General features: G+C 37.3%; 7 protein-coding genes across 9 annotated transcripts; 6 read left to right on the top strand and 1 right to left on the bottom strand.

Moving 5' to 3' along the window:
• Positions 1 to 2309: 2309 nt before the first annotated feature.
• On the bottom strand, positions 2310 to 11906 carry LOC583387. 3 transcript variants are annotated; one of them, XM_011664355.2, is made up of 4 exons: positions 11680 to 11906; positions 5629 to 5711; positions 3753 to 3893; positions 2310 to 2895 (listed from the first exon to the last, which is right to left on the bottom strand). In XM_011664355.2, exons 2-4 carry the CDS (start codon positions 5671 to 5673, stop codon positions 2665 to 2667), a joined length of 417 nt encoding a protein of 138 aa, XP_011662657.1. In that variant the 5' UTR covers positions 5674 to 5711; positions 11680 to 11906; the 3' UTR covers positions 2310 to 2664. The 3 variants fall into 3 exon arrangements, with proteins under 3 accessions (XP_011662657.1, XP_011662656.1, XP_003728854.1); XM_011664354.2 differs by lacking the exon at positions 11680 to 11906 and adding an exon at positions 10072 to 10178; XM_003728806.3 differs by lacking the exon at positions 11680 to 11906 and adding an exon at positions 7067 to 7171.
• Positions 10702 to 15689, top strand: LOC115918939 (methenyltetrahydrofolate synthase domain-containing protein-like). The gene is made up of 5 exons (XM_030995237.1): positions 10702 to 10816; positions 11598 to 11711; positions 12616 to 12729; positions 13244 to 13334; positions 14372 to 15689. Exons 1-5 carry the CDS (start codon positions 10703 to 10705, stop codon positions 15343 to 15345), a joined length of 1407 nt encoding a protein of 468 aa, XP_030851097.1. The 5' UTR covers position 10702; the 3' UTR covers positions 15346 to 15689.
• A 5728-nt stretch (positions 15690 to 21417) lies between these two features.
• Positions 21418 to 23190, top strand: LOC105438027 (tripartite motif-containing protein 2-like). The gene is made up of 2 exons (XM_030994845.1): positions 21418 to 22440; positions 22885 to 23190. The coding sequence occupies exons 1-2, from the start codon at positions 21418 to 21420 to the stop codon at positions 23188 to 23190; spliced, it is 1329 nt and encodes a 442-aa protein (XP_030850705.1).
• Positions 23191 to 36124: 12934 nt separating this feature from the next.
• On the top strand, positions 36125 to 37676 carry LOC100888905 (tripartite motif-containing protein 59-like). The gene is made up of 3 exons (XM_003729528.1): positions 36125 to 36131; positions 36773 to 37062; positions 37575 to 37676. The coding sequence occupies exons 1-3, from the start codon at positions 36125 to 36127 to the stop codon at positions 37674 to 37676; spliced, it is 399 nt and encodes a 132-aa protein (XP_003729576.1).
• Positions 37677 to 56667: 18991 nt separating this feature from the next.
• Positions 56668 to 58200, top strand: LOC105438028 (tripartite motif-containing protein 2-like). Its single transcript, XM_030994819.1, has 2 exons — positions 56668 to 57675; positions 58117 to 58200. Exons 1-2 carry the CDS (start codon positions 56668 to 56670, stop codon positions 58198 to 58200), a joined length of 1092 nt encoding a protein of 363 aa, XP_030850679.1.
• A 30947-nt stretch (positions 58201 to 89147) lies between these two features.
• On the top strand, positions 89148 to 93360 carry LOC105439194 (tripartite motif containing 13-like). The gene is made up of 3 exons (XM_030994810.1): positions 89148 to 90269; positions 90615 to 90743; positions 93352 to 93360. Exons 1-3 carry the CDS (start codon positions 89148 to 89150, stop codon positions 93358 to 93360), a joined length of 1260 nt encoding a protein of 419 aa, XP_030850670.1.
• Positions 93361 to 99989: 6629 nt separating this feature from the next.
• On the top strand, positions 99990 to 101760 carry LOC115928083 (tripartite motif-containing protein 2-like). The gene is made up of 2 exons (XM_030994799.1): positions 99990 to 101046; positions 101464 to 101760. Exons 1-2 carry the CDS (start codon positions 99997 to 99999, stop codon positions 101758 to 101760), a joined length of 1347 nt encoding a protein of 448 aa, XP_030850659.1. The 5' UTR covers positions 99990 to 99996.
• Positions 101761 to 108338: the final 6578 nt, after the last annotated feature.

Below are 108338 nucleotides of genomic sequence, written 5' to 3'. Positions count from 1 at the left end.
TTCATGACTAATAATATGAGAAATAAATTTGGTTAAGATTGAATTTAAACCTGTACGTGAGTTTTAAAGGTCCGCTGTACTAGTTCAGCCAGATGGGATTAGACCACACAGCGAGGTCACTGACAGGTGGCTATCTCATTAACTATTTCTATATAGAGGGAGCAAGAAGCTACAAGTAGGACAATGTGGGTTGAAACCTGCTATTTCAAGATTAGAACCTGTAGCTCAAAACTATTAAATCCCCTAGTGAAGAGTTGAGTGAAAATGAGCCACGTTCTCTAGCGCAATTCATACATTGAAATGGGTCTTTAGGGGTTTCTTGAGATGCAGAGTCTACAGACGAAGATAGCTTTATAATAGCGGGAAGAAATAGAGCATTGGAAAATAAACAAATATGTGCAATTACCCTATGAATTTGAAATTATATTTTTGAATAAAAAGGAAAGTGCTTTTAATAGGTACTTAGGCAGTGTTTAAGGGAGTTAAACAGTATGAGGGACCTTGCACATTACTTCCTATAGTCAGCTGTTATTTCAGATTACATATTTCAGGTTTAGCCAAACTGTTTGATGAAACATTTACTCTACAAAATACATGTACTGGTACACAATTTTTACAATAATTACATATTTCATACACAATAATGAACTTGTTCTGAAGAGTTGATATGAAGAGTAAATGAGAATTGTATAGTTAAATTAACAAATCTATACACATGAGCTATATACAAACATGTATGCTAATATACAAATGTATAATCAAGGTATACCAATACTGGCTACCATATCCTAAACAAGACACAAACAAAAATGAAATAAACTAGACTAGACATCTTAAATTACTTGTGACAAATAAAAACAATACAAATTGCACATCTAAACTACAGTGTACATCAGCCGACTGAGCTTATACATTGACAATTTAAATACTTGTAGATGTAAACAAATGTTAATCAATACAAAATAATGTGAATTTCATAATCTATACATAATTGTCAGAGTAATATCCAATTTAGGCTCAATAACCTTGAAGGTTGAATGACCTTTGAAGGTTATTCAATGAGAAGGACACAACTTGAAGGTCACGATGAAAGTCATATTCAAGGTCATTTCGGTGTGTTCGAAAAGGTCGATATTTGATTCTCCTTCTCATTAGGTTTTCATCAAAGAATTTACTGGTACTTCAAAAAGCCCAAAAGGTATATTTGAAATGAAATTAGAAATCTCACAGTCCTGGACACGGAAATACAACATAATTAATGACAGCAAGGTCTTGGCATAAACCACAACACAATATATTTAGCATTAATTCATTCACATAAATATCTCAGTCTTTGGTAAGGCCTTATATTCTAAAATTGATGAAACCGTTCTCACTTAATTAAAACAATATTTTGGTTTACCTTGATTTTACGAGAAAGGGAAAAATTTTAAAGCAAGAAGTTCAATATTCACATCATTTGGGTTTTCATCAACAAGAATTTGCCAATATTTCAGTATGGGACAATCAACAACAACAAAACCATGGAGAAATTATCAGTGAAAATACTTTACAAATCTTGCAAAATAAGTTTGTCATCAAATCAACTTTACACTGGTTTGTCAAGTGTGAGCATCAACAATTCTTTTTCACTCAATACCTTTAAAATGAAATCACATTTTTTTAAATACTGTGAAAAGAAAAAGAAAACATACGTGAAAATCATGTGAAAACAAATTAAACTGGCCCTGGTATAATGTTTTATAAATGACTGACAGGACAGAAAAAGTGAAATGTTGGGTGAGCAAAATGATTGAATGAAATTTGCCTCAGTTTCTAGTCTTTGTAGCACCAAACATAGGCAAGCGATTTGACTTTTTGTATAACATATTATTATTAGAGTGGGACTATGAGGGGCAGAAATGGAAGTAGTGGTGAACAAAACTGCTACATAAATAAATCAAAACTTGAGAAAGGGCAAGATGCCGACAAAGAAGAGAAGGATAACCTGGGCCCTGTGCATAAAACTTCCAACTACCATGGTTACAGGCTCAACAGCCACTTAAAATTAAGGTTTCCATTGATGGCAAAGTTACCATCGATGGTAAGTTATGTGCAACGGGGCCCAGGACCTCACCTATCTGTTTCAAAATTATAGCCTTAGAACTGAAGAATATATAAATACTATCACGGAACAAAATGTAAAAAATTGACTGGCCAAATATACACTGGTAATTTACCCTGGCTGGAAGAGAGAGAGATAGAGAGGGAGAGAGAGAGAAAGAGAAGGATAGAGAGAGAGAGAAAGCGGGAGACAAAATGAGAGGGCAGGAGGGAGGGGGAGAAAAAGAAGGGGAGAAAAAGAAGGAGAGAAAGAGAGTGAGAGGAACGTAATATAAAGTAATAAAATGGGACAAATGAGAACAGAAATGGAAGTCTCAAGACAAATAAAAAAGTTGAATTTAATACAACTAAATTTCACCAAAAGATGGGAGTCCAAAAGGAAACTGCCTTTCGGGGGCCCATGATGAGGATGAAATTGAGAGAGAGAGAGAGAGAGAGCAACGTAATATGATATAATATAATGGGATAATTGGAACAAAAATGGAAGTCTCAATACCAAAGAAAATGTAAAATTAAAAACAACTAAATTTCACCAAAAGATGGAGTCCGAAAGGAAAATGCCTATCGGGGGCCCGTGATGAGGGTGAAATTGAAGTGCCGCGTCTCGGGGATGGGATGCGACGTCTCGCCAAAAGCCATTTTCTCCGTCTGCGAGAAGATGATCATGGCGGCAGTCAGGAATGCAATCCAGAGAAAGAAACCGATAGCGAGACCCACATAGCAGAGGCGTCGTGTCGTACCTGAGGCACGCTGCGACCCGATGATGTCACCTACCAACGCACGATCACGCACCTGTCGGCAGATACAAGAGACGTGTAAACTATCAAAGTCATCAAAAGGCGGAATCAAAATATATAGAATTAGAACAAACGATTAATCATCTGTTCAGAGCCAGAAGGGCGTTACCTCTGCTTGCTGAGCCTTGCTCTAAACAGATAAAATAAGGTATAGGCCTTAACACACCGGAGGTATATATTGTTCTTACCTGTTTAGACCCGAGACTAGCAAAGAGCCCAATGAGAGGTAAAAGACCGAGATAATCTCTACAAGGGTGACGGTTGAAATTGGAAATCAATTCCTAATGCCATATTTTACTTAAAGCCTGTCTGCACTAGTTTGGCCAGGGGGACTAGAACTCCCTGCAAAGTCACTGACAGGTGGTTATCTAATCAAATCAGCTCTCAATTAACGTAAGAAAAAGGGGATCATGGGGGACACACAGACACTGATTAGGCATTGTTTGCTATATAGAGGGCGCAAGTAGCTATAAGAAATGCAGTGGGGCTTAATAAGGGAGTTTAAAGATAAAATCTGTGCATGGGCAGATAAAGGTTATTTGTACCAAAATGGTAAAACCCACAGAGATGAATACTGGATATGCGCTCATGAAAGTTATGTAACATTATTCATTTATGCACCAACGGTACATTCTATGATACGCAGGTGGAAGTATTCTTTTCAAGAGGTCAAACAAAAGGTATTCATGAAACACATCTAGGACTTTGGCAGTTATTATTCTAAGATGCTCAAAGTGGAACTTCTCCATGTGTAAAGATCTGTGGATATTTGGGGTCATTTGTACCATGTCCTATCTGTAAACTCCCTTATTAAAGGGATAACAATTCCAGGCATGGTGCTTTTAATTTTACCTGTCTAGATTTGAGGATAGCGAAGAGACCAATGGGGGGAAAGAAGACCAAGACGAAGATAGCAAGACCGAGATAGTCTCTACACGGAGGACCATTGTACTGGACACCTATCACAGAGATGTTTGAGACCACTGGACGCACCTGAAAAACACAAAAATAAAACAAGAGTTTCAATTCAAACAATACAGAGTGCTTTCAAACTTAAAGCTATTACAGAAGAAAACTAGATGGAATTTTGACTGCGCGCAGTCGAAAATGATGCCTCCGCCATAGAGCAATTTAAACAAGTTTGGAGTTTAAATCTCCAGTGGTTCTTGAGATATCATGATAACAATCTCAATGTATGGAATTTCATAAGTTGACCTCTGTGACCCTTGACCTTTGACCTACGTGCTCCAAAATCTAATCAGATTGTCTTCCTATGGTGATACACACTATCATTAAGTTTGAAGTTTAAATCTCCAGTGGTTCTTGAGATATTATGATAACAATCTCAATGTATGGAATTTCATAAGTTGACCTCTGTGACCCTTGACCTTTGACCTACGTGCTCCAAAATCTAATCAGATCGTCTTCCTATAGTGATACACACTATCACTAAGTTTGAAGTTTAAATCTCCAGTGGTTCTTGAGATATCATGATAACAATCTCAATGTATGGAATTTCATAAGTTGACCTCTGTGACCCTTGACCTTTGACATACGTGCTCCAAAATCTAATCAGATCATCTTCCTATGGTGATACATACTATCCTTAAGTTTGAAGTTTAAATCTCAAATGGTTCTTGAGATATCGCGCTAACAAACTCAATACAAGGAATTTCATAAGTTGACCTCTGTGACCTGTGACCTTTGACCTACGTACTCCAAAATCTAATCAGATCGTCTTCCTATGGTGATAAATACTATTTCCGAGTCTTAAGTTTAAATCTTCAATGGTTCTTGAGATATTGTGATAACGGTCAAACGGGACGGACGTACGGACGTACGGACGGACGTACGGACGGACGTACGGACGTACGGACGTACGGACGGACAACCCGAAAACATGATGCCTCCGGCACCACCTTCGGTGGCGGAGGCATAAAAAGGTAAACACTGATTTATATTACCAGTTTCTATAGCATTTTGTGGTGGTGGTGGTGGTTATTTTACCTGACTGCTAAGAAAGCATAAACGCTTGTAAATAAGCAACCAGACGGCCGACGGCTTTAAGTCCTCTCCTAGGGACCTGGTAATGAGGATAAATGCTTTACCAAAGGGCACTAGCGCATCGCCTTGGTTTCGAACCTGGGTCACCAGATCACTGCTCTACCGACTAAGCTATCGCGCCTTGACAATCACAAATTTAAAACAAATAAACATTAAAACAGCAACATGTTGAAAAGTTTAACATCAATGGTTCTCTATACAAACAATTGGTAAATTTTACAACATGTACATGTACATGGACTTGGAGCCTTTCTGTCGATTGATATTTATTTCAGATTCATTCAAATATTTTATAGAAACACGATTTGTAAATATAGAAATACATAACTTTGATTTTGTAAATACATTTTTGTAGCAATGACGGAAAGAAAAAGGACAATTTGAAATAACTTTAGCCCTTGCATCGTAACCTGAATAAGTTAAGTAAATAAAATTATAAAATCAAAAAATATTCTTTATTTATAGTATCTAAGAGAGTGTGAGGGTCACGATGTGAATAGAAAATGTTAGAATCATCAACAAAAAGGATAAAGGATAAGATATCAGAGGAATTTTTGAGATCATTTATGTATAAGGAAAAGAAGGGGACCAAGGAGGGAACCTTGAGGAACCCCACACTGTAATGCTTTTGAGGCTGATACAGAACTATATACTTAGTACTTACCGCCTGGGTATATACTCCAGGGTAGGAAGCATACGGTGACCGCATCCCATGGTGAAAGTTGTTCTCTTGGAGTCTTGTGTATGCTGGAATGTAATGAAAAATACATAGATATTAAATGACCAGGGGGGCGTTTCACAAAGCCTTTCTTCAATGACAAATAACAAAAATCAGTGATAAATCTGCTGATAACCAATTAGAAGCAAAGATTTCAGACTTTTTCAGTAGCTTAGAACACAAATTGTCATTTGTCACGGATGCAGGTTTTGTGAAATGCCCCCGCTCTCCTTGTATCTAAGACCATAGAGCTATGTTTTGTGCGCCTGGTGCGAAAGTCTAGCATCAGCCACACGAGGTCGTAAGGTCACAGCAGTTTGCTCAGATTTGACTGCAAGTTATCCTTAAAGGGGGTGTAACATGGAAAATATTGGTTAATGCCATCTACAACTTCTTTTGGACAATTGCACGTAAACGAATGGACTTGATTAACAGTCAGCGCACGCTAGCGCTCGCGAAACAGACCAAAATTCTCCACACGCTTCGTTCCCATGTATTTTGGGCCTTGGGCCTGATATCAAATGATGTTTGTTAACATAACCAATAGGGTTGATTCACAATTATAAGCCTATTTTTCAGCTCGCGGGTTGACATCTTTCGACCAGTGCAGCACAACAAAATGCTAGCCGCCGATTGAAATGACAAAAGTGGTACGTCCAAGCTGTGTAAATCCATGCAATGAGAACGACTGTTCAGTATACACGTAGTAGTAATAGCGCAAATTTATTGAATTTTGATGTCAAATCCAACCACCAAAATTTAATCGAGTCTGACTGAAAATTTCGCCTGATTTGGACAGGAATCAATAGAAATGGTCAGTTTTTGCCAAAGAGTGGCTAAACAAAAGTACTTTAATATGTAGGATCAAATACTTAATAGCCATGAATACAAACTGATTGTAAAATTGTTTTTGCGATTGATTACCTTAAATGAATCGATCATAATTAACACCAACTCCGTCGGAACTCCCTGGATCTGGAGTTAAATTAACACGTGCAATCAATCGCAAAAATCAATATTGCTAAGCTTTGTGTTAAGTAGGAGCGCTGTTTAATTAACATCATCTCATAACATTTCAGGGCTCAAGTTGTTCAATCAAAGAGCAGGTCTATCTATGGCTATGCACAACTCAACAACATGCAACACTGCCCTGTAGTGAAGTTGCACAAGCTGCACACAAAATCCCACGGGTTGATTTTGCTGTATTGTCAATGCAATGAATACAAGTTAAAACTCTCCATCACAAAATATGCAGTCCTGTTCGTAGTCAAAATCGACATATCTTTAAACCATGTTCACCTTATACACACCTAATTCATACATTAGTAATGTAAAATATTCATGGTTTGAAAAGAATTTGCTAAATTATGATTATTGGACTTACGGGCAGACATTTTGCGATGATGTTTGTTGTCCAAATCAGCTGTCAACATCTACCCTCTATTCTCCATTGCATGCTCAGATCTATTTACATTCCCCGATTTTGAGAGCGGTTCATTATTACAAAATAGGTAAATGATCCAAGCTCCTGCATCAAAAGTCAATTATTTTCAAAATAAAATGTTATATTTGTAAGAAAAATTATATAATAAAGACTTTTTCTATTCTTTTTATTTACTACAAGATATCATTACATTACCAATATGGCAAAAAATATTGCTACGTAACCCTACGATATAGACTTTACCCCCACAATTATAATGGAATACGCTAAAAAGCTATTTTGGGTGAGCGATTTCTGCATGCTAATAAATGGGTGCCTCTTATATCACAGGGCGCAGTATTAATGCACGAAGCCCAATTTGTGGTGTTGGGAGCGACTCCCTGGGATGTTGGGGCATTATTGGCTTATGACAGAATTTGGGGACGATTAATTAAACAAAGATATTTTGAGCTTTAATTTTTAGGCCGTGTCTGCGTGGTTATGATGAATGTAGGACATAATATACAGTACCAGAAATGTAATTAATACATGATTATTTACCCTCAATCGGGCCAGCTATAGTGAACGCAACTGTACTCTGAATATAGTTTTTTAAAAATGCTCTAGGCATGCATGATTTTACTAAGTTAAAGACATCAGTATAGCTACGCGAAAAATGAGGAAAACATTAATTCACTATTGATTGTGAATATAATGTTTTGTAATGTCAGAAAATAGGCATATAATTGGGCCAATTATGTTCAATGAGAATAGACATGCACACTTTTATTTTTGTCAATTTCAAACTGTATTCGATCATTTCATAACACATAAAGAGCGGGCGTGGGGGCAGCACCCAACCAGCCTATTCTGCAATCCCACCATCATTCAAGATCGGTGAGATCGATGTCCCAAGATATAGGCAATTTATAATATTGAGCCCATACCATATTATATCGATGCAGTGTAGCGTATATTTATGTCGAAACTTTAGAGACTACATAGCATAATATTTCACAACAAAAACTTCCTTTTTTTCTCGCTTCATTCTCTGGCAAAATGAGAAAATGAAAAGAAGACATGAAAGGGGCGACCTCGATCAGCCCCCCCCCCCCTCCCTATAGCCTGATCAGGCGAAGATTTTCATACTCTATAGTCTATACCTATGCGCATAAACCCATCCACCCTCGCGCATATATCCCCTTCCAGTCTCTCCCTAGCCCCTAGCCCTTGCCCCCCCCCCCCCCTGGGCGTCGATCCTCGATCCCCCACCCCCTCCACCCCCTTCCCCTCCACCACCCCCCCCCCCCCCCCTCCATCCTGAATCCGCCACTGGTACGCGTGCATCAACAACAACAACAACAGGCACGATTCACGATTACGCAATCATAGCGAGTTCGTACGTTGGTGTGCTTTTTATCAACAACTGCGGGTTATCCCACATAGCTGCATTTTTATCCTGGCTGTGTATTAAATACTCTGCTATTGATTCTCAACATTTCAAACACCACTGTACAAAACTCAACCGATTTTACTCAAAATCGGTACTTTAGTGACAGTTGATGACACCTAAATAACAGTAAAATACAATTTCTTCAACTTTCCGATGTTAGAAAGAATAATTTATAAATTCAAATTGTGAGTCCACTGTAAAACTTGTCGATCAACCGCATCGGCATTATTGTGTTACGAGTGTGTTGACTATTCATGTATTCAAATACTGCCTATTAACACCTAGTGCAGTGTTAGAGGTTAATAAGCATTGCCTCTCTATGCTTTGCTGGAGTGGGTTGTGGCTGCCGAGGAGTCTTGGAGTTGGAGGCGTTATTGGTGGTAAGTTGGAGATGGAATGATCATGATCATGTAAGAATGGAACTCAATGTTTAACCATGGAGGTCTCACCTCCCTAGATTAACTAACTTATTCCTTTCTAGTGAAGTTTTGTAACTACATAATTGATGGATCATGGATTGTCTTAACATGCAGACCCACACATAGTACTTTTTGTCTTTGGTTGCTAAGTTAAGGCCTTGAAGATTGTGTTGTATCATTAGTCAATGTTTTTAAGTCTAATTAACTCCAATGACCACTGGAAATTACGAAAGTGTTGTGAGGGTATCAACTCGAAGTCATAAATCAGACGAAGCAGTTGTTGCGGTTCTATTGGGTATGAGGCCAATCTTTATTTCATGCTGTTCAACTAGTAACAAAAGAGGGTAAAAGACCCATGACTGCACAAAGTCACTTCAATTGCTGTAGAAAATTAAAAGACACAAAAAAATACAGTAAGTATTGCATCATTACGATCACAAATAATTACTTGCTAAGGCTGTTTTTCGGAGCAGAAAAACTAGAGATCCATAATTACAAATATATGAGGCCTAAAATATATACAGTGTTTGCAATTTAGTTCATACATGTACATTGTATATATTGAGTTTACCTCAGCCAATGAAATGCATGTAGTAAATAAATCTGCCATGAAGGCCACTCCCTATTTATTACTTTCACATACATATATTTATAATACAATTCTGCAAATGAGTGAGCTATCCTTATCATTCTATCAGTCTTACGCAATATAGAAACATACTCAACTAATCACGATACAAATGCAGTGGAACATGGCATCTACCAATATTTAAGTCACCTCATCTCTAGAGAAGATTGCTATATTTGATATCTGTAATTAGTTATTAAAACATTTGCATACCAATCTGAATTCCACAAGAAAACCAACAGAACCTATCTTTATGAATACAAGGCTTACCAAAAAGCAGTTATACTAATAATGTCTTACTGACACGCCTTTCTAGCATTAATAGGCGTGACTCAATTACTACCAGCATGCATCCTTCATGTAAATTAAAGTTAAATCTCCCTCTTCTTCACACAAATTATAATCTATCCAATTAAGCTCCTCGGCAAATCTTAACATCAGAGAGTTAATTATATACTGTACTCACATATTAAGGTCGTTTCCAAAACCAACTTTAGACATCAAGAATATCAGGATGAGACATCAATTACAGCTTCATGTAGGCACAGCTACAACCAGTCTCATCTCTGCTCACTGCATGTAACTATGAGCTTCAACCTGCATACAGTGAGTGTATGTCCACTGGGGCATATCACTCCTCTTTAGTTAGGTACATTCCTTTTACCCCTGACTAATTTGCATTATAAAGAAAGAGCTATTACTCATTCCCTCACATGTAATAAGTTTGAAACTTTGAACCTTTAAGTAATTGGTTGTTAGTTGAACTATATTTTGACAATGAATATGTGAGGATTGATTTGATGAGAATGGCGCCCTCTACCATGTCTACAACTAAGTCTTCAAACATACTTTGCGTCGCCATAGGTAAATCAGGTCGTGAAATATTCTGCTTAAACATGAAACATGGGTGACGGGCGATCCGGTAGGATGGGACCGTCATTGTTGGTCAAACAGTTTTTGAAGCATTGAATCCAATGACCGGGGTAAGCGCTTAGAGACATGGTAGATGTATTAAGCCCTATATAAAAGCGGAATATTATTATTATCATCACCATCTCTTTCCGTAATCCACTAACACATTACAGATATTAAAGGTCATGGATTTATACAGCAGTAAGGAGAGTATACGAACGATGGTTTGGGATTATCTGGAGGAACATGACCTAGCTGAGTTCCCACGGCCGGTTCATCACAGGATACCAAACTTCAAGGTAAGGATTGAGGTAATGTGGAAGTGCTTCATTCACTTGACTCTCAATTCAAGAGATGGGGGGGGGGGGGGGGGGGTTGAATCACACTTTTGTCCTTGCATGGCAAGATGTGTTTTTTTTTCTTCCTGTATCTGTGTGTTTTAGGGGTAGGCTTTCAGATCTGTAATTGATACCCCCCTGAACAATAGGTATTACCTAAGGATTGACGCCCATGAATTAGGAATCCCTCCTTTATGCCTACAGTATCCCAGATGCTCTTATAAATTGTCATTGTTATTTGTTATCGCTATTTTTATTTTTTTTATCATTCCATGCTGTATTTTTATGTTTTTATGAAGAGTGTTGAATAAACTTGAATTGAATTGAATTGAATGTTAATCCATATTTGCAACTCTCCATCCAGGTGTAAATGAGTACCTAGCAATGGCTAGGATGACTAAGATCGATGACTAAGATCGATTTTAAGATCGATTTTAAGATCGATTTTAAGTTGGACTTAACTATGGCAGGATTGGCAGGCCATTCATGCCACTGTTTGCTCTCACAATTTACTGACATCGCTCTCTCAAGGGACTTACAAATCATGGTCACAAATCTACAGAATTTACATTTTTTAATAACTCATTATTGAAGGAAAAAATATAATCTATAGATCGTAATTGAGAGACCAATGGTGAGAGCAACCAGTGGCGTGAACAGCCTACCATAGTTAAGTCCAGCTTAAAGTCGATCTTAGTCTTTGAGAAACACCCCCGGATACCTTTTCTATTTGTACCTGTAGGGGGCAGCTGAAGCCTGCAATAGACTAGGAAGCATGGAGATCTTCCAGAAAGCAAAAACGATAAAAGTGAATCCAGACAAACCTCAACAACAAGCAAGATTTCTGGCATTAGAGGTTAGCCAATCCTTGATTGTCTTTTTGTTGGTGTATGATATGACATGCATCCATGGGGGTAGAACTCAATGCGATAAAGGCGAGATGTGCAGTTAAGAGGCATCTGAGCTGAAGAAGTGCATCTATCTATTGAACTCGAGTTAGACCGTGAGGAGTAATGGTTTTCACTGATCCAACTTCTCTTACCTATAAGCACAGATTATTCAAGCGGGGGCATAAGGGGAATGCCCTCTCCCCTCACCCTCCCCCCCAAAAATGAAAATAATAATAACAATAATAAATGAATCAATAAAAAATAAAATAAAATAAATAATAATAATAATAATAATAATTTAAAAATAATTAACAAATAAATAATAATAATAATAATAATCCTGGACCCACTACTTGATGGAGAGCCTTTGTATTGAAATGATCAGACATCAGTTTGTTTGTGTTATATACCAAGTCAACTCACATTCATTAGGTTAAGAATTTCCCCAAAACAGTTAACCTGTCTATGAAGAACGCTCAAGGGAGATAAGAAAAGTGGTCCTACTAGGCAGGTGGTCTTTCTATACAGGTGGTAGCTAAAGCAGGTTTCACTGTATAGGAAAGGAGACACAACTCCACAAAAGCCTGGCTATTCTTCAGAGATATCTGGGGGGGGGGGGGGGTGTTTCACAAAACTTGTCATTAGTGACAAATGACAGTTGTTGTTATAAGCTACTGAAATCCTTGCTTCTGATTGGTTATCGGCAGATTTGTCAATGATATTTGTCATTTGTCGTTGAAAAAAGGCTTTGTGAAAAGGGTCCCTGAACAGAAGATAACAGGAGAGCTCATATATGGAGAGAAAGAGAGAGAGAGAGAGAGAGAGAGAAGAGCTTGGGCCATCTTGTTAATATTTTGTTTCCATCTTCAGGCGCACAAGACCCTCCTGGTTCCCACCCCTCGGCTCAGAACCGGTCTTTTCAACAGGATTACCCCTCCCCCAGGAGCCAACAAGAAGATGCTTAGGACCTGCTCATCTTCACAGGTAGCTAATCCCCACCTCCCCCTCCCCATCAATCTACAATTGCCACTATTGACACAGGTTTAGTAAGTGGATACTTAGCTGATATATGTGGATAAGGTACCACAAGGTACTGTGTTAAAAATGCTACTGCAACAGCAGCACTAATGTCCTTTGGCTATGCATTAATCTACATTTGCCACTCTCGACCCAGGTGTCGTTAGTAGGTACCTGATATGTAGAAGTGTCGTAATCGAGTGGTTTAAGCACTTGACTTGAAATTGAAAGGTTGTGGTTCTATCCCCGACATGGCACTAATGTCATTGGCATTAATCTTCATTTGCCACACTCGACACAGGTAAGGTAAATGGGTACCTGGCAGGAATTAATTCCTTGAAATGCTAGAGCGCTGTAATGGCAGCTAGGCTAAAGCCGGGGTAATAATTAGTGCGCCTCGATTCTAGATAGACGGCGCTATATAAATGCCTACTATTATTATTATTATTGTATGATAATGTTATGCTTTTTCTTTATGCAGGGAGTGAGGCAGTACAGTTCACCAGTAGGTCTGGATGCAGAGGTCAAGGTTGACCTGGTCCTCATAGGGTCAGTGGCTGTCTCTCCTAAAGGTAACACTTCCTGTTGACACTGATATTCTAGAGCTACCAACCAGTACGATTTTTAGAAGTAAATGCGACGGTACAATTTTCCTCAATAAAATATGATTTTCCAACAAAAATAAAAACAAACAACAACAAAAACGTGTGTATGTGTGTCATTTTTGATGGCAACATGCCCACTCTGTCCTGTAAATTTTCTCACAAGCATCTCACATCAGCAATTTAGGAATGTTAATGGTTCATCGAACACACCAGTCATGATCAAATCATACATATTCAACCAATGATCCATACACAAATTTCTTCTTGTGTGTAGGAACTGTAAGAGGCATTGATCCATGTTTTTTTTCAATACAATTTTTGTCAGTAAAATACAACTTTTGAGATTAAAGAATGCAGTTTTTGAACTCCAGAGTTTGGCAGGTCTGATATTCATGCATGCAAGATAGTCAACGAAATCAGAATCTATCTCTGGACAAATGAATACAATTCTTTATAACCTTAGCCAGTCTGTGTAGCTTGACAGTGGTCACGTCAGATGTCATTCTCGCTTTGTGTTGCATGAAGAACACGAGAAGAACAAATGGTGCAACTCTATTTGTTAATATTAAGCAAATTTCATTGATTTGGTGAATGGTCCGGTATAGAGCAGGAAAACAAGTCAACCAGAGCACTATGTTTTGGGACTTTCCAAAATATTCTTGCTTTGAAAACAGCAGATTTTATCCATGTTGCAAAGGTTTCTGGTATTTTGGTAATGTACACTTAATATAATAATAATAATAATAACGTTTTATTTACCAAGGGTAGCCACTTCAGTAATATGAAACTGCTCTTCCAGTGGGCCCTGCATAACATACACTTGAGCAGTATATGCCTGATTATGGAAGGGTCTTTCACTATACACACATGTAGTGACATTATTATGGTCATTGTGTCTGATTCCTAATCATTAATAATGACATTAATTATGACATTAATTTTGTTGGTATGACACCATTCACCACTTTTTCCCCGCTTTGTCTTATAATCCTCAAATATCTCAGGATACCGAATTGGTAAGGGTGAGGGTTACGCAGACATGGAGTTTGCTATGATGTCTTCCATGGGAGCCGTTAACCAGAATACGGCCGTCATAACAACCGTCCACGACTGCCAAGTCAAGGATGATCTTCCCGAATATATATTCGGAGAGCACGACCTGGGTGTCGATTTCGTCGTGACACCGACACGGACAATAAGGTGCGAGAATAAACGCGCTAGGCCGAAAGGAATCTCCTGGGAGCTGTTGACACAGGAGAAATTTTCCAAGATACCGGTCCTGACGATGCTGAGGCGACGGGAAGCAGAGATGGGAATCGATGTGAGGTTGAAAGAGGAGAGACAAGGATGTTTAGACTCTTCCACAGCTGTTTCTTCAAAGGATTTTTACAATAGTAAAGAGAAGAGAGTTGGAAGTTTAGACTCTTCCACAGCTGCTTCTTTAAAGGATTTTCGCAAAAGTAAAGAGGAGAGAGGTGGAAATTTAGACTCTTCAACAGCTGTTTCTTCAAAGGATTTTCGCAAAAGTAAAGAGGAGAGAGGTGTAAATTTAGACTCTTCAACAGCTGTTTCTTCAAAGGATTTTCGCAATAGTAAAGAGGAGAGAGGTGGAAGTTTAGACTCTTCCACAGCTGTTTCTTCAAAGGATTTATACCATGACAATCTTTATCCTGCAAAGGTGTGTGGTAAAAATCCTGGTGCTCACTCTACAGAGCTGGGTCAGAGAGGTAGAGATGTGGCAGGATGTGGAATAAGCACTACAGCAGAGAGACATTCTCAAGGAATCAGAAAAGACATGATGAACCCAAAGGAACCTGAAAGCCATAGGAGTGAACACATAAATGAGACTGGGAGAGATGCGATGTATCAAAGAACAGACATGAAGGGTCAAAGTGCAAATTCAGGTCAAAGGTCGAAAGTTAATAAGTCTGGCTCTAGTAGGAGAAGAGATTTAGCCGGTATGTTTGCATGGAACTAGATGATGTAGATGTACACTGTTGCTCATATAGTTTGAATATTTTTTTTAAAATCCCAATTTATGGAATTATTTTGACAATGGTTAAATTCCTAATAGATTTATAAAATAGTATACATTCTCAAATTTTAATGAAAAATAATTTGCCAGTGTTTGTCAACCTTACAGGTCTGTATGCGTGTTTGTACTCTATATCCATGCCATGATGAATTCATGTACACATGTAGCAGTGGAGATGAGTTTAAGGAGTTATGATATTTTAGCAACAGTCCATATTGTTTCAATGTATCGTTTCAATGTACACTGTCGCTCATATAGTTGGAATATTTTTGTTTTACCCCAATTTATGGAATTATTTTAAAAATAATAAAAAAATAATAGATCTAGATAATAATATACATTCTCAGATTTTATTGAATAATAATTTGACAATGTGTGTTTTGTGTGACTGCTAAAGCATGTGTATGCTACTATGATTATCAACTAGGGAACCTACACCCTTAAGTCATAAATGACAGTAATGAGGATTAATGCCCCACAAAAGGGCACTAATATGGCACATCGACACGGTCCTGGGGCCTCGCAGTTACGAGGCCATTGCTTTGTCACTGAACCATGACTGTACGCAGCGGGGGCTAAGGTAGGGGGCAGTTCCCACAAATAAAAAAAACAAAGAAAATGCAATAAATTTTCAATAATTCATTGAATTTTACCCCGATTACCCCGATCTCCAACATAACAAAATCTTCTGTGTGCCCATGCCTTGAGCCATAATGCAAAAAATATTCCAAATATATGAGCGACTGTGTTCTTATCTAGCTTGACTTTTTGCTCGAAATTGTTCGTTATTTCTATCGTACTATCATACTATTTTTATGTTCATGTATGCAATAAGCAATAAATGTATCTAGTTTTCAAACAAACTTGATTTATGTTATTCCATTGTGTGCATGATTTATTATGCTCACCAACAATCAATGTAGTAAAAAGTTTGTTTACAATATGGACAGCGAGAGTAAGGGGCGGAGGGGAATGGGAAAGAGATAGAGAAAAGGGTGGGACCGGAAAGGGAGGAGGAGGAAGAGGAAGAGAAGAGTTGGAGAGGGGTGAGAGGAAAAAGAGGGTGAGAGGTAGGGAGGAAGAGTGAGAGAGAGAAGATAGGAAACGATGGGGAAGGGTCAAAAGGGAGGAGGAGGAGAAGAGAGAGGGTGAGAGAGAAAAACTCGACACCAGAGATGGGCTCCAGATAAATAAATAAATGATGTACTAAAGAGGAACAAAGCTGTACCTTTTCCTAAGACTCGGCTCATAATCGAACATAAGTTTATATCAATATGCACTGCTATGTAGCAAAACCGGCTCTTGATCACGTCCAGGCGCGGATCCACTCGCCCTCCCCCCCCCCCCCCCCCCCCCCCCGGCGGAAAAAAAGAGAGAGAGAGAGAGAGAGAAAGAAGAGAGAAAAGGAAAGAAAGAAGAGAAGAAAAGGGGAAAAAGAAGGAGTCGGGGGGGGGGGGCCTTGCCTCCCAGCTGTTACCCCCATCCAAAATTAGGAGAGAAGGAAGGAAAGGGAAAGAAAAAAAGGAAAAGAGAAGATAAAGGGAAGGGAAGGAAAAAGAATGGGGATATCAGTTGCAATGTTCCCGCTAACAAGTTGTAGTTCGGGGGGGGGGGAGGGGGGCAAATAAAGGCCCTTCCCCCCACCCCCGCCCCCCAAAAAGGGGAGAAGGAAGGGACAGGGAAAGAGGAGAGCTAAAAGGGAACAAACAAGAGGAAGAAGAAAAGCAAAGGGTGAAAAGAAGGGGAGAACAGTTGCCATTTATCCCGCCAACAGTGTGGATCGGGGGGGGGCCGAAAAGCCCTTACCTCCCCCCCCCCCAGGAAACCCAAAACAGGGAGAAGGAAGGGAAGAGAAAGGGAAAGGAAAAATGATGGGAGAGAGCTAGGGAGCGGGAGGGGTGACAAATGCCCCCAAATATAATTCAGACGTGGTTTATTTCTAATTCGATACCGGTGATTTACAGATGTTGCTGAAATGACATTATTTTCCGAGATTTTTCCTCAATCTTTAGTAAATTATACTTTTCATGCGTTTGTTGGAAAATGGCAAATTCCTAAAGAAAGAAGGAAAGAATAGTGACCTGCCTTTGTCACAAAATAATGAGGTGTCAAAATTTGCTCATCTGACCGTGATTATATGCCTAAAAACCATGAGTTTCCGGGGGCTCTGCCCCCTGGATTCCACCTTGGGCCCTATAAGGCGTGCACCTGGATGCTCATCTGACAGTAATTTAATGCCTAAAACTCCTGAGCTCCTGGGGGCTTCGCCCCCTCGACCCCACACCAATTAGTGACTTACTAGTGTCACAAATAAGGTATAAAAATATACTCATCTGACGGTAATTGAATGCATAAGACCCTTGAGCTTCTAGGGGCTCCACCGCCTGGACCCCACACGAATTTGTTACCTGCCAGTTCACAAATAAGATATCAAAATGCTCATCTGACCGTACTTTATTGCCGAAAACCGCTGAGCTTCCGGCGGCTCTGCCCCATGGAACCCACGCCAATTCGCGACCTGCCAGTGTTACAAAAAAAGTATCAAAATATGCTCATCTGACGGTTATTAAATGTATACAACTCCTGAGCTTCTGGGGGCTTCGCCCCATGGACCCCACGCCAATTAGTGTCCTGCCAGTGTCACAAATAAGGTATCAAGATTATGCTCATCTGACCGTAATTAAATGCCTATACCCATGGGTGTCGATTTGTATCCGTGGTTGGGGGGGGGGGGGGGGGGGTGATAGGTGCCAAAATATTTTCGGCAATGGATCAAAGCAACCAAGAGATAGAAGCGTGTGGCAGTTTGCACCCCCTCCCCAAGCGCGTAGCTAGAATTTCATTTTAGGGGGGGGGGGGGGGGGGTAATGAGCACGCGAAGCGCGCTCACTAGGGGATTGGGTGCAGGAAGGGGGAGTTTCCCCCCTCCCCCGCGAAGCGCGGAAGTTTGACGTTTCATTAGAGAAAGAAGACAATTCGTTGGACCGTTCTCGACTCTTCATCTTTGTTTGAATCAAGTTCCCATTCCTCCGCGCGTAGCGCGGAAGCTCTGACGTTTCCTTAGATTAATAAAGAAAGAAGACGATTCGACTTTTAATCCTTAATGTTTGAATCAAGTTCCCCTTCTTCGCGCGTAGCGCGGAAGCTCTGACGTTTCATTAGATTATTAAAGAAAGTAGACGATTTGTTGTACCGTTCTCGACTCTTAATCCTTGTCTGAATTCAGTTTCCCCGCTCCCGCGCGAAGCGCGGAAGCTTTGACGTTTCATTAGATTATTAAAGAAAGAAGACGATTCGTTGTACCATTCTCGACTCTTAATCTTTAATGAATTTAGTTCCCCCCCCCCTCCCGGGCAAAGCGCGGAAGCTTTGACGTTTCATTAAATTATAAGAGAAAGAAGACTATTCGTTGTACCGTTCTCGACTCTAAATCCTTGTCTGAATTCAGTTTCCCCGCTCCCGCGCGAAGCGAAGTGCGAAAGCTTTGCCGTTTCATTAGATTATTAGAGAAAGAAAACGATTCGTTGTACCATTCTCGACTCTTAATCCTTGTTTGAATTCAGTTTCCCTTCTCCGTGCGAAGCGCGGAAGCTCTGACGTTTCATTAGATTATTAAAGAAAGAAGACGATTCGATGTACCATTCTCGACTCTTAATCCTTGTCTGAATTCAGTTTCCCCGCCCCCGCGCGAAGCGCGGAAGCTTTCTCCTTGTCTCCTATCTCATTACGAGTTCGTCACAGAGTTCATCTATGTTTACACTGTCCAGGATTGTCTGATGTGCATTGCAGATTGCTACTTTTGCGCTCACGCGCTTAACATTTAGCTCGTTGCTTTTTAACGCTGCGTCTTTGCATTTAGCGCACTGCATTTCTATGATGCTGTTGATTGAACAAATTAAATAAATTCATCGATTCCTGATGAAGCCGTATGAGCGAGAATTCAATTTATTCTTGTCTCATATACGGTTGTCTTTACTTGGTATATTATGTATGTATTATGAAAATGAGATAGCAAAATGTGAATATTGATGGTCATCTTGCGAGTAATAATATAACCATTAACTACTCTAATCGGGCTCTCATCATTAATTTTTCTCTTCTTTCTTTGTTGTTGTTGATGGTGAATTATTGGGGGGGGGGATGATTGTACAGGCCATCCCCCCCCCCACCTCAAATATTGGGGGGATATATCCCCCCACCCCCCCCCCCCCGGGATCGACACCCATGCCTATACCCTATACCCCTAAGCTTCTGGGGGCTCCAACTCTTGACCCTCGCCGGGGCTTCGCCCCTATACCCACGCCAATTTACGCTACGCTCTATCTGATCATTCGTTCATAACGTTCAGCAGGGCCTGCATGTAAAAGTGGGGGTGATGCGGATTTTTTTTTTTTTTTGTCTACCTTTTGTCCCTTTGATTCGATTTTGTACTTAAATTTCTGTAAATATGTTAATTAAAATTCTGTTTAAACAAATTTGTAAATTGTATTTTCATTGTTTTATATTCTATTCGAATTTTATGTAATCACGGCCTCTCTGAAAAATAGCTTTTGCTGAATGCGGGCACAATTTTTGTATTTGTTTTTAACCGAGAATAAATAAAATATACCATATCCCCCCCCCCCCAAAAAAAAAAAAAAGTTTTTGCTCATTTCGTCACTGCCGGTGTTACCATTACGTACCAATATTTGGCTCGCATAATTTCAAATTTGGGCCCCCCCCCAAAAGTTTCCCATCACCCCAATCCCAAATTCATCAAAGAATATCTATTTTGCATCACTCTGGCACTCATCAAGTGCCATGTTCAAATGTACGGGCAATTTTCTTCTAAATTTTGCGAGCAAACCTAGCAAGCCAAACATTATGACGTATTTTATAGGACAATTGTTTATTATTTTGTAGTTAAGAGAATCGATAAGATAAAGAATAATGTAGCGGGCACCTCACCATCATCGAGTATTTACAATGTGACTGGGGAGAGGGGAGGGTAATATACAAATAATTTTCACAAATATCAATTCAAATTCTTGTCAGATTTTCTTTGGCTTATGACAAAAATATTATAATTCAATCAAATGTTTGTCAGTTGGGACAGGAAATCGTTTTCCCCTCCAAATTATAGGGAGGGGACACCAGCAATTTATCCTCCATATATATTCTTTAAAAGGCAATCCATGCAAAAGGCAAATATGCATTTACAACAACAGCAACAAAGTCCAACAAAAGAAAGAGATGGAAGGAGGTGGTAAACCGGAGAAACAAGCATAGTGCACAAGTGAAATATTAGGATGTGAGAGATCAGAATGGAAGAAAAAGAGATGGAGGAAAGGAAAAGAGGCGTGAGATGAAATAGTATATGCGTAATGCAGCATTATAACGTTCCTAACAATATACTTATAGATATTTCACCAAGTTGAATTTCAATGTCCATATATTTCCCAAAATGAATAACAAATAGCATGACTCAAGCATAAGTGAATTAAACAAATACGTATAACCGTAACCAAACAGTGCAGTACCAGATAGTATCAGTGTTATGTTATCCAAGGAATTTACGAGTGGGAATTCCCCACTCTAAGTGAGAAAAAAAAATCATAGTCGGGAGATGTGCGTGGGCGAACGGCTCGGATAAGCGGACGGATCATGAGTGCCAAGGTTAAACATAACACTTCCTGTTATGAATGTCAGTGGGAATTCCCACTCGATAAAAAAGATATGCCCACACACATTGCATTGCTGAATCAAACATTAGGCCTATCATACGTCTCTTACTGAAAGCATAGTCGCCGTTAGATCGCTACTTCATAAGTAAGTGCCGAAGAAGAAGCGTTAAGTAATTTCATTACGTTGTACCGAGTAGGCCCTATTAATTATGGGATGCATTATGTTTAACATTTTCAGTGCAATAATAGCCAGTTAAGTATTTACAACATATTTCACACTTTTGATCAAGTTGGCCAAGTAAATCACATATTTGTTTTTTCTTCCTCAGGTCGTGTGCTTGAGTTGTCAATGATGGCTACTTCCTTAAAGCATGAGACTTTCCATAAGAACCTCGAGTGTCCTATCTGCCTGAGCTTCTTCAAGGAACCCAAGATCCTGACCTGCTCCCATACCTTCTGCAAGGGTTGTCTTGAGTCTCTCCTGGAGTCTCATCAAAAGCTGTTGTGTCCTACGTGCAGGGAGGAGACTTCGGTTCCTGGTGGAGTCGTGGGTAGATTGCAATCAAACATAACAGTCAGATCACTTGTTGAAGATGTGGAGACCCAGGGCCAGGTCTGTACCAACAGTAATCGAGAAAACAAATCATTGGAAAGAAAATGGAACAAATGTCAAAAACATCCTAACTACGATGAAGAATGTTTTTGTGTCAACTGTAACAAGTTCGTCTGCTGCAAGTGTGGCTTATTAGAGCATGCAAAGGATGCTCACACTATCCTGGAAGCAGACGCACATGAAACCGAGCAAAAGAATCACGTCAAGAAACTTGTATCTAAAGCGGATGTAAAGATACGCAACGTTGACAAGTATTTTACTTTCGTTGAATACCAGCGTAAAAGGGTGCATAACATACAGGAACGACTCAATGGTGAAATAGATGCAACTTTTGAGGAATCAGTTGAGAAATTGAAGGAAAGAAAGACGGTGTTGAAAAAAGAAGTTGGGTACAAGCTAGGAAAAATTAAGACTTTATTGGGAGACGTTGAGAAGTCAAATCGTAAGCAGATAGACGAGATTCAGAAGGTTCTGGACTTGGTTAAGGATGGACTTAATTTCCCCCTCCAGACAGAGGCTCTGACCGCACATAAGGCGATGTGTCAACAGCTGGAAGTGCTTCTAAACCAGATTAGGCCAGATGAGGAGCTGCCCAGAAGAACCGCTGAGGAAGGTGAAAGAATTGGCTTCAGGAGTCAGGGATCGGATGAACTCCGGTTGGGCCAGCTAACGAATACCAGGGAGGTCCCTGCACATACGAAGTCTAAATGGGTTCTGCGCACGGAAGCTCCACTGCCTGCTGGAAAAAGCATGCGCGGGATGGTAATATCACCAAACAATGAGATGGCTGTTGGTTGTCCCCAGGGAGGAATAGTCATATATTCTCCTGAGGGCATTATACAAGGTACCGTTCTGGAATCTGTTAACGTTAGTGCCTTACACTTCATGCCTAATAGTGGATACGTCATACGCGATACTAAAAACAGAATTTCCTTGTACACAGAGCTTTGTGAAAAGCTTGATGTAACGTTTGAGACAATGAATGTTGTGAATGGTAGATATGGTGGTCTCACTGTAGGCAAGGATGGGCTCATCTTCATAGGTTACAATACACGCAAGAAAATACAGGTATTTAAGCCAGAAGGGGGGAAGGCAATTAGAGAGATAACGTGTAAGGGATATGTACTAAACGAGATGTTTGCGCTGACATCCAGTCAAGCGATTGTCGTTAATATGAGTACATCTAATTTCCACTTTCCGTCTCAGGTAGAAGTGATCAACGATGTGTCTGGTGCTATTATTCATAGCATCAGCAAAGGTGGTGATGAGTCTTACCCTGCTGTGTGTCAGGATGAATCAGTTATCATTGCATGGGTGAAGCGCGGTCAGGGTCTGCTAAGCATCGTTCAGTACACAAAAGAGCTCAAATACATCAAAAACATTCTCACTGATTTCAAGATAAACGTAGCATATACAAATAGATATAGCTTTTTGCAAGCATTCAAGACGGGAGAGATTGCTTTCTTTTATGGTGATCATAGGCTTTACATCTTCCATGAGACATGGGAGTAAATATCAGTTTTCCAGATTTGTAACGAGGAGTTTAACAAGCTTACAAAACCCCAGCATTTTAGATCGTATGTTAAGTGAAATAAATGCACCACATAGATAGTATCTACTCGATCTTGCCTGGTCTCCGTTGTCACAGCTGTTATTATAGTCACCAACCTACACCAGATAAAAATATATTAAGGCACTTCAATGTCTGAATTTGAGGATATTTGGGTACCTCGCTGCCCAATAATTATCAGTAGGGCACCTCTTCGCCCGAATCATTATGAGATGATGGTTCATCGAATGTCGCAACTTTTAAATTCCCGAATGCAGTCCTTTCAGTGCCCCTGCCTTGCTTGCAAGTCTGTGCCGAAATGTAATTTAAGTCAAATAGTCGGTCTAGACACTGCTCTATTATAATGCTCTCATAATGTTGACTGATTTCATTATGCCGTTGACAGTAAACTATGTAACGTTTACGCTTATAGTATCAAGACGTTGGGCTCATTCAAATGGCGTTTATTTTATAGACAGATTCAGGTATAGATAATAACATTAAAAAACGTGGGGAGGGGTAGCACACCTTCTAATCGACTGAAAGCATACATTGCAAATACAATACACAGTCATGCATTCCCGCTATTATGGGGGATGAGCAGCTGCCTCCTTCCAATGCTATGTGTAATACTAAAAAGATTCTCTAAGTGATCATGGTATAGTGGCAACGTAAGCAAATTAATGTTCTCAAAATATTACAATGTATCCGAAAACGTTTGTTTTAAAATATGCAAGGTATTATAGATATGCAATTAGTCCAATTTTGTTTACCTAATTCATATATTGGTAATCATGGTGAAGGCATAATTCTTTTTCCTTTTTTCTGCTCTAAGTACATTATTATAATTTAGGACATAATTTATTTGTATGTAATTATCCATAGCTGTTTACTGTATCTGTGCGTAAATACTTTATAAAGGGCCTTACTCTGTACCATCTTAAATTTCCGTACCTTCTTCTATCTGTCTTTGCTTATCACACATTTATAATTCATTTATACATTTAGTCATTCATTCGGCTAGGTTTGTTGAAAAAAACCCGTTGTAAATCAGTCCAAAGAGTAATACGTCCAAAATTATTAACAAACACACAATACTTTCACAGAAATTGGCAAGGTACAACAATTAAGATTAGAAAGAAATAAGAATTGTTAAATATATTGCACCTTAAATTTACAATAAACATATTAAACAAATCATTCCAATTATAAAAACAGGAAACGAGAAATTGAAAGGAACAAGCTGGGGAACTCGACAGAGAGAACAAAAAGAAAAAAGATGAGGGATATTTTGAGAAAAGATTTAGGAATGCCATTTCATTTGTTTATGGTTTAAGTTCTAATCCTAATACAAGCTACTTAATGGTTAGCTTTTAATTATTGGGTATTTAAATGTATATATCTATATGTATATTTATATCGCTACAAAAACATTTAGGAATACATGTACTATGTCCGTGGCAAGGTGAACAGAGTATATATGACAGTGAAATAGATACAGATGATTTAGTTTGAAACTGTAGATCATATTTTAGATCGTTACACTATACTGGTAGCAAGGAACCCCTGATATATAAAGGGGAGGGGGAGAAGAATTATGTTAGTCTGTAGCCAAACGTTGTGAATTTAGTGTTCAATTTAAATTCAAGTTTATACTCGTTGATAGATTAAATATTTTATGTCATATTGACTTGATTATAGAAATAAACAATTTAAGCTTTATTTGTCGCATGTGCATTACATGTATGTAGGCCTAATTTAAGAATTCCTTGTTATATTTTGAATTGGAAAATAAATCAGTGTAGAAATACATGAAGTTTATCTTGTTATTCTGATATGCATTCAAGTTAATTTTCCCCTTCCTCACTAGGTTCATGATTCTTTCTTAGTAGATTAATTAACTTACTTTATTATCTTTGTAAGAGCTTAGAGTTATTATTGCGCCATATAAGCGTATTTATTGTTATGATGAAATTATGTCAGTTATCATGTTCCATTCAAATTATGTCACATATTTCATGTTCAATTCAGGGAATAGAATGAATAAACTTGAAGTATGAATTTGGTCACTGATATTTCCAGAAAATAGTCCTTTGTCCGGTGTCATTGGTGATAACAAAACACATTAAAAAAAAAAGTGAAAGACTGGGTCATCAAAAGTATTAATTTTACAGAATACAGTACATGCAGGAGGTATGGGGTAGCTTATGTACATGATATTCGTAAAATAATGTCAGCGGTTATAACGGCAAGCGTAAAGGTCAGCATTCAAGAAGAAATCGAAAAACTATAATACGACTTTTGCCATGATAATGATGTTCCATCAACACTAGTAGGAGTATATAAAGACTATCCTCAATCCAGCGAATGACGTCAGACTGTCTTCAGCATTCTGTCGCTAGCGGGGGTGGGAGGGGGTGCCCCTTTAGTTATGGGCCTGCATAGTGACTAATAAATGATGTCAAACATTCTAAAATTTCTGGGATAACTACCTCACCCCACGACTCCCTTGGGATAGCTGCTTCATTCAGTTATGGGTTGAACCCCTTGAATTCACTAAACTATATCGACTCTCATGATCATAACAACATTTACACAAATCCACCTCAAGGGAATCAGCATGCAGAAAGGTGCCCCAGGCATCCAAATATGAATCAATACAATTCATTAGCATTCAATGAAATACATGTATTGAATTGTAAACAAAGGAATTTACTGTATGCATTGCGCATTTACCTCAGAGTATAGAGAAATAGAGAAAATTTGAATAATCATTGTTCAACCGAAAAGACCTTATCCTCGAATTACCGAGAAGAAAAGAAAAATCGAAGAAATAAGATTTTATAAATGTATGGTGATGGGGGGGGGGGGGGGGTATGTCTTTTCTCAATGTACACTTGTGTGTTTTTATATTTAAGAGCACCTACTAACCTAAGAGAGAGAAACTACTGACATAGCGCCTTGCTGATGACATGACGGTTATCCGATTTTCCCTTCAAAAGTATCGAGGGGCTGCGGCCTTCTAGCCCATGTCTCAATTACTCTTCATGGAGAATGAGAGAAAAAATAAGGATGAAAACAAAAGAAAAGGAATAATTTTCCGAGAATGTTATTATTATATATTGTGACAAGATTGATCATCATCTATAAGTTTCAAATGAAAGAGGGCGCAATATATAAAAATGAAAGAACAAAATCAATACATACATGTATATCGCATTTCTCTTTCATTTTCCATTTGGTAAGCAAAGTAATCCAACTAATCAATAGCCATGAACACGTGAGAGACTTCCTCAGCTATGATTAGTCAGCGAGAGCTGGAGGGCGAAAGTGTTTCTTTTGTTCTTTTCGTCACCGGCTTCTCGTGGTCACCAACGCCGGACATGCTGATTGGCTGAATGGTCTTTGCGACGGCAGGAGGGCGGGACGTGTTTTGAGACAAGTCTCGTCCCCAGCTGGTCCTAGACACTTCAGTTGATCGAGACAAATGGCACCTGAAATATACAACATAATCGTCGATTTGTTTCTGCTCTCCCCCCCCCCTTTAATAGTAAATATCCATGTAATCTTACAATCTTAGCAGGAGGATTAACGTTAATGCCTGGTGAAGCACAGCTGATGAATAGAAATATTTTTGGAAAGCATAAATGATTTGGACGCGTGAGATACTTTTTCATCTATGATTGACCTGCGAGAGCTGGAGGACGAGAGTGGCTCTTTAGATCTCGTCACCGGCTGCTTGTGGCCACTGTATATGACTATAACTGTCTATAACTACAGACCTATATCGCTGACGTGTATCTGCAGTAAGGTGATGGAACATATTATGCTTAGCCACATTTCTAAACATCTTGCAGCTAACAACATACTCATTGATGAACAGCATGGTTTCAGACAGAATCTTTCGACAACAACACAACTTGTCACAGCTACCGATGATTGGTCATCCTCTCTTAAATCTAGAGGCCAAACTGATACCATCTTTCTCGACTTCCAAAAAGCGTTTGATCGCGTACCACATCCACACCTTAGATCCAAACTACATTACTACGGAATCAGGGGAGACTCTCTCCGCTGGACTATGTCACTCCTAGCGAATAGACATCAAGCTGTCGTCGTCAATGGTGCTCGCTCAGCATGGATGCCTGTTACTTCAGGAGTACCGCAGGGTTCTGTCATCGGCCCCGTACTTTTCCTGCTGTACATCAATGACATCAAACTCAACATCAAGTCCACAATGCGTCTATTTGCAGATGACAGTGTCATCTATCGGCGTATCGACTCTCCCTCTGACACTCATATACTGCAAGAAGATCTCCATGTTCTTGCAGACTGGTCCACTAAATGGCTGATGGGATTCAACATCAAGAAGTGTGCTACATTGTCAATCACAAACAAGAAGCACCCCGTCACAGTGGACTACACCCTACTAAATGAGTCAATTCCTCGAGTAAAACAATACAAGTATCTTGGTGTCACGATTACCCATGACCTTAAATGGAACACCCAATGTAAACTCGCCACCCAGAAAGGCAATAGAACCCTTGGCCTCCTACGCAGAACTCTATCACCGTGCACCAAGAACATCAAATCCAAAGCCTACACAATGATTGTTCGTCCTCAACTTGAGTATGGTAGTGAAGCTTGGAACCCTCGGACTCTGACATCAATACAAAGTCTTGAGAAAGTACAGCGAGCTGCCGCCCGTTTTGTATACCAAGACTACCGGAGAATAACATCAGTCACAGCACTTGTCAACAAACTGGGATGGGATACCCTTCACAACCGCAGGCTTCTTGCACAGTCAACTTTGTTTTACAAGATGCACCATCATCAACTCAACATGCCTTTTCCCACTCACATTATCCCAGCTACATATCTGGGCAGAAATGATCACCCTCTGAAGTATGCAGTACCCCCAGCTTCCATTGATAGCTTTAAGTACTCCTTCTATCCTCGCACCATCTGGACGTGGAACCACCTATCAGCTGCTGCAGTAACATCTCCAACAGTGACCATCTTCCAGGAGGCTGCTCTACCTATCATCAGAGCGTTGCCTCCTCCTGTTGGGTCCAAGCTACTGTAGACTCCACGTCTCGGTTTTTACTTGCACGTCCACCGTTTTATTGTAAATAATAGACATCATTCACTGTTTTGAATTACTTCATGCACTGTCACTATGCCAGCACGTTGCACGGACATCCCAGTTTAGCTGTATGATAGCTGCCATCGGGATTATCTCTACAAGTAACAAGTATGACGGAAAATGAAAAGTCTCGTCCCCAGTCGGTCTTAGACACCAGCGAGGTCTTTAAATTAACTATACATTTTATATCTAGACTCTGTTTTGAGAGAAATTAAAAGGGGAAAATAAATAATGCCCTTTTACGATTACCTTTAGCCGGTCGTTAACAGTAAAAAAAGAAAAAAAAAGAAGAGGAATAGTTCAGAAGTTAATTAATTCGTTTTCTTAAAATAAAAAATAAAATAAAAAGATGGGAGGGGAAGAAACTCCTTATATACTGTAAAGTTTATAATGGTATCAAAAGCCATTTGGTGGGGTACAAGCTGTTGAAGCTTAAAGTATGCACGGGGTTTATTCATTACGTTCGTTTATTACGTTTTTTCTTTTAAAATATTATATATAGCCGTTTGAGCCTGGGGCGAAAGTATTATTAGTTACTCATTATCTGAATCCGTTAATTATGAGGTCAAGTTATATCGTCTGGAGTTATGATAAATTGCTCTGTTTTATTTTCGGTGTTGGTTTTTTTTTGTCACAGTAAGAAGAATGTATTAATACTTTGTGTAAAAGGCTGCCACGCCATGATTTAGAATAAGTGATGGGAGGGGTTTCGAACATGACAGCATATATTATGCTTATGTGTATGAATGTGGTTGATAGTGTTGAAGGGTTGGGTGATGGTATGTGTGGTATGTTTTCCGGTTCCAATGTCTGCCTGTACTTGTTTAATTTGCAATCTGACTTGAAAGTGTTTGTTTTTCCTAGAGTTGGAAATGCATCAAGCTTCCCATCTACTGTGAAATTGTCACCACTATGTACATTTCTAAAGATTCTTTGTTACTGGTATAGATTCATAGTTCTCGATGTCGGTTAATTTAAAATTACTCTCAGTTAATGTCAGAGGACTGAGAGATAGAGTCAAAAGAAAGAAGATTTTTCAGTGGTGCAAAATGTCGGCAAATATGATATTCTTGCAGGAAACCTTTAGCACAGAAGACATTGAATACAGTTGGAAGGGTGATTGGGAAGGCTCAATGTTTTTTAGCCACGGGAGTAACCACAGTAGGGGGGTTATTGTAATGTTTAAACCAGGTATTACTTTTGTGGTGGAAAACCCTTAATTGACGAAGGGGGAAGATACGTCATCATTAAAGGCAAATGTCAAGGCGAAAAGCTAATATTAGGAAGCGTGTACTTTCCCACAAGGAATAAAGAAAATGCCCAATGTGATTTTCTGTCTGATCTAAATAAAATAATTTGTTCTGTATTTAGTCAAGAATATTCCTTGATAATTGGAGGAGACTTCAATGTTATTATGAATCATAATTTGGATTACATGGGTGCAAGTAATATTTCGAAAAGCAAATATAGGGATTCATTATTAGACTTTCTAGATAAGCTTGATTTAATTGATGTGTGGCGTAAGCGTCATCCTAATAAGAAAGAATTCACTTTCAGACAAAAGCAACCATTAGTTCAGAGTAGATTGGATTATATCTTCATTTCGTCGAAAGTAGACAAGTTGATAAGAAAGTCTGAAATTTTGCCTTCTATTACACCTGACCATGCTGGAGTTAGAATAGAATTTAACAATTTAGTCGATAGTTTTGTTTATGGGAAATCGTATTGGAAGTTTAATAGTAGTCTATGTAATGAAAAAGATTTTGTAGATGGGGTAAAAAAGAAGATTTTTGAAATAGAGGAAACTTGGCGGAATCAAATAACGAGCAAAATTAAATTTTGGGATTTATGAAATTGAAATTAAGAGAATATATAATGAAATTCTCCCGTGAAAGAGCAAAACTCAGAAGAGTCCACATGGAAAAATTGGAAAAAGAAATTAAAGACCTGGAATATCGATTGACGATCAATGTTAATTGTCATAAAAGTATTCAGGATGAAATTGACATGAAAAAAATGGAATTAGAGAAGCTTTTCGACTATTCACGTCAAGGGTTAAAAGTCCGTTCAAGGACAGAATGGTCTGAAGAAGGAGAAAAAAATTCAAAGTTTTTTGAACAATTACTAAAGTCAAATAAAAGGAAAAGTGTGATTAAGGAGATATATAATGAAAATAAGGAAACTGTGAGGGATGGCAAAGGGATTTTGAAGATTATCAGGGAGTTTTACGATAATTTATATGCATGTAAAAATGGTGAAATTACAGAGGATATTGAAAATATGTTCTTAAATGAATTACCCAAATTAAGTAAAGAAAATAAAGAGTATTGTGAAGGCAAAATAACACTGGCAGAATGCTATCAGTCAGTAAAGGAAATGAAATGGAACAAATCACCAGGCAATGACGGCTTCTCGACTGAGTTTTATTTCACGTTCTGGCCAATTTTAGGGAAAACAATAGTGAAGGCTTTTAATGAAGGTTTTGAAACAAAAATGTTATCAAACTCACAGAGACAGGGGGTAATTACACTAATTGAGAAAGAAGGCAAAGACCCTTTGTACATGAAAAACTATAGGCCAATTACTCTCTTAAATGTAGATTATAAAATATTGTCGAAAGTATTAGCTACAAGGGTAAAGGAGGTATTGGAGGATATGATTCATTACGATCAGGTGGGCTATGTTAAAGATCGGAATATTGGGGAAGCGGTTCGTCTAATTGATGATACATTCTTTCAGTCCTTGTATCAGCCTGTAGGCTTTTTAATTGCCGTAGATTTTGAAAAGGCTTTCGATTGCATTTACCATAAACTTTTATTTAAAGCTTTGGAACAGTTTGGGTTTGGTAAAGTTTTGTGTTCTTGGGTTAAAACCCTCTACACTAATGTTAGCAGTTGCGTGATGAACGGGGGACACTCAACAGGATATTTTGGAATTAATAGAGGGGTAAGACAAGGCGACCCCCTATCTCCATATTTATTTGTAATAGTTATCGAATTACTAGCTCGTTATATTAGGAAAGATGAAAGCATTAAAGGGGTAGGATTCGGGAATAAAGAAATAAAGCAAGTTTTGTATGCAGATGATATTACATTGTTTTTAAAAGATATGGATTCAATTAATAAAGTGAAGAAAGTTTTCAAAAACTTTGAAAAAATAAGTGGATTGAAGATAAATATGGATAAGACAAATTTTATGTGGCTAGGAGAGGAAAGTGATAGGCCGGGTTTACCTTTTTTGGACATAGGGTACAACATATAAAGATCCTAGGGGTATATTTCGCACGTCATTCCAAAATAAAAGATGATTTGAACTATAAGGAAATTTTGAGCAAAATCAAAAGACTAATTGGTTGGTGGAAGCAACGAGATTTAACGATGTTTGGCAAAATTAAATTGTTGAAGATATATGTATTTTCAAAACTAAATTATGTTTCGTCTCTTATGACAGTCCCACAAAACATTTTTGAAGAAATCGAAAAGATTTCTTTTAATTTTATTTGGGGAGGGAGAGACAGAATAAAACGGAAAATATTATATCAAGATTACTGCGCTGGGGGACTCAGAGTAACGAATTTTAAGATATTTATCAAGACTCAGAGAATAATGTGGATCAAACGGTTGCTCTATGGAAAAAAGTATTCAGGTTGGAAAGTAACCTTTGACCACTTTTTCAGATCACTGGGGGGTCGAATTATATTTCTTTGTACTTATGATATAAATAAAATGGACTTGTAAAGACATGTTGAAGGCATGGCAAAAATTAGATAAATGCAGACACTTTGGAGAAAATAAGAATAATCCGATTATATTTAGCAATAAGTGTATATGTCTCAGCAATAAAACATTTTTTGATGTCGAACTATTTCAGAAAAGTATACTTCAAGCATCAAATATAATTGTCAGAGGTCATTTAAAACCGATCTTACATTTTTTAAATTTGGGTTTTGCAACTAAAAGCTTGCTTAGAATTCAAAAGATCTTTTCAGCAATCAGAAACGAATGGATACAAAGTGATTTTATGGAAGTAGACACTGAACATTTTGAAATAGAATTGATGATATTTGGACGTTTACAGAAACTATGTGATATAAAATCTAGGCGGTTATATGATTACTTCATTGAAGACCTTCAAAAAGAGTATACATTACATGTTACAGATGGCAACTGTCAATTTGATCTTGGAATGAAGGAGTTGAAAGAAACATTCACGAGGATGAAAGGTGCAATGCTTTGTAATAAACATAGAGAGTTTCAATACAAACAATTACAAGGGGCTGTATATACGAAAAGAGAGATCTTTAAATTTGGTTTTGAGTCAGACCATTTTTGTTCCTTTTGTAAACTAGAAGTAGAGACATACCAACATTTATTTTTGGATTGTCTTAAAGTTAAAAGATTATGGCAGGAGGTAACTCAAAAGTTTCATTTAATCGAAATTGACATTGATGATTGGAAACCCATATTTATGGGAATATCCGGCAATACTACTAGAATATTTGTAATAAATTGTATCATATTTTTAGTAAAGTATATCATTTTTATTTCTAGAAAAGAAGGAACTTTGCCATCTGTACAGAAAACATTATTATGCTTAAAAATTACAGAGACGAGGAATACAAAATAGCCTTCAAAAAGGGGAAACTGGGGATGCACTTACAGAAATGGGAACAAATCGATGCATTTTTACCTTAATGGATGTGGGTATTATGTGGGTATTATTATTATTATTAGTATTATTAATTCTCTCTCGTGTACAGGTGGACAAACCGGAACAGGTTGCATGCAACGTGTGTGTCGGCGTGAAGGGGGTGTGAGATGGGTGGGCTAGGGGGGGGGGGGGGGTGAAGAGTTTGTTCAAGTTCAAGTTCAAGTTCGTTTATTTATTTCATTTCCATAAAAAACACAGCAAATGCAAATAAACATACAAGTATATAGACATACAAGGAATGGTCAATTATTACAATAGTTTAAAATGAAATTGGAGAACATAGGAAAGGCCCATGGTGGCTTTGTATAAAAAGTTCCCCGAATATTATAATTTATATTATTTATATTATTGAGCATATATGAATTCGAGATATCACAAAATACAGCGATAAACACAAAATACAGCGATAAACACAAAATACAGCAATAAATACAATATATAGACAAAAAACTACAAACATATGTATGAAATAATCTAAAATTGGAGGCGGGGGGGGGGGGGGGGGCAAAAAGGTTTGGAAGGTAAATTTAACGGTACTCAGAATAAAAGGTCTGTTTCATTTTTGTTTTAAATATTGAACTGTTTTTATAAAAGCGGAGGACTTGAGGAAGAGTGTTCCATATGTTTGGCAAAGTATTTCTTACTGATTTTTTAGAAAATGAACTTTTTACTTTCCATAAATGAAACGTGTTTGTGTGGTGTGAGTTGAGGGAACAGGTTGCATGCAGTGTGTGTTTGTGTTTGTATGGTTGTTTATGTGTGTGAAAGGGGGTGTGGTGTGGGTGGGCTAGAGGGGGGGGGGGTGAGAGTGTTGTGATAGGATGGTAATATGTAACTTTAAACCTTCCTCTACTGTTATTTTGATTATACACTGTTACATGCAAGACTTTCTTCTTTTTTTCCCCTTTTTTTTCCTTCTATGTTCATTGATTAATGTAACTTATGAAATGTCTTGTATCAAAGATCTTGTTTTATATTGCTTATCTTGATAATTTCTTGCTATGTAAATTTCTTGCTATGTGAAATTATGAGGAAGGAAATAAAATATAATTAAAAAAAAAAAAAAAAATCTACACTTTAAAACTTCCTCTACTGTTATTTTGATTATACACTGTTACATGCAAGAATTTTTGTTTTCCCTTTTTTTTTTCTATGTTCATTGATTGATGTAACTCATGAAGTGTCTTGTATCAAAGATCTTGTTTTATTTTTTGATAATTTCTTGTTATGTGAAATTATGAGGAAAGAAATAAAATATCATTAAAAAAAAAAATTAAAAATCAATCTTCGTAAATTTAGCGCATGCGCAATCGAAACTCGGGCAGACACTTATTCGACAACGACCCTGCGAAATTACTTGAAATATGTTTATGTACCTATTATGGACATGCATTATGGCTCAAGACATGGGCACACAGAAGATTTTTTTATGTTGGGGACCGGGGTAGAATGCAATAAATTATTGAAAATTTATTGCATTTTATTTTTATTCTGTTATTTATGGAAACTGCCCCCTACCCTAGCCCCCGCTGCGTACCCAGCCATGGTTCAGTGACAAAGCAATGGCCTCGTAACAGTGAGGCCCCAGGATCAACACCGTATCGATCTGGTGTATTAGTGCCCTTTTGTGGGGAATTAATCCTCATTACTGTCATTTATGACTTAAGGGCATAGGTCCCCTAGTTGATAAACATAGTAGCATATACATGCTTAAGCGGTCACGCAAAACACACATTGGCAAATTATGATTCAATAAAATCTGAGAATGTATACTATTATCTAGATCTAGTTTTTTAAAATTATTTTTAAAATAATTCCATAAATTGGAATTAAAAAAAAAATATTCCACCGTTATGAGCGACAGTGTATAATAGGATTATCATCACCACAATCATGGTTGCTTTAACTTTGTTGAGAGCGAATAAGCAAAGAGCTTGAAACTACTATCAGTTCTCAACTCTGTTTGTTAAACAGAGTAAAATTCACTCAACCCGGGACCCCAAATTTGCCTTTGGATGGTCTTTTACAACTTAAGTGAGAATAATCATCTATTATACACTAATCAATACGATTATAAATAGAGAATCAAGGAAATCGATACGCTAATAAGCAGTTTTGGCACAATTATGTATTTTTAAAATTAAATCTCATAGTACCGTATAATGATGGAGATACTCTTTTAATCGTTATGCTTATTATACTGATCCTTTACTTAGATACAAAATAATAACGGATTGTTTTATGTTTGACCTTGTTTTATAAATATTATAAAGATAACGAGATTATGAAGCCACTGTTACAGGGATGATATTTACAAACAATAAACATTAAGAGTCATTTTCTGTTTACAGGTTTAATACTCAATATTAAATCAAATCGTGTCATTGCTTTAACATAATATGTTGTTAGAGGTGTATCTACATACATATAATATCTAAAAGTCATTCTCGAGCATAGTATCTCCTTATATCATCTCAAGTTCACCTTCCTTGCCCTTAATTTACCCCTCGGTCTCACCTTATTGTGTGAAGCGCCTTTCCTTCCTCCTTGCACCCCTTTCCCCCATAATTACGCCACTGCTCATTACTCTTATCCAGGGGGGGGGGCCTTTACTGAAATGGGAGTGATCTTTGGACTCTCTTCAGGAGTAACGGTTACCTTAATCCCTGTCGTGACCAATAAGTACACAGCGCCCTCTGAGTTGGTCAACGCGTTTGACTTGCACAGATTCTTGCTTGAAGTCTACCATCGGGATATTTCTTCGAGTTATATAATTATTTACCTTTAAACGAAATAAGTTTTGTAATATAGCCCTATGATGTTGATCTTTTTTCAAACTATAATTATGATTTTCCGGATTAAATTTATTTTCATCTGATCACAGTGTTTTGATTGGCACTTATTAAAAGGGATTAGGAGACATGGATCAATATAAAAGGGTCACCTCTCAAATTGGAATAGGGGGCAATTAGCAGAGATGAGAAGGGGGGAACTGTAATAACGAAAAGATGGCATACAAATGAAAACAGGCACTTGGCAAAATGAAAGGTGAGAATTGATAAGGTGCATTTATGAGAGGTAAAGGGGCACTTATCGGGGATGAAAAGGGTGCACTTCTCGTACCTGAAAAGGGGCACTTAAGAGAAAGAAAATTGGGCACCTATCACAAAGGAAAATGGGCATCTGTCAGATTTCATTAGAGGCATTTATCTGGGGTGTGAGATCCATGAAATATTTATGAGTGAGAAATCCTACCCCTAAGGAAAACAAAATCATACACATTTAACTTGTAATGGCGAGAGGGATTGGTGAGATGTGCGTGGGTGAACGTTTAGGTTAAGCGGAAGGATCACAAGTGCAAAGGTTCAACATAATACTTCCTGTTATGAATGTCAGTGGGAATTTCCACTCGATGAAATGAAACCTCCTACAACTGCATTGCTGAATGAAACATTGTCATTCGCTTCTTACTGAAAGCATAGTCGCCGTTAGAGCTACTTCGTAACGTAAGTGCTAAAGAAGAAGCGTAAAGTAATTTCATAATGGTGTACCAGGTAGACCCTATTAATCATGGAATGCATTATTTTAAACATTTTTCAGTACAATAATAGCCAGTTAAGTATTTACAAAATATTTCACACTTTTGATTGAGTTGGCCAATTAATTCACCGATTTGTTTTTTTCCTCAGGTCGTGTGCTTGAGTTGTCAGTGATGGCTACTTCCTTGAAACAGGCTGTTCACAACTTGCATAAGAATCTAGAGTGTCCTGTCTGCCTAAGCTTTTTCAAGGAACCCAAGATCCTGACCTGCTCCCATACCTTCTGCAAGGCTTGTCTTGAGACTCTTCTGGAGTCTCGTGGAGAGCTGTTGTGTCCTACGTGCAGGGAGGAGACTTCGGTTCCTGGAGGAGACGTGGGTAGACTGCAATCAAACATAACAGTCAGATCACTTGTTGAAGATGTGGAGACCCAGGGCCAGGTCTGTACCAACTTTAATCAAGAAAACGAATCATTTCAAAGAAAATGGAACAAATGTCGAAAACATCCGAGCTACGATGAAGAATGTTTTTGTCTTAACTGTAACAAGTATGTCTGCAGCATGTGTGGCTTATTAGAGCATGCAAAGGATGCTCACACTATCCCGGAAGCAGACGTACATGAAACCGAGCAAAAGAATCACGTCGAGAAACTTGCATCTAAAGCGGATGCAAAAATATGCAACGTTGACAAGTATTTTACTTTCATCGAAGACCAGCGTAAAAGGCTGCACAACGTACAGGAACAACTCAATTGTGAAATAGATGCAACTTTTGAGGAATTAGTTGAGAAATCGAAGGAAAGAAAGAAGGTGTTGAAAAATGAAGTTGGGCAGAAGCTAGGGAAACTTAAATCTTCATTGGGAGACGCGGAGAAGTCGATTCGTAGCAGATAGACCAGATTAAGAAGGCTCTGGACTTGGTTTATAAGTATAGTCTTAATTTTCCTCTCCAGACAGAGTCTCTAACCTCACATAAAGCGACGTGTGTACAGCTGGAAGAGCTTTTGAACCGGATTAGGCCAGATGAGGAGCTGCCCAGAAGAACTGCTGAGTAAGGTGAAAGAATTGGCTTCATGAGTCAGGGATCGGATGAACTCCGGTTGGGCCAACTAACACATACCATGGAAGTCCCTGCTCATACAAAGTCTAAATGGGTTCTGCGCACTGAAGTTCCACTGCCTGCTGGAAAAAGTGGGAGTGGGATGGTACTATCACCTAACAATGAGATGGCTGTTGGTTGTTACGAGGGAGGAATATTCATATATCCTCCTGAGGGAATCATACAAGATACCGTTCTGAAATCGGTAAATGTTGGTGCCTTACAGTTCATGCCTGATGGTGGATACGTCATAAGCGACACTCAAAACAGAATTTCCTTGTACACAGAGCTTTGTGAAAAGCGTGATGTAACGTTTGAGACAATGGATGTTGTGAATGGTAGATATGGCGGTCTCACTGTAGGCCGGAATGGACTGATCTTCATAGGTAACAGTGATAGCCAGAAAATACAGGTATTTAAGCCAGAAGGGGGAAGGCAATAAGAGAGATAACGTGTCACGGATTTGAACCATGGGAGATGTTTGCGATGCCATCCAGTCAAGCGATTGTCGTTAAGAGTATATGTACTACCAGCTATCAGTGTCATGTATATGTGATCACCAATGTGTCGGGTGCTATCATTCACAGCATCAGCAAAGCTGATGGTTATATCCCTTTCCTTGCTGTGTGTCAGGATGATTCAGTTACCATTGCATGGATGAAGCGTGATCAGGGTCTGCTGAGCATCGTTCATTACACAAAAGAGCTCAAACACATCAAAAACATTCTCACTGATTTCAAGATATCGAATTCATATTATGGCTTTTTGCAAGCATTCAAGACGGGAGAGATTGCTTTCTGCACTAATAATAGGCTTTACATCTTCCATGAGACATGGATGTGAATTTAAGTTTTGCAGATGAAACGTGGATTAACACACTTACAAAACTCAACCATTTTAAATTGTTATTCGGTCAAATGGAATAAATGCACCGTATAAATATTATCTGCTCTTGCCTGCATGGTCTCCGTTGTCACAGCTCATAATTGTCACCAACAAACACCAGATAAAAATATATATTCAGGCACCTCAATGTCTGAATAGGAGGATATATGGGGCACCTCTTTGCCCATATCATGATGAGATGATGGTTCATATAATGTCGGAACTTTAAATACTTCCAGATTCAGTCCTTTCAGTGCCCCTGCCTTGCCAGCCTCTGCCAAAATGTAATGTATAGGCGCCACTCTTCAAGAATGCTATCGTAATGTTGACCGATTTCGTTATGCCGTCGACAGTAGACTATGTCACGTTTACGCTTATGAAATATCTAGGCGTTGCGCTCATTATTGCAAATTTCATTAATTTTATAGACAGATGTAGGTAGATAATCAAAATCAAAGACGAGGGTAGGGGGTATAACACCTTTTAATCGACTGAACGTATACATTGCAAATATAATACACAGGCATGCATTCCCGCTATTACGGGGGATGAGCAGCTGCCTCCTTCCAATGCTATTTGTGATACTGAAAAGATTCTCTGTGTTAATGGTAGTGGCAACGTAAGCAAACTATTGTTCTGAAAATATTACAATGTATCCGAAAACGTGTGTTTTGAAATATGCAAGGGATCATAAATGTGCAATTCATCCAAGGTTGTTTACTTATTTCATACATTGGTTATCATGGTAAAGGCATAATTCTATATATGTTTCTAACCCTGTTTGTTTGTTTCATGGAAATTTGTATGATTTAGGACATTATCTATTTTTATATAATTATTCATAATTGTTTACCGTATATGTGGGTAAAAACTTTATAAAGGGCCTTATTCTGCACAATCCCTTATTTCCGTACCTTCCTCTATCTCTCTGTGCTTATCAGGCATTTATAATTAATTTATTCATTCAGTCATTCATTTGGCTAGGTTTATTGAAAGAAAATTCTTTGTAAATCAGTCTAAAGACTGATACATTCAAACATTTACATATTTTTATCGTTAAAAATTATATTTAAAAAAACAGTATATTGATAAGGAATAAAAATTAAGATTAGAAAGGGATAAGAATTGTGTAATATATCGCACCTCAAATTTATTATAAACATGAACAAATCTTACCAATTATAAAGACAGAAAACGACAAATTAATCGTAACACGGTTGGGAACTCGACAGAGAGAAGAGAGAGAAAAGATGGGGGATCTTTTGAGGAAAGGTAAAAGATTCAAGAGTGCCATTTCATTTGTTCTTCGTTTACATTCGAATCCTAATACACGCAGCTTAATGATTAACTTTATTTTTATTGGGCATATATATGTATATATATTTATATCGTTACAAAAATATTTAGAAATGCCTGTACTATGTGCGTTGCAAAGTAAACAGAGTAAATAATAGATACCGATGATTTAGTTTGAAACTATAGAACATATTTTACATCGTTACACTATACTGGTAGCAAGGAACCCCTGATGTATCAAGTGGAGGGGGAGAAGAGTTATAGTCTATAGCGAAACGTTGCGAATTTCATGTTCAATTTAAATTCAATTTACTCATTAAAAGATTAATTATTTCATGTTATATTGATTTGCTTTATGTACGCTTAAGCTGTTAGACTTGTAATGTTGCTGTATATAAATAAACTATTTGAGCTATTATTTGTCGCATATGCATTTAATGTATGTTCGTTATCCATTTAAGTTTTTAAGAATTCATAGTTATATTTTGAATTGGAAAATAATTCAGTGTATTACACCTTATTTTTTACTACATGTATCTTGTTATTCTGATATGCATTAAAGTTAATTCCCCCTTCCTTATTAGGTTTATGATTCTTTCATAGAAGATTACTTAACTTACTTTATCATCTTTGTAACAGTATAGAGACATCCCTGCATTGATGCGCTATAAAATCAAAATGATTATTATGATGAAATTATGTCAGTTATCATCTTCCTTTCAAATTATGTTACATAATTATTTCATGTTCAATTCAATTATATTTTTCAAAGGAAATAGAAGGAATAAATTTAAAGTATGAATTTGGTCTCTGATATGTACTGAAAATAGTCCTTTGTCCAGTGTCATTAGTATGATGGAAAAACAATTCAAAAAGAAGTGAAAAACCGAGTCATCAATAAAGAATACATGCAAGGAATTTACTATATGTATTGAGCATTTACCTCAGACTAAAGATCGAGGAAATATAGAAAATTTGAATAATCATTGTTCAACCGAAAAGACCTTATCCTCAAATTACCGAGTCATCAAGTTGAAGAACTGTTTTTTTTAACAATAATAATAATAATGTCGAATGAGCGGGATGGTAACATCACCAGACAATGGGATAGCTGTTTGTTGTGACGTGGGAGGAATAGTCGTATATTCTCATGAGGGCATTATACAAGATACCGTTCTGAAATCTGTTAACGTTAGAGCGTTGCACTTCCTGCCTGATGGTGGATATGTCATACGCGACACTAATAATAGAATTTCCTTGTACACAGAGCTTTGTGAAAAGCTTGATGTAACGTTTGAGACGATGATTAATGCGAAAGGTGTGGGTGGAGGTCTCACTGTAGGCAAGGAGGGGCTGATCTTCATAGGTTACAATGAATGCCAGAAAATACAGGTATTTAAGCCAGAAGGGGGGAAGGCATTACGAGAGATAACGTTTGAGGGATTTGTACCACGCCGGATATTTGCGATGACATCCAGTCAAGCGATTCTCGTTACTCATTTGTATGAGTACAACAACGTACACGTGATCAACGATGTGTCTGGTGCTATCATTCATAGCATCCGCAAAAAAGATGGTCGTATCTCTTACCCTGCTGTGTATCAGGATGATTCAGTTATCATTGCATGGGTGAAGCGTAATCGGGGTCTGGTGAGCATCGTTCATTACACAAAAGAGCTCAAGTACATCAAAAACATTCTCACTGATTTCAAGATAACGCAATCATTTGGTTACATTGGCTTTTTGCAAGCATTCAATACGGGAGAGATTGCTTTCTGCACTCTTGATAGGCTTTACATCTTCCATGAGACATGGGTGTAAATGTTAGGTTTGTAGATGAGACGTGGAGTTGAACAAACTTACAAAACCCAACCATTTTAGATTGTTATTCGGTCAAGTGGAATAAATGCACCGTATAAATATGATCTACTCTTGCCTTGTCTCCATTTCCACAGCTCATGATAGTCACCAACATACACCAGATACAAATATATGTTCAGGCACCTCGTTGTCTGAATAGGAGGCTATTTGGGTACCTCGCTGCCTAATAATTAGGATATATGGGGCATATCTTTGCCCGAATGATTATGAGATAATGGTTTATCGATTGTGGAACTTGAAAACTCCGGGATGCAGTGCTTTCAGTGCTCCTGCCTTGCCAGACTTTGCCGAAATGTGATTGAAATCAATGAGTCGGTCTATACTCCGCTCTCTTATAATATGCTATTATAATGTTGACCGATTTCATTTTGCTGTCAGTACTTAAACCATGTAACGTTTACGTTTATGGAGTATGGAGGCGTTGCTCTCAATTTTGCAAATTGCTTTTATTTCATAGACAGATGTAGGTAGATAATCAAAATCAAAGGTGAGGGGAGGAGGTAGCAAACCTTGTAATCGACTGAAAGCATACATGGTAGATATAATACACAGTCATGCATTCCCGCTATTACGGGGATGAGCAGCTGCCTCCTTCCAATGATATTTCTAATACTGAAAAGATTCTTTAAGTGTTCATGGTAGTGGCAAAGTAATTAAGCAAACTATTGTTCTCAAAATATTACAATGTATCTTAAAAAGTTTGTTTTAAAATATGCAATGTATTATAGATGTGCAATTTGTCCAAGTTTGTTTACTTAAAACATGTCTACGTAATCATGGTGAAGTCATAATTTTTTGTTTGTTTCTTCCTTTGTTTGTTCCAAGGACATTTTCATAATATAGGACAGCATTTATTTTTCTATAATTATCCATAATTGTTTAATACAATTTTATCTGTGCATTAAAAACTTTAAACTTAAGGGCCTTTAATACTCTGTACATTCCCTGATTACCGTACCTTCCTCTATCTCTCTTTGCTTATCAGGCATTTATAATTAATTTATTAATTCAGTTATTCATTCGGCTAAGTTTATTGAAAGAAAATTCTTTGTAAATCAGTCCAAAGACTGATACATTCAAAATTTACATATTTTTATTGTTCAAAATTATATTTAAAAAAAGTATATTCACACAAATTTACAAGGAATACAAATTAAGATTAGAAAGGAATACGAATTGTGTAATAGATCGCACCTCATATTTATAATGAATATAAACAAATCTTTCCAATTATAAAGACAGAAAACGAGAAATTAAAAGGAACAAGCTTATAAACTCGACAGAGAGAAGAGAGAGAAAGAGATGGGGGATCTTTTGAGAAAAGGTAACATATTTCAGAGTGCCATTTCATTTGTTCATGGTTTACATTCGAATCCTAATACACGCGGCTTAATGCCTTTAGCTTTTTTTTTATTGGGCATATATTATGTATATATATTTATATCGTTAAAAAAATATTTAGAAATGCCTGTACTATGTGCGTTGCAAGGCTAACAGAGTAAATATGACAGTGAAATAGATACCGATGATTTAGTTTGAAACTATAGATCATATTTTAGATCGTTACACTATACTGGTAGCAAGGAACCCCTGATGTATAAAGGGGAGGGGGAGAAGAATGTTATGTTAGTCTATCGAATTTAATGTTCTATTTAAATTTGATTAACTCATTTAAAGATTAATTATTTCATGTCATATTGATTTACTCTTGTGCGTCATAATGTTATACTTATTATTTGGGTGTTCATGAATAAACTGTTTAAGCTATGATTTGTCGCATATGCATTAAATGTATGAATGAGATCCTTTAAAGTTTTTAAGAATTCCTAGTTATATTTTGAATTGGAAAGGAAATCCGTGTTTTATACCTTAATTTCTACTACATGTATTTTATCATGTTATTCTAATATGCATTAAAGTTAAAATTCCCCTTCCTTTACTAGGTCTATGATTCTTTCATTGTAGATTAATTAACTTACTTTAATATCTTTGTAACAGCATAGAGACATCCCTGCATTATTGCGCTACAGTTATCATGTTCCATATAAATTATGTTACATATTTCGTAAATATTTCAATAATGTTTTCTCAAAGATAATAGAAGGAATAAACTTGAAGTATGAATTGTCCAAATTAAAAGTCATCCTTATCTGTCGCCCTCTTTGGCAATATGCCACGGACTTTGAATTGATTCAAGACTTTTCTCACCAACAAAGCTCTCTGAGCCATGCAGAACCTTGATGGTTGCATATGATAGGGCGTATATAATAATAATACTATTATCTAAAAAATAATGAAGATGATGATCATGCATGATGCAAATAATGACAATAATGATAATAATGATAGTAATAATAATAGTACTAATACTTTGATTAGTTATGACGATAATGCTGATGATAAAGATAATATTAACAATAATAATATTTTGAGTTGTGCCACAAGAGAGAAGAGATTCTCAAGTTTGGAGGAAAAGAAATGATTTTGTGTTCACGACATACGGAAGAGTTTTTCATAAAAACGTCACAACCCACTGACCAAATAGCCAAGTTGAGATTTGCATAGCTTAAGTGATTTCATACGTCAAACATTCTCAACTGTCTTTAATACATTTGTCCGTTTTATTTCAAACTTTACCAATCTGATTCTGAACTTATTACGAAGATTGGATTGCCCTTTAATACCATGTTTTTAAGCGCATGGTACTGTATGTATCCTAACAAAGAGATACCAGAGAGAGGAAAGATGAAGATGAAATGTAAAGAAAGAGGATTTTGTGGCATAGCGTGGGCTAAGTTTTTTTTATAATTCTCTCAGTCACGGCACCCATTTAAGAAATTAGAAATAAAAAGCTTTGCGTCACCCAAATCCCAAATTTATCACAGGATATATATTTAGCAATACTCGGCACTCATCAAGTGCCATGTACACATGAGTGTAGGGGTAAATTCTTTCCTACATTTTGTAAGCGAGCTAAACGATCAGTAAGCCAAAAATAATGACATTTTGTTAGGGCAATAAACATGAATCAAATAAAGAACATAAATGTTCATCAAACTGACACAACGTCATTTAACATGCATATTCATGACCTTCTTGTAGATGTGCTCAATTAGAGGCAATCTCCCACCTCCCTGCTTTAAGGTAATCCACCTTCCGCCTTGCTCTCCATCGCAGCGTTTCTCAACCGGGTTAGTAAGGGAAGGGGTTATCATTTCCTTCATAATAATAACTGATTTCATCCAACATGATTTATCGTAATCTGTGAATTGTACATGGATAAAGTGAATCAAATTTATTTGTTATGATGAAAACGAATTAGATTTAGAAGAATTATTTGTACTGCTTTAATATACGAATAAAAATGAAAAAAAAATAAGAAAAGCAAAAACGAGAATGTGTGGTGGGTGCGTGTGTAGTTTATACGAGAAATTTGATATGTTTACTGTTCCAAACACACCAAGCAAACAATCCGCGAATTCTGACGTCCTTTGGCATTTCTTTTCAATGTGGATATTCCTGCAAGACTCATTACCATATTTAAGTATGTCAATGAAATTGTGGGTAATTACTTTCTGACTTGCAGCGGGAGTTTAAATCAACTTAACATTGTGCTTAAAGTCAGACACGTAGCCAGAGTTTGATGTTGGGTGGGGGGGGGGGCACATACATGTAATCGATCGAGGTAAAAAAAAGGGGTCTAAAAAGGTTCAAACAATCTTGGAAATTTGTTAGGGGGCACGTACACCCCCCCCCTCCGCCACCCCCGTGGCTACGTGCCTGCTTAAAGTAGATCATTGGTATGAACGACATGGTCTGTTTGGCCATTTTGAAGTAAATGAGAGATTATTTTGATAATATTTAAAAATTACTGTAGCCATTAAATAATTATGTCATTATTTTAAGTAGGAAGGAGGCCCTCTGTCTTAAGAGGTCAAAAATGGGGTCTAAAAAGGTTCAACCGATCTTGGAGAAAACTAATTGGGGGCACGTACCCCCACCCCTCCCCCCCCCTCCGTGGCTACGTCCCTACTTAAAGTAGATCGTTGGTATGAACGACATGGTCTGATTGGCCATGTTGACATGAATGAGGGGTTATTTTGATGTCATTTAAAAAATACTTTAGCCATTAAATAATTATGTCATTATTAGATTAAGTAAGAAGGAGGCTCTCTGTGTGAAGATGACGAGAAAATCATCACCCGACATTTGACGAGTCTACAAGTAACCTTGCTATAAATTAAACACATTGTGTATGGAACTGTTTAGTGTTTTTTCTTCTTCTTCTGCATTTATGTCATTTAAAAGTCATGGGTTTTCTCATGGACCCTGAATTATTTAAGACAAAGAGAGATATAGAAAGATAGAGAGAGAGAAAGAGATATATATATATATATATATATATATATATATATATAGAACAGAGTGACTTTGCCTGGAAATCACAAAACCTATTTATGATCCCTATTAGTATTACCATGATATATGGACTGGCACACTCTTTATACCATGTCACAGTACCGTAGGTGAATAAGATAATTCATACACCTGGGCTTCTTATAACAAGGGTAACACAAGAAAGAAAGACAAATTTGAAAGGAACACTCTGAAAGGAAACGTACCTTGATTGAATCATTTGTTATAATGTTCACGCTGGCAGGTTTTATACTAAACAAAATTGATGATAACTGATTGTAACCTGAGGAGCGTGGGTGCTTAGAAGCTCAAAAACATGTTTGTCGAATACATTCTTTAGAGTAAAATTACAATGGAAAAATATTTGAAGTGTAAGCATGCCCAAATTTGGGTACTAATTCGTTCATCTTTGATACAAACATTCCTTGCTAATATAATATACGAGACAAACTCAAACAGACATATATCTGAAGTGAGAAATTGAAACTTTGGACATTGATATTTGGGATTAAACATAAATTGCGATAATAAAATAAACTTTTTAGAAAACATTTTAACATATGATCAAGAATATTAAAGTAAACTTGAGATCATTTGTTTGTCTATTCTCCATTTCCTCATCCGTTAGACATACTCTCAACACCCCTATCCATCCCCTCCTCACAATGCGACACACGACACACACACAGACGACACACACAAGCACCACCCGACCACAGTTCCACACATATACCACACAATGTTCCCAACCTCTTCAAAATACCCCAAATTGAAGCGACAGAATAATAGAAATAATCTATTTCAAAAAATTCAAAAAATAAAAATAAAACGAGGCTACAATATTAAACCCAGCTTTAAAAGTTCATTAAACTTCACTTGTTTTAACGTGTGTACATTTAAGGCTAATTTCCATGCGATATTCCTTTTTCCTTCCCTTAATTCCAACAGTTCTTTTTGAAAATCACCCAAAGACAATAATACGGACTTTCCCCTGCATCTAATAAAATATCCAATATTTTATTGCAAAATAATTGTATTACATACTTTATTCGTTGGGAATAAACGGACGGCCCTGAATGAATATCCACCCAGTCGACATACCTCAATTCCCTTCGCTCAAACTTAGCTATTACATTCTGCCATAATTTGTGAACATATACACACTTCCAGAACAAGTGCAAATATGTTTCAATATGGTATCTTCAACAAAGCCGAATCTCAATAAGTGTTCTCTAGTCTATATTGCTCAATGAAGCAGTTTATATTGAATTTATCTTGGTCTGTTAAGAAGACTAAACTTTCCTAGGCCTACTAAATGTCTCCCTATATACCTCATTTGAAAAATCTGAAAATCCCCGTCCATCGTGAATCTTCAAAACAAATATTGCTCAAATCCCCTCACGGTGCTTCCGGACTTCGTGATCTCGATGATGAGACAATCAGTTGGCTTAATAAGGATTTTTCTATCTAGATGATGTACTCCCTGATATTCTTTTGTACGAACTGATGAACGAACGAAAACAAATAAATGTTGTAACTTCTCTATAAAATATTCATAGACCTTCCACGATAATAAATATATGAGGAGCTTCACAGTAGTGTTAAACTGCATTAAAATATCGTACTCTTTTACATCCACTAAATACACCTTTTACCTTGTACTTTTTACATACAACACCACATCAATACATTTCCCTTCACTCACAACTACTTGGGCTGGGAATAAAAATGACAAATCTGAGAAAAAGAAAGGCTAAGCCAAAAATATTCTTCCATATATTTCCCAACTTAATTCGAATTTCATAAATTTTTTCTCAAACATTATGGGGCAATTATTGTTCATTTTTAGATCTTTATTTTAGTATTATTTTCCTTATTATTATTTGATGTTATAATATTCGTTTATTTACTCATAGCAATGAAAGGGTTGGATTGATAATACATACATTTTCAACATGATTTTTAACATTATGAAATTGAGTACAATGAAATTGATGGATTATGAATATAAATACATGTATATTTAAATTTAGATTTAGATTTAGATTTAGATTTAGATTGTAATAAATAAGCACATGTTTAACAAATTGGCAGTTGATACATATTGAGGTCTCCCCCCCCCCCTCGTCATTTCAACTAATTTATTTTTTGTCTAGGAACATACTAAGGTTTCCACTTGTTGAACAGAATGCCCAGGCCACCTTATCACGTGATATTATTTGCGTCATAATACCTATCAGGACCGACTCACTGAGCAAGAGATATGTATTCTTTTCTTTGGTTTGTTAGCTCTAGTTATGTGTATTTCCACTGGTTTCGTTTCATGCGGGTTATCCGTCACTACATCATCATCTGATGGAACATAGTACATTTGTGCAAGAGGGAATCTGCATTGGGATTGAATTCTAGAGCATTTTCTTCGACACACTGCATATGTTTCGGCAACCGGATTCAGAACCAAGAAACAAGCTCTCTTCTTATCTTGTGAAAGAGACATTGTAAACGCCTTCATAACACGTTCTAGAATAGACCTCTCATGTCACTTGTTACCAATTGGATTGGTGACATTCTTCTGAGTAGTGGACTCGACGCCTCATTCAACGTTTCATTTCGCATTGAGCAGGATCTAGGCAAACAGTGAGTATAATATATAATTGTTGACTCGTTACATCTAAATTGTGTTGATCCAAGCAATATTGGATCTACGTATAAAACATCATCTGGTTTGATTCGGTTCCCCCCAAAAGGGGACTTTGCATTGATAAAAAAGGGTCTTTCCATTGAAGACTTGTTGTTGTTGTTGTTGTTGTTGTTGATCATGGTGAGTGTACGTGATGTCATGTCGTTGGAGAACAATTCAACATTGATCGGCAATTTGCATAAACTTTTGAGCCCAATGTTCCATGAAGGCGGATGATAGGCGTATTGCCAGCTTTTAAAGGGAGAGTGATTCACTTCTGATATTTATTTCGTAATTAAATGTTATATATTTGTATTAAAGGTCAAAGGTCAAGTAAAGATCCGAATAGTTGTCACGAAATATTGACAAATTTCACATTACGTTATTATTACATGGTAATCTCAGGTTAGTCACATGCAAAGTATATAACGAGCATGTATTGTATATATCTCCTTTCCTCTTTTTCGACCTCTATACATTAATTTTAGTTTTGACAGTATCTGCAACGAATTTATCGTTGAAATAATCAATAATCTTTTACGTATTTTCTTAATTTCTTAGTCATATAGACCTCATATACAACATGTTAAAGGAGACGAAAGTCTGAAATTATGTGGCAGGTGCCCCTGTGCCCCCACCCCCCCCCCCCTCTCCACCCGGATCCGCCATTGTTGCAGTATGTTTATATTCGGAGTAGGGTATTTCTTGACATTTTTACCTCTGACATTTTTACCTCTGACATTATTACCTCTGACATTTTTACCTCTGACATTTTTACCTCTAACATTTTTACCTCTGACATTTTTACCTCTGACATTTTTACCTCTGACATTATTTCCTCTGACATGTTTACCTCTGACATTTTATACCTCTGACATTTTTACCTCTGACATTAATTCCTCTGACATTTTTACCTCTGACATTATTTCCTCTGACATTTTTACCTCTGACATTATTTCCTCTGACATTATTACCTCTGACATCTTTACCTGGCATCCCAATCCAATCCAATCCAATCCAGATATTTATAAAGCGCCTATATCTAGTTGCCTAATCAAAGGCGCTGATGAGACTGAGAAACTACCAGAAATGTCTGTCCATGATTTACCCTAATTTATTTGTAATGTAAAGCAATATCTAGTTATTTTATTATAACTTGATGTTTTAAGACAAACCAATTTTCTTGTTTTCTACACCAACATACCAAATTCGAAATATCATCGTCTAAGCTGTAAAAAATCGGCCCATAGTTTAGAGTATAAATATGTTACATATCTTACTTGTCGTACCTCTCATATTTTAGAGTATGCCAGAGCCTAAATAAATTTCATAAGTAAACATATCAGTAATATTTTTTTTACCGGGGACTGAGGAATCTAATGTGATCATTTAAAATGCAACAAGTGAAGTATGGATATAATTATAAGGACCTATGTTTTTTTTGTTAACCATGTACATGATATTTATGCCTAGATTTACGTTTTTCTTAATCTGATATCCTTTTACTAAATTCAGAACGCTGCCCCCCCCCAAAAAAAAAAAAAAAAAAAAAAAAAAACGTTTCTGGAAAATTCAAGTTTTCTCAATCTATTCAGCAACGGTTCAAGTATAGCATATAGCTATACATGCAAACATGTAGTTCGTTTATTTTTCACATATTTTTATGAATTACATTATGTTACATAAATATTTATGAGACATCTTGGTGAGTATTGTGGACCTGAATACAGGGTAAAGTGTCATAAACAGAAGCGAAAATATTGTTTCAATTTTTCACTTCGGGTATATGTCTGTCTGAGTTTTTCTCATATATTACATTAGAGAGGAATGTTTGTATCAAAGCGGAGTGAAGTAGTACCCAAATTTGGACAAATAGTTTTTCATTGTAATTTTACTCTAAAGAATCTATTCGACAAACATGTTTTTGAGCTTCTAAGCACCCACGCTCCTCAGGTAACAATCAGTGTTCATAACAATCTTTTATCAGTGTAAAAAGTACCAGCGTTAAAGGGATAGTTGTCTTTAGACCGCAAATGCTTTCATTGTTTATTGCTCTTATTCTTATCTATGACATTTCTAGTGCCCTTTTAGAACCTAAAATTGCTATGAAAGTAATTTTAGACCCCAAAATGTGTGGAATTTAGCCAATACGATCATTTTAATTAAGCTCCACTTTCCAAAAAACACGGTGACCTTTCAGTAATTATTTAAATTAAAATAACATTACGTGGGCTGGCTGATTGTGCATAATATAATCAACACGCAAATGCCAACAAAAAAAGCCAACATCGGCCTTTTTTTTCTCGTTTTTTCAACGGTTTTTTCAAATAATCTAATATTTGTGGTGGTAGGCCTACACAAGCTTTTAGGAATCGTTATATTTATGGATATTTCAGCCGTCTCTGAACCGATTTTGTCATTTAAATTGTATGTTTTTTCAAACTTGATACTCAATTTTCATTATCTCACAAACAAATATTTGTGTAGCGCCCTATGCCACAGAACTCAACTATCTCTTTAACAAATGATTTCAATCAAGGTACACTTCCTTTCAGAGTGTTCCTTTCAAATTTGTTTTTCTTTCTTCTGTTACCCTTGTTAGAAGCCCAGGCGTATGAAATATCTTATCCACCTACGATACTGTGACGTGATATAAAGAGTGTGCCAGTCCGTATCATGGTATGACTAATGGGGATTGGACATAGAATTGTGTGGTTTCCAGACAAAGTCACAGTTTTTTCTTTCTTTCTCTCTCTCTCTCTCTCTCTCTCTCTCTTTGTCTTAAATCATCCTTCAAAATATAATTCTTTTTCATCATGATAACATAATAATTCGATTCACTTTTATATACATGTACAATTCTCAAATTAAGATTTTTTTTTTTGCTGAATGGAAGCAGTTATAATACTAGAAATGCATTCGTGTCACAACGATGTGCGTGCAATGACGCCATGTTTCTACGTGTAAAACGAAAGAGCTTCTCTCGGACTATCCAGATCAATGTGTACGAAGTCTGTAGCTTCTGTGATATTGGAGATAGGTAGGGCGAAAGAAAGGCCTCAACAGTGACATTGATGGGATGGTAGTGACTATGCCTACGAAGTTTGAAAGAAATTGTGATAGGGGAAGGTACCTAGAAAGGGCTCGCAATTAGCACTGCGTGCAAAAACCAATGGGATTTGGTGCATGTTCGTCATTGCAATAAAGATCGTTCTCGGGGCCAAGAGCGTGGACCAGATATGCCCCATAGACAATGCGTGTAATGCATGGGCGGAAAACGTACAGGTTCTGTATTATGACCGGACTTAAATTATTATATTTTCTCTCTCATTATGTCTCTTTATGGGACGTATTTGGTATCATTGGAAAGAGAATTTGTATGGCTGTTATTGTAAACCACTCTCTTTTTTTTTCTATGATAATCCTATTGAAACACGTGATGTAAAATAGATTTATAGGAAAAAATGGCGTCTTAAATGGTCCCCTTGACCAATTTCAAAAATCCGGCCATGAGGTGCCCTGCGTATTGCAACTCGGAATGTCACTGCAAATTTTGAAGGAGAAAAAAGGACGTTTAAGGGGCGAAAAGCAGTCTGAAAATGACGTCATAGCCGAAACGTGTTATAATCGGGCGGAAACTCGGCGGAATTCGTGTAGTGACGCTTGTTTAAATGCGATTTACTCACAATTTTGTGTGTGAACATATACAATACTTGGGATCATTCGAAAGGGCACTCCATTGCGGTCAGATTGACACCATTGTCATCTGCGCGCAATGTATTGCACGCATTAAACGCGCTATCACGCAATGCATAGTAAATACATCATTTTTGGAGATAACTTTGCGCTGACACAATCGAATTTTACCAAACTTTTGCGGACAGTTGTCACGTATATAAATACATGTGTGCCAAGTTTCATTGACGTAGGTCAAAGGATCGTAATTTTAGAGCAAGTTGAAGTTATTTTGGAATCTTCTTGAAAATGGCGAATTTGGAGGGCAATTTTCTACAATTTGGTCAGTGATAGGGTATATAATTTTGTATATGGTTGGAAAGGGCATATATTCAAGTATCTAAATCCAAAAAAGAGTACGGGTTTGCCAAGCCATAATGGAGATAAGGCCACAGAAAGAAAGCCAATTCCCAGAACTTTAGAGGGCGCTTTTTATGTTTTGCAAAGCCATTGGAGCGTGAAATTTGGCATTGCTATGTGCAATTATGAGATAAGGATACTGTGAGATTTAAATACAAAACATAATTTATATGAGAAAGTTATGTCAGTAACTGTTATAGATTATTTAGGGTCCATTTTTCAAGAATTTGAGATATTTTTGACGGAGTCGGTTTCTGATTTGAATTTTGAGTACAAAGATGGCATTTTGAAGGTCAAGTGATACGTCGCAGATAAAAGAACATCTCTTAGACTATCTAGAGGAATTTGTTAGAAGTTTGTAGGATCTAAGGTAGTGGAGATAGGAAGGAAAAAGGAAAGGCCTTAAAATAGACCAGAAACGGACAAAATGGCGCCTGGACGTTTATGCATGAGTGATTTCGAAAATCGAAAAATGTAGTGACCTTGATGAGATGTTATGCTAGGAGTCCACTGGGCCAGCGCCAGTTGGTGCCAGTTTGCGCCAATGCAATTTACTATGGCGCCCAGTGTCGCCAATAAGGTGCCTAGTGGCGTGTAGTGGCTCAAACTGCCTCCCAACTGGCTCGTGGTGGCCCGTAACGGCACCAAATTTGAATGTGGCGGCAAGAAAATGTCAAAATGTTTGAAATTTTCGTCGCGCCACTTGCATCGAGCAATCAGCGCCAAGTGTCCGCCAAGTGGCACCAAATGGCGCGAACATATCGCCCTTTGGCGCAAACAATCCGCCTATTGGAATCCACTGGAATGTAATGGCGCGCGCCAAGTTGCGCCAATGAGATTTCGCCACCTTGTTTGCGCCACTACGCGCCAAATAAATCCAACAGAGGCGGATAGCCCGCCAAAGCGCGCCAAATGTGCAGTGGCGCGAGCAAAACGGCACCCGAGTGGTGACTACTTCGCGCCAAATGCCACCTGGTTGCCCGCCATCTCTCATCATCTTCTGATGGAGCAGCATCATCACTCCAACATTATCAAAAGCCTCAGACATATCAAAATTGTAAATATTTAGTAGAGATGTTGTTCATACAACAGCTGAGGAGGGTCTGAACCAGGTAGCCGATGGCCGGTATTTATATATTGGGCAAGTAGCGCGAAGCGGCGGCAAGTTCAAACCAATTTGGCGACCTTTGGCACAAACTAATCACCAAGTGGCGCAAAGTAGCCGTCTATTGGCGCGAATGGCGCCAACAGGGTGAATTTTGGAATCGAATGGCCGTGTAATGGCGCGAACTGGCGCAAACTGGCGCAACATTTTGGAGCAAGCCAGGTGGCATTTGGCGCACGCCATATGGCACCCAGTTTATTCCACTTGGCGACACATGCCGAGCGGACATTAATTCGGCGCCACAGCGAGCCACTACGCGCCAATCACATAATCTTTGGCGCGAGCTGGCACCAACTGGCGCTGGCTCAGTGGACTCCTAGCATAAGAGACTATGCCTATGAAATTTGAAAGGAAACGGACATGAGAAAAGGATATAATTAGTGATGACAAGCACTACGTGCAAAACGAATGGGATTTTCGATAAGAAGAACTATGACGAAGGTCGTCATTGCAATGAAGCAAACTATAACCCTTTCTCTTACTACCGAAGCCCAAACAAAACACCATCCCATACAAAGGTCTTGCAAATGAACACACACACGCACCACAACAACGCATTCCCATTTACCCACCCTCACAACCAACATGGCTGGGGACAAAAATTACAAAGCTGAGACAAAGTAAGGCTATAGGCCTACATTATGCATCGATATTTTTTTCTGCATCGTTCGAATTTCGTGAACGACGCTTTTCTCAAACATTGTAGGGCACTTATCGTTGAGTTTAAGTTCTTAATCTTTAAATAGTATACATTTCCTTAGATTTAGATATAATAAATTAAGCTATTATGTAAAAACTGAACTCGAATATAAAAATGTAAACATAATAAAATAGTGAGTAGAAATCCAGAGCCCCCCCCCCCTCCATCTAATGACATGTTTACATTTGTAACAGAAGGTTTTGAATTGTTTAGATTCGCTATAGTACTCAGATGAATGGCAGTTGATATATATTGAAATCCTCTCCCCCTCCCCATCGTCATTTCAAATAATTTCTTTCTGTCTATAGGAACAGACTAACGTCTCCATTTATTGAGTGGAATGCCCAGGCCACGTTATCACGTGATATTATTTGCGTCATAATGCCGATCAGGACCAACTGAGCGATATATATATATTCTTTTGTTTGGTGGGTTAGTTATGTGTATTTTCCACTGGTTTCTTTTTTGGATCACATGATCCAATTGACTGGCATTAGGTACCTGCTCAATTTTACGATACCAGACGGTGAAATACAGACCCACGTACGCAGCTAATATATTTCATTGCCAGGTAAAAAGATCAGATGTAAAAATTTCAGAGGTAATAATGTCAGAGGTAAAAATGTCAGAGGTAAATATGTCAGTGGTAAAAATGTCAGAGGTAATAATGTCAGTGGTTAAAATGTCAGAGGTAATAAGATCAGAGGTAAACATTTCAGACGTAAAAATGTCAGAGGTAAAAATGTCAGTGGTAAAAATGTCAGAGGTAAAAATGTCAGTGGTTTAAATGTCAGAGGTAATAATGTCAAAGGTAAACATTTCAGACGTAAAAATGTCAGAGGTAAAAATGTCAGTGGTAAAAATGTCAGAGGTCATAATGTCAGTGGTAAAAATGTCAGAGGTAATAATGTCAGAGGTAAACATTTCAGACGTAAAAATGTCAGAGGTAAAAATGTCGAGGCTATAAGTCAGAGGTAAAAATGTCAGAGTTAATAATGTCAAAACTCTTTTTAGTTGCCCCTTGATAAGCTTTATTTGTTGCGAGAGATCAAACTCTGAAATTGACAAATTTATGATCAACATATCAGAAACATTGTTTTACTGTATACATTTATAGCATTATGAGACTTGAATACATGATAATATTGTTTGCAGGATATTTGGTACAGGATTTATATAAGGTGTGCTGGTATATCATGTAGACAGTTTCCAGCAGGTACATATCGTACAAGTCTACACGTTAAACAAAATGCATCGTGAATTTGGAAAGAAAAAACCAAGTTGACTTTGAGGGTCGACTGAAACCATATTTCTCTCACGTTTCTTAATCACAAACATGATGTTATCATATAAAGTAACACTGCATTATGTTAAACCCAACAAATACAATAATTTCTGCCTTTCGAAACGTACTGCATAAAAGTCGAAAGCACATGACAAAATACCTGGCTAGATATATCTCAACGTTTACTACATGTAGGCCTACTATCTGACATTCCCACTCGATAAACAAAAATACTCATGCAACTGCATTGCTGAATGAAACATTACGAAACCCCTCTTAAATACTGAAAGCATATTAAAATAGTCGTCGTTAGATCGCTACTTCGTAACGTAAGAGCTAAAGAAGAAGCGTAAAGTAATTTCATTATGTTGTACCGGGTAGGCCCTATTAATCATTGAATGCATTAGGTTTGACAGTTTTCAGTGCAATATTAGACAGCTAAGTATTTACAAAATATTTCACACTTTTGATTGAGTTGGCCAATTTATTCACCGATTTTGTTTTCTTTCTTCGATCCTCAGGTCGTGTGCTTGAGTTGACAATTATGGCTACTTCCTTGGAGCAAATGCAGGCTGTCAATAAGAAGAACCTCGAGTGTCCTATCTGCCTGAGCTTCTTCAAGAAACTCAATAACCTGACCTGCTCCCATACCTTCTGCAAGGGCTGTCTTGAGACTCTCCTGGAGTCTCGGGGAAAGCTGTTGTGTCCTACGTGCAGGAAGAAGACTTCGGTTCCTGGTGGAGACGTGGGTAGACTTCAATCAAACATAACAGTCAGATCACTTGTTGAAGATGTGGAGACCCAGGGCCAGGTCTTTACCAACCGTAATCAAGAAAACAACTCATTACAAAGAAAATGGAACAAATGTCGAAAACATCCGAACTACGATGAAGAATGTTTTTGTCTCAACTGTAACAAGTTCATCTGCTGCAAGTGTGGCATATTAGAGCATGCAAAGGATGCTCACACTATCCTGGAAGCAGGCGAACATGAAACTGAGCAAAAGAATCACTTCGAGAAACTTGCATCTAAAGCGGATGAAAAGATACGCAACGTTGACCAGTATTTCACTTTCATCGATGACCAACGTAAAAGGCTGCCCAACGTACAGGAACAACTCAATTGCGAAATAGATGCGTCTTTTGAGGAATCAGTTGAGAAATTGAAGGAAAGAAAGACGGTGTTGAAAAATGAAATTGAGAACAAGCTAGGGAAACTTAAGACTTCATCGGGAGACGTGGCGAAGCGGATTCGTAAGCAGATAGACGAGATTAAGAAGGTTCTGGACTTGGCTAAGAATAGTCTTAATTTTCCTCTCCAGACAATGGCTCTGACCGCACATAAAGCGATGTGTCAACAGCTCGAAGAGCTTCTGAACCAGATTAGGCCAGATGAAGAGCTGCCCAGAAGAACTGCTGAGGAAGGTGAAAGAATTGGCTTCAGGAGTCAGGGATCGGATGCACTCCAGTTGGGCCAGCTAAGACAAAGAAAGTCTAAATGGGTTCTGCGCACGGAAGCTCCACTGCCTGCAGGAAAAAGCATGAGCGGGATGGTAATATCACCAAACAATGATATGGCTGTTGGTTGTGACGAGGGAGGAATATTCATATATTCTTCTGAGGGCATCATACAAGATACAGTTCTGAAATCTGTCATAGTTAGGGCCTTACACGTCATGCCTGATGGTGGATACGTCATACGCGACACTAATAACAGAATTTCCTTGTACACAGAGCTTTGTGAAAAGCTTGATGTAACGTTTGAGACAAAGGGTGTTTCGGAAGGTATATATGGAAGTCTCACTGTAGGCAAGGATGGGCTGATCTTCACATATTATAACATATGCAAGAAAATACAGGTATTTAAGCCAAAAGGGGGGAAGGCCATTAGAATAATAACGTGTAAGAGATTTGTATGGCAGATGTTTGCGATGACATGCAGCCAAGCGATTGTCGTAAATACGAGTCTGTCTATTCTCGACTTTCCGTCTCAGGTAGAAGTTATCAACGATGTGTCTGGTGCTATCATCCATAGCATCCGCAAAGATAGTTATAACCCTTACCCTGCTGTGTGTTAGGATGAATCAGTTATCATTTCATGGGTGAAGCGAGATCAGGGTCTGATGAGCATCGTTCAGTACACACAAGAGCTAAAATACATCAAAAACATTCTCACTGATTTCAAGATGGTGAAATCATATAATAGCTTCTTGCAAGTGTTCAAACAGGGAGAGATTGCTTTCTGCACTGATGATATGATATACATCTTCCATGAGACATGGGAGTAAATTTCAGCTTTGCAGATTAAACGTGGAGTTTTACAAACTTACAAAAACGCAGCCATTTTAGATTTTAATTCGGTCAAATGGAATACATGCACCATATAAATATTATCTACTCTTGCCTGGGCTCCATTTTGTCACTGCTCATAATAGTCACCAACAAACACCAGATAAAAATATATATTGAGGCACCTCGTTGCCAAACGATTAGGATATATGGGGCACCTGTTGCCCGAATAATTATTATGAGATAATGGTTCATCGAATGTCGGAAGTTTAAAACTCCCGGATGCAGTCCTCTCAGTTCCCTTGCCTTGCAAGCCTGTGCAGGAATGTGATAGTCCGTCTAGACTCCGATGTATTATAAGGCTTTCATTTTGTTGACCGATTAAATATGTTTTGTTTGTATTGTTTTTTTTTAATATGCAAGGTATTATAGATATACAATTTGTCCAAGTTTTTGACTTAATTTATACATTGGTTATCATGGTAAAGCCAAAATTCTATTTCCGTTTCTTTGTTTGTTTTTGTTCCAAGGACATTTTGATAATTTAGGACATCACTTACTTTTATATAATTATCCATAATTGTTTACATAATGTGGGTAAACCCTTTTTTAAGTGCCTTACTCTGTACAATCACTAGTTTCCTTCCTCCATCTCTCTTTGCTTATCATGCATTTATATTACATTTATTCATTCAGTCATTCATTCGGCTAGGTTTGTTGAAAGAAAATTTCTTTGTAAATCAGTCCATATTTTTATTGTTCAAATTCATTCACAAAAATTGGCAGGGAACAACAATTAAGATTAGAAAGGAATAATAATTGTTTAACATATTGCACCTTAAATTTATAATGAACATAAACAAATCTTTTCAATTATAAAGACAGAAAACGAGAAATTAAAAGGAACAAGGTGGGGAACTCGACAGAGTGAAGAGAAAGAAAAAGATGAGGGATCTTTTGAGAAAAGGTAAAAGAATTAAGAGTGCCATTTCATTTGTTCATGGTTCATGGTTTACATTCATATTGCTCCGTTTAGTCTCATTGCACAACGCCTCCTATCGTCAGAGCATGGTCAGAGTCAGCAGCCTAACATGTTAGCCTATGGACGTTTTTTTTTTTAAATCGTTAAAAATTCATTTTTTTGTTTAAACGAAAAGCACATCCACCCCGACGTACTTTATCACTAGCTCTTTCATTGGAGCCCTCATGTCTCATTGAATTTTGAAAGTTCACCCACCGTAATTTTTCAAAATAGGTTGCAAGCTCGTCATTGCCTATAATACACATGCGAAACAAGTCTAACTTTGGACTCAGTTTGCCAAGCGATTTGAAGATTATAGGTCGAGCACACGAAACATAAAAAGCATGAATTATCATAGATCACTTCTGCCTATTTCATTATGTCCATTTCATCCAACCCCTCACCGTAATTTTTCAATTTAGTAAAAGCAAACATTTAGCCGAGGTAAGCAAAAACATGAATATTCATGACACACTATGGACTATTCGGTTATTAATAGAGGGGTGCAATCGGTCATCACGTCAAACTCCCCTAATTGCCACCAATTATTTCATATAATTATATAGTTTGGTATGTTTCTTTTACTCACTCATGAATTATTAAATATCAATGATGGTTTAAAGAAATGTAAAATAAATTTTAGTTGATATTTATTAACAAAGTAATTTATATTTAGCAAAGCAATCTCACATACAAAATTACTATCAAGTGTCGTCTGCTACGCCGATTGTCGCCTGCTTCGTTAAAGGCACATATTTATCGTTTGGACTGTCAGGTATACCAGGGAGATTTGTATTTTCCTGCAGTACAACGTATAGCAGGAAAATGTTGTATATGCGGATCTTTTAATGATTACGTAATGGAAGTGGCGAGGCGGTATGGTTTGAATAACTTAGGCAGGTGAAAGTTATTGTATTGAGAAGGAAAGGAATGTTCAGAAAGGCATAGAGAGGGAAGTGGGCGTGGTAGCCATTCTAGCTTTGCACCTACATCAGTACGAGAATACACCCGACGGCGCGGTGGCCTGTACTTATAGCGCGCAAACACATCACACCCAATGGCATAAACGGATACACCCGGTACCTTGCAACACAGTGGAACATTCTAAGAAATTAAACAATTATCTACAAAATGGACCTCTTGAATCATCTGAGAAGTAACTTAGCCTATTCTGATGACTTCAATGAATGCCAAGATAACAATGGCTGCTTTTCCATCCAAAAATAAAACTAGTTTGCAATTAGAAATAGTCAATTTCTCGATAATTTCACAAAATATATTTGCCGCCGCATTCAATATGACGTCATTGACAGCTGATTGGCTAGTTTGGTAGTGACGTCGAACGAGCTATGTTTGTGCTGCAGTGATCGAGCGAGCGAAAATGAGACAATCGGAGCAATATGATAATCCTAATACAAGCGACTTAAATAATGATATGTTTATCGATACAAAAACAGATATAAATACCTGTACTGTGTCCGTTGCAAGGTAAACAGAGTAAATATGACAATGAAACCGATGATTAAGTTTGGAACTATAGATCATGTTTTACATCGCTACACTATAGATCATGTTTTACATCACTACACTATACCGGTAGCAACTAGCAAGGACCAACCGCTTTATAAAGGGAGAAGGATTTTATTTCAGTCTATAGCCCAACGACGTGACCAGAACACACCTATGTTGTGAATTGCAGGTTCAATTTAAATTAAATTTACCTATTAAGGGGTCAATTATTGAATGTTATTTTGATTGGCTTTATGTACTTTATGCTGTTAGACTTGTAATGTTGGTGTATATGAATAAACTATTTAAGCTATTATTTGTCGCATGTGCATTAAATGTATGTACATGTAGGCCTAATTCAGGAATTCCTTGTTATATTTTGAATTGGAAAAGAAATCAGTGTTTTATTTAACTTAATTTATACTACATGTATTTTATCTTGTTATTCTGATATGCATTAAAGTTAAAATTCCCCTTCCTTACCAGGTGTATGATTCTTTCATAGAAGATTACTTAACTTTCTTCTTTTCTATCTTTGAAAGAGCATAGAGACATTTATGCATCATTGCGCTATAAAAGCATAATTATCATTATGATGAAATTATGTCAGTTATCATATTCCATTCAAATTGTGTTACATATTTCATGTTCAATTAATTTACATTTTGTAAAAGGAATACATTAATAAAATGATTAAACTTGAAGTCCGGATTTGGTCACTGATATTTCCAGAAAATAGTTCTTTATACAGTGTCATTCGTGTGAAGAAAAACTATTCTAGAAAAGTGAAAGACCGAGTCATCAAGAGTATTGATTTTAGAGAATACATGCAGGAGGTATGTGATAGCTTATGTAGATGATATTCGTATAATAAGTCCGCGGTTAAAATGGCGAGCGTGAAGGTCAGCAATCAAGGATAAATCAGAAGACAACTTTTGCCATAATAAAGATGTTCCATCGACATTAGTGTGAGTAAAGACTATCCTTAATCCAGCGAATGACGTCAAACTGTCTTCAGCATTCTTTGCATCAGACTCATTTTCGAGTTTACATCAAAAACTGAGGGCCTTTCAATCAGTGTTGTTTTTTGTTTTAAACGGACCTCTTGTCACTAGCGGGGGAGGGGTGCCCACGCATCCCGCACACCCGCCCCCCCCTTAGTTACCGGCCTGCATAGTGACTAAAACAGAAGTCAATCCTTTTAAAAAAAAATGGGATAACTACCCCTCCCCTCCACGCCCCACCGCCCAGAAGGCTAGCTGCTTCATTCAGTTATGGGTTGTATCCCTTGAATTCACTAAACTATATCGACTCCCATGATCATAACAACATTTTTGTAAGCCTTACAAATCCACTTCAAGGGAATCAGCATGCATGGAGGTGCCCCAAGCATCCAAATATGAATCAATAACATTCATTTGCATTCAATAAAATAAATGTATTAAGTTGTAAACAAAGGCATTTACTGTATGCATTGAGCAGTTACAACACACTATAGAGAAATTGAGAAAATTTGAATAATCATTGTTCAACCGAAAAGTCCTCGAATTACCAAAGTCATCCAGTTCAAGAAAATGATACTGAAGAAAAGTATTCAAAACATCGAAGAAATAGGATTATATACATACAGGGTGAGGGGGGGTATATCTTGTCTCAATATACAATATTGTGTGTTTTTATATTTAAGAGCACTTATACGCAATATACCACCAACAATAATTACGTCATAAAATTTAACTACCGGTAGATTAGATTATTAAAAATTGGAAACTACTAACAAAGCGCCATGCTGATGAGATGACGGTTATTTGATTTTCCCGTCAAAAGTATCGAGGGGCTGCAGCCTTCTAGCCCCTGCCTCAAATACTCTTGATGGAGAATGAGAGAAATATTAAGGATGAACAAAAAAAAAAGTTTTCCAAGAGTGTTATTTTACATGTATATGGCAAGATTGATCATCATCTATCAATTTCAAATGAAAGAGGGCGCAATATAATATAAAAAAAAGAACAAAATCAATCTTCGTTAATTTAGCCTAATCGCAATCGAAAGTTAAAAAGACACTTTTACTTTGAGAAAATCATTTTTTTCAGAGAAATTTCCTGTTGTCCAACTGGACATGGTTTCTAGAATCTGGTCATATCTTCAAATCCCAGGGTCTCTCAGTCCAGGAAGGCGGGGAGGGTGTATCAAAATAACTTTCCTGACTTATTATTTGTTTTTGTTTTTTTGTTGGGGGGGGGGGGGGGGGAGGGGGAACCGCCGACAGTCTCCAGATTTGTGGGTGCACACAGAGAAAACAAAGAGGGGAATAATCTGAACAATAGCTTACACAATGCATTCACATTCCTCGATCAGAAGTTTTAATTTCAGTTTGATTGATCCGCTGTACAATATAAAAGTACAATTGGCTTACAAATAATTCTCTGGCTGTTTCTTAAAAAAAATAGGCATTATATTAACATAGACACACAGAAGAGAATATAAAATTACAAATACATACATATTGTATAAAACATACACATGAATGATTTAACATAACAATACATGTGCATAACAAAGTAAGCATGAAATAGATAAACACACCACAGTTAGATCGAGACAACAAAGCCCAGTAGAATACATTACACAGACAGGTAAGCCAGAAAACATATAGCAGATAGTTAGAAATAGAGAGAAACAAAAGTAATAGGAGCGGAGATAAAAGAAAACAGAACAAAATAAAGTGTAGTGATAATGAGAGAAATTAAGTCGAAGGGAGCAAGAACTGAACAGAGTTGAGGTAAGGGTTAACATATGATGGAGGGAGAGGTGGTAGAGAGGAGAAACAAGAATAGTGTTCAAGAGAAAGATTAGGATGTGAGAGATCAGAATGGAAGAAAAAGAGATTGAGGAAGGGAAGGGACGTGGGACGGTGAGATGAAACTAGGAAGATATGTGTAATACAGCATTATGACGTTCCTAACAATATATTTAGATATTTAACCAAGTTGAGTTTCAATGTACATATCCCACAATGAATTACATATATAAGGTATGGCATAAAATTAGTGTATTACACAAATACATATGACCGTAACCCATCAGTACCAACACCAAATAGTATCAGTGTTATGTTAACCAATAAATATTTATGAGTGGGAAATCCTACCCCTAAGGGGGAAAATCATTTAACTTGTTATGGCGAGAGGGATTGCTGAGATGTGCGTGGGTGAACGTTTAGGTTGAGCGGAAGGATCACAAGTGCAAAGGTACAACATAATACTTCCTGTTATGAATGTCAGTGGGAATTTCCACCCGAAAAAAAAATACATACTCAAACAACTGCATTGCTGAATGAAACATTGTCATTCGCTTCTTACTGTAAGCATATTCGCCGTTAGAGCTACTTCGTAACGTAAGTGCTAAAGAAGCAGCATAAAGTAATTTAATAATGGTGTACCAGGTAGACCCTATTAATCATGGAATGCATTATGTTTAACATTTTTCAGTGCAATAACAGCCAGCTATGTATTTACAATATATTTCACAGTTTTGATTGAGTTACCCAATTAATTCACAAATTATATTTCTTCCTCAGGTCGTGTGCTTGAGTTGTCAATGATAATAATAATAATAATATCGAATATTTAGGAGCGCTAAAAACAATAAGTACCATAGCGCTTACAAATACAAATATATGTAAAGAGGACAAGAAAGTACAGTACAGGAAGTATATCACATAGATCATTGGGGGAAAAGGTGAGTTTTGAGGGATCTTTTGAAGGTGGCAAGACAGGTAATTTTCCTTATGGAAAGAGGGATGCTGTTCCATGTCTTTGATGCAGCTACTGCAAAGCGTTTTTCAGCTACTGAGAGTCTAGATTTGGGAATGTTAAGTTTACATGTGTCGGTTGCTGAACGAAGATTACGAGTTGGTGTATATATTTGGAGGGTGTCATTAAGATATTCAGGTGCCAGATGATTGAGTATTTTAAAAGCATACAAACAGAATTTAAACAGAACACGTTGGTGAAGAGGTAACCAGTGGAGCTCCTTAAGTAAAGGTGAAGTATGAGTTCTTGACCCAAGGCCAAAAATTAATCTAGCGGCACGATTCTGGACAGTTTCAAGTTTCCTTCTATCTTTAGCAGATAAAACAATATAAAGACTATTGCAGTAATCCAATCTAGAAATAATAAGAGCTCGGACTGCATGGTGACATGTCTTTAAATCAATAAATCTGCGAATCCTCCATAAATTGCGGAGATGAAAATTACTATTACGGACTACTTGGTTTACATGAGAGGTCAATTTGAACATATTATCGATGCATACACCAAGATCTGTAATTTTAGGAGAGAGAGGAATGAATTGATTATTTACTTTAAGCTGTACATCTGAAATATATTGAAGATGGTGAGCGGAAGAACAGAAGGCCATGAATTCAGTTTTGTTATTATTAAGTTGGAGATAGTTCGACGACATCCAAGTGCTGATCTCTGCAATGCACAGTGAGATTTGGTGGAGTGTTTCGTTAATGTTTTCCAAAGAGCGTGGGTCAAAAGAAGTAAATAACTGAATATCATCAGCGTAGCAAATATACTGTAAACCATATTTATTAATAATATCAGATATTGGGGTGATATATAAACTAAAAAGGATCGGTCCGAGAACTGACCCTTGAGGAACTCCAAAATCAGATACCCATGGGTCAGATAATTCCCCAGCTATATTTACCCTGGATGACCATCCAGTTAGGTATGACTTCATCCAACTAAGAACTACACCGGATATATGAAAACGAGACTCTAAACGATTAAGTGGCTACTTCCTTGAAGCATGAGGCTTTCCATACGAACCTCGAGTGTCCAGTATGCCTGAGCTTCTTCAAGGAACCCAAGATCCTGACCTGCTCCCATACCTTCTGCAGGGGTTGTCTTGAGACTCTCCTGGAGTCTCGTGGAAAGCTGCTGTGTCCTACGTGCAGGGAGGAGACTTCGGTTCCTGGTGGAGACGTGGGTAGACTGCAATCAAACATAACAGTCAGATCACTTGTTGAAGATGTGGAGACCCAGGGCCAGGTCTGTACCAACTATAATCAAGAAAACAAATCATTGCAAAGAAAATGGAACAAATGTGGAAAACATCCGAACTACAATGAAGATTTTTTTTTGTCTCAACTGTAAAAAAGTATGTCTGCAGCATGTGTGGCATGTTAGAGCATGCAAAGGATGCTCACACTATCATGGAAGCAGGCGAACATGAAACTGAGCAAAAGAATCGCATCGAGAAACTTGCATCTAAAGCGGATGCAAAGATACGCAACGTTGACAAGTATTTTACTTTGGTTGAAGCCCAATGTAAAAGAGTGCATAACATACAGGAACGACTCAATAGTGAAATAGATGCGACGTTTAAGGAATCAGTTGAGAAGTTGAATGAAAGAAAGACGGTGTTGAAAAAAGAAGTTGGGCACAAGCTAGGAAAAATTAAGACTTCATTGGGAGACGTTGAAAAGCCGATTCGTAAGCAGATAGACGAGATTAAGAAGGTTCTGGATTTGGTTAAGGATGGTCTTAATTTCCCTCTCCAGACAGAGTCTCTGACCTCACATAAAGCAATGTGTCAACGGCTGGAAGAGCTTATAAGCCAGGTTGGGCCAGATGAGGAGCTTCCCAGAAGAACCGCTGAGGAAGGTGAAAGAATTGGCTTCAGGAGTCAAGGATCGGATGGACTCGAGTTGGGCCAGCTAATACATACCATGGAGGTCCCTGCACATATGAAGTCTAAATGGGTTCTGCGCACGGAAGCTCCACAGCCTGCTGGAAAAAACACGAGTGCGATGGTACTATCACCTACCAATGAGATAGCTGTTGGTTTTCACGAGGGTGGAATAGTCATATATTCTTCTGAGGGCATCATGCAAGATACCGTTCTGAAATCTGTTAAAGTTATTGCCTTACACTTCATGCCTGATGGTGGATACGTCATACGCGACACTCATAACAGAATTTCCCTGTACACAGAGCTTTGTAAAAAGCTTGATGTAACGTTTGAGACAATGGATGTCAATACGAAAGGTGTATGTGGGGGTCTTACTGTAGGCAAGGATGGGCTGATCTTCATAGGTTACAGTTTAGGCCAGAAAATACAGGTATTTAAGCCAGAAGGGGGAAGGCAATTAGAGAGATAAGGTGTAACGGTTATGACCCATGGCAGATGATTGCGATGTCATCCAACCAAGCGATTGTCGTTAAGAGTTTTTGTACTACCAGCCATCTGTATCAGGTACAAGTAATCAACGATATGTCTGGAGCTATTATTCATAGCATCCACAGAGATGGTGATAGCCCTTACCCTGCTGTGTGTCAGGATGATTCAGTTATCATTGCATGGGTGAAGCTTGATCAGCACGTTCAGCACGATCAGGGTCTGGTGAGCATCGTTTAGTACACAAAAGAGCTCAAATACATCAAAAACATTATTATTGATTTCAAGATACCGAAATCACATGGTGGCTCTTTGCAAGCATTCAAGACGGGAGAGATTGCTTTCTGCTATAATGATAGGCTTTACATCTTCCATGAGACATGAGACAGTAAATTTCAGTTTTGCAGATGAAGCGTGGAGTTGATCAAACTTACAAAACCCAACCATTTTAGATTGTTATTCGGTCAAATGGGATGAATGCACCATATAAATACAATCTACTCTTGCTTTGAGGAGAGGACACCTTTTTTTTTGGGGGGGGGGGGGGGTCTCGAAATTTAAAATGTTGATATTTTGCTCCGTTGGGGGTATGGTCAACTTTTTTAGGTCAGCCATTGGTATAATTTTTTTTTTTAATTTAATAAAAAATAAAAAATGAACACAACATTACCAAAGGGGGGGGGGGGGGGTTCGTCCAAAATACACACATACAAAATACCAAACGTCCCCCCCCCCTGCGTACGCGCCTGTGCTATCATAATGTGATTAAAATCAAATAGTCGGTCTAGATTCTGCTCTATTATAATGCTATCATAATGTTGACCAATGTCATTATGTCGTTGGCAGTAGACTATGTAACGTTTACGTTTATGAAGTGTCAAGACGTTGCGCCCATCCTTGCAAATGGCTGTTATTGTGTAGACAGATATAGGTAGATAATCAAAATAAAAGATATAGGTAGATAATCAAAATAAAAGACGAGGGAAGGGGGTAGCATACCTTCTAATCGACTGAAAGCATACATTGTAAATATAATACACAGTCATGCATTCCCGCTATATGGGGGATGAGCAGCTGCTTCCTTCCAATGCTATTTGTAATACTGATAAGATTCTCTATGTGTTCATGGTATAGTGGCATCGTAAGCAAATTATTGTTCTTAAAATATTACAATGTATCCGAAAATGTTTGTTTTAAAATATGCAAGGTATTATACATAGATATGCAATTCATGTATTGGTTGTCATGGTGAAGGCATAATTCTCTTTTTGTTTCTTTGTTTTGTTTCTATTGCAAGTACAATTTAGAATTTAAATTTAGGACATCATTTATTTGTATATAATTATTCATAGTTGTTTACGTGATCTGTGCGTAAAAACTAGGGCCTTACTCTCTACAATCCCTCATTCCCTTACCGTCCTTTATCTCTGCTGTATAAAGAGGGGGGGGGGGGAGAGAGAATTATGTTATTTTAGTCTATAGTCCAACGATGTGAAAAGAACACACCTATGTTGTCAATTTCATGTTCAATTTTAATTAAATTTACCTATTTAAGGATCAATTATTTAATGTTATATTGATTGGCTCTATGTAATTAATGCTGTTAGACCCCCGGTATCTCTTTGGTTAGACTTATAATTTTGGTGTATATAAATACATTATTTAAGCTATTATTTGTTGCATATGCATAATATCTATGTACGAGATTCATTGAAGTTTTTAAGAATTCCTTGTTATATTTTGAATCGGAAAGGAAATCAAGTGTTTCATACCTTAATTTCTACTACTTGTAGTTTTTTTCTGATATGCATTAAAGTGTTTCCCCTTCGATCCTCACTATGTCTATGATTCCTTCAGAGTAGAGAAATTAACTTGTTTTGTTATCTTTGTTAGAGCATATAAACATACTTGCATAATATTGCGTTGTAATTATTATTATGTTGAAATTATGTCAGTTATCATGTTCCATTCAAAATATGTTACATATTTCATGTTCAATTTAATTATATTTGTTAAAGGGAATAGAAGGAATAAACTTGAAGTATGAATTTGGACATTGAAATTTCCAGAAATGAGTCCTTTGTTCAGAGTCATTGGTGTGAGAAAAAAAAGGAATCAAAAGAATTGGAAGACAGAGTCATCAAAAGTATTGATTTTAGAAAATAAATGCAGAGGTATATGCATAATACATAATGCGAAAAGGCGCATATTTCATCGCGAAATTTGTTGTGAATTCATATTTCCTTGCTTGAACGGTAACCGAAGCGAAGGGTGAAGCTGTTTTTCACACACCCATTCGGAGATAATCAAAGGTACCCCTTTCAAAGACCATCAATGTGTAGAATTGATTAGTGTTAAGATCGTATTCTACTCACATGCAATATGTTACGCTATGTGTGGTGTGTATCCGACAGGCATCAGCGCAGCGATCACTACCACTTAAAATGGGCATGAAGGGTATAAGAGGGGGAGGGTCAAACACAGAACTAAGGGGTAACAAAATAGTATAATTATTCTATGACCTATATGTAAGAAATTCAAAAATAATGAATGTTATATAATAATGAAGCTTTAGTCTTCTTTTAAATTGCAATCCCTTTACCATGAGGAAGTCATATAAAGCTAAATTGTATTATAACAGATGTTTAAAGGGGCTGTAGTATAATGAGACGTGTCTTTCTCGTGGCCTGACTCGGGGCCAATCGGGTATATACGACAACGGACTACGCGACCTCATTATTCACGTGCGTGCAACATACGCGAAACCGAAGCGTGAGGAGAACCTCAGGTTGTTCCGCGCTCTTTCGTGAACGCTATAGCGCGCGTTGGCCCAGTTAATCTTGTCCATTCGTTTACGCGCAGTTGTCAAAAAGAAGTCGTAGATGGTGTTAACCAGTATTTGCCATGCTACAGCCCCTTTAACAAAGGTAAGAATAGCCATCATTCCCTCGCCCTCTATCGCTCATTGAAAAGTCATTACTGTAACGGACAGGTACCAAGTTTGGACCAAAGATAACACAGTCAATTATAACACATGATCAAATCCAACAAATACATCAATCTGAGATATAGATTTATTTTCATGAACTCCAATATCATTTTCTTCAACTGATAAGCTACTTCGTGCATCGTTAAATTTACAAGCCTAGGGACATTAAATCAAATGTGTGTACACTGTGAAAAGGTTGGGCAATATTTTTCCAACAATTTGCTCAACGTTGTGCCTAGAGTCAACCCAACCATTTATTGGGCAATATTTTGCCCAGTGGTATTGGTAAACGTAAGAACCCTACTTCACACGTGTATAAATTGTTCGTATTTTGACCAACATTTGGGCAAAGATATGACCCTTCAACTGCCTGACTACGGTAGCCCACTTGTTGGGAAAATCTTGACCAGCTGTTGGGCAAAATACGAAACAATTTGTCCAATAGATGGTTGGGTTGACTATGGCACAACTTTGGGCAATGTGTTGGAAAATATTGCCCAACCTATTCGCAGTGTACCTTATCAGCTATCATATCACATGATGGAAAACAGTATATTTTGAAGTTAAAAATTAACCTCATGAACTAAGACTAGATATTACTTTGTTGATTTCATGAATACAATTATCATTTTACATCACAAGTCGACTTACTAACAGAAGACAACAAAATACTTTTCTATGTTTTCTAGTCTGCATGTGAGTATTGTGGTGACCATTCACGTTATGATTATGCTACATATTGTCATAATTGTTTTTAGATGTTTTAATGTAGTACTGGTGATATGATGTGTTGCAGTACAAGGTTGTTAACGTTACCTATAACATGCTGCGTCATAATATTAGTTGAACCAGTGGCGTAGCCACGGGCTGGGCGGGGGGGGGGGGGGGAGGGGTACGGCAATCGAATGCGAGTTGAAGAAAAGGGGGTGGGGCCTGGCCCCCTAGGAAAAAACACGTTAATTTTACCTTTTTTAGGAGATGGGCCCCCGCCCCCCCAACCCCTGGCACTCAAAGGGGGGGGGGGGGGGGGTTCAATTTTTCAAATTTCCGAGGGGCAAAACAAAAAATAGTGCTTACTAGAAAAATATACAGGAAAAGGGGGGGGGGGGTGCGAATTTTCATATTTTCGAGAGCCAAACAAAAAAAGTATTGCTCACCACTCACTACACAACAATATACAAAAAAAAGTAAATTACAAAGATGTTTAATAAAGGTAAAAAAAAACGATTATCCCTTAGTCGCACATTTTATCGCTCATTGAAAGGTCATTACTATCACGGACAGGTACCAAGTTTGAGCAAAGATAACACAGTAAATAACACAAGATCATAAACAAATATATACATCAATCTGGCGTATTAATTTCTTTTCATGAACTACATTTTTTTTTTGTCAACGGATGAGCAGCTACGCGTATCGCTAAATTACAAGGGGCACTATTAATCAAATATGCGTACCTTATCAGCTATCATATCACATGATAGAAAACAGTATTTACTTTGAAGTTAAAAATTAACCTCATGAGATAATACTAGATATTACTTGGTTCCTTTCATGAATACAATATCATTTTACATCACAAGGAGTGAGAAGGGGTTAAAAGTCGACTTACTTACAACGCCGTTGATCATGTTTTGGATTTTTTTCTTCTCTTCTCATACATTTCCTCAACGTTAGACAACAAAATACTTTTCTTTTAGACTGCATGTGAGTATTATAGTGAACATATACAGTTTATGATTATGCTACATATTGTCATAATTGGTTTAATATGTTTTAACGTAGTACTACATTGTATGATGTGTTGCAGTATAAGGTTGTTAACGCTATCTATTAAACGCGTCATAATATTAGTTGAACCAGTGGGATAGCCACGGACCGGGGGGGGGGGGGGGTACGGCAATCGAATGAGAGTTGAAGGGTTGAAGTGGTATTCCCAAAACGTGAGATAATATAAGGAGATAGATTAATTGAAAATATTCTATCAAGATTATATTATCATGTGAATCAGTAAGAGGTGCATAAAAAGATTATCATGAAATGCTTTTCGTCCTTAATGTAGCATATACAGCAAAGAAGAACGAAAAAAGAAGATAGGAGTGAAAGATAGAAGACACTCGGGAAAAGATACAGTGAGAGTATGTTTATGAGTCCGTTTCACTTTAAAATCCACAATTTTTCCCATTCTAATTAAGGGGCAAAGGTAACATCCCCTCCTGACCTAGTCGAACTTCCCCCTCAAATTTTGCCCTGTTGCTGTTACATGTTCAAAATCCCTGTGCTACATCCTACCAACAATACGTGTCCATTTTATGGCATTAAATTATGTTACAACATCAACTTCACTAGCATCAAAGACAATATAATTTTCAGAATAAAACCCATAGATTAAAAAATATGATGTTGATGGTTAAAATGCCATGGTTGATTAACAAAGTATCTATTCCCATAACTTGGAGGCCGTTGCTTGGCCTGGAGCTATAATGAAATGGGCCTTTAAGACACAGGTTCTCCATAATTCCCTGTCTTCAGCTGTTCTAGTTAGCTGCTCAAATGAAATTCCAGTCAACTGATTTATGTTAATAGTCCATGTACAAGTTAATCTGTCCCTCTTTTTCTTCCCACCGGTTCATCGATCCTTGCAAAATCTTGTTTGGCAAGCCATTCTTTCATCTAGTTACATACTCAAACCACTGTAGCTGTCTAATTCGTATCACAATTGAGATGAGGTGGTCAAGGTTAATAACGCGGTGGCATTATCAAGTTGTTTACCATGTCATATGTTAACAAGCCTTAACAGATAAAATAATTGGACAAGCCAATGTTTATCCGTACAGGCATCCGTACAAGCAGTGCAAGCACCACATATATATGTTAAGGCTATTTCATATTCCCTTTACACGAAATACCACAGAATTTTCAGAATACGTCCTGGGTTTACACAATTTAAAAAAAGCCAAAGTAAATTACAAAGATGTTTAATAAAGGTAAGAATAACCATCATCCCCTCACGCCCTCTATCGCTTATTGAAAGGTCATTACTGTCACGGACAGGTATTAAGTGTGGGCAAAAGATGACACAGTCAATAAGACATGATCAAAAACAAATATGTACATTATCTGAGATATAAATTTCTTTTCATGAACTCCAAATTGATTTTTGTTTTAACTGATGAGCAGCTACGTGCATCGCTAAATGTACAAGAAGCATTAAATCAAATATGTGTACCTTAGCAGTTATCATGTCACATGATTGAAAACAGTATTTACTTTGAATTCAACAATTAACCTCATGAGATAAGACTAGATTTCATAGTGTTTACCGGGTAGGCTCTATTAATTATTGAATGCATTATGTTTGACATTTTTAGTGCAATAATAGCCAGCTACGTAATTTACAAAATATTTCACACTTTTGATGAGGTTGGCCAATTAATTCACATATATTTTGTTCTTCCATAGGTCAAGTACCTGAGTGGTCAATGATGGCTACTTCATTGAAGCATGAGGCTTTCTATAAGAACCTTGAGTGTCCTGTCTGCCTGAGCTTCTTTAAGGAACCCAAGATCCTGACCTGCTCCCATACCTTCTGCAAGGGTTGTCTTGAGACTCTCCTGGAGTCTCGTGGAAAACTGTTGTGTCCTACGTGCAGGGAGGAGACTTCGGTTCCTGGTGGAGACGTGGGTAGACTGCAATCAAACATAACAGTCAGATCACTTGTTGAAGATGTGGAGACCCAGGGCCAGGTCTGTACCAAATCATTGCAAAGAAAACGTAACACATGTCGAAAACATCCGAACTACGATGAAGAATGTTTTTGTCTCAACTGTAACAAGTATGTCTGCAGCATGTGTGGCGTATTAGAACATGCAAAGAATGGTCACACTATCCTGGAAGCAGGCGCACATGAAACTGAGCAAAATAATCACGTCGAGAAACTTGCATCAGAAGCGGTTGCAAAAATATGCAACGTTGACAAATATTTTACTTTCATCAAAGACCAGCGTAAAAGGCTGCACAACGTACAGGAACAACTCAATTGCGAAATAGATGCAACTTTTGAGGAATTAGTTGAGAAATTAAAGGAAAGAAAGAAGGTGTTGAAAAATGAAGTTGGGCAGAAGCTAGGGAAACTTAAGTCTTCATTGGGAGACGTGGAGAAGTCGGTTCGTAAGCAGACAGACCAGATTAAGAAGGTTCTTGACTTGGTTAAAAATGGTCTTAATTTTCCTCTTCAGACAGAGGCTCTGACCTCACATAAAGCGATGTGTCAACAGCTGAAAGAGCTTCTGAACCGGATTGGGCCAGATGAGGAGCTGCCCAGAAGAACTGCTGAGGAAGGTGAAAGAATTGGCTTCAGGAGTCAGGGATCTGATGGACTCGAGTTGGGCCAGCTAATACATACCATGGAGGTCCCTGCACATATGAAGTCTAAATGGGTTCTGCTCACGGAAGCTCGACTGCCTGGTGGAAAAGCAATCAGATGGATGGTAATATCACCAAACAATAAGATGGCAGTTGGATGTCGAAACGGAGGAATATTCATTGAATATTCTTCTGACGGCATCATACAAGATATCATTCTGAAATCTGTTAAAGACGATGCCTTACACTTCATGCCTGATGGTGGATTCGTTGTAGGCGACACTTATAACAGAATTTCCTTGTACACAGAGCTTTGTGAAAAGCTTGATGTAACGTTTGAGACAATGGAAGGTGATTTTGGCGGTCTCACTGTAGGCAAGGATGGGCTGATCTTCATAGGTTACAGTTTAGGCCAGAAAATACAGGTATTTAAGCCAGAAGGGGGGAAGGCAATTAGAGAGATAAGGTGTAACGGTTATAAACCATGGCAGATAATTGCGATGACATCCAACCAAGCGATTGTCGTTAAGAGTTTTTGTACTACCAGCCATCAGTATCAGGTACAAGTAATCAACGATATGTCAGGTGCTATCATTCATAGCATCAGCAAAGATGGTTATAACCTTTACCCTGCTGTGTGTCAGGATGATTCAGTTATCATCGCATGGGTTAAGCACGGCCAGGGTCTGGTGAGCATCCACCAGTACACACAAGAGCTCAAATACATCAAAAACATTCTCACTGATTTCAAGATAATCGTAACAGTTCATTGCTTTTTGCAAGCATTCAAGACGGGAGAGATTGCGTTCTGCACTCATGATAGGCTTTACATCTTCCATGAGACATGGGAGTAAATTTCAGTTTTGCAGATTAAACGTGGAGTTTTACAAACTTACATAACGCAGCCATTTTATGTTGTTATTCGGTCAAATAGAATAAATGCACCATATAAAAACATCCTGGTAGACTGTAGCTGCTTCACGCTTCTCACCCCTGGCTCTGTCTCAATGGATACCTGGATACCATTACGTGGAGTTGATCAAACTTACAAAACCCAACCATTTTAGATTGTTATTCAGTCAAGTCGAATAAATGCACCATATAGCTTCTACTCTTGCCTGGTCTCCGTTGTCACAGCTCATAATAGGCACCAATATACGCTATATAAAAATATATATTCAGGCACCTCGTTTTCTGAATAGGAGGATATTTGGTTACCTTGCTGCCCAATAAATATCAGTGGGGCATCTCTTTGCCCGAATAATATAATAATGAGATGATGGTTCATCGAATGTCGGAACTTATAAACTTCCGGATGCAGTGCTTTCAGTGCCCCTGCCTTGCCAGCCTGTGCAGAAATGTGATTTAAATCAAATAGTCGGTCTAGACTCCGCTCTATTATAATGCTATCATAATGTGATTTAAATCAAATAGTCGGTCTAGACTCCGCTCTATTATAATGCTATCATAATGTGATTCAAATCAAATAGTCGGTCTAGACTCTGCTCTATTATAATACTATCATAATGTGATTTAAATCTAATAGTCGGTCTAGACTCCGCTCTATTATAATGCTATCATAATGTGATTTAAATCAAATAGTCGGTCTAGACTCCGCTCTATTATAATGCTATCATAATGTGATTTAAATCAAATAGTCGGTCTAGAATCTGCTTCATTATAATGCTATCATAATGTTGACCGATGTTACGCCGTCGAAGTAGACGATGTATGTTTACGATTAAGAAGTATCAAGGCTTTGCTCTCAATATTGCAAATGGCGGTTATTGTGTAGACAGATGTAGGTAGATAATCAAAATCAAAGACGAGGGGAGGGGGTAGCACACCTTCTAATCGACTGAAAGCATACATTGCATATATAATACACATTCATACATTCATACATTCATACAGCTGCCTCCTTCCAATGCTATTTGTAATACTGAACAGATTCTCAAAGTGTTCATGGTAGTGGCAACATCAGCAAATTAATGTTCTCAAAATATAACAATGTATCCGAAAATGTTTGTTTTGAAATATAAAAGGTATAATTATAGATTTATGATTGTCAAAATGTGTTTACTCATTTCACATAATGGTTATCGGGTTAAGTAATAATTCTGGTTTTGTTTCTTTGTTGTTTTTTTTTTTCCAAGGACATTTTCATAACTTAGGACATCATTTATTTTCTATAATTATCCATGTTGTTCACTGGATATGTGCGTTTAAACTTCTTAAGGGCCTTACTCTGTACAATCCGTAATTCCCATACCTTCCTCTATCTCTTCTGTATACAGAGGGGGGGGGGGGGTATTATTTGTATATAGTCTACCGATGTGAAAAGAACGCCTTTGTTGTGAAGTTCATGTTCAATTTAAATTAAATTTACTAATTTAAGTATTAAATATTTAATGTCATATTGATTTGCCCTATGCACTTCGTGCTGTTAGACTTATCATTTTGGTGTATTTAAGCTATTATTTGTCGCATTTGCATAAAATGTATGTACGAGATCCATTTTACTCTTTGAGAATTTCCTAGTTATATTTTAAATTGGAAAGGAAAACAATGTATTATATACATAATTTCTACTACATGTAGTTTATCTTGTTATTCTGATATGCATTTAACTTAATTTTTCCCTTCTCACTAAGTTGATGATTCTTTCATAGTAGATTAATTAACTTTCTTTATTATATTTGTAAGATCATAGAAACATCCCTGATTATTATGCGCTATTAAAGCACAATTATTATTATGATGAAATTATGTCAGATATCCATGTTCCATTGAAATTATGCTACATATTTCATGTTCAATTCAATTATATTTTCTTAAATGAAACAGAAGGAATAAACTTGAAGTATAAACTTCCAAAATATAGTTCTTTATTGTCCAGTGTCGTTGGTGAAAACAAAATAAATTCAAAACAAGTGAAAGACCGAGTCATCAAAAGTACTGATTTTAGAGAATCCATGCAGGAGGTATGTGAAAGCTTCTGTAGATAATATTCGTTTAATAATGTCAGCGGTTATAGTGGCAAGCGTTAAGGTCAGCAATCAAGAAGAAATCGAAAAACTATAATACGACTTTTGCCACGATAAAGATGTTCCATCGACATAAGTATTTTAGACTATCCTTACTCCAGCGTGTGACGTCAGACTGTCTTCATCATTCTTTGCATCAGACTAATTTTCGAGTTTTAATCAAATACTGAGGGCCTTTCAGTTTTGAACATCGAAACGGTTCCAATCAATGTTGTTTTTTAAGCGGACCTCTTGCCGCTAGCGGAGGGGGGGGGGGGAACTGCACCCTTGGTTATGGGCCTGCATAATGACTAAAAATTATGTCAAACATTCTAAATGTCTAGTATAACTACCCCACCCCACGCCCCACGACTCCCGTGGGAACGTTGCTTCATTCAGTCAGTGGTTGAATCCCTGAATGCACTAAACTATATCGACTCTCATGATCATAACAAAATTTACGAGGCTCATACACAAGGGAATCGGCATGCATAGATGTGTTCAAAGCATCAATGGAATAAAAATATTTAATTTAAAACAATGGAATTTACTGTATGCATGTAGCATTTACCACAGACTATAGAGAAAAGGAGAAAGTTTGAATAATCATTGTTTAACCGAAAAGACATTATCCTCGAATTACCCAAGTCATCCAGTTCAAGAAAATAATACTGAAGAAAAGTATTCAACAACAACAACAAAATCGAAGAAATAAGATTATATAAATATATGGTGAGGGGGGGGGGGTATGTCTTGTCTCAATGTACACTTGTGTGTTTTTATATTTAAAAGCACTTATACGCAATGTATAGAAATTTAACTACCGGTAGATTAGATTATTCGACATGGGAAACTACTGACATAGCGCCTTGCTGATGACATGACGGTTATCCGATTTTCCCTTCAAAAGTATCAAGGGCTGCAGCCTTCAGCCCCTGTCTCAAATATTCTTGATGGAGAATGAGAAAAAAATAAGGATGAAAACAAAAGAAAAAAATTGTTTTCCAAGAGTGTTATTATTATATATTATGGCAAGATTTATCATCATTTATATTAAAGTTTCAAATGAAAGAGGGCGCAATATATATAAATAAAAGAACAAATTAATCTTCGTAAATTTAGCGCAAACGCATTTTAAACTCGGGCAGACACTTCTTCGACGACGACCCGGCGAAATTACTTGCAATCTTGTTATATACCTATTATGGTATATAGTTCGCTTATATCTGCTATCCCAAATGAATGGAAAAGTAAAATAGGGAAAAAATGAATTAAGTGAACCACATGATGATCGATTACACACTTTTCTGAATCACACAAAAAGTTTCTAAACTATGTTACTCTATTTTTATTCGTAGTTTTACTATTGATTTGACAGAAACAGATCATAACTCAAATGGGAACATGATCTGTCACTATAATTATCAGATGACGAAATATGGAAGTCTCGTTTTAAATTGTTGAAAGTTGTGTAGTAAGGTAACTTCAGATTGACTACATCGATCACTGTGATGACTTCCCATTTGTTCCAACAGCAAAAAAATATCTAAAATATTTATGTTTTTTTTCTCAAAATGTATGACTCGAGAGGGCCTTTTCTTTCTAGAGAACATACGATATTAAGCTATCCATAATATATTTTGAAGCGTGCCCTAAGAAAGAAGGGACTTTCAGGTTTGAAAAAAAAAACATTAATACGTCAGAATCCACTGACCAAATAAACAATTTAAGATTTGCATAGCTTTAGTGATCTCATTTGCCAAACATTCACAACTGTCTCATTATTGGTCCGTTTTATTTCAAATTTCGCTAATCTGATTCTGAACTTATTACAAAAAGATTGGAGTGCTCTTTAATTCAATGTTTTTAATCGCATAATAGTCATGTATAGATCTTAACGAAGAGTTACCAGAAAGAGGAAGATGAAATTAGATTAGTGTTTTTCAATCTGTGTTTATTTTTGTTACTTCACCCCTTTAAAAAAAAAAAAAAAACAACTTCGGATCACCTCATTTCCAAAGTCATCATAGAAGGTTCACTTTGCATCACTCTGGCACTCAGCATTTGCTATGTATACACGGGCATATTTGATTATAAAAACGACATTTTAATAGGGTTAAACAAAATTGTAATGAACAAACTTGATAATACAAACAATAATGTATGCGGGCACCTCGCCAAGAAGTAATAAATGCAACAATTCATATAATCATTCAGTCAGTTCGATAGACGAATATGAGGATATTCGGCCATCTCATTGCCCAAATGTAATTTCGATAGAAAATATATAAAATATATTTGGATACCTCGCTGTCAATTAGAAGAATATTTGGGCACCTCTTTGCCTCCAAATGGAGGTATTTAGGCACTTGGTTGCCTGAAATCTTTTTATATCTAAATGTTGCGAGGGAGGAAAAAAGACTTTTAAATTACTCTCTCGCGGCTTCTTAACCTTCGGTTTTCATGAAATCCTTGACCCTCTAGAGTGGGAAAAAGTTGTATTATAAAGTGAAACGGACACAAATAGATACGCTTTCTCTCTCTCTCTTTCTCCGTCACTTTTCCCATATGTCTTCTAAGTTCTATCTTCAACTCCTATCTTCATTTATATGTCTTCTAAATTCTATCTTCAACTCCTATCTTCATTTTTGTTCCTTCTCTGCTGTACACTACATCAAAGACGCAGATCTGGGGGGCGTTTCATGAAAACATTAGTCGGTGGTTTTCACCAACTAATGTCATGTTCACCGACAATTTAGTCAGCGCTGACTAAATTTGACCAATCACAGTCCTGGAAAAGAGTCGGTGACAAAAGAATCGTCGGTGAACATGATATTAGTCGGTGAAAACTACCGACTAATTGTTTCATAAAACGCCCCCCTGATCACCCCAAAGCAAATTTTCGATAACTTGATGATGGACTTCGTAGTAGATCCATGATTTGACCCACAAACAATAGGTATTACCAGGGAGGTGTGGGTTCTTACAGCTAACATCTACCTGTTATAACTGTACTGATGAATAACTTACCAACTGATTATGTTTAGTAGTGATCGGGTAGGCCTTTTAGTGCCTTGACTGAACTTTATGTCAACCATTTATACTCAGTCTGTTATTTGAAACTATGAACTAAAAATACTTATCCAGGAGTTTGCAGTATATTTCATTATAATGCAATAGTCGAATATCTAATGGCGCCCCTCAAACAGAACTAGAGCATGTATAGAGCTCCACACATTTCCGTACATAATGATTTATAATATGTCATACGCTGTGAAAGAAATCTATGTAGTCAGTGTCTGTGATTACATCCTTGGAAACGTTTGCATTTAATACAATACCCAACGCTCTATTTTCACAGGCATACCAAAAACACAATACCGGAAGAATAATATTGTTTACTTACTTACCGTTTACCTCTAGTATATATAATTACAACACTAGCTGTATGGCTTATTACCCTCCCCTTTCCTCGGGCGCGCGTAGAGTTAGGTGGGCACATCTACATAAAACCTCATATATTTCCATAAACTATTAATACAAAAGGTTGAATTGATATTTGTGAAACTCATTTGTATATAAGGAAAAATTATTTCATCGTTTACATCTAGGATATTCAATGTACAACACTAGCTGTAGGGCTTATTACCCTACCCTTTCCTCAGGCATAGAGGAAGGCGGGCATATCTACAGGTAGTATAGGTGATGTTTTTGACCACGTAAAACACGTATAATCCAAAGGAAATCAATGATAAGAATTTATATTTATATTTGTGAAACTCATTTGTATATTAGAATTTTTATTTCATCCTTTGTCTCATTTATCGAGCAGGCACACCTGCAGGGAGATGGTTTGACAGGCAACCAAGCTGACCACGTGCTCTATCGAGTACGCAAACGACAATAAGAATCGAAAATATTTGTATAAACACCTTATTCAAATAAAAACTCATCAAAGACGCAGATCTGATCTCCCCCTACACCATTTTTCGATAATTTGACAAACAAGGTATTACCAAAGAGATGTGTGCTTTTACAGCAAACATCTTCCTGTTATTACTGTATACAACATTGTCAACTCGTTTTGTTAGTAGTGATCGGGTAGGCCCTATTGTGCCTTGACGAAACTTTAACAACTATTACATAAAACATGTCCACATCGAACAAAGTGGATTTAAACCTTATGTCAACCATTTAAACCCAAGCAGTTTTGTTAAACTAATAACATAAATAGTGTTCCAGAATTGTGCAGATTTTCAATATCTAATTCAATGGTGGAATATATATTAAATAGCGCACCTCCTACAGAACTAGAGCATGTATAGAATTAGACGCATTTTTGTAAGTATTGATTTAGAATATGTCATACGCTGTGAAATAATTTTTTGTATTCATTGTCTGTGATTTCAACCTCGAAACGTGTGCATCAACACAATAACCAACGCGATATTTCCCAGACATTATCATACGACACTTACTGAAAGGATACTCGCCGTTAGAGCTACTTCATAACGAAAGTGCTGAAGAAGAAGCGTACAGTGATTTCATAATGTTGGACCGGGTAGGCCCTATTAATCTCGGAATGCTTGTTTCAGTGCAATAATAGCCAGCTAATTATTTAACAAAGAATATTTCTAACTTTTGATTGAGTTGGCTAATTGATTCCCGGATTATTTTTCTTCGTCAGGTCGTGTGCTTGAGTTATCAATGATGGCTACTTCTTTCAAGCAGGCTGTCGAAAACTTGCATAAGAACCTCGAGTGTCCTGTCTGCCTGAGCTTCTTTAAGGAACCAAAGATCCTGACCTGCTCCCATACCTTCTGCAAGGGTTGTCTTGAGACTCTCCTGGAGTCTCGTGGAAAGCTGTCGTGTCCTACGTGCAGGGAGGAGACTTCGCTTCCTGGTGGAGACGTGGATAGACTGCAATCAAACATAACAGTCAGATCACTTGTTGAAGATTTGGAGACACAGGGCCAGGTCTGTTCCAACAGTAATCAAGAAAACAAATCATTGCCAAGAAAATGGAACAAGTGTAGAAAGCATCCGAACTACGATGAAGAATGTTTTTGTCTCAACTGTAACAAGTATGTCTGCAACAAGTGTGGTATATCAGAGCATGCAAAGAATGCTCACACTATTCTAGAAGCAGGCGAGCATGAAACCGAGCAAAAGAATCACGTCGATGAACTTGCATCTAAAGTGGATGTAAAGATACGCAACGTTGACAAGTATTTTACTTTCATCGAATACCAGCGTAAAAGGCTGCAGAACGTCCAGGAACAACTTAATGATGAAATAGATGCGACTTTTGAGGAATCAGTTGAGAGATTGAAGGAAAGGAAGACGGAGTTGAAAAATGAAATTGATCCCAAGCTAGGGAAACTTAAGACTTCATTGGGAGACGTGGCGAAGCCGATTCGTAAGCAGATAGACGTGATTAAGAGGGTTCTAGACTTTCTTAAGAAAGGTCTTAATTTTCCTCTCCAGACAGAGGCTGTGACCTCACATAGAGCGATGTGTCAACAGTTGGAAGGGCTTCTAAACCGAATTAGGCCAGATGAGGAGCTGCCAAGAAGAACTGCTGAGGAAGGTGAAAGAATAAGCTTCAGGAGTCAGGGATCGGATGGACTCCAGTTGGGCCAGCTAACACCTACCAGGGAGGTCCCTGCGCATACGAAGTCTAAATGGGTTCTGCGCACGGAAGCTCTACTGCCTGCTGGAAAAAGCATAATCGGGATGGTAATATCACCTAACAATGAGATGGCTGTTGGTTGTCAAGAAGGAGGAGTAGTCATATATTCTTCTGAGGGCAGCGTACAAGATACCGTTCTGAAATCTGTTGAACTTAGTGCCTTACACTTCATGCCTGATGGTGGATATGTCATACGCGACTTTCATAACAGAATTTCCTTGTACACAAAGGCTTGTGAAAAGCTTGATGTAAGGTTTGAGACATTGATTAGTGTGTTCCCAACAACTACTGGCGATGTCACTGTAGGCAAAGACGGGCTCATCTTCGTAGGTAACAGTGATTTCAAGACAATACAGGTATTTAAGCCGGAAGGGGGAAAGGCAATTAGAGCGATAAGGTTGGACGGTTATGACCCATGGCAGATGTTTGCGATGACATCCAGTCAAGCGATTGTCGTTAAGAGTAACTCTTTCAACGGATATCAGCATCGGGTACAAGTAATCAACGATGTGTCTGGTGCTATCATTCATAGCATCAGCAAAGATCGTGATGTCCCTTACCCTGCTGTGTGTCAGGATGATTCAGTTATCATTGCATGGGTGAAGCGCGATCAGTACGATCAGAACGATCAGCGCCTGGTGAGCATCGTTAAGTACACAAAAGAGCTCAAATACATCAAAAACATCCTCACTGATTTCAATATAACGAAATCATATCACTGCATTTTGCAAGCATTCAAGACGGGAGAGATTGCTTTCTGCACTAGTGATAGGCTTTATATCTTCCATGAGACATGGGAGTGAATTTCAGTTTTGCAGATGAAACGTGGAGTTTACCAAACTTACAAAACCCAGCCATTTTAGAAGGTCAAATGGAATACATGCACCGTATACATATTATCTACTCTTGCCTGGTCTCCGCTGTCACATCTCATAATAGTCACCAACATACTCAAAATAAAAATACATATTAAACACCTCGTTGTCTTAATATGAGGATATTTGGGCACCTCGTTGCCCAACGATTAGGATATATGTGGCACCTGTTGCCCGAATAATTATTATGTGATGATGGTTCATCGGATATCAGAAGTTTAAAACTCATGAATGCAGTCGTACCAGTGCCACTGCCTTGCCAGCCTTTGCCGAAATGTGATTTAAATCAAATAGTCGGTCTAGACTCTGCTCCATTATAATGCTATCATAATGTTGACCGATTTCATTATGCCGTCGACAGTAGACCATGTATTTTACGCGTATGAAGTATCAAGGCGTTGAGCTCATTATTGCAAATGGCGGTTTTTTATAGACAGATGTAGGTAGATAATCAAAATCAAAGACGAGGGGAGGGGGTAGCACACCTTATAATCAACTGAAAGCAAACATTGCAAATATAATACACAGTCATGCATTCCCGCTATTACGGGGGATGAGCAGCTGCCTCCTTCCAATGCTATGTGTAATACTGAACAGATTTTCTAAGTGTTCATGGTATATGGGCAACGTAAGGAAATTATTGTTCTTAACATATTACAATGTATCCGAAATGTTTGTTTTAAAATATGCAAGGTACTATATATATATATACATATATATATGCAATTTGTCGAAGTTTTTTAAACTTAAATCATGTATTGGTAATCATGGTGAAGTCATAATTCTATGTTTGTTTCTTCCTTTGTTTGTTCCAAGGACAATTTCATAATATGGGACATTATTTATTTTTCTGTAATTATCTATAATTATTTAATATAATTGTATCTGTGCATAAACAAACTTTAAACTTAAGGGCCTTACTCTGTACATTCCCTGATTCCCGTACCTTCCTCTATCTCTCTTTGCTTATCAGGCATTTATAATTAATTTATTGTTCAGCCAGTTATTCGGCTATGTTTATTGAAAGAAAATTCTTTGTAAATCAGTCCAAAGACTGATACATTCACAATTTACATATTTTTATTGTTCAAAATTATATTTAAAAAACAGTATATTCACAAAAATTGACAAGGAATACAAATTAAGATTAAAAAGTAATAAGAATTGTATAATATATCGCACCTCACATTTATAATGAATATAAACAAATCTTTCCAATTATAAAGACAGAAAACGAGAAATTAAAGGGAACAAGCTTGGGAACTCGACAGAGAGAAGACAGAGAAAATGATGAGGGATCTTTTGAGAAAAGGTAAAAGATTTAAGAGTGCCATTTCATGTGTTCATGGTTTTTATTTGACACCTTAAAGAAGCGACTAAATATGATTTGCTTTTAATTGTTGTGTGTATATACATGTATATAATAGTTACAACAAAAATATATAAATACGTGTATGATGTCCGCTGCAAGGCAAACAAATTAACTACGGCGGTGAAATAGATGATTTAGTTTGAAACTATAGATCATATATCGTTATCGTTTAACCAAAAATAGAAATACCTGTACTATGACCGTTGCAAGGTAAACAGAGTATATATGACAGTGAAATAGATACCGATGATTTAGTTTGAAACTATAGATCATATTTTACATCGTTACACTATACCGGTAGCAAGGAACCCCCGATGTACAAAGGGGAGGGAGAAGAAGAATATTATGTTAGTCTACAGCCCAACGTTGAGAATTTCATGTTCAATTTAAATTCAATTTACTAATTAAAAGATTAATTATTTCATGTCATATTGATTTGCTCTATGTACGTTATGCTGTTATAGTTATTATTTTGGTGTTCATGAATAAACTATTTAAGCCATGATGTGTCGCATATGCATTAAATGTATGTACGAGATCCTTTAAAGTTTTTAAGAATTCCTAGTTATATTTTGAATTGGAAAGGAAATCAGTGTTTTATATACCTTAATTTCTACTACATGTATTTCATCATGTTATTCTAATATGCATTAAAGTTAATATTCCCCTTCCTTACTAGGTTTATGATTCTTTCATAGTAGAGTTATTAACTTTCTTTACTATCTTTGTTAGAGCTTAGAGACATCCCTGCAGTATTGCGTTATAAAAGCATAATTATTATTATGATGAAATTATGTCAGTTATCATGTTATATATTTCATGTTCAATTTATTTATATTTTCTTAAACTGAATAGAGGGAATAAACTTGAAGTATGAATTTGATCACTGATATTTCCAGCTAATAGTCCTTTGTTCAGTGTCATTGGTGCGAAGAAAAACAAATCCCTAAAAAGTGAAAGACCGAGTCATCTAACGGCGGTATATGGAAGCTTCTGTACATGATATCCGTATAATAATGTCAGCGGTTATAATAGCAAGCGTCAAGGTCATCAATCAAGAAGAAATCGAAAAACTATAATACGACTTTTGCCATGATAAAGATGTTCCATCGTCATTAGTAAGAGTTAAGGACTATCCTTAATCCAGCGAACGACGTCAAACTGTCTTCAGCATTTTTTTGCATCAGATCGAGTTTTCATAAAATACTGAGGCCTTTAAGTTTTGAACACCGAAACGGTTTCAATCAGTGTTTTTTTTTTAAGCGGACCTCTTGTCGCTCGCGGGGAGGGGGGGGGGTGCTCCCCTTAGTTTTGGGGTCTGCATAGTGACTAAAAACGATGTCAAACATTATACATTTCTGTGATAACTACCCCACCCCACGCCCCACGACTCCCGTGGGTTAGCCGCTTCATTCAGTTATGGGTTGAATCCCTTGAATTTACTGAACTATATCGACTCTCACGATCATAACAACATTTACAAGGCCCAAAGCATCAATGAATAAAAGTATTTAATTTAAAACAAAGAAGTTTACTATATGCATTGAGCATTTACCACAGACCATAAAAACTAGAGAAAATTTGAATAATTATTGTTCAACCGAAAATACCTTATCCTCGAATTACCGAAGTCATCCAGTTCAAGAAAATGATACTGAAGAAAAGTATTTTAAACATCTAAGAAAAAAGATTATAGACATACAGGATGAGGGGGGGGGGGGGTATTTTTTGTCTCAATATACAATTGTGTGTATTTATGTTTAAGAACACTTATACGTTATACCACCAACAATAATGTCGTAATGAAAATTTGACTACCGGTAGATTAGATTATAAAAAATAGGAAACTACTGACATAGCGCCTTGCTGATGACATGTCGGTTATCCGATTTTCCCGTCAAGGGTATGAAGGTGCTGCAGCCTTCTAGCCCCTGCCTCAAACACTCTTGATAGAGAATGAGAGAAAAAATAAGGATAACAAAAATAAAATCCAAGAGTGTTAATATACATGTATATGGTTAGATTTATCATCATCTATAATGCTTCAAGTGAAAGAAGGCGCAATGTATATAAAGAAAAGAACAGAAACAATCTTCGTTAATTTAGCGCATACGCAATCGAAACTCCGACAGACACTTGTTTGACGACGAACCGGCGAAATTATTTTTTAAAAATCATGATTTTCAGAGAATTTCATGAGAACTGAAAGTTACTTTAATTTGTCCACCTGGACATGGTTTCTAGAAGATGCATGGCCATCCCTTCCAATCACAGGGTCTCTCAGTCCAGGAAGTCAGAGGGGGATGGGTTGTATCAAAATAACTTTCAGGACCTATTTTCTTTTGAGGGGGGCGTACCGCCGATAATCTCACAGACTATTGGGTACACACAGAGCAAACAGAGAGAAAGAGTTATCTGAACAGTAGCTAACACAATGCATTCACATTCCTCGATCATCAGTCTCAATGTTTAGTTTGATTTATTGGTCATCCACAATACAGAAGGACAATTGGCATTACAAAAAATTCTGGCTGTTTCTTAAAAAAGTATTCAAATAGGCATTATATTAACATAAACTCACATAAGAGAATATCAAATTACAAATACATACATATTGTATAAGACATACATATGGATGATTTAACATAACAATGTTCATAACAAAGTAAGCAGGAAATAGATAAACACACCACAGAAAGATCGAGACAACAAAGCCCAGTAGAATACAATACATGGGCAGGTAAACCAGAAAACATATAGCAGATAGTTAGAAATAGAGAGAAACAAAAGTAATAGGAGCGGAGATAAAAGAAAACAGAACAGAGTAAAGTGTAGTAAGAATGAGAGAAAGTGGAAGGGAGCAAGAATTAAACATAGTTGAGGTAAAGGTTGAAACAAGATGGAGGGAGAGGTGGTAGAGAGGAGAAACAAGCATAGTGTACGAAAGAAAGATTATGATGTGAAAGATCAGAATGGAAGAAAAAATGAAGGAAGTAAAAAGACATGAGATGAAAGTAGCAAGATATGTGTAATACAGCATTATGACGTTCTTAAAAGTATACTTAGATATTTCATCAAGTTGAGTTTCAATGTGCATAATCCTTCAATAAAATACAGATATTAGGTACGCATAACTCGAGTATGGCATTAGTGAATTATGCAAATAGATATGACCGTAATCAAACAGTACCAGTGCCAGGCAGTACCAGTGTTTATTCAAAAAATATTTATGAGCGGGAATTACACCCCTAAGGGAAAAAAAATCTTACTTATTTAACTTGTTATAACGAGAGGGACTGCTGAGATGTGCGTGGGTGAACGGTACGCTGTGCAAAGGTTAACTATAATGGTTCCTGTTATGAATATCAGTGGGAATTCCCACTCAATAAAACAAAACTTACCCACACAACTGCATTGCTGAATGAAACATTATCATATGCCTCTTACTGAAAGCAAAATCGGCGTTAGAGCTACTTCAATCGTAATGTAAGTGCTAAAGAAGAAGCGTTAAGTAATTTCACAATGTTGTACCGGGTAGGCCCTATTAATCATGGAATGCATTATGTTTAACATTTTCAGTGCAATAATAGCCAGCTTTATAGTATTTACAAAATATTTCACACTTTTATTTGAGTTGGCCAATTAATTCACAATTTTATTCTTCTTCCTCAGGTCGTGTGCTTGAGTTGTCAATGATGGCTACTTCATTGAAGCATGAGGCTTTCCATAAGAACCTCGAATGTCCTATCTGCCTGAGCTTCTTCAAGGAACCCAAGAACCTGACCTGCTCTCATACCTTCTGTAAGGGTTGTCTTGAGACTCTCCTGGAGTCTCGTGGAAAGTTGTCGTGTCCTACGTGCAGGAAGAAGACTTCGGTTCTTGGTGGAGACGTGGGTAGACTGCCATCAAACATAACAGTCAGATCACTTGTTGAAGATGTGGAGACGCAGGGCCGTGTCTGCTCCAACAGTAATCAAGAAAAAGTTTCATTGCAAAGAAAATGGAACAAATGTCGAAAACATCCGAACTACGACGAAGAATGTTTTTGTCTCAACTGTAACAAGTATGTCTGCTGCAAGTGTGGCCTATTAGAGCATGCAAAGGATGCTCACACTATCCTGGAAGCAGGCGCACATGAAACTGAGCAAAAGAATCACGTCGAGAAACTTGCATCAGAAGCGGATGCACAGATACGCAACGTTGACAAGTATTTTACTTTCATCGAGGACCAGCGTAAAAGGGTGCACAACATACAGGAACGACTCAATTGCGAAATAGATGCGACTTTTGAGGAATTAGTTGAGAAATTGAAGGAAAGAAAGAGGGTGTTGAAAAATGAAGTTGGGCACAAGCTAGGGAAACTTAGGACTTCGTTGAGAGAAATGGAGAAGCCGATTCGTAAGCAGATATACGAGATTAAGAAGGTTCTGGACTTGGTTAAGAATGGTCTTAGTTTTCCTCTCCAGACAGATGCTCTGACCGCACATAAAGCGACGTGTGAACAGCTGGAAGAGCTTCTGAACCGGATCAGGCCAGATGAGGAGCTGCCCAGAAGAACCGCTGAGGAAGGTGAAAGAATTGGCTTCAAGAGTCAGGGATCGGATGAACTCCAGTTGGGCCAGCTAACACATACCAGGGAGGTCCCTACACATACAAAGTCTAAATGGGTTCTGCGCACGGAAGTTCCATTACCTGCTGGAAAAAACATGAAGGAGGTGGTATTGTCACCAAAGAATGAGATAGCTGTTGGTTGTGGAGATGGAGGAATAGTCATATATTCTTCTGAGGGCATCATACAAGATACCGTTCTGAAATCGGTAAATGTTGGTGCCTTACACTTCATGCCTGATGGTGGATACGTCATACGCGACACTCATAACAGAATTTCCTTGTACACAGAGCTTTGTGAAAAGCTTGATGTAACGTTTGAAACAAAGGATGTTACGAAAGGTGTATGTGGTGGTCTTACTGTAGGCAAGGATGGGCTAATCTTCATAGGTTACGATGAATGCACGAAAATACAGGTATTTAAGCCAGAAGGGGGGAAGGCAATTAGAGAGATAACGTGTGACGGATTTGTACCAAACGAGATGTTTGCGCTGACATCCAATCAAACGATTGTCGTTAGTACGAGTACATCTAATTTCCACTTTCCGTCTCAGGTAGAAGTGATCAACGATGTGTCTGGTGCTATCATTCATAGCATCCGCAAAGATGGTGATTACTCTTACCCTGTTGTGTGTCAGGATGATTCAGTTATCATTGCATGGGTGAAGCGTGATCGGCGTCTAGTGAGCATTGTTCAATACACAAAAGAGCTCAAATACATCAAAAACATTATCACTAATTTTAAGATAACGAAATCGTATTACGGCTTTTTGCAAGCATTGAATACGGGAGAGATTGCTTTCTGCACTCGTGATATGTTATATATCTTCCATGAGACATCGTGTGCAGAATTGTGATTTAAATCAAATAGTCGGTCTAGACTCTGCTCTATTATAATGCTATCATTATGTTGACCAATTTTATTATGCCGTCTACAGTGGACTATGTAACGTTTATGCTTATTTAGTATGAAGTTGTTGCGCTCATTATTGCAAATGGCTGTTATTTGGTTAACTTTGCCCAATGCCTGGCAGCACAGCCGGGTGCACCCAGTGTTCCTTTTTTGTGTGTGATTTGCTATTAATTGTTTATTTTCAACTCTGTATTTTGATATCATGTGTTTTCTGCCAAATAAAATAATAATAATAATAATAATAATTTTATAGACAGATGAAGGTAGATAATCAAAATCAGAGACGAGGGGAGGAGGTAGCACACCTTCTAATCGACTGAAAGCATACATTGCAAATATAATACACAGCCAGGCATATTCCTGCTATTACGGGGGATGAGCAGCTGCCTCCTTTAATGGTATGTGTAATACTGGAAAGATTATCTTAGTGTTCATGGTAGCGGCAACGTATTGTTCTCAAAATATTACAATGTATCTGAAAACGTTTGTTTTGAAATATGCAAAGAGAATTATAGATATGCAATTTGTCCAAGGTCGTTTAATTATTTCTTTCTCGTCTCTCTTCTCGCCTCTTCTATCCGACATAATTTTTTTCCCAACTGTACAGTGTATCTACCATCTATATGTACATGTACTAACATACAGTTGTATTTGTATTTCTTGGCATGCATAGCAGTGTTTCATATATGTAACAGTACTAAGCACAGGTGCAATATAAATGATGTCTTTTACAAAGCAATGTTTTCAAATTGTATATGTATCATCTCCCACTGAACTGTTCCTCTCTTCCTCTCTCTCCCTCTCTCTCTTCCCCTTTCCCTTTCTCGCTTTCTCCTTTCTCTCTTTCTCTCTTTCATTCTCTCTCTTGTCTCTCCTCTTTGCCATCCAGTATGATGTACGTTTAGTCTATGTCTGCTACCAAAAATAGACATTTGTATCTGAAATTCTTAACAATTGATAAACAATTGATTTTAGATCTTTGCTGTGACTTGTTCTATTAATGTGACATTGATTGTTGTCATGTAACTTTTCTGCAATTTATTTAAGTTAGTATTGTCTGTTTGGGAGTCAAATAATTCCCCTGGCTCACAACAGAGAGGGTAAATTATATTGCATTGTTATGTTATCTATGTTATTTTGTAGTTTTTTGTCTATGATATGTTAATGTTTTGTTATATTTTATACAAATGTGAGCCATAAGACGATTTTTATGCCTTCATTTTATTTTGTGCATGATAATAAATTAATTCAATTCAATTCAATTATTTCATGTATTAGTTAAGATGGTATTTGTGTTTCTTTGTTTGTTTTGTTAAGGATACTTTTATAATTTAGAACCTCATTTATTTGTATATACCCATAGTTGTTTACTGGATCTGTACGTATAACATTTATTACTTTTAAGGGGTCTTATGCTGTAAAATCCCTAATTCCCGTAACTCTTTCTAACTCTCTTTGCTTATTATGCATTTATATTTCACTTATTCATTCGGCTAGGTTTATTACAATTTCCTTTGACTCAGTCCAAAGACTGATACTTTTAAGATTTACATATTTGCATTGTTCAAAATAATATTTAAAAAATTAAATACATTCACAAAAATGGACAAGGAACAAAACTAGATTAGAAATTAAGAAGAATTGTTTCACTTATGAACGCACCTCAAATCTATAATAAATTTAAACAAATATTTCGAATTATAAAGACAGAAAATGAGAAATTAAAAGGAACAAGCTGGGGAACTCGACAGAATGAAGAGAGAGAAAAAGATGACGGGCCTTTTGAGAAAAGGTAAACGATTCAAGAGTGCCATTTTATTTGTTCTCGGTTTACATTCGAATCCTAATACACGCAGCTTAACGATTAGTTTATTTTTATTGGGCATATATTATGTATACATATTTATGTCGTTACAAACATATTTAGAAATGTCGTACTATGTGCGTTGCAAGGTAAACAGAGTAAATATGACAGTGAAATAGATACCGATGATTTAGTTTGAAACTATAGATCATATTTTAGATCGTTACACTATACCGGTAGCAAGGAACCCCTGATGTAAAAAGGGGAGGGGGGAAGAATGTTATATTAGTCTATATCCGAACGTTGTGAATTTAATGTTCTATTTAAATTTATTTTACTAATTTAAAGATTAATTATTTCATGTCATATTGATTTGCTCTATGTACGTTTATATTGTTAGACTTGTAATGTTGGTGTATATAAATAAACAATTTCTGCTTTTATTTGTCGCATGTGCATAACATGTTTGTACGAGATCCTTTAACATTTTTAAGAATTCCCAGTTATCTTTTAAATTGGAAAGGAAATCAGTATTTTATATACCTTAATTTATATTTCTTTTTTTTTTATCTAGGTATTCTAATATGCATTAAAGTTAAAATTCCCCTTCCTTACTAGGTCTATGATTCTTTCATTGTAGATTAATTAACTTACTTTATTATCTTTGTAACAGCATAGAGACATCCCTGCATTATTGCGCTAAAAAGCATAATTATTATTATGATGAAATTATGCCAGTTATCATGTTCCATATAAATTATGTTACAAATTTCGTAATTATTTCAATAATGTTTTCTCAAAGATAATAGAAGGAATAAACTTGAAGCATGAATTTGATCACTGATATTTCCAGAAAATAGTTCTTTGTCCACTGACATTTGTGTAAAGAAAAACAATCCTAAAGAAGTGAAAGACCGAGTCATGAAAAGTATTGATTTAAATAATACATGCAGGAGGTATATGAAAGCTTCTGTAGATGATATTCGTATGATGTGTTAGCGGTTAAAATGGTAGGCGTAAAGGTCAGCAATCAAGAAGAAATCGAAATACCAGAAGACGACTTTTGCCATGATAATAATGTTCCATCGACATTAGTATGAGTAAAGACTTTCCGTCCTACATCGAATGATGTCATACTGTCTTTAACATTCTTTGCATCAAACGACAGACTCGTTTCCGAGTTTTCATCAAAATCTGAGGGCCTTTAAGTTCAATCTGCTTGCTTTTCTTCGTCGTCGACGAAGGAATATTTCCTTTCAAGCCAACATTTCCCAGGGACTCGGTTATTTCCCCTTTACTAGTATATTTATCATGTTTAATAGTTTCATTGGAAGTTGAGTGTGATTTGAAGGCATCGTCAAAATTAAAAGTCATCCTTATCTGTCGCCCTCTACGGCACAATGCCATGGACTTGGAACTGATTCAAGACTTTTCTCACCAACAAAGCACTCTGAGCCATGCATAACCTTGATGGTTGCATATGATAGGGCGTATATAATAATAATACTATTATATATAAATAACGATGATGATGATCATGCATGATAAAAATAATGACAATAATGATAATAATGATAGTAATAATAATAGTACTATTTTGATTAGTTATGACGATAATGCTGATGATAATGATAATATCAACAATAATAATATTTTGAGTTGTGCCACAAGAGAGAAGAGACTCTCAAGTTTCGAGAAAATACCCCAAGAAATTAATGATTTTGTGTACACGACAACGGAAGAGTTTTTCATGAAAACGTCACAATCCACTGACCAAATAGCCAATTTTAGATTCGAATAGTTTTAGTGATCTGATATGTAAAACATTAGTCCGTTTTATTTCAAACTTTCACCAATCTGATTCTGACCTTATTACGAAGGTTGGATTGCCATTTGATACCATGTTTCTAAGCGCATGATACTGTATGGATCCTAACAAAGAGATACCAGAGAGAGGAGAGATGAAGATGAAATTTAGAGAAAGAGGATTTTGATGCTCACCACCATCTGTGTTAAGATGAAGATAATATCATCACCCGACATTTGACGATTCTACAAGTAACGTTGCCTTAGATTAAACACATTGTGTTATGGAACTGATGTCAAGTGTTTTTCTTCTTCTTCTTAGTATCATGTAAACGACATGGATTTTCTCATAGACTCTGGATTATTTAAGAAAAGAGAGAGAGAGAGAGAGAGAAAGAGAGAGAGAGAGAGAGAAAGAAAGAGAGAGAGAGAGAGAGAGAGAGAGAGAGAGAGACAAAAGAGTGACTTTGCCTGGAAACCTCAAAAACCTATTTACGATTCATATTAGTCATACCATGCTGTACGGACTGGCACACTCTTTATATCATGTCACAGTATCGTTGGTGAATAAGATAATCATACGCCTGGTCTTCTAACAAGGGTACCAGAAGAAAGAAAACACATTTGAAAGGAGCACTCTGAAAGGAAACGTACCTAGATTGAATCATTTGTTATAATGTTCACGCTGGTAGGTTTTTACATTAAAAAAAAATCGTGATGACTGATTGTAACCTGACGAGCGTGGGTGCTTAGAAGCTCAAAAACATGTTTGTCGAATAGATTTTTTCGACTAAAATTACAATAGAAAACTTTTTAAAGTGTAAGCATGTCCAAATTTGGGTACTAATTCGTTCCTCTTTGATACAAACATTTCTCGTTAATATAATATACGAGAAAAACTCAAACAGACATACATCTGAAGTGAGAAATTGAAACTTTGGACATTGATATTTTGGATGAAACATAAATCGTAATAATAAAGTAAACTGTTTAGAAAACATTTTCATATATATGATCAAGAATATTAACGTAAACTTGAGACAATTTGTTTGTCTATTCCCCCATTTCCTCCTCCGTTAGACATACTCTCAACACCCCTATTCACACACTACTACCCCCCCCCCCTCCTCACCATGCGACGCACGACACATATAGACGACACATACACACCATCCAACCCCACTTCCACTGTTCCTAGCCTCCCCAGATGTTATGAATATTTTCTCAAACATTATGGGGCAATTGTCATTCAGTTTAAGTTTCTTATGTTAGCATAAATTTCCTTAGATTTAGATTTTAATACATAAGCACATGTTTAACAATTATAATAAAACGAAACTCGAATGTAAAAGTCCAAAACATAATCAAATAACGGCTGGGAATCAACCAAAGCCTGGCATTTTCTTACCCCCCCCCCTTAATAACTTGTTTACATTAACAAAAGAAGATTTTGAATTGTCTAGATTCGCTAAAGTGTAGTAAGTAAAATGTACTCAGATGCAATGACAGTTGATATATATTGAAGCCCCCCCCCCCCTTTCGTCATTTACACTAATTTCCCTCTGTCTAGGAACAGACTAAGGTCTCCACTTGTTGAGTGGAATGTCCAGGCCACCTTATCAAGTGATACTATTTACGTCATAATGCCTATCAGGACCGACTCACTGAGCAAGAGATATGTATTCTTTTGTTTGGTTGTTAGCTCTAGCTATATGTATTTCCACTGGTTTCGTTTTAAGATCCCATGATCCAAATGACTTGCATCAGGGACCTGCTTAGTGTCACGTCACCAGACGGTGAAATACAGCCCCACGTACGCAGCTAATGTCTTTCATTTCATGCGGGTTACCCGTCACTTTTACATGCAAATCTGATGGAACAAAGTACATTTGTGCAAAGGGAATCTGCATTAGATTGAATTCTAGAGCATTTTCTTGGACACACTGTATGTTTTGGCATCTGTCAAACCGGATTCATAACCAAGAGACAAGCTCTGTTCTTATCTTGTGAAAGAGACATTGTAAACGCCTTTATAACAAGTTCTAGAATAGACCTCTCATGTCACTTGTTGCAAATTGGACTGGTTACATTTGTTCTGAGTAGTGGACTCGACGCCTCAATCCATGATTCATTTCGCATTTAGCAGGATCTACGCAAACAGTGAGTATAATATATAATTGTTGACTCGTATACATCTAAATTGTGTTGTTCCAAGAAATATTGGATATACGTATGAAACATCATCTAGTTTGACTCGGTTCCCCCAAATAGCAAATAGGATAGGGGACTTTGCATTTAATGAACCTATGTAAAAAAAAAAAAAAAAAAAGGGTCTTTCCATTGAAGACTTGTTGTTGTTGTTGATGATCATGGTGATGATTCGTGATCTCATGTCGTTTGTCTCTTTTCCTTTTTTTTTTTACCTCTATACGTTGATTGTAGTTTTTACAGTATCTGCAGTTGAATTGTCTATTCTTCTTAATTTCTTAGTCCTAATTGACACTAGACCTTTTTATACAACATGTTAAAGAGGACGAAAATCTGGAATTATGTGACAGGTGCCCCTGTGCCCCCCCCCCCAACCAAACACGGATCCGCCACTGTTGCAGTATATTCGGGAGAGGAAATTTCTTGACATTTTTACCTCTGACAAGTTTACCTCTGACATTTTTCATCATCAATAGTGATATGTCAGTTCATGATAGGTTCAGTGACCCAATCAACATTGTATATCAAGTGTCACATCAAGTTCCTCGGTCTTGAGTCATCCGTATCAGCGTTTCATACCCTGTTGCTCCACATTCTTTGATTACATCGTCTAGAAAGTATTTACTAGGTCTTCCCCTCTTCCTCTTTCCATGAATACGACCTTGTATGACTCTGAGCATCAATCCCTCATCATGCCGCATTTTGTGTCCAAGCCTTTTCTTCTGTCTCTCTCTAATCGTTTGAATCAGCACCCGCTTTTCTTCAGCTCAACGCAACACTTCTTCATTCGAAACTCTGTCCCTCCAAGACACACCTAGTAATTTGCGCCAGCACCACATTTCGACCGCCTCCAATCGCTGCATGTCCTTTTTAGTGAGTGTCCACGTCTCTGCCCCATGCAGCACATTATTATCTCTGACATCTTTACCTGGCACCCCAAGCCAATACAATCCAGATATTTATAAAGCGCCAATATCTAGTTACCTAATCAAAGGCGCAAATGACACTAACAAACTACCAAAAACGTATGTTTATGATTCACCCAAATCTATATGTAATATAGAGCAACATCTAGCGATTTAATTGTAATTTGATGTTTTAAGACAAACAAATTTTCTTGTTTTCTACACCAACATACTAAATTCGTAACATCATCGTCTCAACAGTTAGAAGTCGGCACATATTTTAGGGAATAAATATGTTACATAGCTTTAATGTCGTACCTATGTTATTAGAGAGAATTATTTGTATCAAAGCAGAACGCAGTAGTTCCCAACTTTGTATAAATAGTGTTCCATTGTATTATTTTACTCGAAAGAATCGATTCGACAAACAAGGGCGGATCCAGCCGGCGGCAGGGGAGGGGGCCCAATTCGTGAGAAAATATTTAGTGGCGAAACAGCTAGCCGGAGAATAATTTTGCCCCCAACAATCGAAGATCGCACCCCCCCCCCTCCCACTTGAGCACCAGGGGAAGGGGCCCGTCTTCAAATAAAGGTAAAATTAACGTGTTTTTACCTATTTTTTCCCCAGGGGAGGGGCCCTCACTGGATCCGCCACTGTCGACAAACATGTTTTTGAGCTTTTAGGCACCCACGCTCCACAGGTTTAATTCAATCAGTGATCATAACAATAATTCTTTAGTGTAAAACCTACCAGCGTGAACATCGTTACAAATGATTTCAATCAAGGTACACTTCCTTTCAGAGTGTTACTTTCAAATGTGTCTTTCTTTCATCTGTTACCCTTGTTAAAGCCCAGGCGTATGAAATATCTAATTCACCTAAACCTATGAAATATCTAATTCACCCTGACATGATATAAAGAGTGTGCCAGTCAGTATCATGGTATGAGTAATGGGGATCGGACATAGATTTGTGTGGTTTCCAGACAAAGTCACACTTTGAATTTCTCTCTCTCTCGTTGTCTTAAATAATTCTTCAAAATATAATTCTTTTTCATCATAACATAATAATTGTATTCACTTTATACATGTACAATTCTCAAATTACGATATAATTTTTTGCTGAATGGAATCTGTTATAATATGAAGCAAACTAAAACCCTTTCTTTCTCTTGCTGCCCAACCCCAAACAAAACACCATCCCATACAAAAGTCTTGCAAAAGAACACACACACACGCACCACAACAATGCGTTCCCATTTACCCACGCTCACAACCAACATGGCGGGGGACAAAAAATTACAAAGCTGAGACAAAATAAGGCTAGGCCTATATTATGCTTCAATACTTTTTTCTGCATCGTTCGAATTTCATGGACCTTATTTTAAACATTGTAGGGAAATTATCGTTCAGTTTAAGTTCTTAATCTTTTAACATTATACATTTCCTTAGATTTTGATAATAATAAATAAGCAGATGTATAACAATTATAATAAAACGAATCTCGAATGTAAACAATCGGAACATAATCAAATAGTGAGTAGGAAACCAGAGCCTGTTATACTCTTAACCCCACCCCCTCTAATAACATGTTTACATATGCAACTGTACAGGAGATTTTGAATTGTCTAGATTCGGTATAGTGTAGTTTTAAATGATTAAAATTGTGGGAAATGTACTAGTTATGATACATGATAATATTCTTTGCAAGATATTTGGTGCAGGATTTATAAAAGGTGTGCTGGCAAATCATTTAGACAGGTTCCAGCAGGTACATTTTCTTACAAGTCTACACGTTTAACAAAATGCATCGCTAATTTGGCAGGGAAAAAAACCCATTATAATTCGAGGGTTAAACCCAACAAATAGAATATTTTTTGCAATTCGAAACGTACTGCATGAAAGATGAAAGCACATGATCTGGCTAGATATGTCTCAACGTTTACTACATGTACATTTAGGCCTACTATCTGGCATTCCCAGTCGATAAACAAAAATACTCATGCAACTGCATTGCTGAATGAAACATTACGAAACGCCTCATAAATACTGAAAGTATATTAATATAATCGCCGTTAGATCGCTACTTCGTAACGTAAGTGCTAAAGAAGAAGCGTAAAGTTATTTTATTATGTTACCGGGTAGGCCCTATTAATCATGGAGTGCATTATGTTAAACATTTTTTAGTGCAAAAATAGCCAGCTGAGTATTTACAACAAATTTCACACTTTTGATTGAGTTGGCCAAGTAATTCACATATTTGTTTCTTCTTCCTCAGGTCGTGTGCTTGAGTTGTCAAAGATGGCTACTTCCTTAAAGCATGAGACTTTCCATAAGAACCTCGAGTGTCCTATCTGCCTGAGCTTCTTCAAGGAACCCAAGATCCTGACCTGCTCCCATACCTTCTGCAAGGGTTGTCTTGAGTCTCTCCTGGAGTCTCATCAAAATCTGTTGTGTCCTACGTGCAGGGAGGAGACTTCGGTTCCTGGTGGAGTCGTGGGTAGATTGCAATCAAACATAACAGTCAGATCACTTGTTGAAGATGTGGAGACCCAGGGCCAGGTCTGTACCAACAGTAATCGAGAAAACAAATCATTGGAAAGAAAATGGAACAAATGTCGAAAACATCCGAACTACGATGAAGAATGTTTTTGTGTCAACTGTAACAAGTTCGTCTGCTGCAAGTGTGGCTTATTAGAGCATGCAAAGGATGCTCACACTATCCTGGAAGCAGGCGAACATGAAACCGAGCAAAAGAATCACGTCAAGAAACTTGTATCTAAAGCGGATGTAAAGATACGCAACGTTGACAAGTATTTTACTTTCGTTGAAGACCAGCGTGAAAGAGTGCATAACATACAGGAACGACTCAATGATGAAATAGATGCGACTTTTGAGGAATCAGTTGAGAAATTGAAGGAAAGAAAGACGGTGTTGAAAAAAGAAGTTGGGTACAAGCTAGGAAAAATTAAGACTTCATTGGGAGACGTTGAGAAGTCGATTCGTAAGCAGATAGACGAGATTAAGAAGGTTCTGGACTTGGTTAAGGATGGACTTAATTTCCCCCTCCAGACAGAGGCTCTGACCGCACATAAGGCGATGTGTCAACAGCTGGAAGTGCTTCTAAACCAAATTAGGCCAGATGAGGAGCTGCCCAGAAGAACCGCTGAGGAAGGTGAAAGAATTGGCTTCAGGAGTCAGGGATCAGATGAACTCCAGTTGGGCCAGCTAACACATACCAGGGAGGTCCCTGCACATACGAAGTCTGAATTGGTTCTGCGCACGGAAGCTCCACTGCCTGCTGGAAAAATCATGCGCGGGATGGTGATATCACCAAACAATGAGATGGCAGTTGGTTGTGGAAACGGAGGAATAGTCATATATTCTCCTGAGGGCATTATACAAGGTACCGTTCTGAAATCTGTAAACGTTAGTGCCTTACACTTCATGCCTAATGGTGGATACGTCATACGCGACACTAACAACAGAATTTCCTTGTACACAGAGCTTTGTGAAAAGCTTGATGTAACGTTTGCGACAATGAATGTTGTGAATGGTAGATATGGTGGTCTCACTGTAGGCAAGGATGGGCTCATCTTTATAGGTTACAATACATGCAAGAAAATACAGGTATTTAAGCCAGAAGGGGGGAAGGCAATTAGAGAGATAATGTGTAAGGGATATGTACTAAACGAGATGTTTGCGCTGACATCCAGTCAAGCGATTGTCGTTAGTACGAGAACATCTATTTTCCACTTACCGTCTCAGGTACAAGTGATCAACGATGTGTCTGGTGCTATCATTCATAGCATCCGTAAAGATGATGTTGATTATCCTTACCCTGCTGTGTGTCAGGATGATTCAATTATCATTGCATGGACAAAGCACGATCAGGGTCTGCTGAGCATCGACCAGTACACAAAGGAGCTCAAGTACATCAAAAACATTCTCACTGATTTCAAGATAATCGTAACATTTAATTGCTATTTGCAAGCATTCAAGACGGGAGAGATTGCTTTCTGCACTGATGAAAGGCTTTACATCTTCCATGAGACATGGGAGTAAATTTCAGTTTTGCAGATGAAACGTGGAGTTGATCAAACTTACAAACCCAAACATTTCAGATTATTATTCGGTCCAATTGAACAAATGCACCATATCTACTCTTGCCTGCATGGTTTCCGTTGTCATATTAGTCACCAACATACTCAGAATAAAAATATGTATTAAGGCACCTCGTAGCATGTCTGAATATGAGTATATTATGAGTACCTTACTGCCCAATAATTAGGATATATGGGGCACCTCTTGGCCCAAATAATTATGAGATGATGGTTCATCGATTGTCGGGACCTTAAAACTCCCGGATGCACCGCAGTCCTCTCAGTGCCCCTGCCTTGCCAGCCTGTGCCGAAATGTGATTTAAATCAAATAGTCGGTCTAGACTTAGCTATATTATAATTCTATCATAATGTGATTTAAATCAAATAGGCGGTCTAGACTCCGCTCTATTATAATGCTATCATAATGTGATTTAAATCAAATAGTCGGTCTAGACTCCGCTGTATTATAATGCTATCATAATGCGATTCAAATCAAATAGTCGGTCTAGACTCCGCTCTATTATAATGCTATCATAATGTGATTCAAATCAAAAAGTCGGTCTAGACTCCGCTGTATTATAATGCTATCACTATGTTGACCAATCTCATCATGCCGTCGACAGTAGATTATGTAACGTTTACGCTTATGAAGTATCAAGACGTTGCTCTCATTATTGCAAATGGCAGTTATTGTGTAGACAGTTGTAGGTAAATAATTTATTTTATTTATTATTTATTTATTATTTATTCGGCAATTCACACAAAATAAAACGATGTTAATAAAGGTAAACAATCATTAATAATAATAATAATAATATTAATTACAAATGCATAATTTTCCTGGAGGTCCTCTGAGTGCATCAGGTGGCTGCCGGGGAAGAGGAAAGCAAACTAAATCACTGTAATCGTAATGGACCCTCTTCCCGACCAACTGGTGCACCCAGAAGACCTGTAAAATAGAGCATGAAGGTAATTAAAATGTATTTGTAAAACATTTCATAAACAAACCATCTAACAAAAGCAAGCTGGAATTCAAATTAATACGTATGATAACACTAGGTCATGACACGATACTGATCATTAACATGTGGAATTAAGTCTGGCTTAAAAAACTATTGCAAACAAAAGACAAGGGGAGGGGTAGCACACCTTCTAATCGACTGAAAGCATACGTTGCAAATATAATACATAGTCATTCTCGCTATTACAGGGGATGAGCAGCTGCCTCCCTCCAATAAGAATAATGTACTTTATGCTGTTAGACTTATAAATATGATGTATAGACAAAAATACTTAAGCAATTTTGTGTGTCGCATATACATAAAATGTATGTACGAGATCCAGTTAAGTTTTTAAGATTTCCTAGTTATATTTTGAATCAGAAAGGAAATCAGTAGTTTATATCTTAATTTCTACTACATGTAGTTTTTTTTTCTGATATGCATCATAGTGTTCCCCTTCCCTATATGTCTATGATTTATTTATTTGAAAGTAGATTGATTAACTTTCTTTATTATCTTTGAAAGAGCATACAAACATCCTTGCTTATTATCCGCTGTAAAAGTATAATTATTAGTATGTTGAAATTATGTCAGATATCATGTTCCATTGAAATTATGCTACATATGTCATGTTCAATTCACTTATATTTTCTTAAATAAAACAGAAGGAATAAACTTGAAGTATGAATTTGATCACCGATATTTCCAGAAAATAGTCCTTTGTCCGGTGTCATTGGTAAAAACAAAAGAAATTTAAAAAAAGGTGAAAAACCGAGTCATCAAAAGAATTGATTTAAGATAATACATGCAGGAGGTATGTGGAAGCTTCTGTGCATGATATTCGTATTATATGTCAGGGGTTATAAAGGCAAGCGTAAAGGTCAGCAATCAAGAAGAAATCGAAAAACCAGAATACGACTTATGCCATGATAAAGATGTTCCATCGACATGGTATGAGCATTAAGACTATCCTTAATCGAGCGAACGACGTCAAACTGTCTTCAGCATTCTTAGCATCCGACTCGTTTTCGAGTTTTCATTAAATACTGAGGGCCTTTAAGTTGTGAACACCTAAACGGACCTATTGTCGCTAGCGGGGGAGGAGGGGGGGGGGTGCCCCCTTAGTTACGGGTCTGCATAGTGACTAAGCATGATGTCAAATATTCTGAAATTTCTGGGATAACTACCCCACACCACGCCCCACGACTTCCGTGGGATAGCTGCTTCATTCAGTTATGGGTTCAATTCACTGAATTCACTAAACAATATCGACTCTCATGACCATAACAGCATTTAAAAGGCTCATACACAAGGGAATCGGCATGCATGGAGGTGCCCAAGGCATCAATGGAATAAAAGTGTTTAATTTAAAACAAAGGAATACGTATTTACCACAGACTTTAGAGAAATAAAGAAAATTTGAATAATCATTATTTAACGGAAACGACCTTATTCTCGAATTAACGAAGTCATCCAGTTCAAGAATATAATACTGAAGAAAAGTATTCAAAAAAATAATGCAGTCATACACATTTAACTACCGGTAGATTAGATTATTCGAAATGGGAAACTACTGACTTAGCGCCTTGCTGATGACATGACGGTTATCCGATTTTCCCTTCAAAAGTATCGAGGGGCTGCAACCTCCTAGCCCCTGCCTCAAATACTATTGATGGAGAATGAGAGAACAAATAATGATGAAAACAAAAGAAAAAATATTATTTTCCAAGAGTTTTATTATTATATATTGTGGCAAGATTCATCATCATCTATAAGTTTCAAATGAAAGAGGGCGCAATAAATATAACTAAAAGAGCAAAATCAATCTTCGTAAATTTAGCGCAAACGCAAACGAAGCTTGGGCAGACACTTGTTCGACGATTACCCGGCCAAAATTACTTGAAATATGGTAATGTACCTATTATGGCATACAATTCGCTCATATCTGCTATCCCAAATGAATGGAAAAGGGAAATAAGGAGCCATCTATAAGAAAAAATGAATTAAGTGAACCACATGATGATCGATTACACAATTTCCTGAAACACAAACAAAGTTTCTAAACTATTTTACTCTATTTTTATACGTAGTTATACTATTGCTTTGTCAAAAACAGATCAACAACTCAAATGGGTAAATGATCTGTCACTACAATTATCAGATGACGAAATATGGAGGTCTCGTTTTAAATTTGTGAAAGTTGTATAGTAACCTTGGCACTTCAGATTGACTACATCGATCACTGTGATGAATTCCTATTTGTTCCAACACCAAAAGGATCCGGGCTAACTCGGCCCACGGGACTACTCGGCCCAGCTGGAAAAACTGGGCCGAGAAGTCCCGACCTGATTAAACGATCGAAAGATACCAATGTGTATAGGTTTGTGCTCTTTGTGACTTAATAATGCCCTTTCCAACCAAAATCTTTTATGGAATTGTGTTAAATGTTACTAATGAAGACAATCTATAACTTATCTTTAGGTAAACTGACAAAAAAAATGACATTTCGGACAATTTACTCACAGCTCGCAATCCGCATTGCCGCACGTACATTAAATGTGCGTTGTATCTACTCGGACCACTGAAATTCAAGCAGTGTTTTTGTCAGTAAATCACTGCAAAAATATCATTTTTATCTCGTATGAAGGTCTATTTTTTTAAATTCCTGACACAAATTTCGTTGTTGAGAAGTCGAATATAGTACATTTTAGACGAGATGGTTGATGTTTGTTCACATTCTTTCGTCCTGGCCGTAAATTAGCAGACTACTGCCTAGTGCTACCGCAGCAGCTCAGCTCAGTGTGCAGCTAGCCGTATTAATTAATTTTTATTTGCAAGTAATGCCTTCGTTCGAGATAAATATAAAGAATAATTAGCAATGATTAGCATGTTCATTAGTAACATATTTGTTTAATAACACGGATTAAAAGTTGATTAGAAAAACACTAACCATGCACAAAATACATCAAATACTATAACCAATGCCTTCCTTGTTATGTATATTATATGATCTGCATATTATAATGCCCTTTACATTGTACTTAATGTAGACACATATAACAATGCTTCTGTGTTGACATGAGAGATAATTAGTGCAAGAGCTAATTAACTTATAACTAATTAAGTTTATGCCAACTGTAAGTTTCAATCGGATCCAATTGAAACCACTGATTGAAACCAGTTGAAACCAATTGAAGCCAACTGGTTTCAATAGGGAAATTGGAACAACTGGTTCCAGTTGAAACCAATTAGGCAATTGGAACCAGTTGGCAATTGGTTTCAACTGGTTTCAATTGGAACCAGTTGGCAACCAGTATATATAACTATTACTATTATCATCGTTGCTATCAATCTTGAGAGCGAATAAGCAAAGAGCTTGAAACTATTATCAATTTTCAACTCTGTTTTTTTTAAAGAATAAAAATCACTCAACCCAGGACCCTTAATTTTTCACGGAGTGGTCTTTTCCGACTTAAGTGAGAATAATCATTTCTATTATACAATAATCGATAAGATGACAAAATAGAGAATCAATTAAATCGATACGCTAGTAAGCAATTTTTGCACATACATATATATTTTTAAATTAAATCTCAGAGTACCATATTATGATGGAGATACTCTTTTCATCTTTATGCTTATTACACCGATCTTATTTAACATTAATTACTTAGATACAAAATAATAAAGGATAGTTTCATGTTTTACCTTGCTTTATAAATATGGTAAAGATAACGAGATTATGAAGCCACTGTTACAGGGATGATATGTACAAACAATAAACATTGAGGGTCAATTTCTGTTTACAGGTTTAATTCTCAATATGAAATCAAATCGTGAGTTTGCTTTAACATAATCTGTTGTTAAAGGTGTATTCACATACATATAACATATAAAGGGCATTCTCAAGCATAGTATCTCCTTATATCATCTCAAGTTCACCTTACTTGCCCTTAATTTCCACCTCGATCTCACCTTTTTTGTGTGTAGCGCCTTTCCTTCCTCCTTGCACCCCTTTCCCCCATAATTACGCCACTGTTCATTACTCTTATCCAGAAGGGGGGAGCCTTTACTGAAATGGGAGTGATCTTTGGACTCTTTTCAGGAGAAAAAAACAAAAAACAAAAAACAATAAGGGTTTATTCGTATAATGTTCTGGCAGCCGAAGCTGAATTGCAGATCATTTGTACAAGGTAAAAACATCATTATATTTAAAGGAGCAACGGTTACCTTAATCCATGTCGTGACCAATAAGTACACAGCGTCCTCTGAGTTGGTCAACGCGTTTGAATTGCACAGATTCTTTCTTGAAGTCTACCATCGGGATATTTCTTCGAGTTATATAATTATTTACCTTTAAACGAAATAAGTTTTGTGATATAGGCCTATGATGGTTATTACTTTTCAAACTATAATTATGGTTTTCCGGATTTAATTTATATTCATCTAATCACACTGTTTTGATTGGCAATTATTAAAAGGGATAAGGAGACATGGGTCAATATAAAAGGGTCACCTCTCAAATTGGAATAGGGGCAATTAACAGAGATGAAAAGGAGGAACTGTAATAATGGAAAGATGGCATACAAAGGAAAACAGACAATTGTCAACATGAAAGGTGAGATTTGATAAGGTGCATTTATGAAAGGTGAAGGGGCACTTATCGGAAATGGTTAAGGTGCACTTCTCGTACCTGAAAAGGGGCACTTAAGAGAATTAAAATGGGCACCTATTACAAAGGAAAAGGGGCATCTGTCAGATTTAATTAGAGGCATTTATCTGGGGTGTGAGATCCAAGAAACATTTATGAGTGAGAGATCCTACACCAAAGGGGAACAAAATCATACTCATTTAACTTGTAATGGCGAGAGAAATTGCTGCGATGTACGTGGGTGAACGTTTAGGTTGAGCGGAAGGATCACAAGTGCAAAGGTTCAACATAATACTTCCTGTTATGAATGTCAGTGGGAATTTACATACATACTCATACAACTACATTGCTAAATGAAACATTGTCATTCGTTTCTTATTGAAATCATAGTCGCCGTTAGAGCTACTTCGTAACGTAAGTGATAAAGAAGAAGCGTAAAGTAATTTCATAATGTTGTACCGGGTAGGCCCTATTAATCATGGAACGCATAATGTTTAACATTTTCAGTGCAATGATAGCCAGCTAAGTATTTACAAAATATTTCTCACTTTTGATTGAGTTGGCCAATTAATTCACCGATTTGTTTTCTTCCTCAGGTCGTGTGCTTGAGTTGTCAATGATGGCTACTTCCTTTAAGCATGAGGCTTTCCATAAGAACCTCGAGTGTCCTGTCTGCTTGAGCTTCTTCAAGGAACCCAAGATCCTGACCTGCTCTCATACCTTCTGCAAGGGTTGTCTTGAGACTCTCCTGGAGTCTCGGGGAAGGTTGGTGTGTCCTACGTGCAGAGAGGAGACTTCGGTTCCTAGTGGAGACGTGGGGAGACTGCAATCAAACATAACAGTCAGATCACTTGTTGAAGATGTGGAGACCCAGCGCCAGGTATTTTT

Source organism: Strongylocentrotus purpuratus, unplaced genomic scaffold, assembly GCF_000002235.5.
Source record: "Strongylocentrotus purpuratus isolate Spur 01 unplaced genomic scaffold, Spur_5.0 spur5_contig_852, whole genome shotgun sequence".
NCBI lineage: Eukaryota > Metazoa > Echinodermata > Echinoidea > Camarodonta > Strongylocentrotidae > Strongylocentrotus > Strongylocentrotus purpuratus.
This window is presented reverse-complemented; position numbering and strand designations above follow the sequence as displayed.

What these genes read in the sequence shown, in the direction of transcription:
- LOC100888905 (XM_003729528.1), top strand. An exon ending in ATGTGGAGACCCAGGGCCAG is followed by an intron (nt 37,063 to 37,574) that starts GTCTGTACCAAC and finishes TTTCCTCTCCAG; the next exon opens with ACAGAGTCTCTAACCTCACA.
- LOC583387 (XM_003728806.3), bottom strand. Translation starts at nt 7,115, where the DNA reads ATGTTGACAGCTGATTTGGACAACAAACATCATCGCAAAATGTCTGCC. An exon ending in CTGGAGTATATACCCAGGCG is followed by an intron (nt 3,894 to 5,628) that starts GTAAGTACTAAG and finishes TGTGTTTTTCAG; the next exon opens with GTGCGTCCAGTGGTCTCAAA. An exon ending in CTATCCTCAAATCTAGACAG is followed by an intron (nt 2,896 to 3,752) that starts GTAAAATTAAAA and finishes ATCTGCCGACAG; the next exon opens with GTGCGTGATCGTGCGTTGGT.
- LOC115928083 (XM_030994799.1), top strand. Translation starts at nt 99,997, where the DNA reads ATGGCTACTTCCTTAAAGCATGAGACTTTCCATAAGAACCTCGAGTGT. An exon ending in CACCAAACAATGAGATGGCA is followed by an intron (nt 101,047 to 101,463) that starts GTTGGTTGTGGA and finishes TTACCGTCTCAG; the next exon opens with GTACAAGTGATCAACGATGT.
- LOC105439194 (XM_030994810.1), top strand. Translation starts at nt 89,148, where the DNA reads ATGGCTACTTCATTGAAGCATGAGGCTTTCCATAAGAACCTCGAATGT. An exon ending in AAGATACCGTTCTGAAATCG is followed by an intron (nt 90,270 to 90,614) that starts GTAAATGTTGGT and finishes TTTCCGTCTCAG; the next exon opens with GTAGAAGTGATCAACGATGT.
- LOC105438027 (XM_030994845.1), top strand. Translation starts at nt 21,418, where the DNA reads ATGGCTACTTCCTTAAAGCATGAGACTTTCCATAAGAACCTCGAGTGT. An exon ending in GAAAAAGCATGCGCGGGATG is followed by an intron (nt 22,441 to 22,884) that starts GTAATATCACCA and finishes TTTCCGTCTCAG; the next exon opens with GTAGAAGTGATCAACGATGT.
- LOC105438028 (XM_030994819.1), top strand. Translation starts at nt 56,668, where the DNA reads ATGGCTACTTCCTTGGAGCAAATGCAGGCTGTCAATAAGAAGAACCTC. An exon ending in GAAAAAGCATGAGCGGGATG is followed by an intron (nt 57,676 to 58,116) that starts GTAATATCACCA and finishes TTTCCGTCTCAG; the next exon opens with GTAGAAGTTATCAACGATGT.
- LOC115918939 (XM_030995237.1), top strand. Translation starts at nt 10,703, where the DNA reads ATGGATTTATACAGCAGTAAGGAGAGTATACGAACGATGGTTTGGGAT. An exon ending in CAAGATTTCTGGCATTAGAG is followed by an intron (nt 11,712 to 12,615) that starts GTTAGCCAATCC and finishes TTCCATCTTCAG; the next exon opens with GCGCACAAGACCCTCCTGGT. An exon ending in AGTGGCTGTCTCTCCTAAAG is followed by an intron (nt 13,335 to 14,371) that starts GTAACACTTCCT and finishes CAAATATCTCAG; the next exon opens with GATACCGAATTGGTAAGGGT.